The sequence below is a fragment of the Pyrus communis genome, chromosome 14 (assembly GCF_041283825.1).
Source record: "Pyrus communis isolate YQ-2024b chromosome 14, ASM4128382v1, whole genome shotgun sequence".
Lineage (NCBI taxonomy): Eukaryota > Viridiplantae > Streptophyta > Magnoliopsida > Rosales > Rosaceae > Pyrus > Pyrus communis.
In genome coordinates this window covers 6,084,993-6,211,756 of record NC_142578.1, presented here as the reverse complement: position 1 = coordinate 6,211,756, position 126,764 = coordinate 6,084,993, and the positions used below count along the sequence as shown (strand labels likewise).

General features: G+C 37.1%; 4 protein-coding genes, 3 long non-coding RNA genes and 2 pseudogenes across 10 annotated transcripts; 4 read left to right on the top strand and 5 right to left on the bottom strand.

The window, feature by feature from the left end:
* Positions 1-16,322: 16,322 nt before the first annotated feature.
* Positions 16,323-17,335, bottom strand: LOC148691139 (uncharacterized). The gene has a single exon (XM_088683789.1). The coding sequence runs from the start codon at positions 17,202-17,204 to the stop codon at positions 16,545-16,547; it is 660 nt and encodes a 219-aa protein (XP_088539915.1). The 5' UTR covers positions 17,205-17,335; the 3' UTR covers positions 16,323-16,544.
* Positions 17,336-31,030: 13,695 nt separating this feature from the next.
* Positions 31,031-32,614, bottom strand: LOC137712811 (HVA22-like protein e). 3 transcript variants are annotated; one of them, XM_068451977.2, is made up of 5 exons: positions 32,426-32,614; positions 32,273-32,299; positions 31,983-32,105; positions 31,576-31,795; positions 31,031-31,357 (listed from the first exon to the last, which is right to left on the bottom strand). In XM_068451977.2, exons 1-5 carry the CDS (start codon positions 32,470-32,472, stop codon positions 31,337-31,339), a joined length of 438 nt encoding a protein of 145 aa, XP_068308078.2. In that variant the 5' UTR covers positions 32,473-32,614; the 3' UTR covers positions 31,031-31,336. The 3 variants fall into 3 exon arrangements, with proteins under 3 accessions (XP_068308078.2, XP_068308079.1, XP_088539769.1); XM_068451978.2 differs by having other exon boundaries at positions 31,031-31,348; XM_088683643.1 differs by having other exon boundaries at positions 31,148-31,351.
* Positions 32,615-49,645: 17,031 nt separating this feature from the next.
* On the top strand, positions 49,646-52,095 carry LOC137713979 (palmitoyl-acyl carrier protein thioesterase, chloroplastic). The gene is made up of 6 exons (XM_068453338.2): positions 49,646-50,197; positions 50,334-50,467; positions 50,642-50,755; positions 50,858-51,035; positions 51,151-51,219; positions 51,514-52,095. The coding sequence occupies exons 1-6, from the start codon at positions 49,778-49,780 to the stop codon at positions 51,775-51,777; spliced, it is 1,179 nt and encodes a 392-aa protein (XP_068309439.2). The 5' UTR covers positions 49,646-49,777; the 3' UTR covers positions 51,778-52,095.
* Positions 52,096-53,022: 927 nt separating this feature from the next.
* LOC148691138 (uncharacterized) lies at positions 53,023-55,057 on the top strand. The gene is made up of 4 exons (XR_015955439.1): positions 53,023-53,107; positions 53,222-53,312; positions 53,844-53,910; positions 54,771-55,057. It is a non-coding gene; the product is annotated as an uncharacterized LOC148691138 (long non-coding RNA).
* Positions 55,058-60,274: 5,217 nt separating this feature from the next.
* Positions 60,275-62,309, top strand: LOC148691137 (uncharacterized). The gene is made up of 4 exons (XR_015955466.1): positions 60,275-60,359; positions 60,474-60,564; positions 61,096-61,162; positions 62,023-62,309. It is a non-coding gene; the product is annotated as an uncharacterized LOC148691137 (long non-coding RNA).
* Positions 62,310-65,146: 2,837 nt separating this feature from the next.
* Positions 65,147-70,347, bottom strand: LOC137713889 (uncharacterized). Of its 2 annotated transcripts, XR_015955419.1 has the most exons (5): positions 70,135-70,347; positions 69,327-69,436; positions 65,937-69,201; positions 65,761-65,841; positions 65,147-65,659 (listed from the first exon to the last, which is right to left on the bottom strand). It is a non-coding gene; the product is annotated as an uncharacterized LOC137713889 (long non-coding RNA). The 2 variants fall into 2 exon arrangements; XR_011065344.2 differs by having other exon boundaries at positions 65,761-69,201; positions 70,135-70,346.
* A 7,004-nt stretch (positions 70,348-77,351) lies between these two features.
* On the top strand, positions 77,352-100,046 carry LOC148691136 (uncharacterized; annotated as a pseudogene).
* A 13,705-nt stretch (positions 100,047-113,751) lies between these two features.
* LOC137712511 (heavy metal-associated isoprenylated plant protein 7) lies at positions 113,752-115,990 on the bottom strand. The gene is made up of 5 exons (XM_068451584.2): positions 115,755-115,990; positions 115,383-115,629; positions 115,081-115,286; positions 114,877-114,964; positions 113,752-114,387 (listed from the first exon to the last, which is right to left on the bottom strand). The coding sequence occupies exons 1-5, from the start codon at positions 115,761-115,763 to the stop codon at positions 113,906-113,908; spliced, it is 1,032 nt and encodes a 343-aa protein (XP_068307685.2). The 5' UTR covers positions 115,764-115,990; the 3' UTR covers positions 113,752-113,905.
* A 1,409-nt stretch (positions 115,991-117,399) lies between these two features.
* LOC137747958 (uncharacterized) lies at positions 117,400-121,017 on the bottom strand (annotated as a pseudogene).
* Positions 121,018-126,764: the final 5,747 nt, after the last annotated feature.

Genomic DNA, 126,764 nt, shown 5'->3' with positions numbered 1-126,764 from the left:
CATCTAGATATATACCATAGAGGGTTAACATGTAAGGATACTTTTGATGCAACAAGATGCCATGGCCATTGAACAATTTAGGGAAAATCAATCATCAATATTAGGAAACTACTTGAGCATAACATATAAAAGGAATTAATTAAGTAGAATTGGTTACGGTGAATTCGGATGCCCTAGGTCTTATTTCTTATGTCTCAATTTATAATTTACATGCATTTTATTTTCAAGCTTTATTTTATTTTAGTTTAATTTCAAAATTTCATATCTTTTCTATTAAACCTTCCCCACTCTAATTTGTTTCAATTTTGGTTAGTAAGATTTTTCGATTTCTGTGCGACGATATTTGTGCTTATGTGATATACTATCATTTGATTTGCACACTTGCGAGCACAAAAATTTGAGACTTAATAAGGCTAATTTTGGTTATCTAATTTTCGCTATAGCCACACCGTGGACAACCTAATTTGGTTTCGAATTCGCTATCTACGAGATTCGAACCTAAGACTTCTCACTTACAAGTGAAGAAGTATACCATTCGTAATACTGAGTGGCTTTTTTCTATTTCTTAGATTCAACGTACGTTTCTTTAAGAATTTGATTAAACATTATATCTACAAATAATTAAAAATAATAATGACGTCATATGTTCATGAGGAAGATTTTTCTCTTCATAAAAATAAATAAAAGCCTTTCTCTCTAAAAAATAGTCTTATAATTTGACTCTATATTAATTTCTTGTATTTTCAATAATATCGAAGGCAAAAATACTATGAACAAACAAGGTATAGAACGTACAACGTAGCATTAATCTACTTACTAACTTGTATTTGGACATTTAGAGAACAACATAAAACAACTTAAAATTAATTTATTCCTTGAAACTTTCATTTTACTCTTACTTTCTCTCTTGAAACCAGTTTTGTCTTATTATGCTCTTTGAATCTGATGTTTTCGTCTCATTTAATCTCAAATCACCTCGTTTTTTTTCATTCAGTCAAATAGATGTTAAAAGGGTAGTATGGATATTTTATTTTTGCTATAGACAGAGATAGCCATGCTTGGGGATGTGGCACTTACGTAGGAATTTTGGTTGACCACATATTTACCAAACCGCATGTGAATTGTGGCCAGAAAAGCTGAGGAAACAAATTAGGAGTAAGTTGAAGATGAGAAATTAAGGAACTTAGGTTTACAAATCCAATCCTTGAGTTCAATCGAAGGCTAACCTTATGAAAATGGTGGCAGTTCGTGGTGAACTTGGAGAAGGGCATTATTATTATTGTTTTGGTAGAACGATAGCGTAAGTGCGTTAAATAGTTACTTGTAAGGAGAGACAAGAATCATGGGGATCAAACCAACACCAGGATGTGTAGGCATGATTACTTTTTGTTTCTACAATAAAGTGTTATCTACAGAGCAACCATTTTATTGTAAGTTAAGGTCGAAAGTTTAATTAAAGTTGTCAATAACGGAATTGAGATTCTTTTATCGGGAAGATTGGAGGCAAAGAGTTGTATGAAAAATCAAATGTTCATACTACCATTTAATTTAATGTCTATTTGACGGAATAGACAAAAATGAGGTGAAACGCTAGAGAGAGGTATGTCCAGCTTAGGGATCCCATTTGCATCCAACTAATAAGCCATAACACAATCACCACGCACGGCAACTAGAAAAGCCCTTGAAGTGTGCAGAGCTAGAGAGAGGTCCGTCCATAATGTCAAATGCATCTTCCCATTTAATTTCAAGGGTGTCGAAAAGGTAATGCTAGAGAGACTAAATTTGGAGATAAAATTGGTAAACTAAATAATGTGTCACTAATAAAAATGAGCACGTTTATCAACGTTTAAATAATAAATCAATCATTAACTTCCATATTCTTTAGTTTTTAAAATTTTATTTTCAAATTTAATCTCTTTAGCATTATCCGTGTCAAAATGTAATCGTATTTGTACAGTTGAAAAACAACCAGCTTGTTGCCCCAACCACATCAAGAAATTTTACTACTAGTCTGACGAGTGGATTTGGGTAGACTGTCCACAATCCAATCGAAAACTTTGAAGAGGGTTGGTGGGTTTTCTTGTCTCACGTAGTAGCGAAAAGCTCTGGACATGACATAGATTTTGTCCCCAATAGACCACAATAAGGTTTATTATTTTAATAGAGTAGGATTTTCTTCCCTCCTAATCTCCCTCTCCTTCCATCCCTTACTATTTAAACACTTGCGATTACGCCACGTCTACATCTTGTTTTAAATTTTTTATATAAAGAATAAAACAAAGAGAAGAGTGTGAGAGGAAGGTGAGAATCCTACTTCTATCTTAATTGTGACCAAATGTCATGGGAATTAATTACGGTACTTTTGGATTCAAAAGCAACAACTTCAAGATTGTCTTCATACATATACCAAGGACGCTCAGAAACTCACCCCATAGGCCCTAGGGTTTGGAATCCACAATCTTATATTTATGTCCGAATGGAAAGGGCCTTCTGTTGGGATATTCAGAACCTTGTACAAGTTTAAACTCCGGTGGAGATTTCGAAGATCTTGTTGCCAGCAATTTACTAATATATCCATTACCAATAGGTATTTGTCCATCTGAACATAGAAAAATCAATTCTTCTCCGGCATCATCTGCAAAAGTTCTATCTGTTGGATCAAAGTGTAAGACTATTTTAGAGTTGCACAGTGGTATGTAACATCTCATATAGATTAAAGATTGCAAAGATTGATTTCAATAATACTTGGGAAGTTCCTTACTAGGATTCCATTTTTTTTACTATATAACAAGGGGCCCTGCTCTCACACTCGATACACATAAATAACATTTCTAACCCCATTGAATAGAGTTGTGATAATGACAGTGAAAGAGAGTAGAAGATCTTTTGTTTTACGTTATAGAGCTGTCACAATATACGGAGAGATGCAAACACTCAGAAGATTGATCAACGGAAGTTCTAATCTAGATAAGTGTTTTTAGTTGATTATGATTTTTCTGCTTACACAAATGTATACAACTAAACTTGTCAATGAAAGAGTTTTAATGAAACTTTCAGCAATGATTTATCTCATCACATATAAAGCAAACAAGGGACAAATAAACAACTTATACTTTCTTTATGGTTTGCTGTAATTAGTAGGACTGAATATATTCTTAATTAATTGTATTAGGTTACTTATGCCACATGTAATTATTACATATACATTTCCACATGTGATTGTTACATATACATCCGCTGAGAGACGGTTAATAATATCAGAAAATTGAACCACTAGACGTAATATCTATCCCAAAACCAAGGCTGAAAGGCCTTCTATCGATAATTTCTTTCTCAAAATCGATAGTCGACGTAAACTATCAATCTCTAAATTCCAGTCACCATACAACCCGTAATTGCCCTAATTATTATAAGATTCCAGTAATTTTTCATGCCGCATGTACAAAATTGAAAATTTCAAGAGTCACCAAAAGTAGGAAAGTTTTGTTCGCTTTACCTGCAGGTCGCAATAAATCAGTACCACGCGTGGCAAGAGTGAGAAGTGAGATGATCGAGACACTAAAGTACTGAACTGATTGGGAGAGATGGATTAGATAAATTTAGGAATTTGATATCCACACCTCTTATTTTACTTATCACACATATTTTTAATTTTCAGCCGTCGAATCAGATAAATTAAAAAAAATCAACGGACAGAAATTACCAAGGTGTGTGTAAGAAGTAAAATGAGATGTATGGATAGCACACCCCTAAATTTATACAAACCTCGACCAAATACCTAGGAAAATAGGAAACGTTAGAACTGATTATGTTGTGCTTTAAAAATATTTGTAAAATATAGCAGTTGAACATTGGATAAACTGTATATTTATAAGTGTTGTGAGTATGCAAAAAAAAAAGTGTAAAAACATTGGTAAAATTTAATGTAAGTGACATAATTAATTGTATATAATGATAAAAATAGACATGGCAATGAGGGTGGTGGTGACAAACTGTGGCAGCATTTGTGGTGGTGATGACCGCGCTAATGGTGGGGTATGTATGGTGGTTGTGCCAATAGTAAGGTGTGGTGGTTGGGGCGTAGAGGTAGTAGTGGTTGAGGTGTAGAGGTAGTAAGTGGTTGAGGTGTAGAGGTAGTAGTGGTGGCATTGGAAAAGATGGCAATTGTGGTGGTAGTGTAATGTTGGTGGTTGCAATTGTAGGTGGTGGTGGTGATGATAACAGTGGAGGCGGCAGTGGTGATGGCAGCAACAATGGTGGTTGTATGGTGATGGTGGTAGTAGTATGGTGTGGTGGTTGAAGTGAATATGTAATAATGGTGTTGGGGACGTGGCAATGATGATGGTGGTTGTGGTGGCGTAGTTGTGGTGGTGGTAGTGATGATTATGGCGGCAGTGGTGGCGACGATGGTGGTGGCAATGGCGGTGTTGGTGGTTGTTATTGCGTTTGTGGTGGCAGTGGTGGTGGTGGTGGCGCTGGTGGTGACAATAGTGCTGGTAGCGATGGTGATGGTGGCGCTGGTGGTGACGATTGTGTTGGTAGCGATGGTGGTGTAAGGGTACTGGCTCTAGTGTTAATTAGTGACGGTCACTTTGTTCTCCAAGAAAAAAGAAATGTGGGTAGATGGATAAATAATGTCATTTTATTAAAAACAAATGAGTGTATTACATGAATTGAAAATATTCATTAAACGGTCAACTTTGCTTTTTATAAAAGCTGTTGTCTGAATGCCGATGTAAGGTTACTGGCTCTAGTGTTAATTAGTGACGGTCACTTTGTTCTCCAACAAAAAAAAATGTAGGTAGACGGATAAATAATGTCATTTTATTAAAAACAAATGAGTGTATTACATGAATTGAAAATATTCATTAAACGGTCAACTTTGCTTTTTATAAAAGCTTTTGTTTGAATGCCATTATTTTTTAGAAAAAGAAGGAAATTTTAGTTTTATTTTTAGAAAAAGAAGGAAATTTTAGTTTTACTAAACATTTTTTATTGCTTAATTTTAAAGTGAAGCAAAAAGTAATACCAAATGGGGCTTTAGAGTGAGTATGTTACCGCAAAAATTTGTTTTTATTTTACTTGTATTATTTCGGGGAATTTTTATTAATACTCTAAAATTCTCATTTTACATTCCAAACTTTCTATATTTAGAAAGAAAAATACACTTATGATGAGTGTAGAATGAGAATTTTGAAGTGTTAATAACACTTCCCTTATTTCGACTCCAACATATGATTTGGGGCATCATCTCTTCCATCAGGCTCCTCCATTCATGCCAATTTTCTGATATGTTGCAAAATTCGTCTTCCTAATAGGTGGGTAGCAAATTGTGAAGGACAATAAATATATGGGCTAACACAAGTGAATAGTTCACTTTCATATATAAAAAGTAAACATGTATAGTGTATCTGATGTTCCATATATAGTTAATCTTTTAACTCCGGAATCAAACATGTAAAAACTATAGCTAATTTATATTGAGACCTAGAATTTGATTCATTTAATTTTCAGTTTGGTGTCTGCTAATTGTGGCAATTTTGATATTGTAATATTTTTTTGACATTTTGGTATCTGTTGAAAGATCTTTGTCCTCTTTTAGAATTCTTAGAATTTTGCTCACTTTTACATGTAAAAAACTTAAAATATATTATTATTGCTCAAGGCTCCCTCGAATACAACTTGAGCTTATTTCGACAGTGATATGGCAACAAACAAATATAATACTTAATATTTAAGACGAGAGAGAGTCCGATGGGCTTGACTTGTTCTCGAGAAGTCTATGAGCAATGGAAAGTACGCAAATGTTTTTCTTTCATGAAACGTACCATAGACTGATTCAAAAAACTAATAATTAGATCTTGTATAGAGAGATATAATGAATCTTTGAAATTGTTAGATCTTGCATAAAACTCGTATCATTGAGTGAGACATATGAAGGTTAGATCTTGCATACAACATTATAATGTTTGCAATAGAATTAAAACTAGGGAGTTTTAACGAAAATGGCTTGGCACTATTCATTCTTAATCAAAAGGACATTTTGTGTATGAAAAATCCATAATGGATCAAGCTCTTTTCTTTATTTACTCTTATACCATTTTTATTATTGTAGCGGAGTCCATAATGATGTTGACATTGCTGTTTGGAAATACATTATTTTACATGATGCTATTCAACTTACATTAATTTGTTGTTAGCTCTTCATGCTTCCATCATGTTATCGATGTTATGCAGCTCTTCTTCTATCAAATTGTTCCAGTACTGTTCATCGCCTTCTACTAACTCTGCATCTCTTTCTCTATCTTCTTTTACTTTGTAGTACATTTCTACTGTTTCTTCTTTGAATTTTTTAAGCTTCCAATAGGGCTGATGACTGATCCTTGTCCTACTATAAATATACATTTCTTCTTCTTCTGCTACTAATATCATATCATACCTAAAATCTTCAACCTCATCTAAGGCTATCATTTGGATTCCTCGAAATTTTAGAATATTTTTGTATAAATGAGTCCACCTATGTGAGGAGATAGTGGATAGTCTAAAGAACTCTTCATTAATCATGGCTATATACCTAACTTTCTCCTTATGCATATGTACATATCAATTTGAAAGACTACTAATAAAACTTAAGCAAATTTCTTTCCACTTTTCCAGACAATGTTCTGCTACTTTTATAAGTTTTTCAGGAAATGATTATAGTTTGTTCTGCTAATTGTAATAATTCTTCTAAACTCTTTGGTCTGTCTAACTGTAATATTTTTATTTGGTTTCCTTCTTCTAAAATCAAATATTCATGTTCAAATATTTCTTCATCAAACACTTCTATATTATTATGCTCATCATTTTCTTTTAAGTTTTCTAAATAACAACTATCTTAGCCACTAGTTTCTTCTACACTTATGTTTTTGTATGCTTCTGCAGTATTACTTTGATCGGTTATTGTAATACCTCTTTTGAAAAATGTTATGTTAGGATTCATAAATAAAAAAATCTTGTAAAGTTTTCAAAAAATTTAAACCTAAAATGAATAGGTATGATCCTACTAGTGAAACAAAAGTTAATGGTAAATTAAATTGTTGTTTTTCTACTTTAATAGACTCATTATTAATACAATGTATTAAATAAACTGATTTCTCATCAAACTATGTTATTCTTATTGGTTCTGCTAATTTTTGTTTATATTTTTCTAGTATTAACTCTTCTCTTTTGACACTCTTTGTACTCCCAATATCTATCATGGCTGTTATTTGTATTTTATGTTATTTTGCTAATTCTATTTCACAATTTATGGTAATTAAAGAACTATTTTTTGGCTTTTCTATACTATAAACAATATTTCCTAATATTTTAATATTTTCTTGTGATTCTGCTGAATTAATTTCTAATAACCTATTACTATAACACTTTTCACATAATATTGAATATGTATTATAATATTTACTTGCAACTAATTTGGTACACTTATGACATTTTTCTGGCCAACCTAAATTAATGTATTTATATTCTTATTCATGTTGCTCTTCTATGAATGCACACATATACTCTTCTAAATCACTATTTGTGCTACTTGAATCTTCAGAATTTGAATTTATCATATTTATTGTCACATCCCGGCCCGGGTGGGACCACTTCCCGGGCCCGCTCCACCACCGTAGCACGATATTGTCCGCTTTGGGCTTACCATTTCCTCACGGTTTTGTTTTTGGGAACTCACGAGCAACTTCCCAGTGGGTCACCCATCATGGGATTGCTCTAGCCCCCTTCTCGCTTAACTTCGAAGTTCCTACGGAACCCGAAGCCAGTGAGCTCCCAAAAGGCCTCGTGTTAGGTAGAGATGTGAATATACATTTAAGGATCGCTTCATTGGGCGATGTGGGATGTTACAATCCACCCCCCTTAGGGGTCCGACGTCCTCGTCGGCACATTTCCGGCCAAGGATAGGCTCTGATACCAAATTGTCACATCCCGCCCCGGGGCGGATCACTTTCCGGACCCGCTCCACCACCGTAGTACGATATTGTCCGCTTTGAGCTTACCATTCCCTCACGGTTTTGTTTTTGGGAACTCACGAGCAACTTCTTAGTGGATCACCCATCATGGGATTGCTCTAACCCCTTTCTCGCTTAACTTCGGAGTTCCTACGGAACCCGAAGCCAGTGAGCTCCCAAAAGGCCTCGTGCTAGGTAAGGATGGGAATATACATATAAGGATCACTCCCCTGGGCGATGTGGGATGTCACAATTATTTGTCACATCCCGGCCCGGGGCGGATCACTTCCCGGGCCCGCTCCACCACTGTAGCACGATATTGTCCGCTTTTGGCTTACCATTCCCTCACGGTTTTGTTTTTGGGAACTCACGAGCAACTTCCCAGTGGGTCACCCATCATGGGATTGCTCTAGCCCCCTTCTCGCTTAACTTCGAAGTTCTTACGGAACCCGAAGCCAGTGAGCTCCCAAAAGGCCTCGTGTTAGGTAGAGATGTGAATATACATTTAAGGATCGCTTCCCTGGGCGATGTGGGATGTTACAATCCACCCCCCTTAGGGGCCCGACGTCCTCGTAAGCACACATGCGACCAGGGTTAGGCTCTGATACCAATTTGTAACATCCCGCCCTGGGGCGGATCACTTTCCGGGCCCGCTCCACCACCGTAGTACGATATTGTCCGCTTTGGGCTTACCATTCCCTCACGGTTTTGTTTTTGGGAACTCATGAGCAACTTCCCAGTGGGTCACCCATCATGGGATTGCTCTAGCCCCTTTCTCGCTTAACTTCGGAGTTCCTACGGAACCCGAAGCCAGTGAGCTCCCAAAAGGCCTCGTGCTAGGTAAGGATGGGAATATACATATAAGGATCACTCCCCTGGGCGATGTGGGATGTCACAATTATTTGTCACATCCCGGCCCGGGGCGGATCACTTCCCGGGCCCGCTCCACCACCGTAGCACGATATTGTCCGCTTTGGGCTTACCATTCCCTCACGGTTTTGTTTTTGGGAACTCACGAGCAACTTCCCAGTGGGTCACCCATCATGGGATTGCTCTAGCCCCCTTCTCGCTTAACTTCGAAATTCCTACGGAACCCGAAGCCAGTGAGCTCCCAAAAGGCCTCGTGTTAGGTAGAGATGTGAATATACATTTAAAGATCGCTTCCCTGGGCGATGTGGGATGTTACAATCCACCCCCCTTAGGGGCCCGACGTCCTCGTCGGCACACATGCGACCAGGGTTAGGCTCAGATACCAATTTGTCACATCCCGTCCCGGGGCGGATCACTTTCCGGGCCCGCTCTACCACCGTAGTACGATATTGTCCGCTTTGGGCTTACCATTCCCTCACGGTTTTGTTTTTGGGAACTCACGAGCAACTTCCCAGTGGGTCACCCATCATGGGATTACTCTAGCCCCTTTCTCGCTTAACTTCGGAGTTCCTACGGAACCTGAAGCCAGTGAACTCCCAAAAGGCCTCGTGCTAGGTAAGGATGAGAATATACATATAAGGATCACTCCCCTAGGCGATGTGGGATGTCACAATCCACCCCCCTTAGGGGCCCGACGTCCTCGTCGGCACATTTCCGGCCAGGGATTGGCTCTGATACCAAATGTCACATCCCGGCCCGGGCGGGACCACTTCCCGGGCCCGCTCCACCACCGTAGCACGATATTGTCCGCTTTGGGCTTACCATTACCTTACGGTTTTGTTTTTGGGAACTCACGAGCAACTTCCCAGTGGGTCACCCATCATGGGATTGCTCTAGCCCCCTTCTCGCTTAACTTCGAAGTTCCTAGGGAACCCGAAGCCAGTGAGCTCCCAAAAGGCCTCGTGTTAGGTAGAGATGTGAATATACATTTAAGGATCGCTTCCCTGGGCGATGTGGGATGTTACAATCCACCCCCCTTAGGGGCCCGACGTCCTCGTCGGCACGATAATTTGTCACATCCCGCCCCTGGGCGGATCACTTTTCGGGCCCGCTCCACCACCATAGTACGATATTGTCCGCTTTGGGCTTACCATTCCCTCACGGTTTTGTTTTTGGGAACTCACGAGCAACTTCCCAGTGGGTCACCCATCATGGGATTGCTCTAGCCCCTTTCTCGCTTAACTTCGGAGTTCCTACGGAACCCGAAGCCAGTAAGCTCCCAAAAGGCCTCGTGCTAGGTAAGGATGAGAATATACATATAAGGATCACTCCCCTGGGCGATGTGGGATGTCACAATCCACCCCCCTTAGGGGCCCGACGTCGTCGTCGGCACACTTCTGGCCAGGGATTGGCTCTGATACCAATTGTCACATCCCGGCCCGGGCGGGACCACTTCCCGGGCCCGCTCCACCACCGTGGCACGATATTGTCCGCTTTGGGCTTACCATTCCCTCACGGTTTTGTTTTTGGGAACTCACGAGCAACTTCCCAGTGGGTCACCCATCATGGGATTGCTCTAGCCCCCTTCTCGCTTAACTTCGAAGTTCCTACGGAACCCGAAGCCAGTGAGCTCCCAAAAGGCCTCGTGTTAGGTAGAGATGTGAATATACACTTAAGCGGGGTGGATTATGACATCCCACATCGCCCAGGGGAGTGATCCTTAAATGTATATTCCCATCCTTACCTAGCACGAGGCCTTTTGGGAGCTCACTAGCTTCGGGTTCCGTAGGAACTCCGAAGTTAAGCGAGAAGGGGGCTAGAGCAATCCCATGATGGGTGACCCACTGGGAAGTTGCTCATGAGTTCCCAAAAATAAAACCGTAAGGGAATGGTAAGCCCAAAGCGGACAATATTGTGCTGCGGTGGTGGAGCGGGCCCGGGAAGTGATCCGCCCCGGGCCGGGATGTGACAATTATGACATCCCACATCGCCCAGGGGAGTGATCCTTGAATGTATATTCCCATCCTTACCTAGCACGAGGCCTTTTGGGAGCTCACTGGTTTCGGGTTCCGTAGGAACTCCGAAGTTAAGCGAGAAGAGGGTTAGAGCAATCCCATGATGGGTAACCCACTGGGAAGTTGCTCGTGAGTTCCCAAAAACAAAACCGTGAGGGAATGGTAAGCCCAAAGCGGACAATATCGTGCTACGGTGGTGGAGTGGGCCCGGGAAGTGATCCACCCCGGGCCGGGATGTGACAAATTGGTATCAGAGCCTAACCCTGGTCGCATGTGTGCCGACGAGGACGTCGGGCCCCTAAGGGGGGTGGATTATGACATCCCACATCGCCCAGGGGAGTGATCCTTAAATGTATATTCCTATCCTTACCTAGCACGAGGCCTTTTGGGAGCTCACTGGCTTCGGGTTCCGTAGGAACTCCGAAGTTAAGCGAGAAGGGGGCTAGAGCAATCCCATGATGGGTGACCCAATGGGAAGTTGCTCGTGAGTTTCCAAAAACAAAACCGTGAGGGAATGGTAAGCGCAAAGCGGACAATATCGTGCTACGGTGGTGGAGTGGACCCGGAAAGTGATCGACCCCGGACCGGGATGTGACATTTATACTTTCTATACTATAAATACTCTCATTATCACTTAAATCATCTAAACTGTATATTGACTTAATATCTTCATTTTCTTCTAACTTAAACAACTCCATTAAATGTACTTTTTCTCTCGGCTGTTTACCTAATTTTGGACATTTAGGTCTAATCTGTCTAACTTCTCCACATGAATAACATTTATAGCTACTCTTATATTTTGATACTTTATATTTTCTAATCCAAGGTCTACCACTTCTTTTTCTAAAGTGTTTTGGAATATATTTTCTCTTCCAATATGTTCTTGAAGGTTTTGTTCTGAAATTCTTATGCTGTCTGTAGAGTTTATATGACTTATATTTCTGTTGTATACTTTCTTATGCTTATTTTTCTTATAACAACCATATTGTTGTGGTAAATCTATATTTTAACAAGTCATGTAAAATTGTTTCCTAATCTGTCTCTTAGTTTTTATTTGACTACGCTCCTGTTTAAGTATGTCATATAAATGTTGAATTCTAGGTCCTATTGCAATATCATTTTTCTTCGGATGCTTTTCCCATTCATTTCAAATCTTTTCATCTATTGGTCCTTTTATTTTTGTCATATAAGTATCTAATAAATTAATAGCACTAATTCTACATGTTCTTCCTAAATATTTAAAGAAATCTATAGTATACTCAGCTATATATTGTAAATCACAAATCTGTAACTGTTCTAAATTCATAATTGCTCTTATTTGTTCTTGTTTGCTTCTGTCATCTAACCTATTATGATCTAAAAATTCTTGTTTAATCAAAGTAACAAAACCATCAATATTAAAATGTATTTTGGCTGCCTGATACTGTTCTGGATTTTGAACTTTTCATGACAGAAAATAATAAAAAACTAAAACATCTAAAATATGCTCAAAGTAATCTAACATATTTTGTGAATTACTAAAATCTAACATTAATGCCGTATGTACGCAACCTTTTTCCCATCTCTCAATCGTTCTTTCCCAATATTGTGGATCTACATTATCTAAGTTTAATATATTATTTGCTATATTAATTTGTTCTAACCCTCTCAAATATGGAATCTTATTTTTTCTAGGTGGTCTTATCATACTTTCTTCTATGTAATCTACTTTTGCTTTTTCATTATATTGTTCATTTGTTGGTCTCAAAAATTGTTTATTAGTTCTACTTATGTATCCTGGATTTTCTATTCCTGATGTACTACTTTCTTCTGATGGATTACATTCTTCTTTCAATTTTAATAAAGTATTATATTCTTTTGATTCTAAAATATGTTATACTCCTATTTCTAAAAATAAAATTTTCATCTCTTCATCTGAAATTCTGTGTAGTCCTAAATCATATGTCTTATATTTTTCTAAATATTGTTCTTCATCTAAATGATTAATATCTTTTATAAGCTTATTTACAATATGATCAAAATTTTGCTCAATATATTTAAATTATCAAAAGCCATATGAATACTCTCATTTTCGATCTCAGTTTCATCCTCTTCTATTTTTTCTAGTTGTTTGTAATTACTAAACCTAATTGTTGCTTGACCTGTACTAGTTTCATATAGTTGTACCTTATTTGGTTGTCTATTTCTTCCTACTTGTAAGTTAGGTAATATCCACTGAGTTTCTTCTAAAAAGTTATTATCTACTGATTTTGCTTCTATCATATTTACATGTTTACTACCAAATGTTTGAATTAAAATTTGAAATTTTAAATTAAACTTATGATTATATCTATTAGACACTTTACCAATATACATTAAGTTAATACACAAATTTTTATAATCTCATTTCATGTTATAATTTTTTGTTCTTATGTCACATCCCGACCCGGGTGGCACCACTTCCCGGGCCCGTTCCACCACCGTAGCACGATATTGTCCGCTTTGGGCTTACCATTCCCTCACGGTTTTGTTTTTGGAAACTCACAAGCAACTTCCCAGTGGGTCACCCATCATGGGATTGCTCTAGCCTCCTTCTCGCTTAACTTCGGAGTTCCTACGGAACCCGAAGCCAGTGAGCTCCCAAAAGGCCTCGTGCTAAGTAGGGATGAGAATATACATTTAAGGATCACTCCCCTGGGCGATGTGGGATGTTACATCTTATGTTTACTTTAATATATTTACTAAATTCATTAATTGTCATAATATAATTTGGAACACATCATATGATTGGTAAGTTTGAATTTTAGTCTACTTCAGCTGTTACAATTGCTGCTTATTGGTGATTATCTCATCTGTCATCATATATATATATACTAAAGCTTTTATGCTTACTCGTACTCTGGTTAATCATGTTATTCCAATTAATATTGTTCCTATGTGAATCTGACTGAATTGTGATTTTCTCAAATGAGTAACTACTTATTTACTAATTAAATTAAGTGTAACTTCTTTATCAATATAACTAACTTTATGTTGACTGATGCTATTTATAATTCTACTTCTATTTTCAAATAAACCTAATTGATACAAATTATATTTATTTTTCTGTGTTCTCTCAAAACCTCTTCTAATGAATTCTTGTGCTTCTTCTTCATTTGGATAAATATTTTCAGCTCTAACTACTTCTTTCTTTTTTTCCTAAAGAGTTCCATTTTCGGTTATCAAAAGGATTTAGCTTAGGTCTTCTAATATTATTATTTGCACTTAAAGTTAAATTTTCTAATTTATCTAACAAAGATGGTGGAAGTGATGAAGATGTGTTATGTAAAACTTGATTTATTTCTGTTATTTGTTCTTCAACTTGATCTAATTTCTCAACCGAACTTAAACCTAATTGAATAATTAAATTATTTTGTCTAATGGGAATATTACTACTGGCTACTTGTGTTGAAAAATCTGTTAAACCTACTGGTTCTTTATCTAGCTTACTACTTTCTTTCAAAACTTGGATATATTATCTGCTAGTTCTAGAATCAGTCATTAAACTAATAATTTATCTATTTTTATTATGCAACTTATCTACTTGTTCACTCAACTCCTTTTGCACTAATTGAATTTTTTGAACTTCTAATTTTAACTGCTCAACTATTTCTAGTGATCTAAGTTCTACTTGCTTCGGCTTATTATTTATGAGGTCAACAAGCTCTTTTATCTCTCTTTTACTAGGAAACCTTTGAATATTTTTAATTATTATCTTCTAACTGAGATGTAATATAATCTAAATTTTGTCTAATTGTTTTTATGGAATTTTTCTGAAAATACTCTAACAAGTGGTTTAACAAATGATTATACTTATTATTTTCTAATTTTATATTTTCTGCTTGACTAATAATAAGATCTACAATACTATTGACTTGTGGATTTTCTTCACTATGTAAAATATGATTATGCTTTCTTAATGGAAAATAACAAACTAAACTATTTTGGTCTAAGGTTATTTTTCTTTTTGAAGGTTCACTAATTTCTAAATTAAGGTAATCGATCATAAACTATAGTCTACATTTCTCTAAAGTTACGGCTAACTGGCTTCTTAGAAACTATCTTTCTTCTCTCAAGGTCTCTAAAGTTTGATATGTTGCTCTTTTTGCTTCTAAAACTTTATGCTACACTTCTGTGTTATCATATTTATGAATAAATGAAGGATGTTCAAGATAATCAAGATAAAACTTTTGCTTCTTCAAAGTCCTGCTAATTCTTTTGGGTATATGTGATAATCTTTTCTTTATGCTAATTATAGTTGGGTGCCTCAGACAATAAATACTTGTTGGTTGTGGTCGACAAGTTCTAAAAGGACAATAATATCTGTTGTTCATACAAATTAAACAAGTGTGATATCAGTTATGTTAATGAATTCCGTCTTCAAGGTATTTTACTATTATAATTATATTATTAAAATTCTAAACTTAGTTTTGATACCAGATTCGCTAAGCAGGCCCGAATAAATAGTTGGATGGCCATTATAACAACTAGACATAAAACCTTGCACATGGAACTCGACATGTTTCAACATGACGACCACTCACAATACAGGTATAAGGCCTTAATGACTAAACTCAGAGGTACGAAGAACTCAAAGGTATCCTAGTTAATGTCCAGTTATTTGTGTAGCAAACATTCAACTATAACAGAGTGCTTGAATAAAGTATGATCGTCAGTTTAGCAAGTTAATAGTATAACTACAATAGTGTTTTCCTGTTTTGGAGTAGAATTCTAATTAAACAAACACACTAAAGAAAGAAAAGAAAACTTACTAAGACTTGGAGATTACTTGAATAAATACACTTGAACTTTTATTGATATATAGAATGTTTACAAGAGAAGTGCTTACAAAGAAATGTTTACAAAGGATGCTATGAAGACTACAGATGCTTGAGAGTATGAAGATGGTGTGAGTATATGATGAGAGTATGGTGTTCAGGTATTGAGATATTGAGGTGTTTTTTACAATGAATGGAACTCCACTTATATAGACTGAATGAGGATACAATGGCATTAAAATTATAAATAAATGGTGTGGACATCTCCTTGGTACTTGTCCTTTGTCACTATGCTTCTACTGTTGCTGAAATTGTCAGCACTGTTTCTGAAACGTGGTCTGACTTTTGCTTTGCATGTGAACTTGCTTGTCTCCTTTTGCACGTGAATTTGCTGTATGGTTTTGTCTCCTAGAGCCCAATTTTTGTTTTTGCATGTGATATCCTTGAAATGTTTTTTCCCTTATCTTCTTTTTCATGCCCATTTTGGGTATTATTGAATTGTTTTGTCCTTATGATTAAAAGGAAAGTTTTTAGGGGGTTTTGGTTAGTTTTCCATTAAACTACAAGATGAATTAAGTCTCTTCTCACGTAAAACCTTAATTAGGGAAAATAGAGGGATGTCCATTAAAGAAGAAGAAAAGGCAAAAGTCTTTGGGCCTCAAAAGAACGGCACTTTTAACATACCAATTTTATTGATCACAGATGCATAACAATAAGATTACTTCTTCTACTCTTTTATGCAAAACGATATCTAAACAACTCTAATATACGCATCTAGAACAAAATTAGATTTCAAGTGCAAGTGGTAGCACACACTGCCTGACCACTGGCCTACGCACATCTACTTTAAAACTTACAACTATTCTTTGCTACTAAAGGCCATCAGTTACGAATAGCAGTTCAAACCTCCTCCTCTCATTAACCCTTGCAATCAAATCATCAGCTCTTTGGTTTAGTTTTTGATCATCATCAGGTAAATTAAGCTCATCATCATCATTATCATCATCATCATCTTCATCTTCATCTAAATCCTCTTTCACCTCCTCCATTACTTCCTCACTTTCTCCAACCGATCCTTTCTCATCTACAGCTTCTAATAGATCTCCACAAGTCCTCTTCAGCACTACCCTTTCTTCAACCAAAAGAGTATTCAAGGTCTTGAGTTCCCTTTCTTGGTGGCCTGAAGAGCTCTGCTGGCTTTGGATCCTTTTCATACTTTCGTATTGGTCAACAATATTAGATGGCGAAGTCCCTGTTGAAAAGATTTTGGATTCTCCTATAAGGGCAACAACAATGAGATTCCCTAGAATGAACACAAACTTGGAGCTCAAGAATACTGAACTGATTTTAGGGATGGTAACGCGGACAAAGACCTTCATGGAAGAAGATACATAGGGAAGCCACAAAGGGCTAAAACAGAATAAACTGCAAGTTAATGCAGTAAAAAATTGAAGGACGAAATTGCTCAAAGGATGATGGTGTTTCTTGTGTTTGTGGACTGCTTGGAACTTCAGTAACTTGATTGGATCCATTTGGAGGTTATAAATTCAACCTAAGAAAAGGGTGGAGTACGAGGTAATTCTAATGAGGAAGAGCTAGCTCAAAAGACAATCTCAGAAAAAATGGGGTAGGTTTTCATCTGCCTGACCGTAAGGCATTTGCAACCACTGGTTTATATAGTGGGTGAAATGGGGTTAATTTGGTAATTAAGATTCATCATACTCTTTATATTTTACTTCATATGGGAGAAGGTGACTTTTAAAAAGTTATGGGGAGATTGATTAGTGTTTATTGGTTACTTTTATTTTTCAGGCTAAGCTAACTTTGCTTTTCACCTGCTTGCAAATTTTTAACAAAAGCTAAAAGGATTAACATGCTCCCAGTACACAAAAACCTGGGACTGAAGAAATCTAATTCTGGGTTCATCAGAGACAGTCAGTCAGCGAGATCAAATTCATGCAATTCAACATGACATCAATAGCAGCCAAATTATTGGGTTTTTATTTTTATTAAACCTCGACCGCACGAGAAGAAAATTAAGAGCTAAAAGCTTGTTTAATTAAGGTTTTATTTGTGCAATAAGTCTGCATGTTTAACTTATAAGGCCTTTGAATCAGCTTCATAGATTATGCTAATGAATGAGTTTCGGGACTTCATGTTGGGTGGGCGTTTGGGGTATAGATTCCCTTTGTTCATCAACATTATTAAAGGGGGATTACTAGTAGTCCACGTAAAAAGTATATGCATAATTGTATCATTTCCTTCTTTTCCTGGATCTTTTTTGGCTTTTTCCTCTCATAATTCCTCAACTAGATGGGACATCGTTGAGTGGAACAAAAAAGGGAACCTTTCAGCGGAGAAAGTATACCATGTCACAAGTTTTGCTCAATAACGTATCTTACATCTCTCCAATGACTACACGCATGGGATATTTAGACACATAATTGTATGTAGTTAGTTAATTAAGTCTAATTGCTATAAAATCGGCGGTATGTGTATAATGGCATAAATGAAATAAGACACAATATTTATGAGGTTCCTTTACAATCAATGTGACTGGAGGTTCCTTTTCATTCATTATCTGGAATAATAGGAGTACAAAGATAACTCTCTCTATTCTCTCCTCTCTTATTCCTCTCTTTGATGTCGTCTCCTCTTCTCACACTTTGGCCTTCCTTATATAGGCAAATGAATAGGCAAGATGTTAAATCAATACCTACCACACTCACTTAATGTCTTCAACTACTAAACTCATTAAGCCTTTACCTACTACTCACACTACATAGTGGACATCCATATTTACCATGCATTTTTACAACACTTCCCATTGGATAGCCATATCTCAATATTGACTACCTCATTAAAATCTTGATATGTTTGGATGCTACCCTTGATGAGTATCTCCCCCTGATTTCAAATATTGCATTGACACGCATCAACCTAAAGAATTTGAAATCAGGGGGAGATAGTTATCAGAAGGAGCATCCAAAACATATCAAAATTTTATCGAGGCAGTCAATATTGACATATGGTCATCCAAAGGGGAGTGTTGCAAAAATACAAGGTAAATATAGATGTCCCCCATGTAGTGGGAGTAGTAGGTCAAAGCTTAATGGGTGTAGTAGGTGAAGGCATTAAGTGAGTGTGGTAAGTGTTGATTTAACATCTTGCCTATTCATTTTTTTTTTTTTTTTCTTTGTATGCCACTTCCTTTTGTTTCATCTCTTTTATTTTATTTTTATTTTCACAACTCTAAGTCCTTTTAGTTACTCAGGAAGAAAAAAGATCCTCTCCGGATCCACTTTGTGGGGATCCTAGGGATTTCCACATCCTAGCCGTTCATCGTACATCGTGCGGTTAGTTTTCGTCAGATACTATTTGTGTTAAATTTCAAATAAAAAAAATCAAATGATTTATGACTGCACAATATACGATGAACGACTAAGATGTGGGGATCCCTAGGATCTCCACAAAATGGATCGGGATGGGATCCAATTCCACTCAGGAAGTAATAGTAACAATAAGTCTCAATTGGTGTTCCTTCTCCGATGAGTTTCGAAAGGGTCGAAACGGTTCTCATAATTTTTGGAGTCAAGAGTAGTGTCTGCAACTTATGAGAAAATCAAACCGTTAGATTTAGTTCAAATTTTAATATGATATGGATAAGAGGATACCGAACAACTTTCGTGACGAAACAGTTTCAATTTGAACTACCAAAAATGAAGTTTCGATACTCATAATATGGCTGTCCAGTTTTCTGCGAAATTGGAAACTGAGTTGGTGTTTTAGACATCTGCAACGATCGCACTGTTGGAATTTTCTGAAAATTTGATATGTTATAGGTATTGGGCGGACGAACAACTTTCAAGAAGAAAATATTTCAATCCGAGGTCAGCAAGTTAGAGTTCAGAGGCTGTTTAAATGGCTATCAGATTTTCTACAAATTTTGAGTATGTACCCTTCTACTTCTGCAAAGGATGATATACAGTCATACAAAAAGATATATAGTTGCTTCAAGAAAATCAGTAGTACAGTGATTTGAAGATGAAATGAAAAGATTTTCTTATCTGTGAGATTCCAGCTGACAGAGGTGAGAGGTAAGTAGTGCTTCACCGGATTTGTGGCGTTGTGCTTTCCACTAACACGAGAGCTTCTCGCGTTGATAACGTGTTGTAAAATCAACGGTATATGTGGATTGGAATAAATGAAATAAGACACAAAATTTACGAGGTTCCTCTACAGCCAGTGTGATTGGAGTACGTCCTTAGGGTAGCAATGGTGATTTGATTCATTATCTGGAATAATAGGAGTACAAAGATAACTCTCTATTCTCTCCTCTTTTTGATGTTGTCTTCTCTTCTTACACATTGGTCTTTCTTATATAGGCAAATGAATAGGCAAAATGTTAAATCAATATCTACCACACTCACTTAATGCCTTCACATACTACACCCATTAAACCTTTACCTACTACTCCCACTACATAGTAGACATTCATATTTATCATGCATTTTTACAACACTAATGCATTTTAGGTAATGAAAGCGCCAGGACTGCTTATTAGATATGTATGTGGAAGATCTTGTTTCATTTTATATGAAATCTGGGTTGTTAATTGAGCACATATCTCGTTTTACATTGGTGGATAAATGATATGAACCCTTTTTTTTTTTTTTTTGGGTAAACATGATATGAACCCTTTGAGGATCCAAAACAACACCCTAGCTCGTCTTTTCCCTTCCACATTTCCATTTCTCTGAATATTATAAATAATCAAACAACATGATATAAAAGAGTATTATACATACATGCATTAGTTTTTTTTAAGATAGGTTTATTCACACATGTATTTTTACCTCTCACACACCTCTGTTAATTTTTGTTCATTGATTTCATGATTTTATTCAATTCAATCAATCTGACGCGTGGAAATTAAAAAGAGTATATGAGAAGTAAAAATGTGTGTAGGGACGTTTTGAATTAGACGACTCGTTTTTAAATGTCATAGACTAAACATCCATTCCTTTGACAAATTTGATTAAACATTTTCCCTACAATTTTGGTACTTTAATTTTATTTCATTAGAAGTCTAATCACGTTAGCATTCCCTTTTTTCTCCTATTTTTATGCATCTCTTATTATGATGATTTAAGATTTTTTTTATTTTTTATTGAAACATTTATTTTAGTAAATTAAATAGAATGTAACAAAACTCATTATTAGGTACGTTTGCTTATAATGGTACATTTAATTACTTTGTACATTTGAATTTTTGGTCCATTTGGCTTTTTGATACATTTGAATTTTTAGTATATTTAGTTTTTTGTACATTTGAATTTTTGGTACGTTTGTTTTCAAAACATAAGTTTTATTACTATTTGTTCTAATAATGAGGAATTACTTTAATTAATTTTTATTTTATTTTATAGAAAGAGTCGTTAACAATGTATGTAGTATCCCACATCGCCCGTGAGGGCTTGGTCTTTGGGCCTTATATGTACATGCCTGGTGGTACCCTTTGAGGAGGCCTTTTGTGGTGGGAGATGTGGTCTGCGGACTAACACACGGCCACAAGAACAAAACCGTGCGGTAGCTGGGTGGCTGCGACATAGTCCAGGCCAGGAATGCCAAAGCGGACAATATCCTCAAGGCGGGAGACCGGGATGTGACAATTTAGTATCAGAGCCAGACTCACGGTCGTGGTGTGCCGACGAGGACGTCGGGCTCCCTAAGGGGGGTGGATTGTAGTATCCCACATCGCCCGTGAGGGCTTGGTCTTTGGGCCTTATATGTACATGCCTGGTGGTACCCTTTAAGGAGGCCTTTTGTGGTGGGAGATGTGGTCTGCGGACTAACACACGGCCACAAGAACAAAACCGTGCGGTAGCTGGGTGGCTGCGACATAGTCCAGGCCCAGAATGCCAAAGCGGACAATATCCGAGAGGTTGGAGTCTGGGATGTGACAATGTAAAAGTTTAAATTACTTTAATTAATTATTTTTTTCTTTCTAGAAAGAGTCATTAATCAACAGATAATAACCTTTTTGTTAATTCAAAATTATATGATTTATCGTTATTATTTAGCATTATCTACAATAATAAGGATTTATCTCCAATCAACTAAAAGATGTTTCAGAGACTTATATACCAAAAAAGAAGACTATCTAGATCATTGTTTATGAATCAAATATATTTTTAAACATTCCAAATGGATGAATATTCATTTTAATGTAGTTTATAATTGGGTACGCTTTAATTCGAGGTTGGTACGTTTTCGTTTGACGTTGGTATGTTTTTATTTAATGTGGTACGTTTACATTTGGCGTGGGTGTACACTTAGATTGAAAAGTTTAAATTTTTAGACTTAAATATAGTTGAAATTATTTAAAATATATAGTAGATATTTAAATGTAAATTCATTTCAATTAATTTGAAGTAATTCAAGTCTGAGTATCTTAGTCAAATGTTTCAAAAGCTTAATAAAAAAACTCACAAAACATAAATATTTAGTCTACAAAAGTTTAAAATGAGACATTTAATTCTGATTTTCTCATGTGTGTATGGATAACACTATTTTTTTTTTTTTTAACAGCCAACCTTGGTGTCTTAAAGTTATGCTATGATGCTTTCTTATATCTTAAAAGAACACATGAAGATGGGGATTTCTTACTTTTTGGTGCCTAAAGAACCGAAAGCTTTTATGAACTTTTGGGTGTGTTTCTTGCTACTTCTTGGCTGCCCACATGCATCGCATGTGTACGTATATATGTACGTCTATTCAATACACAATAGTACAAGCACGCACCAAAATATACCTTTAAAAATCAACCTTTCGATATTAGCATAACGGGAAAATGCAGATTGATTTAATATGCCAATTCCTTTGACATACATTTTCAAACACATGATCGATTGATAAGAAAGAAAAGTTGGGAATTGGCTAAGATGATTGAAAATTAAATCTTAATTGAATAACTGATTAAATTAAATATCAATAATATATATAAACCCTAAATTGGAAGCTTAATATTCAAAGGTTGACGACATAGTGATTAGTTATCAATGATACCAAAAAATTAAAAATTTCAACAATTAAGATTTGATGATCGCCAACTTGTTAGGACAAATAGAACAAACCCCAACAAGTGCGGGTCAAAAATCTTTATTAGCTCACCGCCTCAGGTGTTGATTTCGAGAAGTTCATGTGCTTGGGGATATTAAAACAGAAAACTTCCTCTGTAAGTTTTCAATTGTATTAACTGAATAATGAATTGTACACTGTGAAGATATATATAGGCTTTGGCTATTTACATAGATACCCCTAACTGCCTTAGCTAATCTCATAACTACCCTGACTAATCACAACCATTAGCACAACTAATTACATTTAGTTTTAACACACTATTTAACAGTAACTGAAATGAATGACTTGTCATTCTCCCTAATACACCCCCTTAAGCGAGAAGGGGAATCAGAAATGATTCCAATTGGAAGCTTGGAACACAAATAGGTGAATCTGCTTTTAGATAGGAACTTGGTGTGAAGATCAGCTAATTGGTCTTCACCACAAACAAACTGCACTCTAAGGAGATTAGCCAAAACCAATTCTCGGAAATAGTGGTAGTCTATCTCAACATGCTTTGTTCTAGCATGAAAGACAAGATTAGATGCTAAGGATATTGCTGAGAATTTCACACCAAAGTGAATGTCACACCAAAGTGTAGGCAGTGTAGGTAGAGGAAAGTGAAGATGTTTGAGAATGTTGCAAACCGAAGTGATTTCTGCAACCGTGTGAGCTAAGGAGCAATATTCAGTTTCTGTAGATGATCGAGGAACAGTACTTTGTTTCTTGGCACTCCATCTAATGATATTAGAGCCTAGGAACACACAATAGCCACAAATACCTATCAACAGTGCCATCAGGCTTTTTCTTAACCTGAAACACCCACTTACATCCAACTATATTTTGGGAAGGATGAGAGGGAACTAGAGACCAAGTACCAGTAGATATGAAAGCATTGTATTCATCTTGCATTGCAGCTCGCCAGTGAGTATGCTTATAAGCTTGCAAGTAGGTTCTGGGAACATATTCAAGATCAACTGAAAGATGATGCTTTGTTACTGCATAAGCCTGAGACTTAGACTTTGCATATGCCAGCCTTGGATCTTGTAATCATGGGATGGAAGTTAACAGTGATAGAAGGATGACTTGGCTGACTTGGTGGCAAAGTTAAGGGTTCTGAAACATAAACAGAACTAGAAGAAATAGGTACTGAGATGGTTCCAGTAGAAGATGAACTCGGAGGAATTGGAACAGGGGCAGAAACATATGGTGGTGTTGATGATGCTGTGACATCCCACATCACCCAGGGGAGTGATCCTTATATGTATATTCTCATCCCTACCTAGCATGAGGCCTTTTGGGAGCTCACTGGCTTTGGGTTCCGTAGGAACTCCAAAGTTAAGCGAGAAGGGGGCTAGAGCAATCCCATGATGGGTGACCCATTGGGAAGTTGTTCGTGAGTTCCCAAAAACAAAACCGTGAGGGAATGGTAAGCCCAAAGCGGACAATATTGTGCTACGGTGGTAGAGCGAGCCTAGGTAGTGGTTCACCCCGGGCCGGGATGTGACAGATGCACTGCTAGTGGAGATATTGGGAATATATTTGCCAAAGTGAAGATCCATAGATGGACCTTTTGAAGACAAAGCATCTTGGTTTGAACTTTGGAGCTGTATCAACTGTAATGGATAGAGATGTAGATTCTATTTGCGAGGGGATCAAGACAGCTATAGCCTTTATGTTGAAGACTATATCCCAAAAATACACAACTTTTGCTCTTGGCATCCAATTTACTATGAACATAAGGTTTGAGCCAAGGAAAGCATTGGCAACCAAACACTTTGAGTTTAGAGTAGTCCGGAGGTTAATTGAATAGCAGTTTCCATGGTGACTTTGAAATAACAGAGATGAGAAGTCGATTAATTAGATACATGGCAGTGGAGAATGCTTCAACCCAGAATATATAAGGAACATGAGAAGCAACAAGCAAAGTTCGAGTTGTCTCAACAAGGTGCATGTGCTTTCTCTCGGCACAACCATTTTGTTCAGGGGTATGGGGACAACTGAAGTGATGTAAAATGCCATGTTTACTGAGAAATGATGCAAAAGAGTGACTAGTAAATTCACCCCCTGAATCTGAACGTAGAACTTTGATTTTATTTCCAAGTAAGTTTTCTACATAGGATTTGAAGACAACAAATGTAGAAAATACATCCGACTTTGATTTCAAAGGAAATAATCAACTATATTTGCTAAAGTCATCAACAAGAAGCAAATAGTACTTGAAACCATTATTGGAGATAACAGATGCAGGACCCCACAGATCACAGTGCAAAAGTTGAAGACTTTGAGTTGTTAAAGAAGCTACTCCAAAAGGAAGCTTATGATTCTTTGCAAGTGCACAATCTGAACAGAAAAAATCAACAGTGGACTTGCCTTGTAATGCAAGTTTATTAGTAGATATTACCCTTCTGAAAATAGAGGAGGAAGGATAACTCAAACGCTTGTGCCAAACTTTAACAGGAGCTTTAATACTGAGCAAAGCTGAATGTGATGGAATAGAAGAGTTGATGGAACCTTGAAGAGAACAAAATCCATCTCTAACCAGTCCCCACAAAAGCATCTTCCCCGAAATATGATTATTGACAATGGATCCATAGGGGTCAAGTGTCAATGAACATTATTATCCTTAAGAAACTGATACGCAGACAAGATATTACGTTTTATGTGAGGAACGTGTAAAACATTTTGCAGTTGAAAAGAAGTGTGAGGAATGTGCAAGGATGATGAACCAATATGATGAATATAAAGGCCTTTACCATCGCCAATATACACTTTATCCTCGCCTGTATAGGGAGTAAGAGAAGAAATATTGGCAACATCGTTGGTGATGTGAGAGGTGGCACCCGAGTCAATCAACCAAGACCGATATGGTTTTGCAGAGTGATGTGCACACATAGCAGCGAGTTTGGATGGAGGATTTCAACCACATATGTCCAGATTCATGCGATCAAAGCAATCAATTGCCTCATGACCAGTAGATCCACATATCTGGCAAAGAGTTGTGAAGGTGGAAGAACCTTGAGTAGTGTGAGGGATTTGATAACTTCGATTGCCATGATTGTTGGAGAAATTACCACGGTTGTTATGGAAGTTACGATTGCCTCTATTAAAGAAGAAATTGCCTTGAGTGTTCTTGCCACGATTGTTAGAGTTCAGTTATTGCCACAATTGGAGTTGATTCTGAGCAGCAAACATGGATGGAATGGGTAGTAGAGGGGGTTGAGATTGCACCGAGAAAGCTTGGAAAGGCTCAGCTGCAGAAGATGAGCTGACAGTTTTGCTTCGAGCCATAAACAATTCTTTAGTGAGTTGGAGTCAATGGAGTTCATCAAGGGATGTAGAAGACAACTAAAGCATGACAGAGTCAATGAAAGACTCAAATTCATTAAGCAATCCATGAAGTGTGGCTGCCCTAAGATCGTGATCGGACACAGAAGAACCAACTGATTGCAAGGAATCTGCAATTTCCTTAATTTCTTAAAGATACTCAGAGATGGAGTGAGATCATTTTTTAATGGATTAAAGGAGCGACAATTGATGGATGTGATCTTCTGAAATTCCACCAAATCGTTGTTCAAGCTTTACCCAGAGCTCTCAAAAATATGAAACCCTAACCATGAAAGGGATGATTTCTTCAGAGAGCGTGGAATTGAGCCAGATCAAAAGATTTTGATCTTTTTCATACCATTCCTCAAAGGCAGAGTTTATGGTATGATCAGGCAAGAATGGTGGTGGACAGACTTCAATACCATAAATGATGCCAAGAAGCTTGTAGCGCCTGAAAATTGGACCAAACAGCGCGCGCCATGGTAGATAGTTTGATCTTTTCAGCTTAATTGGCACCATGTTGTCGATGTTGTGAATCGTAAAAGAGGTGCAAGAATTCATAGGACTTGGATTGCAAGAGGAATTAGGGGTTTGAATTGACGGAGAAGACGATCCAGTAGGTGGCAAAGACGATTGAGCCGTCATATCTTGCAGAAATCAAGATGCAAGATAGATTAGAGATGAAGAATTGAAGAATCAGAGAAGAATGAGAACAAGAATCGATCAAGAATCGAGCGGAATGATGAATCGATGCTGTTAAGTGAAATAGCAAGATACCATATTAAAACAGAAAACTTCCTCTGTAAGTTTTCAATTGTATTAACTGAATAATGAATTGTACACTGTGAAGATATATATATAGGCTTTGGCTATTTACATAGATACCCCTAACTGCCTTAGCTAATCTCATAACTATTCTAACTAATCACAACCATTAGCACAACTAGTTACATTTAGTTTTAACACATTATTTAACAGGAACTGAAATGGATGACTTGTCATTTTCCCTAATAGGGGATGCCACTAGTGGTATTTCACTCAACCACACAAGCATTGTCATAGGAGAAAACTTAAACATATGTGAGTGTGCAAGTAGTTTGAAATAAGCGCCACCATCATATCCTAGATACATGTGAGCTTCTCTTCAAAAATTGACAAGATTCTTTTCTTTTCTTTTCTTTTCTGTTTTTTTTTTTTTTTTTTTTTTAATTTTTAAAAGAAAAACTAATGAAAAGAACTTGAAAACTTTGAGTTTTAACGATAAGGACAAAATAAAGAGTAAAATGAATAGTACTATAATTGACTTTTTAGTGTAAAAATATGATTTTTCTTTAAAGTAAATAATATCGGGAGCTTTTCGTTAAAGTTCCTCTTTTTACAGTGTCTAGTATTCAAGTTGGTACTCTATATGTAAGAATACAAGTGGAGGGACACGAAAAGTATATCATTTGCTCCACTTATATTATGTCATTGGAATACCACTTGAATACCCAGAACTTAGAAAAATCTCTCCTCCTTTTTTATCTTTTGGGCATATAATGTACATCTTACAACGTGCCCTTCAAATATAGGGTTCACAATTCGCACATAACTCCCTTGATGTTCTCGTTCAATGAAACTTGGAAGTATCCTTCGACCACAGACAAAAAACCCCCATTTGATGGATTTTGAGCATAATGAAACGTAGATTAACGCCTTTCAGCACATGGAACCCAACAAGAAGTTGGAAGTCTTGTGTGGCTTCGAAGCCGATTTGGTAGGGTCTTTTACTTCCCTTTTCCTTCCTTTGCTGTTGGTACTTTTTACTCCTTTTTTTTTTCTCTATTTCTTTTCTGTTTTCTTGTAATAATTTGTGATCATTTAATTGCCAACGAAAGTAAGAGTGCACATGATGATACATCTTGCAACGTAGAAGGAGAAAACAAGAACTTTCGAACATTTTTATGTGGGATTTTTTGTTTGGTCGAAAGTAGTCTTTGTTCTACAATGTACAATATTTTTTCTAATAAATACCACAACCCATCTAATTTCACCCCACCACTTCAGTTTAACTACCACAAGCCCTAATTATTTTTCTAATAAAAATGCTTTTGTAATTTCGTATTCTCTATGTACGGTGAGAGTTCTTTCTCTCTAATCTGAGAGTATTTCTCATTGCCTGTGAGTCTTTCAACCAGGGTCGGTTGCCGTGTCTTTTCTTTTCTCTTTTCCTTCTTCTCTCCCTGACTCTACTGCTATCTTTTCCCAATTTTCACTTTGGTCTCCCCATTTCCTCTACTCCTGAAGGTATACCTCTTCCCTGCTCATCTTTGATCTGATCTTCAGCCATGTTTCCTGAGGAGATTGTGTGTAGAGTTCCAGTGTTTACACTGGTTCGGGTGTTACAACCATCACCACTATCTCCTTGTTGTCTGTCGGTTGCTCCGGCAGTGTCGTTTGTGGTATCCACGAACTTCATATCATAGTCGGCTCCGTTCACTTGGTTGTCGATTATCCATTGTTTATGTTTGTGCTTTGGTAGCAAGTTGAGGTTTGAGGTGGCATCTGTGGAGGCGCAACTGCACAGAGGATGGGAATTGGCTGATGGACGTGTTTCAGAGGGTGGAGATGGCTGTGGTGGCGGAAGTTGTTTGGTTTTTGTGCCTATGTTGTAAGGTGTGTTATTTGTAATAATAATCTCTTTGACCAAAAAAAAGAAATCATAACAAAAATGCTTTTGTGTTCATCTTCTTCTCAAACAAAGAACACGCTCAAAGTCAAAGGTTCGAAACTTTTCTTTTTTTTCGGTTTTTTAAATAAAATTCCTGCTGTTTTATTGAAATCTCGACGCCTTGGACAATAAAAGGCCGAATGGAAAGGAATTGTTCGACAGAAGAAGATCGAACGCGTAGGTTCTCAAATAAAATTAAAAGGAGGATCAATTTAATCTTAGACATCTACCTAGAAGAGAAGTATTACTGGACTAAAAAATGCTGTTTAGCAACTAGGGGCTGTGCTTCACAACCAAAACTTCTACAAACCAAACCAAATCAAACCAAATAAGCTTTTGGTTAATATAAATTCACGATATTTTTAGCAACATCCTCTCGGACATGCTCACTAGATTGCCATCTTTGTTGTGCAACTAATGATATGTAAACAAAATTTGCAAAACAAGATACAATTACAATGTGGTAAAATATCACGTTAGTAACAGTAAGTTTTCCAAGCAAACCTGTTAAACATGGAAATCAAAAGGCAGGAAATGGCAAACCACGTATTGACCGGGAAGGAACTGCCACGAAAACTAAAAGAACTTAATTATTCAATAGCCAAAGCCTAACTGTACGTTTTCCATTTCAACCTAAAAGGTAACTGTGTAAAAATCAAGACCTCTGTACGCGAGAGAGGAGGGCATATGCATGATGTGTCCCATCGGCCGGCGGCCCTCTGTTGGTCGTATGTGGTGGTTGTGCTGTTCCTCGAGCGAGATATCAGTCTGTCTGCAAATAAGTGGGTTGGTCCGTGTGCTTAAAAAGGCAATTTGGTGACAAAAGTGGTGTTTGTTGGATTTGTGTCCAAATTCTATTGGGCTTTAATTCATCTCAGCAGCCCATTCAATGGGTCCTTTTATTTAGCCCATATGTGCAAGCCACGTGAGGTGGCTAGGGTTTTAGTAAGGCAGCAGCTGCTGCCATTTGTTTTGAGAGAAGCAAAAATTAGAAAAGGTGCCGCAGCTCCACTTTGAAGAGAAGAAGAAAGTGCTCTTCTTTTTTGTTAGCAATCATTCATCAAAGTATTAGTTGTTGTAATAGCTTTGAGCTTTGTATAGAGAAGAAATTACTCACTATATTTCTTTCTCTATTTGTTTCTTTGTTCAGTGAGAGTTATTGGATGTGTTGAGGTTTGAGTTGTGAGATTGCCAACACTTTGTAAACTTCCATTTGGTTGATAGTGGATTATTGGGTGAGCTCCTACAGCTCCGAGGACATACTCCAGTTACACTGACTGTTGAGGAACCTCCAGTTATACTGACTGTTGAAGAACCTCATTAAAATCTTGGTGTCTTTTATATTTTGTTCTTGCATTTCATTTGATATATTATCTATGAGTTAGCTTGAGTTGGTTTCAATTGATTTGGTGCTATCTTGGCACAATAGTGTTCTTAGAAAAAAATTCAAGTTCAAACTTTGAAGACATTTTCTTTCATGAATGCAATAATACAATGCAGGTTCATCGGGCCATTTGGCACTTGGTGTATCCAATAAATGTTTCTCTTCCCCTATTCAGCAACATAATTTAGTGTTTTAAGAATGTTTTTAATAAAAATATTATTATTTTAAAGTGTTAATAACAATTTTTAAAATATTAAAGATAACTTAAAATTTTCCAATCCCTTCCTACTTTGTAACAAGACTTCCATGCAGTGAAATATCATTTAGTACGGTACTTCCAACTTAGACAGATAGTTATGTGACAAAATACAACGTATCATACTAATTATTAATTTGAAACACCAACACGGTAATACTTTTATTGTGATAACTATTTCTGTTTCATAATTATCTGTGAGTTGAAAGTTGGAATTGGATCTGACGTAGAAAGTTGAAACATCGTCCCAGAAAATGAGTTTCTCTTGTTTCATAATTATTTGTGTGAAAGCAAGGGTCCGGAAGAGGAAGTAAGATTCTTTTTTCTTTTTTTCTTTTCTCTTATTTGAACAATCACGGTTAAATCAAGTTAACTTCTTATATTAATTTTTTATATTTAAATGGTCACCATTAAATTCCGTTAATATCTTATATTAATTTTTTATAAAAAGAAAAACAAAATAGAGAATATTAGAAGAGGAGATAGAAGAGAATGAAAAGAGGAAGAGAGAGAATCGTGATCCCGGAACATGCACAAGCCGCTCACGTCCAATCAAGACTAAAGTAAATTAGGCGGTGGATTATTATCGACTAAGTAGCGTACAAAGAGCTGAATAAAAGTCATACATTACACACTAATGAAATGATCACTAAGTGGAGATCTTATACACTACAGATGAAGGAACACAGGAGCATCAAAGTCATCTACTTTAGAAGTTGTACATGGAAAACAAGTAAGGTGAAAGGCCGAAAGTGTAAGAAAAGAAAGCAAAGGTTGAAGAACTTCCAATCAGTGCACTCATCCACACCAGTCAGCTAGGGAAATTTATTTTTTCAAGGAAATTAGATTGCTTTCTCTGCCTCTTTCAATAAGCCTCCTGCTCCCCCTAGCCATTAACCAAACCAAGGATTAATTAGAATAATTAATCGTAAACATCAATCTTAAAAGGTGTAAAAGTAGAAAAGAAAAGGCCCATTTGAGAATTAGAATAAGAATTCGATTTTCGCACTCCATATTTTTTTACGAGCTTTTAAATTGAATAAATCAAAGGAGAATCTTTGAAAAATGAAATATTATCAAAACTTGAAATTAAGAACAACTCACAGTCTTGGGGTTCATGAACTGCACAAACGAGTTCTTTGCTTTGCCAGTGGGGGATGTTTTGCTGGATTGGGGACGGTTATATTGGGGATGGTTATTAAACCCTCCATACTTTCTGACTTGATCTCTCACATATCTCTCATACAAGAAAGCTGCCCCCTTGAACTGTGGCAGAACCAACCATGCCACAAACACAAGTTTCACATTGTACCAAATTGGTAACCTACAAATATTCCACCACCAACAAACTTAATCACAAACTAATAAACTTAAATTATGATAAACTTAAAACAAAAGCCCGTTTGATAACCATTTCAGTTTTCAAAGAAAGTGAAAACCAAAACTGAAAATTGAATAACGAAAAAATTGAAAATTAAACGAAATGGATAAGTTTCTTAATTTGTTCTTACCACTCGAGGGCTGGTTGGAGCAACATCTCCACGAGAGTGAGGAAAGAGTAAATAATCCAATAGGCAAGCCACTGCTCATCATCTAGTTTGGATGTGCTCTCTATGGCTACCACTGATGCATATCTACACTCAAATCATATAAACATACATGCCGATTGCAACAAAAACCAAAAATTAATACTGTTTACCAAAAAAAAACCAAAAATTAATACTTCTTCATCTACTTATTGGGTTTCATCAAATTAATCAAAAGAAATAAACTTAAGAGAGAGAGAGAGAGAGATGCTTACAAAGGGTAAAGCAACATCAGCACTGGCCTGCATAAATTGTCAAGAAATTTTTGGGTCAGATAACCGATCAACCCAGAAGAAAAAAAAACAAAAATTGGAAAGAAAATCGAACCAAAAATTAAATGTTAAAAAAGCAAGAAAATGAAGTTTTACCCAGCAACTGTGTGAAGTTGGGTAAGAAAGGTCCAAGCTTTTCCCATTTTTTCTTTTTGGGTGGGGGGTGGTGTCCAACAAAAGCACCGAGAACTTGAAAACTGAAGCAAAAAACTCGGATGGATAAATCGGGTTGGTTGCCAAAAGAAGTAGTCACAAGCGTTTAAGTTCAGTTTTCCGAGCTAGATTGAAGAGGGTTGGTGCTGCATTTATAGGATGGCAAGAAGTGGACACGTGGCAGGAGAAGAACAAGTATCGGATTTTGCCTCAAGCGTGTCAAGGTGGATTAACACCCCCCAGTCCAGCGGTGCGGTCAGGTTAGTCAGGTGCGTGAGTGGCTGGAGGCCCTTGGGCTCTGCCATTACCTCAAACGACACAACGGCTTTGTGCTTTGCTACAGACACAAGCCACGTATTGGTGTTTTGTGGGTTTTCCGTAGTTTAATCGAGGTCGGTCACACGTGCCGGAGATGAGGACCCAAATCTAATAGTGTTAAAAGAACATATTTTCTATTTTTTTTATTGCAGGTCCGATTGAGACGGATCATTCAAGGCGTCATGATTTATTGTGTTGTGATGTCGGTAGTAAATAAAGAATCTCTTCCCGAGGGTTATTTCTTTTTTAATAGGTTTTTCTACCATTCTATTCTCATTTCCTTCAATTTCTTTCTTTCGTACATTATTTTTTTGTCTTATTATCTTTATAAAATAAATCAATATAAAATGTTAACGTGGCTTAACCGTGACCGTTCAAATAGTAAGAGATTGAATGGTAGAGAGATTAGAGCATCCCCAACGAGGGACTCTATATGGAGCTGGAAAAGTGGTGGATATAGCCTAGTGAGGGGCTCTTTATGTCTTTATAAAAGAATCTCTCCTAATAAGTGCTATATTTTTCGGGCTCTATATGGAGCTATATATATTTATTTATGTTGTAATTTGATTTAGTGATGATTTTTTTTTTTATGTGTTAGCTTTTCTTAAGTTGATTTTTGGACGTGCTATCTTAAATTTTTTTTTTTTTTTGAACCATTCAAGCTAAAATGTTCAAATTGTGATAAAGTTAAATTTCCACTTATGAATCATTCGTTAGATTAAATTTCCTTATCTCAATCTCATCCGTTAAAAGAAACAAACTCACACTTCGCCTTTTGAAATAATTTGATTTTCACGTATAACACAACAATTTACCTAGCATCAATTGGTAAATTAGTATCATACAATTTTGAAAAAAATTATTTGAAAATTTCACTCATCAATGCCCATGAACGTTAAATCAATTTGAAATTTTAATTCTTATAAAATTTAAAACAATCATTAAATAGCTAAATTGCAAGAAAAATAAGAAAAAAGAATTTAAAAAATAATAAAAGGAGAGTATAAGTGTATTTGCAAGTGGAGGAAGAGTGATAGAATTTTGTTCACATGGGTTGCTACTTTTTTTGTGGGACCATTGTTTTTTGGGGCTAGATGTAGGACAATTTTATGCTACCCAATAAATGAAATTGCTAGCCCCAGTGGTGGATCTAGCTCGATTTTTTGGCTCATTAGGATGAAATTTCTCGCTAAGTCTAGAAATGTGGTAGCCTCATGGAGGATAAAGCCTTCATAAGGGGTGTTCTTAGGAGGGTAGAGAAGCCTCCTCCATTTCTTCTAGGCTTGGCAATTTCTGACACAACCCGATAACCTAACACGACACGACACGAAATTAACAGAAGTTCGGATCGATACGATAACACGAATCGGGCCATTATCAGGTAACCCAATAAGCACCTGTTAAGATAACGGGTTGGTTCGTGTATACACGTGAGTAACACGATACACGATAAGCAAAATATTAATTTTATAATTTATAACCCCAAAAAAATACTATAATAATTATATATATATTAATTTAACAATTTTATACCCCTAAAAACTATAATAATTATATATATATATATATTAAATTAAATATTAAATATTGGTGACTATTGGATCGGCTTAAATATACGTATCATTCAATTTCTTAAGTGTTATACGTACAAAATAAATAAATTTAAATGTACTTAATAAATATATATATACACACACATACCATTGAACTTGATGGTATACGAATTCTACGAAACTAATTTCAACGATCCAACCGTCAAATTTGTTTGTATATGCTTCAAGATCACATACGCCAAAAATCGCAAAAAACAAACATTCAGAGATCAAGTAATGGGACAAAAATTTTTGACGATTATCAACAAAAAATCACGATTTAACGGTTATTTTAACTCTGATTTGATGATTTTTTACAACTACACTCCTTGACCCTACAAGAATACAATGAATGAATTTGATCTTCAATTTAAAATATTTACACTAGTGAATCTTATGTTAAACTTAATGAAAGTATGAATAAACTCTTTAGTGTTAGTGAATCTATTGTTTTGATGAGATACGCATTCTACGAAACTAATTTCAACGTTCTAACCGTCAAACTTGTTTGTATATGCTTCGAGATTGCATACGCTAAAAATCGCAAAAAATAAACATTCAAAGATCAAGTAACGGGACAAAACTTTTCGATAGTTATCAACAAAAAATCACGATTTAACGGTTATTTTAACTCCGATTTTGATGATTTTTTACAGCTACACTCCTTGACCCTATATGAATACAATGAACAAATTTGATCTTCAATTTAAAATATTTACACTAGTGGATACCACAAAATCTTATGTTATACTTAATGAAAGTGAATAAACTCTTAAGTGTTAGTGAATCTATAGTTTTGATGGGATACGCATTCTACAAAACTAGTTTCAACAATCCAATTGTCAAACATGTTTGTATATACTTCGAGATTGCATACACCAAAAATTGAAAAAATCAAACATTTAGAGATCAAGTAACAGGACAAAACTTTTCGACGGTTATCAATGAAAAATCACAATTTAATGGTTTTTTTAACTCCGATTTTGATGATTTTTTACAGCTGCACTCCTTGACCCTATATGAATACAATGAATGAATTCGATCTTCAATTTAAAATATTTACACTAGTGGATACCACAAAATCTTATGTTATACTTAATGAAAGTATAAATAAACTCTAAGTGTTAGTGAATTTATCGTTTTGATGAGATACGCATTCTACGAAACTAATTTCAACTATCCAACCGTCAAGCTTGTTTGTATATGCTTCAAGATCACATATGCCAAAAATCGCAAAAACAAACATTCAAAGGTCAAGTAGAGAGACAAAACTTTTCAACGGTTATGAACGAAAAATCACGATTTAACGGTTATTTTAACTCCAATTTTGATGATTTTTTTACAGCTACACTCCTTGGCCCTATATGAATATAATGAATGAATTCGATCTTCAATTTAAAATATTTACACTAGTGGATGCTAGAAAATCTTATTTCATGATGATCGATGAAAATTGAGGATTTTGTAATAACATGCAAGCTTTGAATTCCATTGGCAAGGTTTAAACTTTTGAGAAAGGCTTCACAACCTTGAAAACAAAAACTCTTTCATTTTGCATATCCTTGCACATTTAATATTTTGTAATATGCTAGTAGTGTATGGATGTTTGTTTATTAGGCTCTTATTTTCGAGGGTAGATGTAGTACTTAAACGAAATATGTATTAATGTTTTGAAGTAACATTTATGTGGCAATGTGTGGTATGTGCAAATTTAAGAAATTTTTTTTTCTTAACAGGTTAGGTCACTTTACCTGTTGGGTAAAGTGACCCGAAATATTAAGGACCCGTTAAGATAACGAATGTGACATGACACGACCCATTAAGATAACAGGTGTTACACGAAAACGACAAACACAACCTATTTTCCAGGCCTAATTTATTCTGACTATATATCTGGTTATATATATTTATTTATATAATAATTTAATTAAGCGATGATTTTATTTTATTTTTTTAGTTTTTCTTATGTTAAGTTTTGGATGTTCTATCTTGAATTTTTTTTATGAATACTTCAGCCTAAAAAGTTCAAATTGTGACAAAGTTAGATTTCATTACTTATATATTGTTTGTTAGATTAGATTCTCTTATCTCAAACTCATTCATTGAAAGAAATAAACCCTCACTTCGTCCCCTGAAATAATTTGATTTTCATGTATAACACAATAATTCATCTAGCATCAATTGGTAAATTAGTACCATACAATTGAAAAAAAATATATATTTGAAAATTTCACCCATCAATGCCCATAAACGTTAAATCAATTTGAAATTTTTAATTCTTATGAAATTTAAAACATTTATTAATTAGCCAAATTGCAAGAAAAATAAGTGAGAAAAAAGAATTTAAAAAATAATAAAAGGAGAGTATAAGTGTATTTGCAAGTGGAGTGAGAGTGATAGAATTTTGCTCACATAGGTTGCTACTTTTTTTTGTGGAACCCACTGTTTTTTTGGGCTAGATGTAGCCCGATTTTATACTACCCAAGAAAGGAAGTTGCTAGCCCAAGTGGTGGATCTAGCCCTATTTTTCGGCTCATTGGGATGAAATTTCTCGCTAAGGCTGGAAATGTGGTAGCCTCATGAATGATAAGGCCCCCATTGGAGATGCTTTAAAGGCCTATATTTAGGAGTGAAATTCTCTTCCCTCCTATTTTTATCCCATCACTCCTATTTTTTCACAATTTGTTCTTTGTTTTATTATTTATATAAAAAATAAATATACAATGTTGACATGACTTAATTGTAATCGTTCAAGTAAGAAGGAAGGGAAGGAAAAGAGAGATTAAGAGGAGAGATAATCTTCTTTCTTTCCAATATTTAAGGAGTTTGCTAGATAAGTTGGGATGTCAAAGGTTTTTTCTTTATTTTTTTGGGAGGGGGGTCAAGGATAATTTCATTACCAGCAAAGCAAGATTACATGAAAGGAAGCCCAAAATCAAAACCAAGCATAGGAGAAAAGAAAAGACCTTCTAAACAAACAGAAGTTTGGGCCAATACAGAAATTGGAACCCATAACAAGAAAAAGCAAAAGGCAAAGAACTTTTTTAATCTTCCTGCAACCGTCGCTACCAGAAACCGATGAACCAAAGAAGAGACTGAAGCCTCGACGGGAGATCTGTAAAAGATGGTATTGTAGCATCCAACCGGAACTAGCAACAGGCGTCATCTTCAAGCGATCAAAAGATAAGTCAAACATGACTCTCATAAAGCCCGATCCACCACCGCAGACGTGAAATCCACAAATGTGAGAAGAACTAAGAGGGGCACCAGCAACAAACGAAAACAAGAAGACATCAAAAGCAATAAGCCCAAAAGTAAAAACATCCGGAAAAACCTTAATCCCCAACAAATAGAAACAGTCTCACGCCCTTTGTCTCCGGCTAGCAACCACCAAAATAGCCACCATGAAGGATCCAAAACTATAGTGGGTCTACAAAGACCAAGGCATAGCAAAATCAACCAAAAAGTGGCAAGCATACCCAAAGCAAAAATCAAATCTTAAAGTATAAAAATTGAAATTCCAAATTAGGTCCAAAACTTTAATATCTAATTTTTGGGTAAGGGAGAAGGAAGATGGTGGGGAAAAACATGGTTGAAATGGGCTGATGTGCAAGTTGGTAATGGAAATATAGAAGGGGTGAGGTTGAGGAAAAGGGGTTGTAAGATGGGGACTACGGTATGAAAAGAACACAGAAAGTAAAAAGAAAAATTCCAAGCCTCCGACTCTCAAAACGGCAATCGGATGGGGAAATTGAAGAAACGGGAGGGATGGTGAGAAATTGCAACTGTTAAAATTCTCTCACAAAATGAGAGAGAGACCCTTACATGCAGCGGGAAGATCTCTCACAGAGGAGAGAAATGGAAGGTCCAAACTTTATACTTAGTGATTAAGACTTCAAGCTACTTAGGGTCAATGATTAAGACTTTAATGATTAAGAGCCCCACAAGAACACTTTAATGATTAAGACTTCAAGCTACTTTGGGTCAATGAAGTCTAAAGTTTACACTTACTGCAAGTTCATTCGTTTGGAAAGTGCAACAGCAGTGGCAGGAGTAAAACAGTTGAATGTTCTTTATTATTCACTCTAAACATTAATTTTCTTTGTCTTACTTATTCATTGAACAATGGCGAACGGCAGCAACCAACCAAACAGGTGCTGCAATTCTTCCAGTCACGGGGCAGCAGAGATGCTGCGATACGTCCACTACGTCCGACAAACACAGCAGCGGTAGTTTCTAGGGTTACAAGGCTCTGATACCAAAAAGAATGATATGGGAATTTTCATATATTATTTGATACTTCTTCAAACCTAAATACATATACAATCCGTAGCCTACAAGGAAACAAATAAAACAGGATATATACAAAACCCTTCCTTCCTAATAAAGGACTCCTAGTATTTACCCTATTTACATTCCCTTTTTTTCAGTCTAAACTATGACTCACGTCTACACTCCCCCTCAAGTTGGTGCATATATATCACACATGCCCAACTTGACAAGTGAGTCATCAAACTTGCGAGTACATACAACATGAGTAAGAACATCTGCAAGTTGTTCCTCCGAATTCACAAACGGTATAGACACAATCTTCTTCTCAAGCTTCTCTTTAATGAAATGCCGATCAACCTCCACATGTTTTGTCCTGTCATGCTGCACCGGATTATCAGCTATATCTCTTGCTGACTTGTTATCACAATATAGCTTCACGATTTCCTTTGACTTAACCCCAAGACTCCAGAGAAGTTTTCGAAGCCAAAGGATTTCACAAATGCCGTGGGCCATGCCCCTATACTCGGCTTCAGCTGAAGATCGTGATACCACCTTCTGTTTTTTACTCCGCCATGTAACCAAGTTCCCTCCTACAAAAGTGAAATATCCGGAAGTAGATCTTCTATCACTCACATTTCCTGCCCAATCAGCATCCGTGAACCCCTCAATTGTCATATGCCCGTGCTTCCTGTACAACACTCCTTTTCCTGGTGCAGACTTCAAATATGCTAGGATACGCATAACAGCAGTCATATGATCTACACTCGGTGAATGCATAAACTGACTCACCACACTTACAGCATATGCAATATCTGGACGTGTATGAGCCAAATAAATTAGTCTCCCTACAAGTCTCTGATATCTCCCTTTATCAACCGGCTTCTGATCTGGATCCAAATGTAGATGATGCTTTTCAACAATAGGAGTGTCTGCCGGCTTACACCCCAGCATACCAGTTTCCTTTAATAAATCTAATACATACTTACGTTGCGACAAGAAAATACCTCTTGAAGAGCGAGCAACTTCAACCCCAAGGAAATACTTCAAGTCTCCTAAGTTTTTCATTTCAAACTCGGCTTCCAAGTTATTCTGCAACTTCGAAATCTCATCATGGTCATCTCCAGTAATAATCATGTCATCTACATAGATGATTAAGGCTGTCACTTTACCTTTTTTCTGTTTAACAAACAATGTATGATCAGAATGACTCTGATGATACCCGTTCTTCTTCATAACTTGGGTAAACCTGTCAAACCACGCACGAGGCGATTGCTTAAGTCCATAGAGTGACTTACGCAGCCGACATACTCCGGTATTTCCATAAGCACTATACCCAGGAGGGAAATCCATATACACTTCTTCCTCCAAATTTCCATGGAGAAAAGCATTTTTCACATCAAAATGTTTTAATGGCCAGTCCATATTTGCAGCTAAAGAAATCAGAACACGTACCGTATTCATTTTGGCAACTGGAGAAAAAGTTTCTTGATAATCTACACCATATGTTTGAGTGTATCCTTTAGCCACCAACCTTGCTTTGTACCTGTCTATTGACCCATCAGCTTTGTATTTAATTGTAAACACCCACCGACATCCAACGGTTTTTTTTCCTTTAGGTAAACACATCACCTCCCATGTATTGTTCTTTTGTAACGCCAACATCTCCTCATCCATTGCTTGAGCCCACTTTGGATCCTTTAGAGCTTCCTCCACTCGAGTTGGTACTTTAATTGAATCCATATTGTTCACCAAGGTTTGGCGTTCTGGTGCCAGACCACCACATGAGACATAGTTGGCTATTGGATACTTCACCTTTCCTTCCGGAGAGAATCTATCAGGTGGCACACCTCGATTTTGTCTTGGTGGCAACCTATACACATTCACATTATCACTCGTGTTAATTACATAATCATCCACGATACTTACCTCAGGTGTATTTAGAGAAGATTCATTGGACGGCACTTCGGAGTTAGAGAGAGGGGAAAACACATTAACAGATTCGGTATGTGTCTGCTGCAGCTGTCTACTGGGCTCGGCAAAACTCTCGGCAGTCTCCTGGACAGGTGCGGCAGACCCTTGTCTCGACTGCTCAGACACGTCAGTTTCATTTGCTTCATATACTTGCTTAGACACGGCAGAACCCTGAACCTCATCATTAGCACATCGGTCAGAAAGTACAACAGCACGTTCGGTGCTGCATGAAACTGTGTCTTCTCCTAGATCCAACCACTCCAGATCACCAATAGTGTTCTCCCCCTGGTGATCTGAAGATAAATGCACAGAAGAATAAAAAAACTCCAGTTCAGAAAAAGTCACATCCATGGTGACATACATATGCTTAGTCTCAGGGTGATAACACTTGTAGCCTTTTTGATGAGGTGAGAAACCCACAAACACACACCGAAGGGCACACGGATCCAACTTGGTGCGATGAATTTTCTGAATATGCACATAAGCGACACACCCAAATACTCGAGGAGTGAGAGTATGAGTCGACACTACTGAAGCATGTTGAGTGAGGACTTGAAGAGGTGTCTGAAAGTTCAGGACCCGAGAGGGCATACGGTTAATCACATAGACCGCATAAGTAACAGCTTCAGGCCAAAACATCTTAGGGACCGAGGCGCCAAGCAGAAGAGCACGTGTGGTTTCTAAGATGTGGCGATTTTTCCGTTCCGCAACCCCATTTTGTTGCGGGGTATAAGGACAAGTCGTTTCATGGAGAATGCCATGATCACGAAGAAACTCGGACAACTCACAAGCAATGTACTCACCACCATTGTCAGACCGTAGTACTTTAATCACAGATGAATATTGAGTCTGGATCATCTGAGAGAAAGACCGAAAGACGAGACCAACATCACTCTTATTTTTCAACACATATAACCATGTCATACGAGTGCAATCATCAACAAATGTAACAAACCATTTAATTCCCGAAGGAAGAACAACTGGAGATGGCCCCCAAACATCAGAGTGCACAAGTTCAAACGGCACAGACCTTTTATTCATACTAGAAGGAAACGAAGCACGATGGCTTTTAGCACGAATACATACTTCACAATGTAAGTCTGATTCATTTATTCTACTAAATAAAGTAGGCAACATAAGCCGTAAATATCCAAACGATGCATGCCCTAACCGACGATGCAATAACCATACTTCTTGCAAACTACTAGTATGTGACGCTCGAACCGCATTAGCCTTGCCGGAAACGACGTCATCAACATAGTACAACCCCTCTCTCTTAGTGCCACGCCCAATTATCTCCTTGGTCTGAATATCCTGAAGTAGACAAAAGGACGGATACATTAGAACAACACAATCCAATTGTTCAGTGACTTGTGGTATTGATAATAAGTGATGGGACAATGATGGAACAAATAAGCAACGATGTAAAGGGAGAGATGGGGAAAGTTGCACAGTGCCCGTGCCACACACGGGGACAAGAGTCCCATTAGCAGTCGCGATGCTTTTCCTGTGAGACATTGTCATATATTGAAACAAAGTTTTATCGTACGTCATATGATCGGTTGCACCAGAATCAAGAATCCAACCTGTATGTTGATTACTTTCGGAGGCTAAGAGAACACGCCCCACAATACCTGTATTGGAGGATGAATCACCAGGAGTAGCACGAGTTAACAAAGTGTGACTAGGATCCCCAGAGCTAGCCCCGGCCTCTGGAGCAGTTGGTGTAGCCGCTGCAAAAGAGGCACGGCCTCCATTGGATCCGACTGTGCCACGGTCCTTTGCCCGCAATTTCTTCTTAAGTTCTGGAAACCAATCAGGTACACCATGCTTGGTAAAGCATGTATCTTCAGTATGGCTAGTTTGACCACAGAAAGTGCACTTCAAATCATCTTTGTTTTCTCGGGTAAAGGAACGAGAATTAAAAGAATGATTAGAAGAATTGTTAGGACGGGAAGCTGCAGGTGGCCGAGAGACCATGGCCATGGACGGTCCCCCTTGGTTGTTATTCCCACCCATCATGGTGGCATGTCGTTGTGCTTCACGCCTAACAACTGAAAAAACTTCCTCGACAGATGGTAACGGTTGAGTACGTAGAATATCGCTACGTACTTTATCAAAAATATCATCCAAGCCCGCCAAAAAAGCATACACACGATCAATCTGAATTTCTTCTCGAAGTGTCTTAAGATCAGCAGCACATGTCATCTTAATTGGTCTCCGTTGATCTAGCTCCTGCCAAACGGACTTGAGGTCAGCATAATACACACCAACCGGCCTGCCCTCTTGACGAAGCCTGAACGACTTAACCTTCAATTCATAAATTTGAGAAATATCTGAACCATCATAATAAGTCCGAGCCACCTCCTCCCAGACTTCTTTAGCAGTACGCAGGTGAATAAAAAATCCCATGATAGCAGGTTCCATGGAATTAATCAACCACCCTTTTACTATGGCATTCCCGGTCTCCCACGTCTCATACTCAGCAATGTCCTCAGCAGGTTCCTTGGTACTTCCTGTCACAAAGCCTTTTCGACCACGTCCAGCAATATGCATCTCCAATACCTTGGACCAAAGAGGGTAATTGGATCCATTCAACTTCACAGTGTTTGGCACCGCAGATGCATCGTTCTGAATAACAACGGGACTCAATACCTGATTGTTAAGTGGTTTACGGGAACCACCCTCCAACTTCAAGATTGAATCACCTTCAGCCATCTCGACTTACACACGGAAAAAGGCACCAACAATTTGATGATATGACTCACGGCAGCAACCAACCAAACAGGTGCTGCAATTCTTTTGGTGATATGACTCACGGCAGCAACCAACCAAACAGGTGCTGCAATTCTTCCAGTCACGGGGCAGCAGAGATGCTGCGATACGTCCACTACGTCAGACAAACACAGCAGCGGTAGTTTCTAGGGTTACAAGGCTCCGATGCCAAAAAGAATGATATGGGAATTTTCATATATTATTTGATACTTCTTCAAACCTAAATACATATACAATCCGTAGCCTACAAGGAAACAAATAAAACAGGATATATACAAAACCCTTCCTTCCTAATAAAGGACTCCTAGTATTTACCCTATTTACATTCCCTTTTTTTCAGTCTAAACTATGACTCACGTCTACACTCTTTTTTATTCCTTGTAATTGTGTTTAATGTAAACTTTGCAAATTTGTTCTTTGAAAATAAAATTCTATGTTTAACGCCAATAATTTACTTTCAAATGCAAAGTAAAGCATAGCATTACAACCTTGTACAATATTAAAACAATATAATTCTCAGTAGACTACAACCTAGCAATGTTTTGTGCTTTATGCGGCTGCCTAGGTGGCATCTAGGTGCTACGCGATGGTCAACCTTTCTGAGTAGGCCAAAATCGGAGAGAAAATCGGCAAACAATTAGGCGGAGCTGAGGCAGATGTTAGGCCATCTCCAACCGAAGGATCCAAAGGGTCTGAGAGCCGAAAAACGCCCGAAAACCGTATCCAACCGAGGGCTAGGCCAGAGGGCTCTTGAGCCCCATGAAATCTGAAAGAGCTAAAGGGCTAATCGGCTGGCCCAATCCAGGTAGCCCCGGGCTGAGCTAGAAATTTGAGCATTCCTGTCAGATATAATCGACAGGAATATATTATATTGATGTCGGTTATATCCGACATGAATGTTAGGTAAAAAATTTAAAAATAAAGGCTAGCTGACATTGGCTAGCCGTTATTTTTGGATTTTTTTTTTTTTACAGTTTTATTATTTTTATTATTTTTTTTACAATTTTTTTTTTCCTATAACTTCTATTTTTTTTTTCTATAAGTTCCTTGTCTCATATTTTTTTTTAAATTATATTTTTTTTTCCTATAACTTCCTAAGTCATTATACAACATTAAATTAAATTAAGTAACATGAAACTACATTAAACAATATGAAACAACATTAAATAATATTAACCAAGTTGTAGTTTTTAAAGTTAATTTGTAGTTTTAAATTGAAGTTGTAGTTTTTAAACATAAGTTGCAGTTTTTTAAATTTAAGTTGTTGTAGTTTTTAAATTTAAATAATAAATTATGTTTGGCCCTTTGGCCATCGGTTAAAGATGGAGGTAAATATGATTATATACTGTTTATTAAAATATTAATATCTTGAAGGATTAGAGGGCTAAAACGAGACCAGTTTTAACCCTCTAACCAACCTTCGGTTGGAGATGGCCTTAGACGGCTGTTGGACAGTGTAGGCGGTCGTGGTGGAGGCTAGGTGGCTCAGGAGTCAAACAATCACCACCTAGAAGAAGGCAATGAGGCATGCGGCCATCAAGGCCACACGATCCGCTGCCCGCCACCCATATAACCCATACCTTCACAACCCGTACCCACACACCCAACATCAAACGATGACTCGTAACTCACGCCTAGAATTAGATCTTAAATTTTGGAAACTGAAAAAAAAAAAAAAAAAAAAAAAAAAAAGACGAAGAGAAAGTATGATTCACCTGCAAAAAGATGGGGAAGACGAAGAGAAAGGGAAAAAAAGAATGCTTTGGGTTTAGAATCAGCCATCAATATAAAAAGCTAAAAAAATTAATCTTTATAATAATAAAAGGGTACTCGTAAATATTAATTATACCCATAAGGATGCGTTTGTTTGCCCTCACTAGCTATCACTGGACTGAAGTCTCGTGTTTGGTACTGGCAGGGACTAATTTTAATGAGATTAGATGAGACTCGCAAGGACTAACGACCTCGCTAGGAGGTCTTAGCGAGACCCCTCAAAATGCTTCGGACTACTAAGACCGTCTCTTGCGTTCGCCTTCAACTGGGTTTGACGGAAACAAATCCAAGAAATCCAAGTCTATCTGGAATTTCTACAAGTGAAGTCGGAACGGCCATGACAAAGACTTCGAAGAGGGTCATGCAGCCCCACAAGAAATCTAAGCGTTCCAACCCCAAGCCATCGTTGTCTTTCACTCCCCCAACTCCACAAACCCCGACTCCCCACCAGTTACCTCACCAAGCCTCTAGGAATTGCAAAAATACCACATTTGGGAATTGCAAAAATACCACATTTGGGAATTGCAAAACACCCAAAGAGAAGGGCAAGAGGTGGAAAGGGAAAGAAAAGGTTTGACAAAGCTTGAAATTGGGAGAAGAAAAAGGAAAGGGAGAGAGAGAGGACAGAGATGCAGAGTAGAGTTTAATTCGAGGGAAACGATGGGATACTGAAAGGAAAGATACATAGAGTGGAGAGAGGGTGAGTGAGAAAAAAAAATTGTAGATTAATAATTGTAAAATATTAGTAAATATGAATTAAAATTTAAAAAACAATTGAATTTCAAGGGAAAAAAAAAAAAAAAAAAGGTTCATGCCTTAGTCCGACACTGCACCAAACGCTTCACTAAGCTAGTCCAGTTTAGTCTAGTCTAAGCCAGTTCAGCTTAGTCCTTGAAGCTAGTCCAATCCGAGACAGTCCGGTGCAACAAACGCACCCTAAATGACTATAAATTAATTATTATTTTGTCTTTTTATTAGAGCCTCTTTTGATTTTGGCATAACTTTGCTTCATTATGTTTCACAATACAAGTTTTGTGAAAGACATGGGCCTGTATCTGTATGTTGTTGCGCCCAACCGGTTTTGTGGTTCACATTCATGATAAAGAATGGTTATTGTTGTGCTTATGTTAGAATATAAGTATATATTTTTTTAAACACAAAGTATATTTTTTAAGTGTAAATATACACTTATTTACTTAAATTTGTTTAGTCTGTCTAAACTCCTGTCTAGGTTCTGCTTAGAAACCTAGGCGCAGGGCCGGCCCTAAGGGTAGTCCAAGTAGGCGTCCACCTAGAGCTCCCACTTCTGAAGGACCCCCAAAAATATTTTATATCTTGTAATTAACATATAAATAAATAAAAAAGTAAGAAATATCATAATTCATTTGTTAGTGCAGTGGAAACGTTGGCTTCATTTTTCTTTGGGGTGGTTGAGTTCGAAACATGATGGTGCCTTTCAATCACTAGATTTTTCTTGTTTTTCAAATTTACTGCCAATCCATCTGTCCAAATGCATATAAAGTTATAAAACTCAAGTCTCATTGCAATTTTTTTTTTTCTTTCAACTTCTCATTCTCTCCATTTTTATCGAATGTTTAAACTAATTTCCTATTCTCTCCATTTCTATTGAATGTTTAAACCAACTATCATAAGGTCTTAAAGATTGTACTTTATGGTAATCAAAATTTTTAATTTCTATTTTTCTTTTCAATAACTTTTTATATAATGGATTATTTTAATATTCAATTTGTTAGTGTGATGTTGATTTTAAAAGAAGAAAAAAAACACAAGAGAAACAATTGACATTGAATTTATTATACTCATCAATCAAGTTTTATTGTTATTTACTCTCTTGATCATCAAGTTTTATTGTTCTTCACTCTCAATCTTAGACTCTTGACTACAAACATTTAGTATATTTGTGTCTAAAAACGTGAATCGTGTAATGTTTAAGTAATATTTGTATATTTATCTTCTTTTGATTTTAATTTCTAATGATATTTGATGTGAAAATAGAACTTTTCATGCATTTAGTGAATTCTTTGTTATACAAATCAATATACAAAGAATCGGAGATTAGAGAATTTTAGGGCCCCACTTCGAAGACTCGCCTAAGCCCCCCAAATTCTCAGGGCCGGCCTGCCTAGGCGCTAGGCCCTTGCTCGTCGCCTAACTAGCGCCTAGTGTCTTTTAGAACCATGCAACATAGAGCATCCAATGCACGACGCTAGGGCATCCAATATATGGCACAATTTTATATTACGGAGTATGCTACACAACGGTCCACCACTTGTGCTTTGTGAATGATATGTTGTTGTTATAAAGCTGAACTACATTTGTGCTTTTAGTTGCTGAAAAAAAAAAATTGTGAAACAACATAATAAATTACATAAATAAATGTTAATTACATTTGAAATTTATTAATAATAAAATGTTATTACTTCATTGGCTAGATTATTGCCACTTCGATAAATTGCTTTTGCTTTTGTGAAGGCTTCTTGCCAAGATTTCAAATCTTTATGTGGATTTTTTTTACCTATTCGGCAGAGATAGATTGGTTTGAAATGTTCTTTGAATTTGCTCGACAATTTGTGCATGCATCTTCTTCCCACATTTGCTCTATCGTCATCTCAGTACTCGTGACTGGCCCATTAGTAACATGCACCCAAGCCTCAAGCAAAGTAACGTCTTCCTTGATTGACCAATTTGTCTTCTTACTCAAATTTTTTTTTTTTTTTGGTAACAAATGGATTTTGAAGGTGAAAAACAAATAAGGAGATTGTGATAAAATAAATATTGAGTTATGGTGTGGAGTATGAAGAAGATGGTTAGGTATTTATTTGGAAATTCCATTTATGTATGTACTCCCGGGAAACATACAATACTCTACTCTATTTCATATTTCAAAGATCAGGAGTAATTGAAAAAGCCAGACCCAGTACAGTCCAGTATCCAGTGAAAGCCTGAATTTGATGCTAATAATATAATAATTGTACTAATCCATGAAACGCTCGGTTTCATTTCAGCATTTTTAAACCTTGAAATGCTCGGTTTCCATTTCGGTTGTAGGTGTAACCAACCTGCTGTTAAGGATATGGCAAAAAGAAATAATAGAAAAAGAGCTCCAGTATAAAGATCCTCATTAGTACGTAAACCGATTGCATAACACCACTGATAAACACCAGAATAAGCGATACTCATTGGGCCAAGAGCATCCCACGAGGAAAGGCTTCTCCAGCTGGTGTACCATCGGACTAATCCGAGCTGTTGATTTCCTTTCGCTTTGGAAATCAGATACCCCATGTTGTTCTACGTGAGAGAACCTTCAAAATTTCAATTTTTTTTACCATTGGAAACCCAAATGTCCAGATAATCACACCGTTGAAAGTCCAACGGCTAAGATGTGAGACAAAAAGATCTGTTCAAGGAAGCGCATCTGTCTTCTCAGTAATGTCAGCGTTGACGTCGCCCATAGCCAACAGACTCAAGGCTTGGCATGAAATGGCTGCGCAATCTGATGGTCACAGTAGAGCTCACTAGTAGTCCTTTACAAAATGACTGTTGGACGGGGATTTTTGAGCTAAAGGGCAATTCCAAAGCCCTTGCCTGCCTTTTGAGTCATGGATGGACTGCTCTTAGAGCTCTCTTATATTTGAAAATTTTCAACCTTAGTTGTTAGTGAAAATTCAATAAAAGATCAAGCCAAATATTTAGGAGCTGCTTTAATAACAACAAAGTATTTCTATGTGAAATGATTCCTACTCCTTCGAGATATTTTGGACTTGGTTTCCACAAACTCGGAAATGGAGAACACAAATACTTCATCTACCCCTTTATGGTGGTCAAACAATCAACAAGCTCAACCAAACCTTTTTTCAATGGGAAATGCTAAGGAGATTTTTTAAAAAAGTGGAACTACGTCACCTCATATTTTTGGTGTAATTTTCTTGACAACATTATAAAATATTGAACAAAAAACATAAGGTGACAGATGATGCCTATTTTGAGATATTCTCCCTAGCATTTCTGTTTCTTTAAAAAAAAAGCACTGATAAAATCCCCTATCAAACTTAAATACTCTTCATGACTAGAGTTAGAGGCAGATTACCCACACCATCATTTTAAAGCCTTATTATATAGAGGCATACCTTTTTCTAGCATATCATAATAGCAAGGCCAAATTAAACAACATAATTAGTGGTAGAGTTACTTATTAATCCAAAATTACTATTGTCCAAATAATCTATTATTTGAAACTCCCTTGTAAATACGCACAAAAACACCACTCAAAACATTAGCGTGGAAGCCATTGGTGCAAACTAACCCATTTCTCCCCCACCCATTCAAGTGGTTGAGCTAAAAATACCGTAATCCTCCTCCATTTCAGGAAAATCTTCCCTTTTTTTCCCATCAATCTTTTTCCTAAATTGTATAACTAGATCTCCTATTCCTTCCAATAAGTGGTTACACCTAATACTAATCTTTGACAAGAAGTGCTAAAAGCTTCACCGCCCTCTTTTATCAAACTTAAACTTTGTTGGCTTTATTTGATTCCAAAATATCTGAAAAAACAAATGAGCGCTTAGAGATTATTATGGCATCAATGGCAGCAAGAACTAATAGTATCGCCACGCTATGCCTTCCGGGGGACGTGTTGATGGCGGGGAAGAATGAGACGGCTACCAAATTAGGGTTTTATTCTTCCAGGCGTGTAGCAATGATCACGAGAAAAAATGGAAACTTTTCAGTGAGGGCCGGTGCCGGCGGAACTCCTAGAAGTGTGGAGACAATCAATGGGAAGATCAATGGTGTTCATGTGGGAGAGGCTACATTATTTGGAAACAAGAATAGTATAGAGTTGATTAATGATGATGGCGATTCACTTCCGCATTCCTCTTTGCATGGAAAGTTTGTGGAGGAAAGGTTTGTTTATAGGCAGACCTTTGTTATTAGGTCTTATGAGATTGGACCTGACAAAACTGCCACCATGGAAACCCTAATGAATCTCCTCCAGGTCCAATTTTTTCAGTTTTGCTTCAAGGAAAAAAGTGTTTACTTATTATTCAAATAAGAGATACTAATCATGAATTACTAGGATTTATATACACTTTCATTGAACTTAGTAACCTTTATATGGTTTATGGGTGCAGGAGACAGCTCTAAATCATGTGACAAGTTCCGGCCTTGCCGGAAATGGATTTGGGGCTACCCGTGAGATGAGCATCCGGAAGCTCATCTGGGTCGTCACACGGATCCACATTCAAGTACAGAGATACAACTCATGGTATGTGATGAATAATGATACAAATGATTCAAAAAATATGGTCTCTCTAGCATTACTCGTATGCATGTGTTATCGATATATGACATATAACTTTAGGCATAACTGAACTGCATGGTATGTGTACAAGTTCAAACATTTCACAAAGGGTGATGTGCAAAAATTGGTACGTGACAGGGGAGATGTGGTCGAAATCGATACTTGGGTGGATGCAGCGGGCAAAAACGGAATGCGAAGAGATTGGATTATCCGAGACTACCAGACTCAAGAAATTATTACCAGAGCTACAAGGTTTGCAATCTTCTGCTTACTGCATAATTTAACCAATGATATTAATGTTTAATTCCAAGTTTATCTTATAATTATCTGATCTCCTACATTAACTTCATGCAGCACTTGGGTGATCATGAACAGAGAGACAAGAAGGCTGTCCAAGATACCTGACCAAGTGAGGCAAGAGGTGTTACCATTCTACCTAAACAGATTTGCAATTGCTAAAGAGAAAAATGACAGTGAGAAAATCGACAAGCTCACCGATGATACTGCAGAGAGGATCACATCAGGTTTAGCAGTAAGTGCTGAAATATTAGGTCATCAAACTTTTGAATTTACTTTTCATTTCATACAATTTGGTTAGTGTAATAGTTTCTTCATATTAACTGCTTCTTTGCCTACAATTATTCCAGCCAAGATGGAGTGACATGGATGCCAACCAACATGTTAATAATGTGAAATACATTGGATGGATTTTGGAGGTACTTCACTAAACCTAATGCTCATATCTAGAAAGTACCAAAACTTGCTTAGCCAGAGCCATACCAATTTTTATGTTGATTGTTATTCTGAGCCACATATTCAAATGAGAATCCACTTGAAAAATGATTTAGATGCACATCAAATCTCGCAAGAAAGTCCAGCAAGAGAACATTTTGAACCTTTATGTGGCTAGCTTAGCTATATCGGTACATAAAGACTGCTACTAACTTTCTTTTTTGCTTTTTTTGTTTCACTGCTACTAAATTAATTAATTGGGGTTTTTTAATGAGCAGAGTGTGCCCATCAATGTATTGGGAGATTATGATCTCACAAGCATGACACTGGAGTATAGACGTGAATGTAGACAATCAAATTTGCTTGAGTCTCTAACAAGTACAACATCAAGTTTGGCTGATGACTCCAACTGCAAGAACAACTCCATCAATCGGAGACCAGACCTAGAATACACACACCTTCTCCGGATGCAGGCCGATAAGGCAGAGATAGTACGAGCACGAACGGAATGGAATACGAAACAAAAGGATAAACTGCATTGACCTCAAAATTTGCAGCAGTTTCAGTTTGTTAGCCTCACATCAATTTGTTTTCAAGCCTTTTGGTTTCCCATCTGGGTTCCTTGATTTTTATCAATTTTTTGCTTTGGCGTGCTGTATTATTCACCAGGCTGTAACCATATTTTACAAGTGCACTACACCTGTGACAGTGCAGTGCTTAGAAGGTTTTATGGAACAAGAAAATACAAAACTACCTAGTCCATATGGTTATTAGGGTAACATGTTTGTTTTTATGTTTATGAGAAGCCTTGACTATTGAAGTGAGATCAATGGACAAGGCCCTAATTTTAAATCTGATTACTCAAGACTACCATGATTGTGGAGTACAAAACTAACTCAATGGTAAGCCCAAGTCTCCCATCTATTTTCCCTTTTCTTTAAAAAATGATTAGTTGGTGGCTTCATTATCTCAGTCTATCATTCCGGAGGCCGGAAAGACTCATAAAGGCATTTTAGTCTCTCTTTGGCTACCATTGTATGATTCACTAACGTCAGAAATCAAACTTAGAACGTGCCGTACAAAATATGGAATGGAATTCATCTCTAACCATATGCCACCCCGTGGTGGTTCAAATCTCCCATCTTATTCCCCTGAAAGGTTTGGGTTTCAGAGCCTAACGACCACTTAAAACAAATGATTGCTTCTAGAGTGTAAACCAAATAAAACCTAATTATATGCATTCTTACTTATTTTGTTCTATGAAATGCGTTGAACATGTGTAACATGAGGATATTTCACTACAAGAAATGTGAGCAACAGTCACGAAGAATTGTCACAATTATTCAGTTGTGAGAAAGTATCAAGCAAGGGAGCAGGTTTTTAGCATTTGAGAGAGATTGTCACTATTATTGATTTCGTCCGTCACTAACCGTTTAACGAAAAATAAGAATGGTAACTATTGCATTATTTTTAAATATACATCAATAGAGTACCATCTGGCACAAGGGGAGAAAGGACCCACTTAGTGTAACATCCCGTCCCGGGATTTATAGAAACGTACATTGAATTTACGATTTTACCCCTAGATCGTTTTTGTCACGTTATTAGTTGTTGGTGTGGTGTGGAATGTATTGGATTACACCCACACACACACACTTTAACTTTCCGGGATTCCCTCCCTCATTCCCTCACTCTGTCTCTTTCTTTTTCTTTTTCTCTCTCTCTCCCCGAGTCTATTTCCTCTCTTCTTCTTCTTCTCTTCTCAACACACGGACCATACACACAAAACCTACTCAAACCTGCACCAATTAAGAAACCAAGACCACCATCGTGTTCGTGGAGCTGAGAGGAGTTCAAAGGTGCCATTTTCAGGTAAGAATATAGATGTTTTCACGTCGTTTCAACGAGGTCCGATTATTGCACTGTTCATGCAAACCTAATCTAGCTTGTTTTAGGAGATTCTAAGCTTGTAGATGTGTTTGTGAGGTCCCAAGGAGCCTCGGAGTAGTTCGTTGGGTGAATTTGGACGTCACGATCGTCCTGTGCAAAGTTGGCCGAGTTTTGACCTTGAAGACAGGTGAGATTCTTTAATTTTTAGGCCTTAAAACTAGTCTAACGTTGTTCTACTAGTCCTAGGCTTCATTTTGGTATAAAGAACGTGAAATTTGGTTGAAAAACGAAGGAGAAAACAAGGTTTGAAAATTACCCAGTTTTCCGGCGCCGTCGCCGGCGCCGGAGTCTCGCCGGAGAAGACAGGGGAATATTCCGTTAAGTCTAACGGAATATTCCTAACGGCAGTTAACGGTAACAGTTGGATTTAACGGAATATTCCGTCAAACTGACGGAATATTCCTGACGGCGTCAGTTGATGCCGTCAGTGTGCAGTGCACGTGGCCGCGCGTGGGGGCGCGTGGGTCCGTGCCTGTTCAGGCGCGTGGGGGCGCGTGCGTGGTCCAAAAATTTTTCTAAAAATATGTGTGTGATCCTGAGGTTGTGTAGATCACGTTGGTATATTCAATTGTCCAATTTGAGCAATGTATGAGAAGTTATTACGAGAAGTTGCTTAGGTGCTTTTAAATTAACGTTTTCGTAACTTTGTCGCGTATAGGTGATTCGTATTCCGAGGACGAGCGTACACACTCGAGGCAGGGGGGCTACGACCCTTCTAATTACCAGTGAGTGGGCTTTTGTTTTCCGTATATACCTATATACATATTAATTCCCAGAAATTAAATAGAAAAGGTTATTTGTTTTATGCCATGCATCGTATGAATGTTGTTTACGCATCATCGCATGTATTAGTAGTGGCATACATATATATAAATGTGTATTTGGTGCTGTGGACGCACAGGTAAGTGCCAGGTAAGCGGTATTCATGTGGTTATGCATTCCTGTTTATTATGCAATAGTAGTTTGAAATGCTTAGAGAGCTCATAATCTGCACCCCCGGTGTTAGTGCTCCCGCCCAGGGCCAGGGCACAGCCTTCACGTGTATGTTCACCAGCACCGCATGCTCGCCTTGGATCCAAGATAGGTGCAAGCCTGTCGTACAGACCACAATAGGTGGTTCCGACTTGTAGGTGACCCGCGATTTATCGCACAGCTTCACGTGATCGTAGCACTAGAGCATACATATATATATTACACCCAGCTTGTCGTACAGACCACGTTAGGTGGTTCCGACTCGTGTGCAGATTCAGTTATTAAGTTGAGAGTGGAGCTCTAGATGCAGCCGTACAGGTCACGTTAGGTGACTCCCGGCTGCCAGATTATATGTTATTGATGTGAATTACGCTTGAGCATTTATATTTGATCATGATATTCGGTTGTGGCATATTCTCAAGCATGAATGACATATTGTGAGCATGAATGGCATATGGTGGAGCATGATTGACATATCTATACATACGTATATATGTTCATTTTCTGGGAAGTATACAGGTTTTACGGCGAGGGGTTAGAATGTATTTTGCTAAAGAGTTTTCAAAGAACTTTGTTTTTGCCCACTCACGCTTTTGTTTTTGCGCCCCTCCAGGTTCTAGTGGTCTAGCAAGTTCGGTGGTTTATCCCAGAGGGCGTCCCGGCATTTCTGACAGACATTCACCATTGTAGGGTCACCTTCGGGTGTAAATATGTCGTATCTTTTCCTTTTGGACTGTTGTAGACTTGCTCTGAATTGTGTCTCACATACACTAGTACTTTGTATGCTATTAGGTTTTTAATTATTAGTACTTTTATATTACCTTCTTATTAGCTTCCGCACGCGCACATGGCTACGTCACCTTCGTGTGACGGCCAGCATGCCCTGATCTCGGTCGGGGTGTGTCAGTTTGGTATCAGAGCCTAGGTTTGGCAGTCCTGTGTCTTTGTGAGTATTCTAATAGTTGGTGTCTTCTGTCAGAATCATGCCGCCTCGTCGGGAACCACGTCGCTCAGATGAGTCTAGTTTCCCTGATCTTACTCAGTTGGGGGAAGTGATTGCTACAGCCCTTCAAACAGTGATGCGCCCTCCCCAGAGGACTCCTCTGGAGACTATGTATAACCTGAAGTTGGATAAGTTTAAAGGTAACGAGGGTCACGAAGGCGCAGAACGTTGGTTGGAACACCTAGAGAAGACTTTCCGTGTGTTACATAACCAGGGGAACCTTCCTATGGAACGGTGGGTTGAGACAACCTCTTGGTTTCTGGAGATGGAGTCTGCAGCTTGGTGGGAACAAGAACTTCGTAGGTTGACTCCAGCCCAGAGGACCGATTGGAATGTTTTCAAGGACGTGTTTCAGAGGAGATTTGTACCCCCTGAGTATATTGATCGTAAGAAACAGGAATTCACTGAGTTGAAACAGCGAAAGATGACGGCTAACGAGTATTATCGTAAGTTCACTGATTTGTCTCGTTACTATCCGGATGTCGCTGGTAATCCGGCGGAGATGCTTCGTCGTTTCCGTTTGGGCACTAAGAAGAGATGGCGTTCTATGGCGACTACGACTCACTGTGAGTCCTACCAGGAGTTCTATGAGATATTGTTGAGGATTGAGGACTCAGAGAATATGTCAAGTGACAGTGACGAAGAGAAAAACGGCAATCAGAAGAAAGACGACAAAGGAAAAGGTCAAACATCGCTTGGGCCTCGCCAAACTCAAAACTTCAAAAGGGGTGGTGCCAGTTCGAGTTCGTCTAGTGGTGGTTTCAGTGCCTCTGGACAGGGACGTGGAGGTAGGTTTTATGGAGATGCTCGAGGCCAGAGACAAGGTGATGGTGGCCGAAACCGAGTCCCATTTTGCCGTAGGTGTAATAACCGACACTTCGGCGAGTGCAGGCAGATTAGCAGTGGTTGTTTCACGTGTGGACAGGTGGGACATAGAGCGGTGAATTGTCCCCAGAGTCAGCAGCAGAAGCCGCAGCAGACCTTCATGCCGCCACCTGCACCGATTCGGCAAATCCAGGGTCCGAGTAATTATGGTCAAGCAGGTAGAGGTGGTGCCTATCACTATCAGGGTGATGTTGTTCCCTATGCTCCGGGACCGTATCAATACCCCCAGGACCCGTATTCACAAGGTGGTTATCCCCCGTATCCCAGCAACTACATGCCGTATCCTCCAGCTCCAACGGGTGGTTCTCAATGGTACCAAGGAGGACAGTATCAGCAGGGTGAGATTGCCACTAGTAGTGCAGGGTCTTCGAGACAGTTGAGTCAGCCCAGTCAGGGGCGTGGAGCTCAAGGTCGCGGTGTTCAAGCGAGCAGAGGTCGTGGCGGACGACAGCAGGGCCAGGGGCGTATTCACAATATTTCCCTGCAGGATGCTCAGAACAACCCGGACTTGATAATGGGTACGTTAAACATTCTTGGTTATTTTGCTAGAGTCTTAATTGATTGTGGAGCTACACATTCCGTTATTTCTCATACATTTGCTCAAGTAATGCAACCTCGCCCCACACCTCTAGGGTACGATTTAGAGTTCGCTATGCCTAGAGGAGAGAGATGTGTTGTAGATTGTATGTACCCAGGATGTCCAGTGATAGTAGAGGGTGTTGTTATGCCCGCTGATCTTATCCCGTTAGATATTGTCGATTTTGATGTGATTTTGGGCAACGATTGGTTGCACTTCTATCGTGCCAACATTGATTGTTACGGGAAAGTAGTTACGTTTCACCGTCCTGGATTACCTGAGGTTACTTTTGTGGGTGAGCAGAGTGGAGTAAGACACGGCGTTATTTCGGCTTTGCAAGCGAAGAAACTGTTGACTAAAGGTTGTCAGGGATATCTAGCTCATGTGGTGCTAGAGGAGGCCGTTCCTAGCAGAATTGAGGATGTGAGAGTGGTTAGACACTTCCCTGATGTTTTTCCTGAAGATTTACCTGGTTTACCCCCAGATCGAGATGTGGAGTTCAATGTTGAGTTGCTTCCAGGTACAAATCCTATTTCTTTAACTCCTTATCGTATGGCTCCTGCTGAGTTAAGGGAATTGAAAGTGCAGTTACAGGAATTAGTGGATAAGGGATTTATTCAACCTAGTACTTCACCTTGGGGCGCTCCAGTATTGTTTGTGAGGAAGAAAGATGGGACTTTGCGGCTGTGTATCGACTACAGGCAATTGAATCGGGTGACGATTAAAAACCGTTATCCATTGCCTCGTATCGACGATTTGTTTGATCAGCTGAGAGGTGCTTGTGTATTTTCTAAGATAGACTTGAGGTCTGGGTACTATCAGCTGAAGATTAGTAGGGATGATGTTCCTAAGACGGCGTTCAGGACTCGTTACGGTCATTACGAATTTTTGGTTATGCCGTTTGGGTTGACGAATGCACCAGCAGCTTTTATGGATTTAATGAACCGGGTATTCCAGCCTTACCTGGATAGATTTGTCATTGTCTTCATTGACGATATTCTGGTGTATTCTAAGTCCAAAGCAGAGCATGTCCGACATCTTACTTTGGTGCTGAAAAGGTTGAGGGAACACCAATTGTATGCTAAGTTTAGTAAGTGCCAGTTCTGGTTAGATCAAGTCGCATTTTTGGGGCACATCATTTCTGCTCAAGGTATTCTGGTTGATCCTCAGAAGGTTGCAGCTGTGGAGAGTTGGGAGCAACCACGAACCGTCACTGAGGTGAGAAGTTTCATTGGTTTGGCGGGATATTATCGGAGATTCGTTAAGGATTTTTCGGTAATTGCCTTGCCACTGACGAGGTTAACAAGGAAATACGTTAAGTTCGAGTGGAATGATAAGTGTGAACAGAGTTTCCAGCAGTTGAAGCATTGTCTTACTAATGCACCTGTTTTGACACTCCCGGACGATAGTGGTGATTTCGAGGTTTATAGCGATGCTTCCTTGAATGGTCTGGGATGTGTATTGATGCAGCATGGTAGGGTGATTGCTTATGCTTCGCGGCAGTTGAAAACCCATGAGATGAATTACCCTACACATGATTTGGAGTTGGCTGCTATTATCTTTGCATTGAAGTTGTGGAGACATTATCTTTACGGAGAGAAGTGTAGGATCTTCACAGATCACAAAAGTCTTCAGTATCTCTTCACCCAGAAGGAACTTAATCTTCGTCAACGGAGGTGGTTGGAGTTGCTCAGCGATTACGATTGCACGATTGATTATCACCCTGGTCGTGCGAACGTAGTGGCCGATGCACTTAGCAGGAAGTCACAGGGCCGTATTAATGCGTTGTACACTAGTCGTATTCCTCTTTTGGTGGACCTACGTACTACGGGAGTAAGGTTAGAAGCAGAAGATCAAGAAGTGGCATTGCTTGCTAATTTTCAAGTTAGGCCAATCTTGGTTGACCGGGTGCTTGAAGCTCAAGTAGCTGATGAACAGATTCAAGAACTAATTCGAGCTCGAGATCAAGGAAGGAGGCGAGATCTCAGAGTTCGTGATTCTGATGGCATGTTGATGTTAGAGGGTAGAATGTTCGTGCCTAGTAATGTGGATTTGAAGAAGGAAATTCTAGATGAAGCACATATCTCGGCTTATGCCATGCACCCAGGGGCAACTAAAATGTATCATACCATTCGATCATTTTACTATTGGCCGGGTATAAAAAGGGAGATAGCTGAGTATGTGAGCAGTTGCGCTGTTTGTCAACAGGTTAAAGCAGAAAGAAAGAAGCCGTTTGGATTGTTGCAGCCGCTTCCCGTTCCAGAGTGGAAATGGGAAAATATCACTATGGATTTTGTGTACAAGTTGCCGCGTACACATAATGGCCTTGATGGCATTTGGGTGATCGTTGATCGGCTCACTAAGTCGGCACATTTCATTCCAGTGAGAGAGAAATACTCTTTGAGCCGGTTAGCAGAATTGTTTATCTCAAAGGTTGTAAAGTACCATGGTGTCCCTGTAAGTATTGTCTCGGATCATGATCCACGATTCACATCGAAGTTTTGGGTAGCTTTTCAGGAAGCTTTGGGTACGAGACTACTTTACAGTACGGCATATCATCCACAGACGGACGGACAGTCTGAGAGAACTATTCAGACCTTGGAAGATATGTTGCGAGCATCGGTGTTGCAGTTCAGTGATGCTTGGCACCAGCGGTTAGATTTGATGGAATTTGCTTACAATAACAGTTTCCATTCGAGCATTGGCATGGCGCCATTTGAAGCTTTGTATGGTAGATCTTGTCGCACTCCGTTATGTTGGTCAGAGGTTGGCGAAAGAGTCTTAGTAGGCCCGGAGATTGTCGAGGAGACGACTCAAAATGTTCAGGTAATTAGGTCTAACCTGAAAGCAGCTCAGGACAGGCAGAAAAGTTTAGCAGATCGACATGCTACGGACAGAACGTATGAGGTCGGAGATTGGGTATTTTTGAAGCTTTCACCGTGGAGAGGTGTTGTGCGGTTTGGAAAGAAAGGGAAGTTGAGTCCCAGGTATATCGGACCGTACCTAGTCACAGAAAGAGTTGGTGAGGTAGCTTACAGGTTGGAGTTGCCTCCGGAGTTGGCTAAAGTGCATAACGTTTTTCACGTGTCTATGCTCCGACACTATGTTGCTGATCCGTTGCATGTGATACCTCCTCAACCGTTAGAGATAAATCCAGATTTGACGTATGATGAGGAACCGTTAACGATCTTAGATTGGAAAGAGAAGGTTCTGAGGAACAAAACGGTGAATTTGGTGAAAGTCTTGTGGAGGAATCACTCGGTTGAAGAAGCGACATGGGAGACAGAAAATAGGATGAGGGAATTGTATCCTAGATTGTTTTTCGATCACTAGGGGTTAAATGAGGTTGTTTTGAATTTCAGGACGAAATTCTATTAAGGTGGGTAGGTTGTAACATCCCGTCCCGGGATTTATAGAAACGTACATTGAATTTACGATTTTACCCCTAGATCGTTTTTGTCACGTTATTAGTTGTTGGTGTGGTGTGGAATGTATTGGATTACACCCACACACACACACACTTTAACTTTCCGGGATTCCCTCCCTCATTCCCTCACTCTGTCTCTTTCTTTTTCTTTTTTTCTCTCTCTCCCCGAGTCTATTTCCTCTCTTCTTCTTCTTCTCTTCTCAACACACGGACCATACACACAAAACCTACTCAAACCTGCACCAATTAAGAAACCAAGACCACCATCGTGTTCGTGGAGCTGAGAGGAGTTCAAAGGTGCCATTTTCAGGTAAGAATATAGATGTTTTCACGTCGTTTCAACGAGGTCCGATTATTGCACTGTTCATGCAAACCTAATCTAGCTTGTTTTAGGAGATTCTAAGCTTGTAGATGTGTTTGTGAGGTCCCAAGGAGCCTCGGAGTAGTTCGTTGGGTGAATTTGGACGTCACGATCGTCCTGTGCAAAGTTGGCCGAGTTTTGACCTTGAAGACAGGTGAGATTCTTTAATTTTTAGGCCTTAAAACTAGTCTAACGTTGTTCTACTAGTCCTAGGCTTCATTTTGGTATAAAGAACGTGAAATTTGGTTGAAAAACGAAGGAGAAAACAATGTTTGAAAATTACCCAGTTTTCCGGCGCCGTCGCCGGCGCCGGAGTCTCGCCAGAGAAGACAGGGGAATATTCCGTTAAGTCTAACGGAATATTCCTAACGGCAGTTAACGGTAACAGTTGGATTTAACGGAATATTCCGTCAAACTGACGGAATATTCCTGACGGCGTCAGTTGATGCCGTCAGTGTGCAGTGCACGTGGCCGCGCGTGGGGGCGCGTGGGTCCGTGCCTGTTCAGGCGCGTGGGGGCGCGTGCGTGGTCCAAAAATTTTTCTAAAAATATGTGTGTGATCCTGAGGTTGTGTAGATCACGTTGGTATATTCAATTGTCCAATTTGAGCAATGTATGAGAAGTTATTACGAGAAGTTGCTTAGGTGCTTTTAAATTAACGTTTTCGTAACTTTGTCGCGTATAGGTGATTCGTATTCCGAGGACGAGCGTACACACTCGAGGCAGGGGGGCTACGACCCTTCTAATTACCAGTGAGTGGGCTTTTGTTTTCCGTATATACCTATATACATATTAATTCCCAGAAATTAAATAGAAAAGGTTATTTGTTTTATGCCATGCATCGTATGAATGTTGTTTACGCATCATCGCATGTATTAGTAGTGGCATACATATATATAAATGTGTATTTGGTGCTGTGGACGCACAGGTAAGTGCCAGGTAAGCGGTATTCATGTGGTTATGCATTCCTGTTTATTATGCAATAGTAGTTTGAAATGCTTAGAGAGCTCATAATCTGCACCCCCGGTGTTAGTGCTCCCGCCCAGGGCCAGGGCACAGCCTTCACGTGTATGTTCACCAGCACCGCATGCTCGCCTTGGATCCAAGATAGGTGCAAGCCTGTCGTACAGACCACAATAGGTGGTTCCGACTTGTAGGTGACCCGCGATTTATCGCACAGCTTCACGTGATCGTAGCACTAGAGCATACATATATATATTACACCCAGCCTGTCGTACAGACCACGTTAGGTGGTTCCGACTCGTGTGCAGATTCAGTTATTAAGTTGAGAGTGGAGCTCTAGATGCAGCCGTACAGGTCACGTTAGGTGACTCCCGGCTGCCAGATTATATGTTATTGATGTGAATTACGCTTGAGCATTTATATTTGATCATGATATTCGGTTGTGGCATATTCTCAAGCATGAATGACATATTGTGAGCATGAATGGCATATGGTGGAGCATGATTGACATATCTATACATACGTATATATGTTCATTTTCTGGGAAGTATACAGGTTTTACGGCGAGGGGTTAGAATGTATTTTGCTAAAGAGTTTTCAAAGAACTTTGTTTTTGCCCACTCACGCTTTTGTTTTTGCGCCCCTCCAGGTTCTAGTGGTCTAGCAAGTTCGGTGGTTTATCCCAGAGGGCGTCCCGGCATTTCTGACAGACATTCACCATTGTAGGGTCACCTTCGGGTGTAAATATGTCGTATCTTTTCCTTTTGGACTGTTGTAGACTTGCTCTGAATTGTGTCTCACATACACTAGTACTTTGTATGCTATTAGGTTTTTAATTATTAGTACTTTTATATTACCTTCTTATTAGCTTCCGCACGCGCACATGGCTACGTCACCTTCGTGTGACGGCCAGCATGCCCTGATCTCGGTCGGGGTGTGTCACTTAGGGATGGGCAAATACCCATTGGTTATGGGTAATCGTGGTTACCCGTCCATTTAAATTAAACGGTTACGGTTATGGGTAACTGTTTAGATAAATAAACGGTTATGGGTATAACCGTTTACCCGTAAAATTTAAATGGATGGTTATGGGTATTAACTGCGATTATAAATGGGTAACCGTTTAACCATTTAATATATATATATATGTATAAAATTAACACAAACCATGTTCTCGATCCAATAATACTTAGCACCCAATAAATTAGCAAGGAATTCATCGGTCCTTCTCTCAATAACATTGCTAAAGGAATGATGATTCTCATCATCAAGGAATTTGCCAAATTAATTTAAATTCCTTGTGGGTAACCGTGAAATTGACATAAATGCTTTGATATAAATGTCTTCTAAACAATTTTTGTAACCCAATAATACTTAGAAAATATTATATTTACCTTCACTGGTAACAGTTAAAAATATCGTCCGTAAACTATTATTTCAATTATTGGAATGATATAAGGACTTAAAAAATTAAAATACGGAAATGTATGATGAATGTACCTATAACGGTGTTTAATTGTTAAAAAAAAGAAAATTATATAACGGTGTTTAATTGTCAATAAAAAGAAAATTATGATAATTTTTTTTAAATTTTCAAGTTGTTAAAAAACATGTAGATGGGTGAAAAAGGGGTAATGGTAAAAAAAAAAAAAAAAAAAAAAAAAAAGATAAATAGGTTAAAAAGGGTAAATGGGTAAATAGTTATTAAACGGTTACGGTTAAATGGGTATGCGGTTATGGGTATGGTTAACTGTTTATAAACGGTTATGGGTACGGGTACAACCATTTAGGCAATTACCCAATGGGTAAACGGTTATGTGGGTATGAGCATAAACGGTTATGCGTAAATAACCGCGGTTACCCGCCCGCCATAACCGTTGCCCATCCCTAGACCCACTCAATTTTACACAGAGAAGGGAAATGGTGACTAGAATTAATTTCTTTAATTTTCTCGAACTTTGCCTAGAACTCATTATAGTCTTGAGGAAAAAAAAGAAAGAAAGAGAAGATGCGCACAAACGATGCATCCAGCAACAAGAGATCTAGGCTCCACTGATTCGAAAGATTTTTCAGTGTGTCCAAAATATTGGATGACATATCACGTGTCACTATACAAGTAGTGAGATACTTATGTTAAAAAAATTAACAACTTGAAAAATAAAATTTTCCTCTACTTATATAACGACCCGTTGAGTAACACTTGTGATCTGAGCACAATAAAAAATTTCTCAACCAATTGGGACCTTGGGCGATGAGTGGTTGAGTAAGCTTTGATATTTCTTTCATCCTTTTATTTTCAAAATTTTAATGAATTGAACAAGAATTATCATTTTATTCCATGGGATCGACAAAAAATTGGGTTGCATTTTTGCTTGACTCTTAAATGATGGTAATGCCAATGTTCTAAAAAACGGCCTAGGCGATGGGCAATGATGACCCGAGACGTTTTCTTGCAAATTCGTTGGAAAAATCGGTTGGGCTCTAGGCGGGCTAGGCGGTGCTAAGCGGCTAGGAGGCCTTTTTTTTGTTTTTTTTTTTTTTTTTTGAAATAAAAAAAAAAAAAATCCTATCTACATTACTATATTTCCTTATTTTCCTCCTATTTTGCATTATATGTGGTTTTAAATTGTGAACTTATTGTACATGTGTCATCCTACAATACTCTTCACTATGATTTTATGGCATATATGCTTAATGTGTTTTTAAATTTTGGACTTGTTGGATACTCTTTTTGCATTTTATTATTCTTTTATTATCTTATCCATGAATTTCATACAAGTTTAATTTTTCGTAAGTGTCAATATGCACTTATTTATAAGATATACAAGAAATTTACCTAAATCCGCCTAGGCCGCCATACTACCGCCTAGCGTTTTTTAGAACCTTGGGTAATGCTCACCATCCTACTGTTTACTATTAGATGAATTTAAATTTTGAGATTTATATCTATCCATTATACGAATCTTGAGATTTAAACTTATCTAACGGTAATGAATAGGATAGTAAACATCACCATCACGATGTTGAGCTAAAATATTTCCAAAATTGGTGACAAACCCCCATTGTCGCGCCAGCAATAGCGACACACCCATTATTGGTAATTGTATTGCCTTGCTCTCTTACGACCCCTACTCTAATCAAAAGACGAAAGGCCCCTTAGGTGGAGAGTTTCACCTTTTGAAGTGTCAGTCGCATAAGGCGACTAGGCCAGGCCGAGATAGAAAGGCTTTGATGAGAATGAGTTCCGCATTGATGGGAGGATAGACCTTGCATGAGCTTACAAGTAAGTTGAGCTATTCTTCACAATACCAATTGGTTTTATGGTGGAACCTCAACGTCCTTCTTAATATCAAACCAAGTTGTCCCACGTGTGAAGCAAATAGCAACACACGCTCCACATCACCTTACTAGTACAAAAAATAGTTTGCGTGATGCATGTACCTTCGTCGCGTAAAGTAAAAAAACGTTGCCTGAAAATTAGCCCAACAAAACCTTCATCATGTGCCAACCGTCGCTTAAGGGCAGTGAAAGTAGGGTTTGCGTGACGCAGGTTCTTCAGTTGTGTAAAAGGTCTTTGTGCGATGACAGCATCTGCGTTGCACAAAGTGTCTTTGCACGATGGAAGAACCTGGGTCGTACAAAGACACTTTGCACGATGCAGGTGCTCTCTTCGTTGCTCAAACCCTTGTTTTTTTTTTTTTTTTTTAGCAAAAATATTTTTTATTTAATTTTTTATTTATAAATATTGTAATTAAATTATAAACAATAATTAATAAACCAAGAAAAAGTATTTAATTATAAAATATATGAAAATGTACATACAAGATGTTCGAACATAAAAGAAAAAACTACAAGTAGTCATCTAGGTTTGATACATCAGGCTACTGGGTATTGGCTGGGCGAAGTGGCTAGGAGGTCGAAGGTGGAGCAAGATCAGGTGTTGACATCGAGATTTGGAGGTCGGACACCTGTAAGGCCTATACAATCATACTCATCTACTTGCCCTGGGCCACAAGCTGACCTTTTAGGGTTGCCACTTCCTCCTTCAGGGCGTTGACTTGCCTTATGGTTGATTTGGAAGAAGAGGCACCTGTCTCACGAACCTGCGCCTTCCCCATACACCGAACAAACTTGCCATGACAATGATCGAGCTTCTGATCCAAGACCTCAGTCAGGATCTAAAGACCTGTATCCTCGGGTACAGTGACGTCCTTGATCAAGGTCTCTGAGGGAAGTTACAATGCTTCTTCTTAGAGAACAACGGTGCGCTTTTCCACCATAGCAGCCTGTAATAATAAAGAAATAACATATAATGTTTAATAACAAAATATAATTAATATTTGAACGATTCATAAATATAAGAATAATAACAATTACATATACTTACATAAAGGTGCTCAATGGTCTCATTGCCGGGTCGAACGTAAACATCATTGAACATGCAGATCTCTGGGAACTTAGAGCCCTCCTAAAGAAAAAAAAACATTAAGAAAATTTTAGAAATTAATGTCGTCGATGATCAGAAGGCTAAACCAATACTGATGACGTCAATGATGCAGCCACCTAGGACGCCATAGGAGTAGCCTCAGTAAGGGGTGTAGGCTCCCCAGTCAATGGAGCACCCATGCTTGGAACGGTAAATGCTGATAATGCGATAGGTGCATGTCACACTCCGACGATGAGTGATCATCTGCAACATCTATACACTTTTTGAACCATTGATAGGACCATATTTATGCAACTTTGTTAGCTTGTTTCTTTGCATTTAGTGAGTTAGTTTCTATTTATTATAGTGATTTAAGTGATTTTCGTGTGTTTGTAGGTCCAAATGGCAAAGTTGGCAAGAAAAGGCAATTTGGAGCATTTTATAGCAGTTTTGGGATTAGAATGGATAACACATGCATGGAGCAAGGTGGATGGACGTTTTTGAAGATCAAAAGAGGCTAGGAATGTGCTTAACATCTGGAAGAATTAATTCAAGACATTGAAGATAAGGAATCAGCTAAAAGGAATGAGCATTATCCAAACTTTATCCAATCTTATCTTATCTTATCCTAATCTTTTCCTACCTTAATTCCAGCTGCAAAGGGGAGTCAATTTCACATTAAATCACCTAAATATCTGGTTCTAGAAACCTTATCATCTACCCTAGATTATTGCCGCATATCTTATCCTTTGTCCTTCTAGAAACCTGTCACAATACCTCTTTCTAGAAGCCCTAAATCTCTGCCTCACCTAACCCTAGTCCTTTTCCTTCTGGACTTGCGCCGTGCCCTATCCTTGTCTTCCAAGGATTGGTGCGTGAACCCTAGCCTTATATATACATGTTTTATGCCGCACAAAACCACCAGAGAGCTTTAGAGAGAAAATCAGAAATACATACTTTGGGCCGCAGCAAGAAAGGAAGGAGAGAATGAGCTTTGTGCCGTGACCTGCTATTCAAGGATTGTGCAATTTGCCATTGGAGTGTTGGAGCGTTTCTGGGTTCTTTCTATCCTTAGATTTAGTTCAATGTTTAAATTATATTGGTTTTGTTTAATTGCAAACATGTGGAACTAATTTCATTTTAGTTAGAAGTGAATTCAAAGCCATGAACATACATATATGTGATATGAATTGATTTCCTCCAATTATTGTTTCATAAAACATGAGTGCGATTTACTTATCTGTTTGATTGATAACTTATTCTTGTATGTTGATTAAGGATGCATACTTAGTTTGCATGCATGAATCTGATTCTAAAATATAAGGGAATTTCACCTAATAGTTATGAACTTATATTTATAAGTAATAGAAATCACTAGTTATGATTGTGTTATGTGAATCCATGGCAGGAGTATCATGCAGTTCATAATTACGAATGTCTTGTCAATGCTAATAATTTTCATAGAACTTAATGATCTTTGATATGTATCTCTATCATGCAGTTCATATAGGGAACTTGATAAGAATAATTTGGTTGCGTCGTTGAGTCCAATTCAATGAAATTAGGAAAATCTGATGGTTAATTTGTGCAGTTCACAATTAATTTGGGGCATTGTCATTCATGGTCTATAGGAATAATAACTGGAAATCAATTTGTATGCATATGTGCCATGTGTGGAGAAGGACCCTCTAACTAGCCTTTCACCCTTTAATTCACCCAGTTTCGTGCAATCTTTAGTTGTTTCTGCAACTACTTAGTTTTAGTTAAAATTCGTCAAAAAACCCCCCATTTAGTATTCTGAGTCTTTTTAGTTTAATTTTCGTCTAAACTTCTCTCTAGTTCTTGTTTTGAGTCAATTTAACTTAATTTTGTGTTATTTGAGTCAATTTAGCTTGTTTTGAATTGTTTGAGTCTAGTCTAGTAATTTAGAGTCTAATTAGTGTAGATTAGCATCTCTCCTAATCCCCGGCCTAAAACGATCCCTACTTGCACATACTACAACTATAAAAAAGAGGGTTTAATTTGTGTGTTAGTTTATATCACATCAACCATAAAAATATAACATTAGAAACTAATCCTTTCTTGCATTTGAAACTAATAAATTAGCACCCAAAGTAATATAAGTAAGTAGGTTACCAACATTCTTAATTTGAAAATAAGAGGAACTACCTATCCATTTTCATGACCAACAAAAAAAGTGCATCAAGTGAAACAAAAAAGAATGGGTAATCCGATACTGAGAATCTGTGGTAAATTTTAAAGATTATCTGAATCACTATTTATAACAACTAAAACATGTTTCAGGATGCCCAGTAAACACTTTAGTAAGTAGACATTGTAATCAATCAATGGTACCAAAACTTTATTAGACTAATTGATATGATCAAAGTACCGTACAAAAACAGTTTACTTCGTACAAGCCATTCAACCAGACACCTGACCATAAAGACTAACCAGTAAACAGGTAGAAAGGTAAGAGAAGCAACTGATGCTGTTAGGGGATTTCAATCCCATAATGTTAAGTCGAGATCTAAACACCTTGAGAAATGCATGTTCAAGTTCCAATAATCAGCAAAAGATAGCTTGCATAGTTCACCAGGAACCAACTATGTTAGTTCCTATACAGTCTGTCTAATCAATGAGATACAAAATTATTCTAGGGAAGAAGTTAATCTATTGATGATAACTAAAAAATTCATAAAATATACTTCTCAATTGTCAGGTGATTCAAGAGAAAATATACTTATATGAAAAAAGCCCATATTACCAATACCATCCACTGTTATATAAACATTTTGTGTCAACAGAACAGTACTTTACTGCAGCAGCAGAGCCATGAATCTAAACTAGGATGGTGGTAAATGACACGAAGGAACACTGTGACATCAGACTGCTAATCAATTGTATTCTAACACATTCAACATAAAGGGGAAGCAAAACTGAAAAGGATTAAGAGCTATTCATAAACGAACACTTTATGCTTGAAAATCGTATACAAATCAATTCATGGCTTTGCACTAATGAAGATGACATTAACATCACTTATAGAGTTTCAACTTTTTAAAATATGAGGATACCACGGATTTCGGGTACGTTTTTGTGGTGAGACAAGTTGGGAAGTTTTCGGGTTGTTCAATCCAGAGCTTGTGTGCTATGCCACCTTAACAGTGAGAATTGGAGTGTAGTCTAACTTGTGTAGTTAAGAGAAACGGAAATCAGTTTACAAAAGGAGTAATCAGGATCTACTGCCTTCACTTACAGAAAGGGAAAAAGTTTGATCTTGTGTCCCGAGTTTCAGTCCACCACCAGCAAAAGCGAGGCCATGACCACTGCTGAACTAATTTTGAGGTAGTATCGTTGTTCAGTGCGCTGTACTGCTTTTAACCATGTGATACTGATAGCCTGTTGGAGATAATTGTCAATATATACATGCATTACAGAATGATTTTCATGCTCTGTTAGCAGAATTGCGTTCATAACTTATCCAAAAATGAACCATACTGATAATTGATTTCAGAAAACACTACCTTTTTCTTCCTGCTTGATTTTTAGACTTTAATTCTTAGAACATAACTATGGCATTAGGAGCATGGTTGAAGAGTAAACTTAATTGCCCCGTTCTCCGGTCCATGGATGCCTATTGAACATGAATCAGAAGACAATGTTAAGTTTTAAGCTACTTTATTAGCTATTTATGTTTTAAGCTACTTTATTAGCTATTTATGTTTTGGTGTGTTTGTATACAGTCATTTGTTGATTTCTTGAAACCGTGAGAGTGCATCCGCTAGCTGCTTTATTTCCTACTCTAAAAATCTCAAGCATTTGGAGTTGGATATCGGAGAACTGCCAAATCCAAAAGTTCCTTTAATCCCTCATGATGGTGGAGATTTACCAATTTTTTGATCCCGAGTGATTACAGAACGTTTGAACCTCAATGTTAATAAAGTATTTACTGATGGATTCAGGTTGAAGAAATGCCTTACTGAATAAAGTATTTACTGAAGATTTCAATTGTATTCAGAAGCAAAATACCCTTACCTGAAACAGTAGATAGAAAGCATACCAACCCACCACCCTAAACAGGTGGGGGAAAAAACTATACGCAGAGACGATATCCAGAGATTCATGATCAAAGTTTACTTCGTTTTTCATTCACACTCACAATGCACAACACCATCAACATCTTAATATTCGATTTAACACTAAAACCCTAAAATTCCTAACCCTAAAATTTGATTTAACACTAAGACTCCCAATTTCTAATTTAATTTTCCAAATTGAATCTAATTACAATACCAAAATCTTCAAATTAAGGCATTAAAGCTTGATTCTGACCTGGGTCTATAGCTGCTGGTTGGGTGCAGTCGGGACAGGATGAAGAGGAAGGCTACGGGAAAAGAAAATTTTGTCCAAACTTGGGAAGAGAGAGACCGAGAGAGAGAGAGAGAGGGAGAGAGAGGGCAATATGAGCTGGAGGGAAGAGAGATATCGAGTCAGAGAGAGTTTGGGTATGGTATCCAGTAGTGAAAATTTAAAAAAGAAGCCTATTTTTTACAATTGCACCGTTAAAATTATCACAAATGGCGCGACACAGGTATACATTTTGACGTCGCGCAAAGTATTTTTGCGCAATGACCACATTGTGGAGTCACTCAAGGTATTTTTTTTTAAATTATTATAAACTTGACTGAAAATGTAACTTTACTCCCTTCAAATTCAAAATATTTTTTTACATAAAACCCACAATAATATATTTTTCTAACAAAAACCTGACCCGAACTACAATAAATTTAAAGCTACTTAATAAATATACATACCATTCAATTTCTTAAGTGTTATATGTACAAAATAAATGACACACCTCAACTCGGAATGTCCACCAAGACACCCAAATCGCGATGTGATGTCCGACACCTCAAAGGTGACAAAACCATAAAGTGTAGTGATGTGGAAAATGTGAATAAATTAAGGGAAGTGTTATTGGCACTCCAAAAATCTCATTCTACATTTGTCACAAATGTATTTTTTTTCCTAATATAGAAAGTTTGGAGTGTAGAATGAGATTTTTGGAGTGCTAATAACAATTCCCTAAATTAAAACCTAAAAGTGACTAATTTAGAGTGCGCATGTGAGCGGGATTGAACCCATATCACACAAGTGATGTCAAAGTATAGATAAATTACAGTAAAAGAAGAGTAAGGATATTTATAGCGAAAGGAGAAGTCTCCTACGTAACAGCTTTACCAACAATCCTCGTCGTCACGAAACCTTTACCACTAAAATCTTGGAGGGGCAAAATATAAGGGCGAGTGGGCCTGAAAATAAAGTTTTGTAAAACCATTTCGAAAAGTGTAACCCCTCACTGTAAAACAAGTATATGGTTTCCTAAAAATATTATAATAATAGTATGTAATAAGTACCCTGCATCACAAGTAAGCTATTGGATGTAGGCATAACAAGAAGATATCTTAACATCAAATCTCAATTTAATAATATAAGAAATCGATGCTCATTAATTTATGTAGGCACACAAGTCCATTGCAGAGGTATTCAAATAATGGAACAGACTGGTTATAGGTTTTACATTCTAATACTACATCACCTGAGCTGTGCTAGTCGCATCACATACAAGTCCAACACATCATACAAAAGGACAGGCTGACACCTTACTCTGGATCCAAAGCGAATGTAAACGGTGCATGTGAACCACACGTGAAGCTAGTCCTTGGCCTAGGACAGTACAAATAACTGAGAGACATCGTGCAAACATGTAATAATGAGCAGGTAAAATGCAAGGATGCCATGCCACAGTTTATGCTCACAAATAATATTAAAAACATAAAATGTACGAAAAGTCTATTTGTAAAGCTAAACATGGCATGCCATATCATAATATATAAAAGCAGTTGTTGGGAAAATTACATATACATATATATACACACACACACTCACACATAAAAACAAAAAACCCACTCACATAACCATAGCTTGCTTGCTCTTGATAAGCCTTGTCATTCGTCAAACCGAATAAGCTTGTACCTATACCAAGTCACATTGACTTAACAAAATACTTAAACATAAATAATATACAAAATGGACAGATAAACTATAATCTGCCCAATTTTTCATTTAAAAAAATTGCCCCTAAACCTAGAGGTAATTGTAAAAATGGCCCCAACTTCCTAGAATTACCAAACAGCCCTAAAACTTCAACAATTTTTACAATTTCGTCCTTGTTGTAAAAACAGTACATCAACATTATTCTTTTCTAAAATTTCTCACCAAACAAGCATATTCTAATATTGTAATTTCTACACCTAACGTGATTAATGAAATATACCGCTGGGGTTCTCGTCCATGGTCGCATTTGGCCGGAAAATGGCCTACAAGAGCCAGGTTTCTTCATTGAATTCTGGAAAGTTTACATCGAGAGCATGCATGTCAGTTCCTTAGTGATTTCCAGCTAAAAAAAATAAAATAATAAAAACCACATGCATAAAGATATTTAGTTATCTAGGATCGATTCTACGCGAGCCTGAGTGCCACCACTCACGAACTCGACGGAATTCTTGCCAGAGTTTAATGTCGGGGTTAAGCATGCATGTGAAGAGGATGGCAGAGCTAAAAACACGCGGATTCAAGTTTAGACTCAACATAATGTTCATTTCCATCATACCAGAAGCCCATAAATTGAAGAGAATGAAAGAATCTTATTGGAAGTAAATAATAGTTTGCATCTAGTTGGGGTCTTTTATCATCTAGACAAATGGTTTCCTTGTTTCTAGCGACAAAGTGCAGCAATTTGGTTTCCTTATTTCCTACAACAAGGTGCAGCATCCCATCGTAGAAGATAGGCTAGTAGAGTGGCGTCCATATCTTTGTAAAATTCTGTAATCAATCCCTTAATTTAATGGAAGAAGTCAGAAGCTTGGGCATGATTGAATTAGTCTGTTCCTTCTCTCCTTTGCATATATATGTTGTCACTTGTCTTTCTTTCATATAATTAATAAAAAAACACTTACAAGCTTATCAAATTCCACATGGTATCAGAGCAGTGACCCTAATAGGCCTGTCTCTGCATATTTTTGTGCGTTTTGAGTTTCTTTCAATCCACAACAATGGCTGAAGAAAGTTCTGTTAATCTGGAGGGAGAAAGCTCATTTGCCGCTACTCCAACTTTTTCTGACATTGATGTTAACCCTAACCAACGTCTTAGTTCTGTCCTACTAAATGAGTTCAATTACCTCCCTTGGGAAAAAGTTGTGACTCTTGCTCTTGGAGGAAGATCTAAACTCGGCTATGTCAATGGAGTCGTACAAATGCCAGAGCTCACCTCACCAACCTATGAGACTTGACTATGCAAGGACTAATTGGTCATGTTATGGTTACTTAATTCCATGGAGCGGATGATTACTGAGATTTTTAGCTATGCTGAATCATCTATGCATCTTTGGCACTCTAACAACTATGTGGAATGAGTTAAATGTTTATTGACCTCATACCACATATGCCACAGTGTTGTTAAAAAGGGTTGAGGAAGACAAAAATTTTCAACTATTGGCAAGTTTGAGTCCTGATTTTGAAGATCTTTGAAGTCACATTCTCATGAACTCTGATCTCCCGTCTTTCTAAAGCATTTGTGCCACTATCCAATGAGAAGAAGTTTGCAAAAGGGTGATGAATATGGAGGTCAAGACAAACATGCCCGAAGCTAGGGCTTATGCTTCTAATCACAAGGTTGTTGAAGAAAGAGTCTACAAATAGAAAAGATTGGATCTGAAATGTACCTATTGCAAGGGTGTTGGGCATTCGAGGGATAGGTGTTGGATCCTTCACCTAGAATTGAAGCCAAAATTCTCTAAAGATCACAAGAGTTTTCCAAAAGCCCTTCATAACCATCCACACAAGGCGAATCATGTTGCTTCTTCATCTACAGTGTCAAACTTCATTGCTAATCCAACAGCCTTAATCAATGAATTTGTAGCATTTCTTCATAAAAAACAGATGGGTGGTGACTGTGAAGGAAATATCAGCCATGGGAGTAACAACCAAACTATATTACTTGGTCAGTTTGTAGGGTTTCTTGCTGAAAGTGAGGGCATAGCACACCAAGACATTCCAGGTTTTTTGAATTCCTTCTCAACTACTCTCAATATTGGTAATGTGCATAATTATTGGATTATAGATTCTGGAGCCACTAGTCATATGACAAATAAATTCACAAATTTGCATGATTTTGAAAAAATGTCCACCCCTTCTCAAGTGTCAGTTACCAATGGAATGGGTGTTTTAGTTTTAGGGAAAGGGAAAATAAATTTGCTCTCTAAAAAAATAAAGTTTGTTGCCCTCTACGTCCCTTCGTTTCCTTTTCAACTATTATATGTTGGAAGAATCACAAATTCACTAGAGTGCCTTGCCATTTTTTCTCCTCATACTATCATCTTTCAGGATCTAGTCACCAATAAGACAATTGGTGAAGGTTTTTACTTAAATGGACTCTATTATCTATCCAAAGACACCCATGTTTCGAAGGTTTTTCAAGTTTTGTCTACTTTGTTTCCAAATCTACGCAAAATCAAGAATCAATGTGATGTTTGTCACTTGTCTAAGTTTGCTAGATTACCATTCACTTCCTCTATGTCTAAGGCTAGTAATCCTTTTGAAATCATTCATTCCGATATTTAGGGTCCAACTCTCAAGTCCTTTGATGGATATCAATATTTTATAACCTTTGTGGATGATTTCACAAGGATAACTTGGTTGTATCTTTTGAAATTTAAAAGTGAAGTTGTGGATGTATTTAAAGACTTTCATAAATTTGTCATTACTCAATTTTCTTCTCATATTCATGTCTTATGATCAGACAATGGCACTGAATATATGTCACAATACTTGAGCACACATGGGATTTTATATCAAACAAGTTATGTTGGTACACCCTAACAAAATAGGGTAGCCGAGAGAAAAAGAAAAAATCGAGATTTACTCGAGAAAACAAGAGCCTTATGTTTCACATGCATGTTCTCAAGAAATTTTGGTCTCAATGAGTGCTCACTGCTACGTATCTCATTAATCGATTACCTAGCAGAGTGTTAGATTTCAAATCAACCTATGAAGTTTTGAAAGGCAAAAAACTAAATTTATCACATTTAAAGGTCTTTGGGTGCACATGTTTTGTTCACATTCAATCTTCACATCATGATGAACTTGACCCTAAGGCTGTTAAGTGTGTTTTTTTGGGTTACTCATCCACTCAAAAATGATATCAGTGTTACAATCCAAAGACTAATAAAATTGTGGTTTCAAGGGATGTGAAATTTGAAGCTAGCCCCTATTTTACACCATCAGTTGATAGTTCTGGACAGGGGGATAATCCGCTCGATTTATTACCTATTCCATGTCTTGCCGATGTCAAATGTCCCTCTCCAATTGATGGTTCTGGGCAGGAAGAGAATCATGCATCGCAAGTGCTCATTCCCAATCAAGGAATGCAAACTGAATCATCCAACACTTCTAGTCCAACCTATGAGACTTCACAAGTGTCTACTCCTACAGCTCAAGTTCGACGCAACCCTGCTCATGAACGTAATCCTCCATCAAGGTTACTTGGCTATGTCACCTACAATGCCAGGTATCCCTTGGCATATTTCATTACTTATGACAAATTCTCATCCTTTTATGCTACATTTCTTAGTGCTCTCAATGGTGCTCGTGAACCCCAAAGCTTTCAAGAGGCAAATCTTTGTGATGAGTGGAAAAAGGCCATGGCAGAAGAAATTCAAGCTCTCCATGAAAATCAAACATGGTGTGTTGTCAAGCTTCCAAAGGGAAAAAAGGTTGTGGGCAGTCGCTGAGTGTACAAGACGAAGTTGCATTCAGATGGGACTATTGAGAGACATAAGGCTCGTTTGGTGGCTCATGGCTTCACTCAAACATATGGCGTCAACTATAAGGAGACATTTGCTCCGGTTGCAAAAATGAACAATGTGAGGGTGTTATTGTTGATTGCAATTAACCATGCATGGCCTCTCTTTCAAATGGACGTAAAAAACGCTTTTTTGCATGGCGAGCTCGAAGAGGAAGTCTACATGAAGCTCCCTCCAGGTCATCCTCAATCTAGTGATCCGGATATGGTGTAGAAAGATGAGAGAGATGTGAGAGGATGAGAGATAGATTTTGAAAATAGTCCTACCAAATAAGTTTTTAAGGCCTAAAACTTGAAAATTGTTTTTGAGTTTAAAACGTTAGATTCAAGTACAATACTAAACATGCTCTAAGCTTTTGAAAATAGTCCTACCAAACAAGTTTTTAAGGCCTAACACTTGAAATTGTTTTTGAGTTTAAAAAGTTGAATTCAAGTAGAGTACCAAACAGGCCCTAAGCTTTTCTTGAAAAAAGTGTACGAAGTTAAGTAGTATTAACTTCCTACAACACAAAACAATTTTGTGCTTGATGTACAAAAATATGTGGATACAAATAAATTAAATCACAATAATTATTGAAACTCAATAAAATAGATACAAAATATTAATACTTCTAAACTATAATGTTGATGTGCTTAGTTTTTACTTGTTTATACTAATTATATCACATAATATACATATTCTAGTTAGTTACACTAGAGTAATTTTGGTGGTGAGATAAATGTAGTGTTAGAATATGAGCACAAGTGTACGCGTATTTTGGCTAGATATTGGTTTTAAAAAATCGTATTGAAAGTTGTTTTGGTTATCTTCAAGTTTACAAAGGATTGAGACTGAAAATGAATCTTGAATTACTTACTTGTATTAAAATTGGAAGACAATATTGATTTTCTACAACGATTTAATAGGAGAATCATAGCCATTGTTTATCTACATAAATATGGCATCTGCTCACAAAAATCAACCCGCTTATTATTGAACTAAAACCTATTGTCAATAGCTTAGCATTGAGAATTTAATAGTGAGGATGAGATTAGCTTTGAAGATCATGGCTTCTGTAGGTTTTCTATATAATTCTTAATTACCTGCGGTGCATTGGATTTACCCTTAGTTCAAGCGTATAGCACAAATCAAGGAAATTTCAAGGGGAAACCAACATTTCTTACAATTTCTTTCGTGTAAATATATAAGTTAACCCCGATAAAATATTCAAATGCTAATTCCAAATGAAGCCCAAACAAGTCTTCATCAATATATCTACAGTCTCACTTCTTTTAATAGGTAAAATTAATAAAGATTGATTAAAAATTTAATCCCACAAAACTCCACCATTACCAAAAAAGGGCATAGCAAGTAGGCAAAGGTACATTTACAAAAATCCCATATGCAATTTGAAGAAAATACCTTCAAATTCATTCTTCAATGATATTTGTACATAAAAATCATGTACAAAACAAATTTAATAGTTTTAGTTTGAATTCTCAATTCCAAGTTACATATACAAAATCAAATCGCTTACTGGATAGGAATAGATTGATGAAGGTAGAGGAAATAGAGGAGAAGAGAGATGAAATATTTGTATGATGAATTTAAGAGCAAGGGAGGGATTGGAGAAGGTTTTGAAGAGAGATGGGGGAGCGAGGTAGCTATGGCAACTGGGTTTGCAGTTTTTGCCTCCCAAACTGGAAAAAGTTATTGCCTTTGCGTGACGAAGGTGTACATTCGTCGTGCAAAATAGCTTTACGAGATGGAGGTGCGCATACGTCGCGCAATGTTGGGAAAAAAGCAGTTGAAGTCTTTGTTCGTCACATGAAGCTGTTTTGCGTGATGTCAGCCTTCGTTACGCAAAGTTCCGTTGTGCAAAATGGTTTTGCGTGATGTTTAGTTGTCACGGTTGCACAAACATACTTTTCATGATGCAATTTGATCAGTCACACAAGTATGATTTTGTGCCTCGTTGGGTTATCACATGTTAGGCTTGAAAATTCGCCACACGTGAGGGGGGTGTGTTAAGAATGAATCTTACATTGATGGGAGGATAGACCTTGCATGAGCTTATAAGTAAATTGGGCTATTTCCCATCTTGCTAATTGGTTTAATGGTGAAAGCTCAGCTTCCTTCAGTAACTGCAACGCAACTATAAGTTGTTGTGACCAATTAAGGTCACCATTGGGCTTTACTATTGGGTATGTCACCATTTGGGCAACGTGACCAATGGCCATTTTTCTTGTAGTGTTTTTCTTTTATTCTGAGTAGTAGTCTACAATAGTTAATCTAAATTACATAAAGGTGGATTTGACATGGATGCATACGGAGGAGTATAATCTAATTAACTTGTTTAAACCTATTATAAGTTCAGAGTTGCGTTAAGGTTATGTTGAGGCGGCACCTAACTCAACCTGCAAAATGATCAGTTTTTGTTGGTTGTTCAGTTTGGACAAATTATAATCTAATTCAACTCGCCTATGAGTTTAAAACTGAAGTTGGGTGTTCGGCCGGGTTACCAAACCTAAGTTACACCACTAATCTGCAGTCATTTCAATCGATGAATTAAAATTGTTTTCTTTGATGAAATACGACAGTAACGCAGACCAACCCCAGGCAAACCCAAACTTCAAAAGAAAAAGAAGGGTGGAGGAGGAACATGAGATGGAAAAAGACAGGGTGAAGTAGTACTTCCAGTCGAGCAAAACCAATTCTTTACGCTTCTCCAGCGTTTACACAACAAAAACCCTTTTTGCAAGGCAACCTCAAAATCAATTTGTCTTGATTCGTCTACAGAAACCTAGGGTCTTTCTATTGACAATAAGAATATTCAGTCAAACTTTACAATCAATGAGTGCCTAAGAAAATAAAATTCTCATATTTTGCAGCTAAGCAGCATGTGTTTGTGAATATTGCTATACTTTGGTACATGTGATGACCAAGAATGATAAGAGAATTAATATTAATTCAATAATGTTTCCCACCTTCGTCTTTATATATATGTTTGGAATATCGATGACATTAAACAATTGATCAAATCGTACATGATATTCCGTTTGTGGAGGGTTTGCATCCATTCTTTTATTGATTCCATGATTATTTTACATGCAAGTTTTTAACCTTTTTCGAGCCAGGTCTTGTGGAAGTTGGCATGCAGACAGTTCTGGGGTTGGCAACTGTTTACCATATTTTAATAATAGACTCTTGTTAAACTAAACACTTGAAAAATATAATACTTTGCCCATCTTATGAATCTCACTTTTTTTCCAGATTCCTAGAGGCAACTCAGGCAAGCATCTTTTAAATAATTCAATGGGCCTTTAACCTCTGTTGCATTGGGTTTTATAGTCTAAAAACAGATCAGAAACTTTGCTCAAAACATTACTTTTGCTTTAAGGAAAGAAGATGAAGAATAGATGAAACTAAGTTGAAGAGGCCGTAGTGTTCATGCACAAGTTTGAGACCATTGATGTTTTTGGCAGAGCTTGTTAATTTGTACCATACATGATTGACTTCAAACTTATTGAACTTTGATAAATGTCGTAAATCATCGGAAATCATTTGGTTGAACAAGTTTGAGACCATCGATGTTGTAAAATGCCGTAAAGCATTGAACATTATTGAACTTAAAAATTATTTAACTTTGATAAATGCCGAAATTATTGAACATTAATTAGCAACCTCTTGATTTACGGCTTTTACCAATCAATTTTTTGAGAAATTTTAATGAAAAGAATTTTGATATTAAAGGTAATGTTAGGGAGACTAAAGTTGAACTAAATAATGTGTCACTTAAGAAATAGGCACATTAATCAGCACTGAAATAATAATTCAATCATCAACTTATATGTCATTTAGTTTACAAAATTTTGTCAACAAATGTAGTCTGCCTAGCATTATTTTTTATATTAATCAAGAAGTTTTAAATCCTTTTGTTTAAATATTTTCGTTATAGTTTCTCAACTTTTTTATCTGTTAGTAAATTGTAGCGTGTAAAATTATCTATTTTTAAATTTTCAAACATTTATGAGTAAGAAGAAAGAGTTGAAATATAAACTGGAAAAAGTTGATCTGAGAATGTCGGTAACAATTTCATTGAACTAATATCATACCAAAAGTTCCAATGGAATAATTCGTGGGTTTTATTTATTCCAGTAACAAGAAAATTACAATATCCATTTAGAGGATGGGTACATGAGCTTGATTGCGGCAGCTTTACATTGGTTTAACAGTGTGGCTATCTTAAGTTTGATTCTATGTAGACTTTTAGTTATTTTATAGTTTTTTGCTAAATATTTTGTAGAGTTTGTATGAGAATTAACGTTAAATGATGAGGTAGTAAAAAGTCATAAAAAGTTTCATTTAGAAAGAATCTCGTTAGCATTTCTCTTTAGTTAATATATGATAGTGTCATTGGCACACTTCTTTTTACTAATTTCCACACATTTTTATTAATTTTTGTTTAGATCTTCTTGAACTCATTCTATTTGAAGACTAGAAATCAAGAAGAGTGCGTGAAAATACGTGTTTAGATAGTATCATTCATTATTATATGAGAGATTATATTCACACATCCAAAATTACTTTTCTAATACTTTTTTAATTTTTAATATTTTCTACCCACCACTAACATTTAATAAAAAATATTAAAAAAATTAAAAAAATATGAAAGAAGTAATTTGAAATGTATAAATATAATCTCCCTTATTATATTTTGAATATAGCATGTCTTGCAGTATTAAATCTTATTTTCTACAAAAAAAATTGATTAGTTTGTATCACATCTCGCATCACATGGTCCACAATAGTACGCTTGCCAAGTGGAGAGGACAAAGCCTAAAATTAACCTTCCACGTGATGGCCAGTCTCCACAAGCTCCTTCAGAATCCGTCCGCTGACGACTGACCAGCGACTGTTGGACACATGGAAAGCCACACTGAAACCCTTCCTCTAGGTTCTTCGTCCATGCGTGGAGCATTCCGTCTGATCATACCCCATCAGTATCCCCAACCGTCACTGTTTGACTTCGAACGTAGAGAAAAGAAGGGCGGAGAAGTTACTGTTGTGATATATCTCTAATTAATAATGCTACCTTGTGTTGTAAATTTCGGACATAACAGACCTAATTTGTTTGAAATATGACTTTCATTGATAAGATTGCAGGTAATAACTACGGGGACTTAAAATGCAATATGAGTCTGCCACCTTTGTGATTGTGCTTGGAGTTCTGCTATTATATTAATTAGTAATATGAAATGTAGTCTAATTACTTATAAGTTACAAGAACATGTAAAAATTTTCTTTTTGTTGATATGAGATTCATACTCTCAACAAGTTCAATTTTAAACCTAACTCATGAACAATACAAATCAAGTGACGTGATGCACATGTGGCACTTGAGCACACGTGAGAACCTACCATCAAAAAATTAGGGTTTCGTCATAAAAACAATTGACAATATAAAAAGTAATCTAATTACTTATAAATACTTGTAAGATTTTTTTTTTTTCAACGTAGGATTCCACTCAACAAGGCCTGTTAAAATTACTTGTAAATAAGTGTATTATGATTCATGGACGTACGTAGAATGCTGTATATGAAGTTTCAAAACTGTTAAAATTATATTGTGAGCTGATGATCATTGAAAAAAGCTGTGTATACTTTCAATCAGAAAAGAAAAAAAGGAAAAGTATAAAAGCTCAGAAGCATCATTACTCTCAGTCTGACTCTTCCCTTCCTTGTATATCTTGTGCATTTTCAATCATTGTTTTATTTTATAGATTACGATTAAATTACTTAGATTTATAACCCTTAATATCTTTGAAACTTTCAATTGAGGATAAGGTAATGCTAGGAAGGTTAAATTTATAAATTAAATGACATGAAAGTTGGCGACACATCATTTAGTTTGTAAATATTGTTTACAAAAGTCTTTGTAGCATTATCTTTAAGGATAATGCTAGAGAGATCAAAATTTTAAATTAAATTTGAAAACCAAATGATGTGTTACTAATAAGAAATAAGTACGTTAATCAACATTTAAATAATAATTTAATAATTAACCACCATATTATTTAATTTACAAATTTAGTTTAAAAGTTTTGATATCCTTAGCATTACCATTCAGTTAAATACAAGTTCCTGAAAAAACTATAAGGTGACACGTGGGCTGTGCAGTAAAATATTATGCCGGTGAAGTGAACCCCTTGCCCACCCATCATGTCCATATTCCCCAATCCATCCATGCGAATGAGACAAAGCGCCACATCACGCTCCCCGTTAATTAAATTTATAGTCTAAATTTACAAAATAAATAATATATCATCAATAAAAGTAAACATGTTAATCAATGTTTAAGTAATAATTCAACTATTAACTTCTATGTCATTTAGTTTACAAATTTTAGTCTCCACGTGTTTTTTTTTTTTTGTAGTACATCGATATTTTTACACTAGGAGATAGAGAGTTCGGCTAAGCTACACAATGAGCATGTGACATTCCACATCGCCCAGGAGAGTGGATCCTGTAAGCCTTATATGTATATTCCTATCTCTACCTAGCACAAGGCCTTTTGGAAGCTTACTGGCTTTGGATTCCATCGGAACTCCGAAGTTAAGGGAGTAGCACGAGAGCAATCCCATGATGGGTGACCTATTGGGAATTTCTCGCATGATTTCCCAGAAACAAAATCGTGAGGGCGTGGTCGGGGCCCAAAGTGGACAATATCATGCTACGGTGGAGTTGAGCCCGAGATGTGGTGGGGGCCTAGGCCGGGATGTGACAATTTAGTATCAAAGCTTAACCATGGCCGTAGTGTGCCGACGAAGACGTCGAGCCCCTAAGAAGGGTAGATTGTGACATCCCACATCGTCCAGGAGAGCGGATCTTGTAAGCCTTATATGTATATTCTCATCTCTACCTAGCACGAGGCTTTTTGGGAGTTCACTGGCTTCGGGTTCCGTCAGAACTCTGAAGTTAAGCAAGTAGCGCGCAAGAGTAATCCCATGATAGGTGACCCATTGGGAAGTTCTCGCGTGAGTTCCCATAAACAAAACCATGAGGGCGTGGTCGGGGCCCAAAGCGGATTACGGTGGAGTCGAGTTCGGAATGTGGTGGGGGCCTGGGCTGGGACGTGATAAAGCATCCTAAATTGGTATCGAATGTACCATCCACAAGATTCAAATATAAGACTTCTCACTTCTAAGCGAAGTGAAATACCACCATTTATATAACGACACGTGATATACCAACCCGTATTTTGATTACACTTGAAAAATCTCTCGCAAAACTGCACTCTCCAGTTTATGAATGCTTCATATGAACCAGAGCGGTGGCTCCAATTACATTATTCTTGCATTACATGTGAATTGTTTTGATTTTTTTTTCTTGGAGCAATTATTCATATTTGATTTTGGTTAATTGATAAGTAAATATTATATCTTAAATTTAAACATTATTGATTTATATTTTTCTTTATACAATGATACTATTACTCTAAATGACACTAAAGAAAATGTGAGGATCACGATATAGTAAGAGTTGGTTTGGAATTGTGGTGCTTTTTAAAAAATAACTTATTAAAAATTTTGGAATATAAAATGTGTTTGGTAAAACAAAAAAAAATAAATGTTTTTTTTTTTTTTAAATTGTTGCCAATGATAGTAGAAAAACATAGAAAATCAGATGTAGAGGCTACCATGCTTCTAAAAAAAGTGTTTTATTTTTTTTATTTTTTATTTTTATTTTTTAAGCATAGTAATCAGGGCCTATATAATGAAATTTTCAGATAACAAGTATACCCCACATATTTTACAAAATTACAATCATTGCCCCTATATTATTCTCTTAGACAATTATTATAGGGGCGTTTAGATTTAAATGTCTCATTGTTCTATTTGTTAGATTAAACATCTATACCTTTTAGCATTTTTATTAAACATTTTCCTGCATTTTAAGTGCCAATTATATTATAAGTAGCATTTTTTTAATGCAAAATTACACAATTTGCCATATATATAATGTACTAATTAGCTAATAATTATCCAAATCTCCTAGAATCTAGTAGACGTATGTTTTAAAAATCTAAAAACATATCAAATTTGATTTGTTTATGCATCTAGTGTGATATATATTTATGTTCTTCTTTCAAGATCATTCTACAATTCTTTTGTGCCATTTCTTGTTTGTTAGTCGATACTCTTCCATCCTTCTTTGTGAGTCATGTTCATTCCCTTTCTATTTTCATTTTGTCAGTCGATACTCTTCCATCCTTCTTTGTGAGTCATGTTCATTCCCTTTCTATTTTCATTTGATGCAAACCTCTGGATTTGAGTATTCGTACCATGGTACATTTGGAAAATAGATTCTAGTGGTAGATGATATAGGGTATGTTTCCATTTAGTATTGGTGTCACAACCCGTCCCTAATTTTACGTTTTTATTTATTTTAATCAAGGGAAATGACAAAAATGCCCTAGAGGTAAGGACTTTGACTTCCGTTAACCATCATTTAGAGAAACGTATGACTTATTCTTTTAGCGTATGTAAGTAGTACTCGTTGGTACGAACACATAGGTGAAAGCCGTTTGCGAGTCCGGATCATAACGATATAGTTACGAATGTTTGAAGTTGGTTATTTAAAGTTTGTTAATTGGTTAAGGAGGAGCAATTAGATAAAAGGTAGAAAAGGGCAGCAGCCCAATCAGAAATCAGAAGAAAAAAAAAAAAGGGAAGAAAACTCCCAGCTTTCCCGTGCACACCACCACCACAACCACCCAACTTCCAATGCCGATTTCGACCAACTCCAGTGGAATTTCTCAACGCCACCACCGCCATCTTGAAGCTCTCATTCCCCTCTACAAAATACACCCAAGAACCACCTTGATTAACCTTTGTATATGGCGGTTTGAGGCCACGGAAGTTGACGGTTCTTACGATGCTCCGATTACCCTTTTGATTTTTTCGGCAAAACGGCAAAGCGATGGCCGATGCCACCACTTGGTTTTGTAGTCCATCATCCCAGGAGCAAAACCAACCAACCTTGACCCCGTTGGACCTCCATAGACGATGAATCGACATTGGGAAGCTTTAGGCACCCATTGACTTCGTGGGAAAAATTGACCATCTTCTGTCCACTTTTGGACTTCGTGGCAGGTGAGGATCGTTCATGACGTCTCAATATTCGTAAATGATAGTTGTAGCGTGGACCTAAGGTGAGTGGGTCTTTTCCCTTCTATCGTATATCTATATATAAGATTGACATCTCCACAAATGTTTATAAATTGAATATTTCATATAATTTCTGTGAATGCTTTGGAGGACTAGTATGAACTATGATTGGCTTGATCCCTGTTTAGGGTACGTAGGCAGTCTAACGAGACGTTAGATGCATCCATATAATAAATGCAACTAAATAACTGAGACAATAGCCTTATTTGGGGAATTGAGCAATGTGAGGGACATTGGTGGAAAATGTGAGATTTAACCTTATGATTTGGTACTTAAATGTTGGTCATAAATCAATGCGTGAAGAATCAAGAAATTAAAGTAAAGAAACATAAGTAATGATAGTTAATTAAACTAGTGTCTTGTTGGGCTCATCACCGATAATTATTCCCGAAAATAAATTGTTTGGAAGTGGGGCGTTATAGATTATGCATTTCACGCCATGTTGTGTGTATATATATATATATATATATATTTGGAAACACTATATTATGGTTGAGTATTAGATTGTATCATGGCATATCCATATGTATATTATCTGCACATAATTATTGTGAATGCTTTGAAGTGTAAAGGTGAACGCAGGACACACATGTAAGTTTAGGTGAGTTTATGGTATTAGTTGAAATGATGGATTTATGGCATGATTACATTTATGTTTTAAGCAACTCCGACATTGTCGTATAGGTTGCAATAATAGGCAACTCCGACCTTGTCGTACAGGTTGCCCCTGAGTCGTACATGTTATATTAGATGCAATTAGAGCTCATAAACCTGCACCCCGGTGTTAGTGCTCCCGCCCGTGGCCATGGCACAGTCCTTCACATGATATTCACCTCCCGCACCTTACGTGCACCTTGGATCCAAGGTAGGTGTACAGTCCTGTCGTACAGACCATAATAGGTGGTTCCAACTTGTAGGTGACTCGTGATTATTCGCACAGTCTTCACGTGATCGTAGCACTTGAGTGTATTTATTTACACCCAGTTTTGTCGTATATACCACTTTAGGTGGTTCTGACTCGTGTGCAGGTATACTTATTGAGCTATTAGCTACCATGTTATTGAGTTATTGGCTAACATGTTATTGAGCTATTGGTTAGCATGTTGATGAGCTATTGGCTAGCATGTTATTGAGTTATTGGCTAGCATGTTGATGAGTTATTGGCTAGCATGTTATTGAGTTATTGGCTAGCATGTTGATGAGTTACTGATTCAGCCATACAGGTCGCGTGAGGTGACTCTGGCTAGCATGTTGATGAGCTATTGGATAGCATGTTGATGAGTTATTGATTCAGCTGTACAGGTCACGTGAGGTGACTCCAGCTAGCATGTTGATGAGCTATTGGCTAGTATGTTGATGAGCTATTGGTTCAGCCGTACAAGCCACAATAGGTGGATCCGGCTAACATACCATTTCATATTGATTTATTTCACCTGGGTTACTTATTCTTGTTGAGATATTTGACATGACATAGCTGTGAGACTGTTATTTTGGTTATGGTTTTGAGTTATAGTCACGTCTGTTATTTTCTGGGAAATTATATAGATGTTACGGTGACGGGTTACTAGCTTTGGTAATTGAAATTGGTTTGAAAAGTTTTTTTTCGCTTACTCACATTTTCTATTTTTGCACCCCTCCAGGTTCTAGCAGCAGAGTTTCGTATCGACGAGGATTTGTGGCACTTTTCAGTACATATGTCTTCTTATGCTGGTATAATCATTATCTTACCTTACTGTACTATACCTATGCTCTATATCACGCGTGAAATGGGTCCAGACCCGCTCATTGTGCACTCGTGTATTTAAGCACTTTTAGGTTTTAATTTATTCACATTTTTTACACTATCACACCTTATGGCTTCGTCACCTTCTAGGTGTCGGCCAACACAGCTCGATTCAGGGTCCTAGTGGACATTCCGGGTCTGGGTGTGTCAATTGGTACGTTTCTAACTGATATGTTGGTACATTTTAAGTTGGCATAGGTACATTTCATATTAGCATCACTACGTTTCAATTTGGCATGGGTACATTTCTAGACAATATGTTGGTACGTTTCAAGTTGGCATGGGTACATATCCTATCAGCATTGCTACATTTCAATTTGGCATCGGTATGATTCAAGTCATATTAGTACATTTCAACATGGCATGAGTACAATTCAAATTAGAAACTAATATATTTAAATTTGATTTCAATTAAAATTCACATTCATATATCTCATGCCGAATGACATTAATCTCATTCTAATCCCTTTTGTCAACAACTTTTATGCAAATTATATTGTGCTACAATATTTTAAAATCACTTGTTTTCTGTTGCATAATACTACACAACCATGCAATCAAGCTAGAACTCAACAAGATAAATGTAGGGTCTATGGTGTTTTCATCATGTTGGATTGGCTATCTCCATTTTTTCTGCTGATGTAAGTTTTTTTTCGTGATCAATGAAGTTTTATAATAGAAAAATAAATGTTAAAAATTTAAAAATTAAGAGATAATATTGATGATTTAATAGTTAATATCTACTAATTATCCAACATCCCTTAAAAAGGGGCATAGATTCTAACACGCCAAAAAACCTCTATTAACTAAAAAGATTATGTGGGAAATCAACATATAACATTTTTCATTTAGAAAAAAAAAAACTAAATAAAATAAATTTAAAAATACTTAGGTGGCCACTAGTCAAAGCGTCCAAATCAAATCTTTAAAAGACACAAATGTTTAATAAAAAAATTGTAAAAACGGAGTGGGGCATTCTAATTTTCTCATTATTATTATTATATCACATTAAATATCATATCTTTTTTTAGTCATTTATCAATAGTCACAGTAATTTATATAAAAGTTTACCAAACACTAAATCACTAATGTTTTTTTGTTAAAAGCACTTTTACAATATATATATATATATATATATATATATATATATATATATATCAAACACTCAATATTTTTATTTTACAACGGTTTATTCTCAAAGTATAGCAGAAATAATTTTTTTTTTTTTAAAACATAGCAATCCGGCAATACCAACACTACAAGAATATTGATTATTAGGGGCAGTAGCTTAGGGGCAAAAATAAGGATTCGTCTCTATTAATTTGCATTAGGAGCGGATATATAAATTTGCCTCTAATTAAAGTGATAGGGGCGGAATAAATATTGTTGCTATTAATTTCAGACATTAGAGGCGAATAAATGGGCCTCTAATATATTTAACGAAATTTTTAATAATTTTAGTTAGGTATTTACATATTTTTTCCGTTTATTTTGGATGTGTTTAAGGGATAAATCAAAATATACTAACTCTCAAACCCCTAATTCTCCGATACATATGTACCCACATCCCTTATTTCTCTCATTTCCAACCTTCCACGCACACAGACCCTCCATCTACTCCTTCCTTTTGAACTCGTGTTCTCTCTCATTTCTTTCTTCTTCATAATCTTTTCTTCTCTATTTCTTCTTTATCTTTCTTCATTGTGATATTCTAGAGATCAAAAAACTAAGCGACAAAATTTAAGAATGGGGAGAGTGCCCAGATTTGAAGATTTCGAAGTAGAACTAATTGAAAATTTTCAAGAAATTTTAAGGTCCTTGTGCTAATCTTCACTTAATCATTTTCTTATACTTTTAACCTGGTGTAAGATTTGTAGGTTTTATTTTTAGAAGATTACCTTATGAACCGGCTCGATTTGGGTTGGGCTTTCTTTGTTATTTTTGTTTGTTTTGCTTTTACAGATTTAATGTACAATTCTTTTGAGAAAGGTGACAATGCAGGTTTCATTTTATTTTTGTGAGTTCTGTTTATATTTAAACATTACTTTATCTTATATTATATGAGATTTTCAATTGAAGTTTTATTTTGTGGAAATCTATTAATTTTTCTTTCATCTCCCTCTATTGTATCTACAGGGATGAAAGAATGATAGAAGACGTATGCATTTTGGGTTTTTGGAGGCTGAAGATTGAGTCTTTGATTAGATATAAGTTTTGTTATAATTTTATATGTACTACATTCTGGTCTAGATTTATACTTCTTCCTCTTTCATGTATTCCCTATAAACATTGTAAATCAAAGATTTAACATTAGTAAAGAAATTTATTTCTTTAACTGGTACTAAAGTTTTGACTTGAGTAGAAGACTGTTTCAATGAATTCAAGAAGAATATCTAGAATATATATATATATATATATATATATATGTATATATATATATGTATGTATGTATGTATGTATATGTGTGTGTGTGTGTGTGTGTGGGACAAAAAATGTAAGTATATATTAATCTAATTTACGAGGAAAGTAAAATTAAATAAACTTTACAATAGGGGCACAATTGTATGCCTCCATTGCTTTAACTGCCAACATGGCAGGAAAAATAATAGGGGCGGAAAGTGATGTTATTAAGTGCGGATGGAGTAATAGCAACGGCAGTTTTAGAGGCAAATCTTTTATCCCCCACTCCTTAGTTTTAGAGGTGTAAATTAACAACAATTGCACCTAATAATAGTTAATAGATGCAAATAAAACTGCCTCTAATAAGTACGAATTTTGTAGTGCAAATTAGCCCTAAGATAAAAAGTTCTATTCCTCAAAACAATCTCCTATTTGCATGATTTAAGTTTTTTAAAAATGAATATAATTATTCAAGGAATGTTAAGATTAGGGATGTTTAGTCCTACGATTTCAAATCATTTTCATCTTAGATATTAATACATTATCGTCCATAATCTTCATCTTGAAATCACTCACTCACTATTCAAAAGTTGAAACGGCTGCACGTTGTTCAAAAGTTTGGAAATCGAGATTATAACAAAGCAAATAATTTTTTATTTATTTTTATTGTCAAAACAAAGCAAATAATTGAGATGCATGTAGTTCCATATTCAAATCGTATGAAACCTTCTTGTATTGCTAGCTAGAAGTCTATTTCAATTTTTATGTTTATCTACTTCCTTGAAATACATGATTCTTTGTAGAAAGTGCTGTTACTGTTGTTCGATGTTGCTTGAGTTGTAAGTCATCGTTATAGTGAAGTTATACAAATCGTCATGTGGTGGAAATGCCTTGCATTATATGTATACCCGTTCCACCTCTCCCTTTTTAGTCATACTCAGAGAGGGTATATATATAGGGTAGTATTATTGACACTTAGTTTTATTTTTCATTCTTGTTAATTTTTCATTGATTTTTTTTCAATTCATTAGATAGACGAGAATTGAGAAGGATGTGTAAGAATTAAAAATAGGTGTAGATAGCACTATCTTATGCCTAAATCATGCAACATGATAACTTGCACGTAAAGGAAATAAGATAATGAGAAAAGCGTATAAATATATTACATGTAAGTTTCTAACTGAGCTTGCGACAATAAAAATGAAATGAAACGTTAATTTAAAAGTTTGAAAATTCAAAGCCATAAAAAAGAGTAAGAGAATAAAAATTTGGTGTTAGATTGAATATTGATTTTAGTCCCTTAATGTGTACTTAATTCAAATATATATTATACTTTTGTTTTTATATTTAATAGATAACTTATGTAATGTTATTATATTAAATTTTAAATTTATTATTATACACATTTTAATTCATTAGTTTTATTTAACTTTCTCCAATTAGTGTACCTAAACGGTCGTATTATAATATATTTTACTAAATTAATGTACCAAAATGTCCTTACCTAAATATATTATAGTGAATTAGTAACACATAAGAAAATACGTAAAATGATAAGTGTACTAAAAATTCCGTACCTAACTATATGATACTAAATTAGTGTACCAAAATGTCGGTACCTAAATATGTTATACTAAACTAGTGTACCAAAATATCTGTACCTAAACATATTATACTAACCCAATGTACCGAAATGTTCGTACCTAAATATATTGTAATGAATTAGTGGCAAATAAGAAAATATGCAAAAACACAAGTACACCGAAAAATCTCTACGAAAATATTTTCTTATATAAGATGCTTACCATAATGCGATTTATAATATTTTCATAAAATTTAAATTCATAAAATTATAAATAAAAAAAGAAACATTGAATACATATGCTGATATTAAATAGAATCTAGGTACTAAAATCAATTTTTAATCTTGTATAAGATAATTTTCGAAACTTTATCTTATGTAGAGATTAAAATCTAGTTTTCTAAAATTACAATGCTTTTAACTTTGTTGTTCTTTGTACTTTTCAATTTGTCGTGTGGTTCATTCCGTCGTTTATTCTACATCAGTTGTCTTTCTACGCAGAAAACTGAGGCGGTGAGCTGAAGTGCATGCATGATTACTGTGTATATACATATTTCGCCGCCACGTATAGTAGTACCAGTAATACGTAGCAATACCAAATACCAATGTATACAGTTATTATGTAGACTCCAACACACAAATCCCCGAGCCCATGCTTGGGAGTTGGGATGCTTGACCAGTCTCTCCTCTCGTAAGATAACAGGAAGAAACTGAGTTTGCGGCGTTTAGTGAAAATTACAACCCATGTGGATAGGACCAATCTGCAGCAGCAGCAGCATCTTCAGTAACAGTACCATGACCATCTCCAGTAAATAAGTACCATAAATATTCGGGCTCACTACATCACTACTCAGTCAGCACCCACAACTTTCTGACACAAAATTTAGCGAAAAAATAAATCTAATATTTATTTCTTTCTTTTCTCTTATTTCAGGGATCTGGTAAAGAAAATAAAATTTAGCAGTGACTGCACCGCACCCACCCCAAGTGAATAAAGGTAAAAAAGTTATGGCAAAGGATTATGAGTGCCCCACTAATGTCCTTGGTTGATAGATAATCAATAGTATTGCATACTTACAATAGAATTGTCATGGATTATACATTAAAACCAAAATTGACTAGTTTAGAAAACACTTTTGTCCGCAAAAAGAAAAAACTTTGCTCAGAAACGCTTTTAGTAACTAGGTTGCAATATTAGTACTAATTTTTAATAAAAATACAAGTGTAAAAGAAGCAAATGTTATGTGTTCTTTCATGAAATACTTCAAGTGTTTTTTAAACACAAACAATTTTAACATTTTTACCAAACATCGTCATAATTACTTTTCGTAATTTTAAAATCACTTTCAAACAGACTTTAAGAGTATTGATAAACTTACCCTACTGTCTTATCTTTTCAACCACTTTTAAATAAAACTTTTGAAACTAATTTTAGCCTCTTATAAAATGTCATCCAAGGACCAAAGTAAAAAAAGAAAAAGAAAATTTCTTCTCTATTCACCATAGCACTGCAACCATCTCAATTCCATTCAATAAATATTTTCTTCATTTTCTATTCCTCTAGTTTAATCATATATAATAGTTATTTAAAATATTTTACAAACAATTATTTAAAAATTAATAGATGAAATGGGAGACTAGAAGAAGTAATTGGGTTTGAAAGAGTGGGATTGAGTGTCGGGAATTTGGAAGGGGGCATGAGGATGGAATTTTGGGAATGCGGCATGAGGCTTGGTCGTGGGGAAGAGAGAGGGAAGGAGTGGTTATAGGGAAGGAAGGAGAGTTGCAATCGGTTGGAGATATAAGAAGTGATTGGATTCTAGAATTCTAGCTGGAATGAAAATCGGGAAGGGAGAATTGACTATGAGTGGAGACTTCACTGTGCTTATTAGCACATTTAAAAAAAAAATAAAAAAATAAAAATATATATAGAGGTTATTTTATGAATAATAATTAAAATAACATTTCAATTTTAAAATTTTGTGTGGTAAGTGAAGTTATAATGTGGGTGACAAAAATAAGACGTTAGAGTGGGTTGAACAGCACTAGACTTTTATCACATAAAGTACTCACAAATTAATAGCCTTTACAGTTGCACCCGTCTCCAATTCACCTCTAGATTTATTTGAACAAAAGAATATATAATGAGTTTTGTTTGTACACAACTGTTGCCATACCAAATTCAGAATCCCAAGTTTTTTGTTTAATCATCACTTAGTTGAAATTAAGGGGTGGTTACTGAAATTTCAGGTGGCAACCGGTAATCTTACCTATTTGCCTATTAGCTAATCATCTACCTGAGATTTCAAGTTTTTTGTTTAATCATGTACCTAATCTTACCTATTAGCTTCCAGCTTTCCACTGCCAGAATTGGTGCCTACATTGAAATTTCTTTTGTGTACCAAAAGGCTTGAATACTTTGTGAAAGCGAGTGTGTGGCTAGGTTGGGTGCATGCAAAATAATGTCCAGGAAATGGTGTCCATAAACGCTAAACAGAATATGAAAAGCTAGGGTTTGAATATCTTGTTTGGCAACGCAAGGGAAAGAGAAAGAAAAGACAAAGAAGGCAACCACAAAGTATTAATTATACTGTCTTTCTTATTTGAACTATTAATTCATGTCTGGATTTAAAAGAGACAGACTATGGTGGAAATATTTACTTAATACATTCACCATGGAGATAACTATTAAATGGTGAATGTGTTAAGTAAATGCCATAGCAACTCCACAAAGACAAGAGAACAAAACATACTAAATATATGACGAGAGAATGTTACATGTATTTAAGAAGGGAATTGTTATTAACACTCTAAAAATCTCATTCTACACTCCAAACTTTCTATATTTGAAAAGAAAAATACACTTATGAGGAGTGTAGAAGGAGATTTTTAAAGTGCCAATAACACTTTCCTTTTAGAATAATCAAATGATGATTAGGGGCATGCTTTTGTGGGTTTAACTTCAATTAGGACCAAGAGCCTCTCTTGGTATCTTTGGAACCCCTACGTAAGAAACAAAAACAAGAACCTCTAGCTGGAATGATGAAATTAGCATGTGAGGTATGGAATCTGATCTGCAGAATATATCTACCAGTCTTGTACACACTACTTTTCGAAAAGGGCGAGCTACAGACCGTCCTGTAATCTAATATGAGCCATGATTAAACTGTATTAGCAGTGTTGGTACAAAATTCTCGACATGCTACCTTCAACCTACACTAATACCAAAAGGCTTGCATGTGATGTGATAATATTCTCTTTATTTATATATTGACTACACTAGTACTAGTATGATTGTCATGCATCATATCATTGAATCCGTATTTGTATTATTTGGTCTAATGTGCCCCCATCCATGTCCTTATTTGACGAATATTGACAAACATTGTAAGACTTTTGGATGGTAATTACTAATTTGTAGTGTTAGTGTCCAGGCAAAAATTTCTCTGGCGAATGCTCCTCGGACCTCAACACAGCTTCCCAAAGGATTGGTAATTTTAGATGTGTAGTCAGGCTTTTACTTGTTGAAGTGCTACAAGAAGAAAACAAAGTTAGTTTTGAAAAGTGTCTTTGTGGGGCCTTAGGTGTAGGCCTTCAGGCTCACAATCAAGACTAAGTGCTAGGCGTGCCACTGTTATCTCGGCATAGCAGATGTAGAACAGATATGTTTTAAGTTAATTACTTGCGCCCCAAGTTACTCAGACTCCTTGTTCTCAAAGGATTGTCGTGGATGTGCTAAGTCCACATTAAGTTCCTTTTCTTACCTTGTAAATAAGGACTTTTAGTTCATAGTCTTGTACGATCGAATGAAGGGAGTCCAGAGCCCCTTAAGTTATTTGTTTAATCCTAAACTGATCTTAATGAAAACATATCCATTAAGCTAACCAGATCCAAATGCAAATGGGACTCCTAAAATAGGAAAAAAAAAAAAAACAGATGGGAATAACTTGAATACATGTTGGAGAATGTATTAAGTAATATATCTACTAATTTAGAAAACAAACAAAGAGCTTCAGGCAAGATTTCACCTTGTCTAGCAAGGTTGAACCTCTTGCAATCATTTCTCTTTGAATTTACAAGGTTATATGCTAAAAAAGGATGGATTGTAAACAAGTTTACACGAGAGAATCGATACTACAACATTGGGAATGGTAGCAGAGCTTTTATACTAGAAAATATAACTTTTCTAAGGAAACTATCACTAAAAAGGGACTAAATCTAGGTTCATTTCAGCTTTTGGGTGCAAATTTGGCTTGAGAGAAGAGTTTGTATGTTTGTTTGTTTGATTGGTTAAGTGTCATTGACTCTAGGGCTTGTCTTTCCTTTTATAGACAATTTGGCCTAACTGCTGTAGCTTTTGCTCTTACCTGAAAGCACATGGAGGGTAGTGGGTCATCAACTTTTTACTAACAATGCCACTAGAAAATGTTCTTTAGCTGGTAGTAGGTTAGTCTCCATCACTTGTCATTTCAATTATAGATACGTGGCTTGTATCATGGCTGAAAAGACTTCAATTTGCTTCTAGGCTTGATGCTGGGCTTCGGACAAATCTCTCTTTTAGTTGGCATCCTTAGGTTTTCCTTTATTAAGGCCCAATATTTAAATATTAACCTAAACAGTGCCCTTTTTAATCATTGTAAGGTCCCACATCGCCCAGGGGTGAGGATCCTGTAAGCCTTATATGTATATTCCCATCTCTACCTAGCACGAGGCCTTTTGGGAGCTCACTGGCTTCCGGTTCCGTAGGAACTCCGAAGTTAAGCGAGTTCGTGCGAGAGCAATCCCAGGATGGGTGACCCCCTTAGGAAGTTCTTATGTGAGTTCGCAGAAACAAAACCGTAAGGGCGTGATCGGGGCCCAAAGTAGATAATATTGTGCTACGGTGGAGTCGAGCCCGGGATGCGGTGAGGGCCCCGATCGGGATGTGACAATTTGGTATCAGAGCCAATTCCTGACTGGAAGTGTGCCGATGAGAACGTCGAGCCCTTAAGGATTGTGGATTGTAAGATCTCACATCGCCCAGAGGTGAGGATCCTGTAAGTCTTATATGTATATTCCCATCTCTGCGTAGCACAAGGCATTTTGGGAGCTCACTGGGTTCGGGTTCCGTAAAAACTCTGAAGTTAAGCGAGTTCGCGCGAAATCAATCCCAGGATGGGTGACCCTTTGGGAAGTTCTTGTGTGAGTCCTCAAAAACAAAACCGTGAGGGTGTGGTCGGGGCCCAAAGCGGACAATATCATGCTACGATGGAGTCAAGCCCTAGATGTGGTGGATGCCTAGGCGGGGATGTGACAATCATTGTTGAGTCTGTAAATCGAGGAGTTAATGATTATTAAACAGCCACTGCATACCTTTACTCGGGACTTGCACCATTCAAAGCAACCGTTTGTTTTTAACAAAACCTTTGCATTAACCCATGGATTCCGACATTAATTAATTGCATTACTATATAATCTTCAGTTAACCCCTCAACCAAATTCCTTAGTAACTCCAATCCTTCGAATTTCCAAGTTTCCTAAATTTTCTCAGAATTCTCTTACTCTCTGCTCCTTCTTGCTTCCTGCCTTCAAATGTCTTCTATTTTTTCTAAAACCATCCAATTGCACCCAAAGCTGCTTGGACTCAATCTTCTTGCAAATCAGGCGAAGGCATCGCCACCATGCGCCACTTGCTTAACGACCTTTAATTGCCCTCAGGCTGGCCTTTATACCTCACTTTTCTTTGAAGAGGGAAGAGTGCACTCCTTGGGACCTGCATGGACTTCTTAGGTCCCCATTGTCATGGAAAACAACATGCCCAAGGTGAGGATTTCCTTTTACGAATGATGAAGCTTGGGTGTAGTAAGTAAATGAGCTCGAGCCCACCTTCAAGAAGATATGCATGAACAACAGCATATACGAGCTAATTATGTTGTCTAAGACTACTGTAATTGCCAAGCCTAAACTGTTGACCACGACTCTCCTCATCTGGAATTCGGGCACCAATACTTTTAACTTCAGGATAGGCCTTGTGTCCCTGACCATTCTTGACATGGCTCAAGTCTTCAGGCTAAGGCCCTTAGGTAGAGTCGTAAACGTAACCCACGACTGGTCTTATTCTTCTTGCCCGACTGCTGAGAGTTCGAGCACCTCTAATCCTATTATCAAGCTGGAGTACAACTCTTCCAGTTCTAAAAGTTATGAGACTTCCTTCACAGGTTTCATTCCTTTTGCCAAGAAGAATTTTGGCTTAACTTCTTCTACTGCCAACAGAGATCAAGAGCACATGTACTTTCTCCTGTACTGGCTCAACAAGCATATTTTCCCTAACAAGTCTAAGGGAGTAAAACTTGAGTGAATCCCTTTCGTGGAAGCTACAATTTTGATGACGTGGCTACGAGCCCCTTCCGCCTCACTTATCTTTATTATCTTTTGTATAAGATGTCCAGAGACGAGCCATTTGAGAACAATCTCAACAGATCGACCTGGATGATCCAGTTGTGGCTGCAATGATACTTCCCCGAACTTCAGGCACCCTACCTGGAGTTGCTTGAAGGCGTTGCTTCTGCTTGAATTCTTGGGGAAGTTTCACCCATTAATCACTCTACATTTTCCTACTCTACTTCTTCAGAGTCTGCAGGACTCAGGCAGACTTGGAGTGGGGGACTTCAGTATTAAGAAGATATTGTTGGTTCTCCAGCCAAACTATCCAAGATTCTTTCGGGGAGGATATCAGTGCTTTCTGTAGAGAGAAATTTATCAGCTGCATTCAACCAAGGGATTTAGCCTGGGGAGTAAGGAGCGACTGCTTCGAGTGAGGGCTAGAAGTTTATCATCCAAACTTCTGCAGTAGGTAGCTGGGTTTTAGGCAAGCCATCCTTATTCCATTTTTTTACTCCGTACATTGTGGCACCTATTTTAGTCTTTTTTCTCCACAAGAGGTCACATTTCAGGTTGCTCGACGTAGTTTTGAAGTTATGACTATTATTGCCCGAAAGCCCATGGCTCTCAACTTCGAGTGTACTTCAAGGTTCTCTACTTGGTGGGAAACCAAGTGGGTTAAGAAGTACAGAGGAGATCTCAAGGAGTCGCATGACCGCCTTTTCAGTCAACTTTCAATCAAGTTCTCAGGCGAGCTCGATAATTGGAAGAAAATGATTCACCAGAAGAACCAACTGCTTCTAATAGGTATTTTTATCTTCTTGAATTGTATTTTATGATATTTTATGAATCTACCTTCTTCTAATCCTTTCATTGGTTACCTTGATCTTGTAGCCCAAGGCCACACTGAAAAGGTGGATGTCAAGCTAGACGAAAAAGTTACGAACACATTTGTCTTCCAAGAGGTTGCGACTAAGGTGGAGAGACAAGGTGTTGGGGAAGGCGGAGATGTCTCCAAGTTATTTGGAGATTCGAGCAACACACCAAACAAGGGCATTGGTGATAAAATCTTCAGAGTCTAATCCTGAAGAGTAGCCCGAGTCACGGCCTATTTTGCTTGTACCTCTGGCAACTCTAATTAAGAAGAGGACCAGGGCTCAAACCTCTAAGACCTCTCAATCTTCTAGGTCTTCTATTGCCCTTGCACCTGAAGTGGCCAGGAAAAAAATAGAAGGTTTCTCGTAAGTTGTCTATCCTTCTTTTTCTGTTTAGTTGCAATCTCACTTTATGGGGTAACAACTTTTTCTTCTTTGAAACTAGAACCTCAAGCAACTAAGAAGCCCCTTATGGTGTCAAAGGAAGAGCCATTGAGTGTGGAGATGCAATAGAAGGCTAAGGATCTTCTTGATACCACCCTTGAAGAACTGGAGGTATGTCATGCATCTCAAGTCATTCCTTTGAAGTTTTCCGTTTTTCTTTTCTCTTATTTATTTATTTATTATTGACTATTTGCCCGATTGCCTGAAACAGGGTATAAGAAAAGAAATGTTCTCTTCGCCTGAGGCTTCTTCACCCCCAGCCTGAATGACACATGCTTCTCCTCCTCGGGCTAAATCTTCCAAGGTATATTTTTCTCACCTTTGGCTTAAAATTTGTAACTTTATTACTTTTGAAGCTAATGATTGACTTTCACTCCTTTGTAGGCCAAGGTTGGAGAACCTGTGTCTTTGATCAGGCAAGGCTCAACTCCCAAGTCTTTCATTCCTCCTCTTGCATTGGTGGTGACTTCAACCTCTCAATTCAATCCAAGTACTGGGGAGATATTGCATTTTGTAGAGGATAACAGCAACTCAATGAGTATTTTGTCTTAATATTTTATGCTTAAAGTCCTCTTCTTCTCTTATACTTATCTTCTTTTTACTTTTCCCAATCCTCCCCAGTGTAAGAGTCTCATCCATCAACAACAATTGCATTTAGGGAGCCTATAGTCCCTGAGATCCCTGTGGTCTCAGAGGTGACTAGTCCACGGGCTTTTACTCAAACAATATCAACCATAGAGGAACCCCATCCTCCCATTCAAGATCCTGCTCAGGCATAAAAGTATTTTTACTTCTATTTTATTTTCTTAATAAGTTAGTTACAAACATTTGCCATTTCTCCTTTATATTTATAGATCTCTGGTGAGGACTTGGGCATCATCCCTCATTCTTAAGTAAGTGAGAATGATCCCCCTCAGCCATCAAGGGAAATAACTCCTCCTCCACCTCTTTCCAAAACTCCAGGCTCAACTCAGGTATATCAATTTTCCTTTGCTCACCTTCCTATTGTATGCTCTGATTTGTAATCTTTCTACTTAACTTGTTTTTCTTGGTTTGCAATAGAGTTCTGGAGAGGGCTTGGGAAAATCTCCCATACCTTTGATGCACAAGGCAGCTCTCCCAATGCCTCCCTTGGCCTTTGGGGTGACGGAGATTCCTATCCATCAACCAAAGAAGAAAGTCAAAACTGCTGCTACTACTTCCATTCTTGCTTCTGATCCTGAGATCATTCATTCTCTGCCAACTGAGGTCGCCCCCTCTGCTACTGCTGAAGGTGTTAGAGAGATGCCTCCATCTTTGATATCTACTCATTCAGCAACATCTTTGCTCGAGTTGGTCAAGAAGTTTGGGCAAATCAAGACCAAGCTGCAATCTCCTCCACCTTTATCTGAGTCTTATATTCTCCAATATGCTCGTCATATCTTCAAGGATTGGATGAGGAGGGAGTTTACTACTTCCTTCAGTCTCAAGATCTTTCATGATGCTAAGAAAGTCCTGATCGAGCTTTACAAGGCTCAATTACTGTCAAAGGCTCAATGTGAGTCATTTTTCAGTTTTTTTGAGAATTTGTGCGCGCTGAGGGATCAGTATCAAAAGGTGAAGCGGGCATCTAATAGAGTTAAATTCTTCCAAGAAAAATACACGAAGACCTCAGCCACACTCGAATAGTTGGTGGATGAAGGATCGGTTATGGAAGATAGGATCGCAGTGGTTGATTCTAAGATTCTGAGATTGGAGGAAAAGTTTTCTTCGCTGAAGGCCGAGAAGATGACCCTAACAGACCATCTTTTCAACAAAATAGAAGAGATGGAGAAGATTTCTCAGGAAGTTAAGGACTCAAAAACCCAACTTGTCAATAGCAACATGTATCTAGGAGAACCAGGCAGAATTTTCACCATTATGCAAACTTATTATTCTAGAATAACTATCTTGGTTGAAGATGCAAAGTTGTTAAGCTAAGATATTTTGTAATTTTTTTATGAAATGATATGAATTTCTTCTTCATCTTTATCTTGGTTTTCCTTCCTTTGAATTTTTAACTATAGTAGCCTAACTCCAACCTTTTTTAACTTGCTTATATCTCCTCAATATAACAATCTATTGCATCCCATAAAGTTGGATGGTATTTCTTTAAAAACTTAGCGTTAACTGGATGCTTTTGCAAGCTTCCTTCCAAATCTGCCAAGTAATATCCTCCTTTATCTAGCACTTGATTGATAATGAAAGGACCCTCCCAAGTGGGGCTCCACTTCCCAAAGCCTCCAACTTAAGCTCTTAAGGGCAAAATGGATGCCTTTTCAATCTCACTTTCTTGTTGTATGCTCAGGTAACAGCTATCTTCCTTTCTTGAATTTTATTTAAAGCTTCAATTTGGGCTACATCTAGATCTTCAACTCCTTGACACATAGCCTGAATGTATTCTTCACTATGCAGCCCAAACCGGTTTTGAATCTTATCAGAACTCACATTAATTTCCATAGGTGGTACAACATCTTGCCTGAAAGTTAAGGCATAAAGAGTAGTTCTAGTTCCTGCCCTTTTGGAAGTTCTGTAAGCCCACAAAGTATCTCCCAACTTCTCATGCCATTTCTCTAGACTATCCGCCACCATCATCTTTATAATACTCACCAAGACCTTGTTGCTAGCTTCTACTTGACCATTTAATTGGGGATAGTAAGGACTAGATTGGATCATCTTTATCTTGAACTTACTTGCAAACTTTTCTACTTCTTTGGAAATAAAAGATGGCCCGCGGTCTGTAATAATTGTCTCGGGCACCCCATATCTGTGTAAGATCTTGGTTTCAATGAACTTCTTGACAATAGTTGAGGTGATGGTCTTCACAGCTGAAGCTTCTAGCCACTTGGTAAAGTAATATGTTGCCACAGTTATGAATGTACACCCCTTACTAGAAGCTAAGTAAACTTTCCCAATGAAGTCCATTACCTATCCTCTAAAAGGCCAAGGCTTAACCACAGGGTTCAAGGGTACTGAGGGCACATGTTTGAGAGGTTCATGCCTTTGACATTCTTCACACCCTCGGGCATAAGCCTTGCAGTCTTTCTCCATGTCGGGCCAAAAGTAACCATATCTTCTGAGTAACCACTTCATCTTAATTTCAGCTTGATGTGCTTCACAAATTCCTTCATGTACTTCAGCCATCACTCTCATTGACTCCTCTTGGCCTAATTATTTTAACAACCCAGACGATTCTCCTTCCACATGACATACTTAGTTGCTTGCTGCTTATCTTTTTTGAGAGCAGAGTTTGTATGTTTGTTTGTTTGATTGGTTGAGCATCCTTGACTCTGGGGCCTATCTTTTCTTTTATAGACAATTTGGCTTAACTGTTGTAGCTTTTCCTTTTGCTCGAAATCACTTGGAAGGTAGTGGGTCATCAACGTTTTACTAACAATGCTACTAGAAAATGTTCTTTGGCTAGCAGTAGGTTAATTTCCATCACTTGTCATTTCAATTATAGATACATGGCTTGTATCATTGCTGAAAAGGCTTCAATTTACTTCTAGGCTTGATGCTGGGCTTCAAGCAAATCTCTTTTTTAGTTGGCTCCTTAGGTTTTCCTTTATTAAGGCCCACTATTCAAATATTAACTCAAACAACTAGTAATGTAAAATCTTATCATACATCAACGACGGATAATCACTCATGCATATGTGTTCACTACTAACCACTCTGATAAGTAAACTATTCCTAGCTACCATCTTAACCGACTGCTTAACGTTCTCTCACCCTCTAATGTAGGTGGCATTCCATCGCTTAAAATCCGTACAATGGCAGCATTTGTTAAAAACTAAAGAATATAGACTTGAGTACTAAAACCATGGGAGAATCGTCTCATTTCTCTGACTATATTACAAACCATATTGGTTTAGCAGAATAGTTTCTCGTACAAGTATATATACATATAGGAGAACCAAATATATGGCTGCAAAAGGTACCCAGAAACCGTTCACTGGAACACGGTTTCTTTATCCCATAAACCTAGCATTACCCTTAATTTTAGAATAGTGTTATATGCACATTATTTTCAACTTTTACTCACATCTCTTAATTTTTCATTTTCAGATCTAATGAATTGAAAATAATCAAATGACAAAAAATAACAATGAGTATATGGATGTAAAAAGATATGTATGGATCCCTAAATTTAAGATTGGAAATTTTGAGGAAAGTGTGGTCTTCTAAGACCATCTCCAATGGTTGGGCTAAAAGCCAAATTATTTAGCCTGGAAAATTTAGCTTTTAGCCCAGAAACAACTTTTCTGCTCCAACCGTTTTAGCCTAAAATTTTAGCCCAGGATTATTAAATAATGAACTTAGACTATTTTTTTTTGTTAAATTAATTTTTTTTTAAATAAATATGTAGACTATCGTAAATTAATTTTATGAACATTTTAATTTAAAAAAATTTAAATTCTGATAAATATTGGGTGGAGTTCACTCTGATTTCTCGACTAAATTTTGGGGGAAATTTGGCAGTGGTTTTGTGACATCCCACATCACCCAGGGGAGTGATCCTTAAATGTATATTCCCATCCCTACCTAGCACGAGGCCTTTTGGGAGCTCACTGGCTTCGGGTTCCGTAGGAACTCCGAAGTTAAGCAAGAAGGGGGCTAAAGCAATCCCAGGATGGGTGACCCACTAGGAAGTTGCTCGTGAGTTCCCAAAAACAAAACCGTGAGGGAATGGTAAGCCCAAAGCAGACAATATCGTGCTACGGTGGTGGAGCGAGTCTGGGAAGTGATTCGCCCCGGGCCGGGATGTGACAATTTGGTATCAGAGCCTAACCCTGGCCACGTGTGTGCCGACGAGGACGTCGGGCCCCTAAGGGGGGTGGATTGTGACATCCCACATTGCCCAGGGGAGTGATCCTTAAATGTATATTCCCATCCCTACCTAGCACGAGGCCTTTTGGGAGCTCACTGGCTTCGGGTTTCGTAGGAACTACGAAGTTAAGCGAGAAGGGGGCTAGAGCAATCCCAGGATGGGTGACCCACTGGGAAGTTGCTCGTGAGTTCCCAAAAACAAAACTGTGAGGGAATGGTAAGCCCAAAGCGGACAATATCGTGCTACGGTGGTGGAGCGAGCCCGGGAAGTGATTCGCCCCGGGCCGGGATGTGACAGGTTTAGCATTTAGCATTTAGCCCAAAATTTCCCCTTGGGTTGGAGTGGGTTTGGGGGGGAATTTTGGGGGGTAATTTGGCTTTTAGCCCACCATTGGAGTTGGTCTAAAAGTGGCAATTTCAAGATTTGGGTGAAAAATAATTGTATAGATTTTGAGGAAACCTAGATGAGATCAAGAAAGGAGAAAAGGGGTAAAAATTAAATTCTTAGAAAAATGGAAAAAAAGGAATTTTTTTTTAATGTCATGTGTGACATCCCACATCGCCCAGAGGAGTGATCCTTAAATGTATATTCCCATCTCTACCTAGCATGAGGCCTTTTGGGAGCTCACTGGATTCGGGTTCCGTAGGAACTCTGAAGTTAAGCGAGTTTGGGCGAGAGCAATCCCATGATGGGTGACCCACTTGGAAGTGCTCGTGAGTTCCCAAAAACAAAACCGTGAGGGAATGGTAAGCCCAAAGCGGACAATATCGTGCTACGGTGGTGGAGCGGGCCCGGGAAGTGATCCGCCCCGGGCCGGAATGTGACATCATGTGAATTTATACACTTATATTAATTTATTATATTATTTAAAATTTCAAGCAATTTGTCATAACAACTTTCTAAAATCATCAATTTTATTTGCATATAACTTATGTGCAGGATAATTTTAGACATTTCAACACAATAAATGTCATTCAACTTTACCATTAATTAGAGGATCACCAATGACTCTATATTTTTTAGTCATCTTTACTTCTAAACAAAGATAAGTGTGTGCTAGTCATTCTTCTTTTTTGAACGGAAAACCCTCATATCCTCATATACCAGATTAACCCTCCATTTTTGTATTTTTTGAGAAATCCTAAAATTATATTTGTTGAAGACAACTTATTCGAAGGGAAATGAGATGTTGAAATGGCCGAAATAACCCTGCACATAACTCATGTGGTTGGAAATTTAACCGAATTAGCGTGAAAGGAAAAAATAAAGATTTCGAAAAGCTAGTGTGACAAATCGATTAAAATTTCAATTCATATGAAAAAACAAAAAATATATATATAAATGCATATGATATTTTAAAAAAATCAAAAACTAAATCGGTATTGGAAACGGGGAGAAAAACTTGTTTGAGGCTTTGGCTTGTCATTGAACTTCGTTGAATAGCACTACAATCCACTCAAAACTCGTCACGTGGAAAATTTTAAATATAATTCTTTATCATTCTTTTATAATTAAAATTCTCATAATTATTTTTCTACTAATTAATTAATTTTATATATATATATATATATCAATCTAATGTTTCATTTTTTTTCATTCTTTCCCCATTTTTTCCTTCCTTCCCCTTTTTTTTTTCTTCCCAAATTTCCCTCCACTTTGTTTTGTTGTTCTCTTCACTGTCTTTCCCACTTCTTTCTCTCTCCCAATTATGGTTCTTGCTTTTATGAAATTCTGCACTTTTTTCTTCCAAAAATTTCTTTGCTTTCTTCCCCCCCCCCCACTGTTTATCTCCTCTCTCCAAATACCCTAATTTGTTATAAATAGACAAAAGTTAGAGAGATAACCTTTCTAAGAACAGGAGCGAAGCAGGTGCAAAATATCACACTATGACTTTAGTAGCTGTAACACAAAAAAGGATGGCAGGTAAAGAGAATGAGGGATACTGATATTATTTCTCTTGCTTTCTTTTGCAGTGCATTTGATAACAGACGGAGTGCTCTATTTATATAGCGACTCTTGTAACTACAAGCATCAAAATATAATGATGATACTTTTGAAAGTATTAAACAATATTACTCACTATTACTAAGTTTTTGGGCATTCTTTTGAGTGGGCATTCACCCATTAATTGTATAACACTACCCCTTGGATGCCCACATATCAACATCAGTTAACTCGTTAAAACCTTGCTTGGAAAAACCTAGTGGGAAAAAACCATAGCAAAGGAAAAAGAGTACAACTTTACTTGGATTGTTGATATAGTGTTAAGTATGCTTATGTTGCCTCGTTAATACCTTGATAGGAAAAACCCTGTGGGAAAAATCCTAGTCGAAGGAAAAAAGTACAACAAGCACATATCATGGATGCTTCCCCTGATATTTATCTCCTCCTGATTCCACATTTTTCAAATTTAGCTGATTGGTAAGTTAATGTAATCCAATACTCTGCACTAACTTCTGAAATGTGCACTTTGGTAGAGACTTGGTGAATAGGTCTGCCAAATTTTCATTAGAACGGATTTGTCTGACTTTAATAACTTTAGCCTTCTGAAGCTCATGTGCACTGAAAAACTTTGGTGATATGTGTTTAGTCTTATCGCCTTTAATGAATCTTTCTTTCATTTGGACAACACAGACTGCATTATCTTCATGGATGATAGTTGGATTGTCTATCTTCGAAGGTAAACCACATGAATTCCGAATATGATGGATCATTGATCTTAACCAAGAACATGCACGACTTGCTTCATCTAAAGCAAGTATTTCTGAATGATTTGAAGATGTAGCAACTAATGTTTGCTTTGTTGAGCGCCATGAGATTGTTGTATCTCCATTGGTGAACACATATCTGGTTTGTGAGCGGGCTTTATGCGAATTAGAGAGGAACCCAACATCCACATATCCAACAAGGATCTGGTCATTTGTGGATTTTCCTGAGTAGAAGAGATCCATGTCTATTGTTCCACGAAGGTATCGCAAAACATCTTTGACTCCTTTCCAATGACGCATTGTTGGAGCAAAGCTATACCTTACTAACAAGTTAACTGAAAAATCTATATTTGGTCTAGTACATTATGCTAAGTATAATAAAGAACCTATTGCACTCAGATATGGTACTTTTGGACCAAAACCATTTCATCATCTTCTTTTGGATGGAATGGATCTTTCTTAATGTTCAAAGAACGAATGACCATTAGCGTGCTAAATGGATAAGCCTTGTTCATGCCAAACCGCTTCAGGAGTTTTTCAATGTAAGTTGATTGATGGACCAAAATTCCATTAGCACAATGCTCGATCTGCAGGCCTAGACAATATTTTGTTTTCTCGAGGTCTTTCATTTCAAATTCGCTTTTCAGATATTCAGCAGTTTTATTGAGCTCTTCAGGAGTTCCAACTAGTTTCATATCATTAACATATATTACCACTATAGCAAATCCAGAGTTGGATTTCTTAATGAACACATAAGGGCAAATGACATTGTTGATATGTCCTTCTTTGATCAAATATTCACTGAAACGATTATACCACATTCGTCCAGATTGTTTCAGCCTTACAAGGGTCGTCTTAATTTAATCGAGAGCATACTTTGTGGTTTGTTAGTTGTTTCAAGAAACTTAAGTCTTTCTGGGACCTTCATGTATATGTCAATATCTAATTCTCCATATAATTACGCAGTGATGACATCCATAAGTCGCATGTCAAGGTTTTCTAAAACCACTAAACTTATTAAGTAACAGAACGTAATTGCGTCTATTACAGGAGATTATGTCTCCTCATAATCAATTCCAGGTCTTTGTGAAAAGCCTTGTGCAACAAGTCGTGCTTTGTATCTTGCAATCTCGTTTTTCTCATTGTGTTTTTTTGTGAATACCCATTTGTAACCCACGGGATTTACATCAGGCGAAGTTTAAACTACTGGTCCAAAAACACTTCGCCTTTCCAAGGAATTTAATTATACCTAGATTGCATCTTTCCACCAATCTTGTCTCTGTTTGCATTCATCAACAGAGCGGGGCTCAATATCATCACTTAATATGATTTCAGTGGCTACTGCGAATGCAAACATATCATCAATGATTATTTCATTCTGATCCCACAATTCATTTGTACATGCATAATTTATGGAGATTTCTTTGTTTTCATGTACTGCTGTCCTTTTAGGGACATGTGTCTTATCAAGGACATTTTCTTTTTTCGAAAGTACAGAATCATGAATTGCGGATTTTTCATTCATTTTCTCTTCCTGAATGATGTCATTTAGATTCAGTTGTGCCCTTGTCTTTTTCGAAGGGCTGAATCTTTTGACCCTGGGGGTCTACCACGCTTTAGGCGTACACCAAATGAATCATTCGCTACCACTTTATTTTGTCCAACAGGGACATCAATTCTTGCAGGTGCATTTGCAGCTGGTATATGTGATTTTGTCACTTTCATAGCATCATTAAATGCATCTGGCATTTGATTGGCAATACTTTGAAGATGAACGATCCTTTTCACTTCATTTTCACATTGAGTGCTACGTAGATCAAAATGAGACAAGGTGGGTACAACCCATGTTAGCTCTTGCCGTTCTTCTGGAACGGTCTTTTCTCCTCCTAACGACAGGAAGACTGTCTTATCAAAGTGACAATCAACAAAATGAGTTGTAAACATATCACCTGTTAAGGGTTCTAAATATCTAATGATATATGGTGAATCAAAACCCACATAAATTCCCAGTCTATGCTGAGGTCCTATTTTAATACGTTGCGGCGGTGCAATAGGCACATAAACAACACAACCAAAAACTCGTAAATGTGAAATGTTTGGCTGATGTCCAAACACGAGTTATACTAAGGAGTATTGGTGGTTAGCTATAGGTCTCAATCAAACCAATGATGCAGCATGTAAGATGTTCCTATGCAGAAACTAACAATTTTGTTTTCATGAGCAAAGTGCGAGCTATTAACTAAAGCCACTTGATCAATGCTTCTGCTAAACCATTTTGAGTATGGACATGAGGAACAGGGTGTTCAACATCAATGCTCAACGTCATGCAATAATCATCAAAGGTTTAAGACATAAATTCACCAGTTTTATCAAGTCGAATTGACTTAATGGGATAATCTGGGAACAGTGCTTGCAACTTGATTATCTGAGCAAGAAGTCTTGCAAAAGCTACATTCCGAGTAGATAATAGACAAACATGTGACCATCTGGTAGATGTATCAACCAAAACCATAAAATATCGAAATGGTCCACAAGATGGTTGAATAGGTCTACAAATACCCTTTGAATTCTTTGCAAAAATGATGGGGATTCAGCATCAACCTTTAATTGTGATGGTCTAATTACCAACTTCCCTTGAGAACAAGCCTTTCAAGGGTTGTCATTTGAGATAACAATGTCTTTACTCAATAATGGATGTCCATTAGAGTTGGCAATGATCGTATATATCATGGTGGATCCTGGATGATCCAAACGGTCATGCCAAAGCATGTAATCTTTTGAAGACAGCATGTGATTCAATTGTCCTTATGTATGTATAATACAATCCACTCGACAAACCACGCAACTTCTCCAATATACGCTTATGGGTATTATTGGAGGTAAGGCATAAATACTCTACATTTTCTGGACTTTTCGTTTCAATGTGGTATCCATTTAAATGTATATCTTTGAAACTCAATAAATTTCGAGTAGATCGAGTAGCATACAATGCATTCTGTATGGATAATATTGTTCCATTTGGTAACATAATCTGGGCTTTTCATGAGCCTTCAATTACATCTGATTGACCTAATATTGTTGTTACCCTTACTCTTATAAGCATCAAGCTTGAGAAATACTTTCAATCACGAAGTATTATATGTGTGGTTGCGCTGTTTGCAAGACAAATATCTCTGCCATTTCTCATGTTTTGAGAATAACCATAGCTTTTATCCATACTTTCTAAGTAAATGGGATCACGGTTAAAAACAACTAAGAAATTTAAATGCCTCTTTTATTGAAATGCAAGTTTTTAAACTACAAGTTCAGAATAATAAAAGTACATCAAATATAAATGATTCAGTCAGACCGATACACTTCATTCCCCATTTCCACAATGAAGTCTGAAACATCTAGGTGGGTTGTGTTCAACTGTCCTGATAAGTTGCACACAGGATCAGGTATATCCATTGGTCTAACTTAGTTGAGGAAATTAGTCTCGACACCCTTCTCCTTAAGGGAGGCTTGATATAGATCCACCAGATGTTTTGGGGTGTGACAGGTACGCGCTTAGTGCCCATCGCCACTACACCTATGGCAGGCTCCATCAGAGTTTCTAGGAGCATTGTTCATACGAACTTTGCCTTTGTGGCGATTTCCATTTTTAAAGCTCGAGCCTGAATTTTGCCTTGGAATCTGATTGTGAAACTGACCACCATGATTCTTGCCTTTCTTGTTCCACCGGCCTCGCTTATGGTCACGTCCTCGTTTATGATTATCACCACCAGAGGATGTGGTGTTCACTTCGAGGGAAACAGCATTCACTTCTGGGAATGGTGCAGATCCAGTAGGTCGGGTTTGATGATTTTTCATCAGGAGCTCATTGTTTTGTTCAATTACCAAGAGCACAGATATCAGCTGGTTGTATTCAGTGAAGTCTTGCGCTCTATACTGCTGCTACATGAGCACATTGGAGCCATGAAATGTGTTGAAAGTCTTTTCCAGCATATCTTCCTCAGTAATGGTATCCCTACAGAGCTTCATTTGAGAGGTAATTCTGAACAACACAGAATTATACTCAGCCACTGACTTGAAATCCTAGATCGTTAAGTGAGTCCATTCATAGCTAGCCCTTGGAAGAATCATCATTGTCTGGTGATTGTATCTGTTTCTCAATGCCTTCCAGAGAGCTAACAGATCTTCAACCGTTAAATACTCGTTCTTTAGTCCCTCATCAAGATGGCGACGAATAAAGATCATGGTCTTCGCCCGATCTTGAGAGGATGAGTTGTTTTCTTCCCTAATGGTATCTCCAAGATTCCCTGCTTCCAGATGAATCTTGGTATCCAGTACCCAGGTAAGGTAATTATTCCCAATAATGTCCAGGGCAGCAAAATCAAGCTTTGCCAGGTTTGCCATTTTTTTTTCTTTCTAAAAGAAAAATGAGATGCGTAAGAACTTGCAATATTACGTATTCAGAACTTGCAATATTATGTACTCCTGGAGGAATATAACGTTAGAACTTCTGGTTCTTACAGATTTTTCATTTTGATCTTCAAGCCAAAAATGGTAAGCACTCGAAACTTCAGGCTCGAGATTTTAATGGTTAATGAGAAAAGCGATTGAACCGCACCATTCTGATCAAAACAAGCATAAGATAGGCGATTATTCTGCACCACTTGAACAGCAGAAAAATTTAAATATGCAGAGCAAGATATAATCGATTTAGATATGTAGAGAAAGGTGGACAATTATACCGCACCACCTAAAATTGCAGTAAAATTAAATTTACAGTTCAAGATGGGCAATTGTACCGCACCATCTTTGATCGCAGTGAAAACTAAATTTACAGTTGAAGATGGGCGATTATACTGGACCATCTTTGATTACAGTAAAATTAACATAAATAAACACTAGGTTAGAAACCAGGAACTACACCAAACAAGAAATCAAAGATATAAGTAACTGTTAAATTTAGAACGAGAAGCAGGCATGGTGCTAGCAGTTCATCGCGAGGATGCATCACACATATGAAGCAGCAGAAGAAGAAAAACAGGAAAAACCTTAAAGGAAGCATTTTTTTTTTCTTTCTTTCTTTCGGTGAAGGGAGATGTGAACTATTTAAGGTTAGAGAGTCGTGTTGATAACGTGTTATAAATAGATAAAAGTTACAGAGATAACCTTTCTAAGGATAGGAGCGAAACAGGTGCAAAATATCACACTATGACTTTAGTAGCTATAACACAAAAAAGGATGGTAGATAAAGAAAAGGAGGGATATTGATATTATTTCTCTTGCTTTCTTTTGTAATGCATTTGATAACAGACGAAGTGCTCTATTTATAGAGCAAATGTGACATCCTACATCGCCCAAGAGAGTGATCCTTATATGTATATTCCCATCTCTACCTAGCACGAGGCTTTCTGGGAACTCACACGAGAACTTCCCAATGGGTCACCCATCATGGGAGTGTTCTCGCGCGCTATTCGCTTAACTTCAGAGTTCCAATGGAACCCGAAGCCAGTGAGCTCCCAAAAGGCCTCGTGCTAGGTAGGGATGGGAATATACATATAAGGATCACTCCCCTGGGCGATGTGAGCTCCCAAAAGGCCTAGCATGCCTCGTGCTAGGTAGGGATGGGAATATACATATAAGGATCACTCCCCTGGGCGAAGTGAGCTCCCAAAATGCCTCGTGCTAGGTAGGGATGGAAATATACATATAAGGATCACTCCCCTGTGCGATGTGGGCCTGGGGTTCCATTGGAACTCCGAAGTTAAGGGAGCAGCGCGAGAGCACTCCCATGATGGGTGACCCACTGGGAAGTTCTCGTGTGAGTTTCCAAAAAGTCTCATACTAGGTAGGGATGAGAATATACATATAAGGATCACTCCCCTGGACGATGTGGGATGTCACAGCAACTCTCGTAACTACAACCATCAAAATACAATGATGATACTTTTGAAAGTATCAAACACTATTACTCACTAGTACTAAGTCTTTGGGCATTCTTTTGAGTGGGCATTCACCCACTAATTCTATAACATAATTCATATTATAAACATAAAAAACCAAACACCCGAACTGAAAAACCCCTAATTAAAAGAAAAAACTTACAAATTCTTGGTTGTTTTTCGTGAAAAAATTGGAGTGGGTGTAGAATATATATATATATATATATATATATATATGTATATGTATGTATGTATGTATGTATGTATGTATGTATTTTTTTTGAGGAAAGCAAGAAACAAAACTGGGAGATAAAGAAGTGGAAGATAGTACTGAAGACCTACGACAAAACAAAATGGAGAGGAATTTGGGAAGGAAAAAAATAGGGGGAAAGAATTTAAAAAAAAAAAAAATTAGATTAATATATATTAATTAGTAGAAAAATAATTATAAAAATTTTAAATATAAAAAAGATAATAAAAGATTATATTTAAGACTTGCCATGCGGTGAGTTTTGAGTGGATTGTAACGTCACTCAACGAAATCCAATGAAAAATCAAACCCCACACAATTTTTTATCCGAAAACAGAGGAGGTCATGAGTAAAACCAAAAACCACGTACGGCTTCGTTGTCGAAGAAAATTGCCATAACAAATAAGGCGCATAAAAACACGTGATTAGCAAATGGAATTTATATAAGATTAGGCTTATATTTAGTCCTTTTTGTCATTTTGGATGGAAGTTTATATGCTAATGCAAAATCTAGCATTTTAGAGAGCTACAGAAAATCATTGGATTCACTTCAAATTTGGACCACCACATCATTACAAACCCTATCCAATGTCCTTAAACATCAAACTATGCATTAAAAAATAAATATTGCTATTGCCAGTGTCAAATAACGAAGAAATTTTTCAGTGTACCGAGAACAGGATGTGGTACATTAAGTGTCATAATACAATTGATTAGAATTTTTTTTTTTTTTTTAAGTTTTCAACTAATTGTATTACTATATTTAGTGTAACGAACTGCATTCCCAACACAATAAAAATTCTCCACCAATAAAGACTATTTGTCTCAACTAACATGGACCCCCTAATTTTTTTTTTTTTTTTTTGTTTTGCCTTTTCTATTTGTTAATCTTGGTCAATGCAAAATCGCACATTTCACAACCACTGTAAGTGCTAAAATAGAAACCCAACGGTCTTTGTTTCATTCATTGCATTCACTTTCCAACCCTCCTACAACCACCACCCAAATCCACTTGTTTACATAGTGAGTGAGAAGACTTTTACCCCAAGAAATTCCTAAGTAATATATTATCATCATTCTATTGTTTCTCTTTGTTCACTCCCCTGATCATAATTTTGCTTTATTTTTTTCAATTTAAAAACTAATAAAAAAAGAGAAAATGTTAGAATACTAAATATATAGACAAAATATATAACTAAATTATGTGTCATTAATAGGAATGAACACTTTTATCAACACTTAAATAATAATTCAATCATCAACTTTCATATATTTATCTACAAATTTAATATCTCTACCATTATCCAAAAAAATAAGTGTAAGTACGAAAATCGAAGTTCACAAAATTTTTGAGATCATGGTTATTTGGGTGCCACTGTTGGAAATTCTTTTCAAAATAAAAAATTTTGAGAGGCAAATAAAAATTTTTGAGAGGCAAATAAGAGATGAAAGCTCTATCGAAATTATCCAAAAGAACGCTAATGAATTCAGGAATCGATCCTGTACAAAGGATCGATATAGAAAACACAAAGATATACACGTCATTATCTATGATAATTATTAAAGTTTATTTATCTTTTTCATATTTATGTAACAAGTTACCAACTAAAAAGGAAAATAAAAAGCACCAGCCTAACAAAATTCCACAGCTTATCTCTGTAGATAGATGTTATAGTTCACTTCAGTGCAAGAAAGATACTACACAGCAACACATGAACAGAACATGGTAATTGGTACTTGAACATTTTTTCCCATGTTCCCATTCTACCCTTGACATTGCTCACTTTTTACATGATAGAGCAGGCATTAGGGTTCTCATCACTGAAGATCTGAGGTGGGTAGGGATTTTCCATGATCTGAGGTGGGTAGGCATACTGTTCCATGGCATACCTTGGTGGGTAAGAATAGTATTCATTCTTCTTCATCAGCTCCACCACCTTGGTCTCTTCTGCGGCAGCTCCTTCCGGTGCACCACCAGCGGCCGCGGCGGCAGCTTCATTGTTGTCACCTTTATTTTCCTTGTTCTTTTCTGCTTTCGCTTCATCGCCACCACCATCTTTGCCCTTCTTATCTTCGTCACCTTTACCACCTTTCTTCTCATCTTTGGCTTCTTCGGCTTCTTCTTTCTCTTTCTTCTCCGGTTCTTGCTTCACGATCGCCGCGTGCCTCCCGGTTCTTTTGTGCACATAATCAACTAGCTTAGGCGGATCAAACACACCCTTCACTGTCACCTCTGAGCTCGTAAGATCCGCCTCAGCAGATTCCACTCCTAAAAAAGTAATACAAAAGAAAAGACACAAACATGATTAATTAGAAGATCGCTTGAATAAAATAATTACTTTAAAAACAGAAACTTTTGGAAATAATTTAAAGTTGGGATTGGTGGGATTTGGTCTTGGAAGAGAATTAAATCGACTTTAATTGGACCTGTAGAAATTAGTTAATTATATTATTGAAGAGAAAGAATGAATTGACATTGAAAGATTGGTCATTATTGATAGAATAATGAATTCTTTTTTTAAGAGATTCACAAAAAAAAAAAAAAAAAAAAAAAAAAAAAAATTAATAAAAGTTCAGGACCGTTAATTGCCAACGCATTCATACTGCAAAATTTCCATTTTTTAATTTGTGGAAAGTTAGAAAATGCATGAACCAAAATCTGAAAGGGATCAAAGAAATAATCCTTTTTTTCTTTTTATTTTTTGGGTTTTGTTCTTATTTCTGAGAAAAGAAAACGAAAATAAAAATTTGAGTACACCTTTCATTCTGAGAATGCGTTTCTTGATTTCTTGGGCACAGGCGTCGCAATGCATGTGAACTTTCAGCACCACTGTGATTACCTTAGGCTGAAACAAGACAAAAAATAATTAAACCCATCAAATTGAAAGAAAAAAAAAATCAATTAAACTGGCAATGGAAAAAATTCTGCAAAATGATTAAAATAATTGAGTGAACTGAGAACCTCTTCTTTCTTTTCCTCTGGTTTGGGCTTCTCTTTCTCCTCCGCCTTCTTCTCCTCCTCCGTCGGCGGTTTTGGGATTGGAGAGAGAAGCTCCACCTGCCGGTGGCTCTTCCTCTGAACTCTTTCAAGAACCTTAATTGGCTCAGCCTTCTCTCCCTTCACCACCACCTTGTGAGTCTTGCAATCTGTGCTCACATCTTCCACCCCTGAAAAAAAAAAATTAAATCAAACACAAATTAATCCCCCAACCCAAGATTCCAATAACACAAACACAAAAACAAACCAAATCTGAAAAAACAAACCTTGAAATCCTTTGAGGCACCGCTTGACCTTGCGAGCACACCCTTCACAATGCATATAAACTTTGAGCACAATTTCTTGGGGTGGAGGCGGAGGCGGAGGAGCGGTGGCGGCATCACCCTCCTTGGCCTCTGCTTTCCCATCTTTTCCCTCCTCGGCTTTCTCCTTCTTTTGCTCGGCAGCTTCAGGCTTTTTCTCCCCGGCCTTCTTCTCCTCCGCCTCTGGCTTCTTCTCCATTTTCTTCTCCTCCTAAATCAACACAAACCCAAATACAAAAACAAACCCAATAAACAAACGATGCAAACTTCGAGAGAAACAAATCATATCAAAAAAGAAAATATCATATCAAAAAAAGATTATTAAAGTTGTAGGACCTCCCCCATTGGTTTAGTTCAATTTTTAAGTTTTACTCTGTTTTTAATCTCTCTCCTCTCTCTCTCTCTCTCTCTCGATCTCTCGAGTGGGATGGGAGCTCACAGCTTTATCTATATTTGTGACAAATGGGCACTCTCTCTCTCCCTTATTATTATTATTATTATTTTTTTTTTTTTTGAAACAATGGGCACTCTCTCTTTGTGTTTTTTTTTCTTGGTTAAAACTCTCTCATTGTGTTTTGTATTAAACTTTGAGTTACATATTTGGGTCCATCAGATCTGTAGCCAAAAGCCACTCGGTTCTCTCTCTCTCTCTCTCATCATCATCCAATTTCTGCAATTTTCTAACTCCATGACGTGGCATTGTTGAGTGTCCATGTGTGCGCAGAAATTAATATTTACGTGCACTCTCTGATTAAATTATTTTATTTTATTTTTTTGGCGCATTTCTGGAATTTTCTACCACTTGTTTCTGCTGTTTTTCTTTTGCTCTTGTTCCTTTCAATGGACTGTACTTGGATGCTTGCTTTGTCATTTTGGCAGCTCTTCATGCGTGGACTTCGAGTTACTAGGGCACTTACAGTATAGGAAGGCTCCCCGGATAATTGACAATTTAATGTACTCTACTAAATAATAATCATTTTTAATGAACAGTAATTACTTTTTGCATCTCTACATCTAAATTAAATAATCATGACAATAGGCAATTAAATATTAGTATTTTTTATTTTATAAAATAATAAAAAATAATTTTATTTGTAATTTCGGATAGGATTTTTAACCAGTCTCATTACGCCACGCGTCATTATTCGAAAGTACAATTTTTTGTGATAGTTTTCGATAAGATTTTTATCCAACTCCGTCGCGCCACATGTCGTTATCTTTTTTAAATTATTGAGGATAGATTTTTAACCAATCCCGTCACGCCACGTGTCACAATGTATTTAGAATCTTTGAGAATAGATTTCAATAATATTTTTAACGAATCACGGCGTGCCACGTGACATTATCTCCAACCTAATCCCTTTTTTTTCCTTGTCCATATAACTCACCATTCATCCTAAGAAATCACACACCAAAATCAAAATCTCTCAAAATCTTTATTCTTATTCATAGTTTCTGCTTCCTTCTTACAATGTCTTCTTCAAGAATGATGTGGGAAATCGATGAGCAAGAGAAAGAATTGTTTAAGTAAGGGGAAGAAATGTTCAATCTCCAGGAGGGCGAAAATGAGATGGAAGAGGTAGATGATGAGGAGCGTAGAAGGAGAGATGACGAAGTAAGAAGCCAAAAAGCCTCACATTCCAGTCAAGTTATTCAAGTTGTGGCTGAGATCTTCAGGCCCAGCCGTTCCACAAACATTGATAGAAGCAAGCAACGACGAGGTAAGGATCTTTTAGACAATTATTTTGTCTGTAATAGTGCATTCCCTAATAAGTACTTTAGACGTCTTTTTAGAATGCAATGACATTTGTTCAACAAAATCATGATTACTGTTTACAACCATGATTCTTACTTTGTGCAAAAGAATGATGCTTTTGGTGTCATAGGTCTCATTCCTAAGCAAAATATTACTATTGTCTTGTGGATGCTTATATATGGAACATATGTAGACCAAGTGGATGAGATAGCGAAAATGGGGAAATCAACCATTCTTGAGTCCATGATAAGGTTTTACTCTGCAATCAAATCTATCTACATCAAAAAGTACATCTGAAGACCTAGGATAGTGGACTTGCAAAGGCTTCTTGATAAGCTTATCTTTCTGAGCACGTGTAAAATCATCTGAAATCTTTTTGGTGACCTTGTAATTGATAATATCTGCATACCAAGGGTCAGTAACCTTTAATGAAAACAATTGCTCATCCGGAAAACTCTCACGTAAAGGGATAAGATCTTTCTCTGTGTTTGAGTGCACAAGTCTGCTAAGATGATCTGCTACAACATTCTCACTCCTTTTCTTATCCTTGATCTCTAAGTCAAACTCTTGAAGCAGAAGTATCCATTGAATGAGTCGCGGTTTTGCATCTTTTTTTGTGAGTAAATACTTCAAAGCTGCATGGTCAAAAAACACAATAACTTTAGCTCTAATCAGATAAGATCTAAATTTTTCTAAAGCAAATACAACAGCTAGAAGCTCCTTTTCTGTTGTTGAATAATTCAACTGTGCATCATTGAGTGTTCGTGATGCATAATAGATGATATGTGGCACTTTGTTGACACGCTGTCCTAGAACTGCACCGACAGCATAGTCTGAAGCATCGCACATTAACTGAAAAGGTAAACTCCAATCTGGTGGCATGATCATAGGAGCCGTGTATAACAACTCCTTAAGCTTGTTGAATGCTACCACACATTCTTCATTCATATCAAATGTTACATCCTTTTGAAGCAAACGGCACAAGGGTCTAGAAATCATTGAGAAGTCCTTCATAAACCTACGGTAGAAACCTGCATGTCCAAGAAAAGAACGAACCTCCCTGACAGTAGTAGGGAGGGGTAAAGAACTAACAAGTTATACTTTAGATTTATCAACTTCAATCCCATTTTCAGATATGATATGCCCTAGAACTAATCCATGTGAAACCATGAAATGACATTTTTCCCAATTTAAGACCAGATTAATTTCTTGACAACGTTTTAAAACTAGGGACAGATTATGTAGACATGTATCAAAAGAATCACCATAAATTGAAAAATCATCCATGAACACTTCAATTATTTTCTCAATCATATCAGAAAAGATACTTACCATACACCTTTGAAATGTGGCGGGGGCATTGCAAAGTCTAAACGGCATCCTCTGGTATGCAAATGTGCCAAATGGACATGTGAAATCGTATTTTCTTGATCCTCCAGAGCAACTGCAATCTGATTATATCCATAATATTCATCAAGAAAGCAATAATGAGAATGACCAGCTAACCTTTCTAACATTTGATCAATGAATGGAACTGGAAAGTGATCCTTGCATGTGGTGCTGTTTATCTTCTGATAGTCCGTGCAGACTCTCCAACTATTTTGCACACGTGTAGGCACTAGCTCACTAGCTTCATTCTTAATAAATGTGACTCTGGATCGCTTCGGAACTACTTGAACAGGGCTCACCCACTTGCTGTTCGAGATAGGATATATAATGTCAACATCAAGAAGCTTGATAACCTCTTTCTTGACGACCTCCATCATGAGTGGGTTCAAACAACGTTGAGCTTCCCTTGTAGGTTTTGCACCTTCCTCTAGCAGAATCCTATGCATACATGTAGCTAGATTTATACCTTTGATATCTGCAATGCTCCAAGCTATGGCAGTTTTGTGATCCTTCAGTACCCGGATCAGTTTCTCCCCCTCTTCTGCTGTGAGTTGTGATGATATGATGACTGGTAATGTTTCATCCTTTCCCAAAAATGCATACTTCAAATGTTTAGGAATCGGTTTAAGCTCCAATTTGGGTGCCTGAATCACAAAAGGAAGAATTTTTTCGTTAGAAATAGGAAGAGAAATAAAATAAGAAGAAGACTTACCATGAATTGGTGAAAGAGACACAAGGGCTGCCACTGTTTGGATCAATTCTTCTTCAATGTGCTCGGGATAATTAAGTTTTCCATGTGTAATGCTATGCACTAATGCCTTCTCTAAATTATCTTGTCCCACACCTTCATTAAAACAATCCTGCACAAAATAGTCAAACACATCAATAGACAAACAAAATTCAAAATCACTAGGGTACTTCATAGCATTGAAGATTTTGAACTTGATGCTTTCTCCATCAATTTCCACAGTTAAAGTACCATCATAGACATCAATCTTCGTACGTGCCGTTCTAAGGAATGGTCTTCCCAATATAAGAGGAAGTGTAGTAGGCATAGGTTCATGTTCCATCTCAAGAACAAAAAAATCAAAGGGAAAAATAAGTTCATTTACTTGCACAAGTACATCCTCCAATAAGCCTTTGGGATATCTATTTGAACGATCTGTCAACTGGATTACTACCTTTGTTTCCTTCAACTCTCCAAGGTTTAGTGATTCACACACTGAATATGGCATCAGATTGATGGATGCCCCTAAATCACACAATGATCTCCCAAACTCTTTCCCTCCAATTACACATGGAATGGTAAAGCTACCGGCATCCTTCAACTTCAGTGGTAGCTTTCTCTGCAAAACAGCTGATACTTTCTAGCTTAATGCCACAGTTTCTTGATCATTGAATCTCCTCTTGTTCGTACAAAGCTCTTTAAGGAACTTTGCATACTTGGGCACTTATTTTATGGCATCTAAAAGAGGTAAGTTCACTTGGACTTTTTGGAAAGTATCCAAGATTTCCTTATCAGTTTGCTCTTTCTTAGACTTCATAAATTTACGAGGAAAAGAAATAGGGACACATGAGTTAAATGAATTTTGAACTTCTTTAGTTACCTCATCATAATCTTTTTTGTTCAAATCTATATCTTTAGGAGACTTTTCAGTTTCTGTTGAAGCCTCATCTTGCTCAAGATTTTTGGTTTATTGCTCCCCTTGCTCATTTATATCTTTTCTAGTCCTCTTTTGCATCCTCGGCTGCTCAAAAACTTCTTTTCCATTCCTTAAAGTCACAACATTCATCTGCTCCGCATTTGGATTCACCAAAATTTGGCTAGGCAACCTTCCTGGTTGGTGTTGTTGCCCCCATCAAACTTGCTAATTGACTCATTTGGCGCTTAAGGTTTTCAATTGCTTTGTCTATTTTTTGTTGATGAGATTGAGTAGAGTTAGCTAAAGAAACAATTAAATCCTCAAGAGACTTACTTGGAGCTTGTTGTTGTTGAGGCTGAAATGGTGTCTGCGGTTTTGCTTGAAAGAAGCCAGGTGGACGGTTATAGTTGTTGGGAACAGATTGTTGTCCGTTGTCTTGATTGGTCCACTTTAAGTGTCGATGATCGCGCCACCCTACGTTGTAGTTGTTAGAGTATGGATCATACTTTTGTCTTTGTTGCCCTTGAAACCCTTCTAATGCATTAGCTTGCTCAAGACCACCTTGATTCATCAACAAAGGGCACATGTCTATGGCATGTCCCATCATTGAACATACACCGCACACCTGTTTTGGAGCCACCATAACCTGTTGCACAAGATTAGTCAAGTTAGCTAATTGTAATTCAATACTAGAGTTAACACTTACCTCGTTAACTTTCTTAAGAGGTAGCTCATCTCTCCCTCCAAATTGTCGTGTGTTGCCAGTAATGTTCTTTAATAATGCCTTAGCATTTGTTAGTGTCTTGTCCATGAATGCTCATCCACTTGCTGCATCAAGCATTACACGATCAGTACCACACAATCCTTCATAAAAATATTGTATTAAAAGATGCTCTGAAATTTGATGATTAGGACAAGATGCAACCAAATGTGTGAATCGCTCATAGTAATCTCCAAAGGGCTCTCCATGTTGTTGTAGGATTGCACATATGTCTTTCCTTATGCTTGCAGCTTTTGTGGCCAGAAAATATTGCTCTAAGAATGCTTGCTTCACCTGGTTCCATGTGTTCATTGATCCCGAAGGTAAATTGTAAAGCCACTCATTTGCCTTAACTTCTAATATAAATGGGAATGCCCTCAACTTGACTTGCACCTCATCCACATTGGCTGGTCTCATTCCTGAGCATACCACATGAAACTCCATGAGATGCTTGTTGGCATCCTCTGTTGAGAAGCCATGGAACTTAGACAAGTAGTGAATTATGCTGGACTTAAGCTCAAATCCTCCTTCTGCATTTGGATATGTGATGCACAATGGTTGTTGATCCGTATTAGGCGTTGCCAACTCCCTCAAAGTCCAGTTATCAGCCATGCCTTCTTGTGGTTCTTCCTCCTCTTCAGAACTCAAATGTGGTGGAGAAGATGGTGGTAAAGACACCGATACACGCTTCTGCTTGATTGTTCCTCGAAGCTTTTGAAATGTTCGTTCAACCTTAGGATCGTAAGAAGCTAGATCAATGCTCTTGGACCTTCGAGTATGCATATACTACGAAGAGTACCTGAAATAAAAACAAAAACAAAAACACTAATTAGACAAGAAAAGAAAACAATAGAAAAATAAGTAATTAGAAATAACAATCCCCGGCGACACGGCGCCAAAAATTTGATAGGATTAAAAGCACACCACAAAGTAGCACACAAATGTCCTATTGATTTTCCTTATTAACACTAATATTTGTCAATTGTAGCATATGAAAATAAGGGTCTTTCCCGCAGAAGATTGTTTTATCTAACTACTTAAAATGTCACAAAAACTGTGCTGCTGTCCCTACTGACCAGCCACCGAAAAATAAGTATTAGACCGACTTACCCTTATCTAAAGTCTACGAAATTTTATATGAAGACACTAGACACACAGAGCTACACTCACACAAATTTTTGGGATTTTTGGAGTTGATTTGCTATTTAAATTAAATCGAACAAAAACAGAACAGAAACAGATTTTTAAGTAGTTCACAAATTAAGAAAAACGAGTTAGGGGAATTGCTATCCACCACCAAATAATCATGCAAACATGTTATGTTTCATTCAAATTCCTTTCATTTTCGGATGAAGATGCTCAAGTTGGTTCAATGTTAGAACTCAACCTATTACTCTTTCTTATGTAGTATGTTAAGAGAATGGCGTTTTCAACTTAACTTAGTCCCTAACATGCAATCTAGAATGGTGTGTTCATAGATTTAACAAGTAGAAATCATTAAGAACAAAAGGAGTTTGAGTCATCACAAGGCATCGTAAGTACTAGCGTTGTCTTACTTATCCTAGAAATTGATTCACATGTCAATCGCAACTAACAAGTACTACTCTAGAACATATGTAGGTCCTCATTCAACAAGGGCAGGCACACACATATTCATAGCATTAGAATCCTAGATATGCTTACTAAGTATGCATCCGTAGAAAACACATAAAGAATTCATCAATGAGACAAGTAGTGAACCAATTTTCATCCATTCATAAAAGTAATTCAAACGAAATGTCATAGCAAAATTGCAATCATATTTGGGGCTTCAAAATAGCCCCTAACTACTAAAAATTAGTCACACATAATTCTCAAATTAAACCAAAAGAAAGGCATGAGTTTGAGAAGATAAAACCGAAAGAAGAGAATGCCAAGATTTCCTCCTTCCTTTCCTTCCTTCCCAACGCAGCAGCCTTGCCTTTTTTCCTTGCTTTCCTTCCTTTTTTTCTATCTTTTTTTCCACCTTTTTTTTTTTCCCTCTTTGCTGCTGCAACCTGTAGCCCTTTTCTTCTTTTCTGCTGCCATAGTTTTTTTCTCCATAACTCACCCCACTAACAGCCATTTAGTGATGACAATAAGTGAGAGGAAATGGTAAAACAATTGTAACTCCTTGGGTAGCCTTTATGTCAATTACTCCCCCTTAATCCTCACCTTTAATTCCATTTCCTCTGATATTTGAATAGGTGTCAGTTGGTTTGTTCTTGACTGCATCAGTTTTGGCTGCTAGTTTTATTGGATTTATTGCTTGCAATGCTTTCTTGTCAGTTACAAACTGCTCAGCCTCTTGGGAACCGTTCAATGTTAAAACAGCCATAACTTCTTCTAGAAAAATGATATTAGTACTCTGCGAAATGCACCAAAAAATATACATCAGTAGCTTTCCAAGCATGTAAGGCTCATTCTCTAATTTATTCTGAGTTGTCCGCAACTTGCTTCCAAAGTCAACTAATCTGCACAGGCAATTTTGACGAATTTGTTACTTAAAATTGCACTTGTGCTATTTTTCTTTTCTTTGCTTGACAAATCCTACAAAACACAAAAACAAAGTAAATAGCTCAAAAATATAAGGAACTAACTAAGAAAAGACAAGTGAATTTGATGTAAAATATATATAGATATAAGCTTATCACTTCTGAAGAAGGGTGAGATGCGAGGTTTTCCTAGCATGATTGGAAGCATCGACTGTATGCACTAGACTTGAAAAAAACTGTCTAAGTGCATGGCAATGAGCTTATGGGGACAGAAAATGAGTAAAAAGTATCATTTTGGAGGCGGTGGCATCATTTGATACATGGATTTGGCATGCTTTTTTGGTGTTCCATGAAGCTCAAAATGACCTCAATGTCCTTAACCAATCCCAGTGTTCAACGATGTCCTACAAGGAAAAGCACCGAAAGTCATGTATTGGGTCAATAGACATAAGTACCACAGGGCATACTACCTAGCAGACGGCATTACCCAAGGTGGACATCATTTGTCAAAACAGTGCCACGTCCGCGAAGTGAAAAGGAAAAACACTTCGCAAGCTATCAAGAGGGGTGTAGGAAGGATGTGGAGCGTTGTTTCGGTATCCTCCAAGCTCGTTGGGCAATTATCAGGATTGCTTCCAGGTTGTTTGATTTAGAGTCACTTCGATCCATCATGATGACGTGTATCATTCTTCACAACATGATTGTGGAAGATACATATGATTATGTTGCCATTGATGAATTTGAGTCAGACCTGATGAACAATTCCAAAACAGAAATATATTGTGCTCATGACGTCACCGAAGTGAAGGAAAATTTTTGTCCTTGCTAAGAATATGTGAGAACATTTGAACACACAAGCAAACTATTAACACTATAAAGTAGGCATGCATTCAAAAACAATTCTAAAACCCATGACTTTCAAAGCCTAGTGAATAGTGAACCAAAAGACTCTTTAACAAATTAAAGAGAAAAGAGAGTTTGAGTTTCATTACCCTTGAAACTCATCCTTATTTACACAAGGGTTCACCTAAGTGGAAGGCCTTTAAGTCACCTCCTTTACTCCTTTACATGGTTGCTTCTTTACTTCTCCTTTGCTCCTAGAGGATTTGAGGAGAGGAACTCCAAGAACACCAAAAGTTTGGTGTCTCTAAGTCTCTACACCAAAGATGAGGTGTGAAGATGAAATGGATGACTTAGAGGAAGGAAGATTGCTAGCTATTTTCTTCTATGTGTGGCCGGCCTCTTTGGAAGACAAAGAGAGAAAAAGTTTTGCTCTTTTGCCTTAAAAGAAAACCCTAGTGAGAGAAAGGCTATAAAGATGCCTTTATACCACCTCACATATGAGTGGCAAACTTGCAATTAACCTAAGTTTGCTACCACTCACCCTATGGCCGGTTTCCATTAGTTATTGGGCTAATTGCCCATTTTATTTTAGTTTTCATACAACTTAAACATAATGGGCTTTGTGGACCAAAACCCTTTTGGGCCCCGAGACCCAAAACTAACTTGAAATCCTAATACAAATCTTTCGTGTAATTAATTAACTAATTAATTAATCTTGACCATTCTCAACCATTTAATTGCTTATCCATCTCATTTATATTTTTTCACTTTCATCCTTACTCGGTGTACGATCCATTAGGTTCCAATTAGCGAGGCAGTAGGCGATTGTTACTCTTAACGATCGATTGTGAATTGAAACTTCATTTCAATTCTCACTTTGATGAAGATTAATGTTTGCTAATTTTTAGGGTTTCCACAAACCATGAGTGACACCTAGCAGTATGTCATGGCTACCCAAGCTAAGTAGAAGTGGTTGGAGAACCTATCCAGTTACAATTATAATGCAATACGATCCTTCTCTAATACAATACTCTTAATCACATTGTTTAAGTAATAGTTTGATTCATGTCCACTATCCAGTGTGATACTTTTCTATATGATTCAATTGAATATGATTTGGAACAAACTTCCTAAGTCATATTCGTATGATTTGGCCAAAGACTCCTGAATCATATCTCAAAGTATTCTCCCTCCACCATGGAAGGTTAGAGATCTCTTGTTATGCATTTATATGCCTACATGACTAGATAGCTTGACCCCAACAATGTCGTGGACACTCTCGATGGAATGCTTTTGACATGATCAAAGATCAAGGACCTAACCATTAGACATCTATGATGTCTTAGGTCAAATGACTACTTTGCACATTGCAACTTACGAGTTCTTGCATTACATGTATGTTCGAACTCTCTTTTGATCGCAATTCAGTGTACTCAATTACCTTTTGAGCACCTATGTGTTTGTCTTAGTGTCCAACACTAAATGACTTGAGACTAGTCATATTCATGCTTGAGTTAACATAACACATACTAAACTTAACGGATTGTCAATGCCCAATTGGCAATTCTATGGCCAGAAACGTTTTAGGAATAAACATAAGAGAAAGGTCTTGTTAATCTAACTTACTTAGATCACACCTCTCTTAGATTAAATACATTCCTTAGACTCCCTTACTGCTTAAACACATAATACAATAAATAGTGATTAACAATAAGCTTTGCCCTTCATTAAACATATAATAGTTTAACACAATAAGTATTTCAAAAGCTATTACATCAAATGAGTGGCTTTGTGGGCATACTTCCAACACGAAGAACCCGTGCAACATGAGCCATTAGAAAGGGATGGAAGTTACAATGAAAGGTTCATTGAATGATATACTTCACTCTAATCCTCATACTTTCACAAATCCTAGCAAATTGACTTGACAGAGCACTTGTCGGGATTGAAACAAGCTCAAGAAACTTAAAAACAAGCTTGTGGTGGAAGAAGAATGCTCTTGGTTTGTTTGGTGTGTTTTTTAAGTTCATTTAGTGTGTTTTTTTTATTTTATTTAGTGTGTTTATATAATTTTATTTGGTGTGTTTTTTAAGTTCATTTAGTGTGGTTTTTTTTTTATTTGGTGTGTTTATGTAATTTTATTTGGTGTGTTTATATTCTTTGAATAAAGATTCTCTTAGTTTAAATAAAGTACCAAATTAAATAAAGATACTCTTAGTTTAAATAAAGTACTAAATTAAATAAATACGAAATTACATAAAGTATTCAATTTAATAAATACAAAATTACATAAAATACCAAATTAAATAAATACGAAATTACAACCCAAGGTGATTGGAAAATTATGGGCTCCGATTATACAACAAATTCCCTAGTCCTTCGTGAATGAAAAATCATCACCTAACCAATTTGTGGTGCTAGGACCATCTCCACTTGCTCTCT

Excerpts from the sequence above, each read along its gene's own strand:
- LOC148691139 (XM_088683789.1), bottom strand. The coding sequence starts at position 17,204 with ATGGATCCAATCAAGTTACTGAAGTTCCAAGCAGTCCACAAACACAAG.
- LOC137712811 (XM_068451977.2), bottom strand. The coding sequence starts at position 32,472 with ATGGGAAAAGCTTGGACCTTTCTTACCCAACTTCACACAGTTGCTGG. Across the intron at positions 31,796-31,982 it reads CTCCAACCAGCCCTCGAGTG|GTTACCAATTTGGTACAATG; the intron begins GTAAGAACAAAT and ends GAATATTTGTAG. Across the intron at positions 31,358-31,575 it reads AGTTCATGAACCCCAAGACT|GGGGAGCAGGAGGCTTATTG; the intron begins GTGAGTTGTTCT and ends GTTAATGGCTAG.
- LOC137713979 (XM_068453338.2), top strand. The coding sequence starts at position 49,778 with ATGGCATCAATGGCAGCAAGAACTAATAGTATCGCCACGCTATGCCTT. Across the intron at positions 50,198-50,333 it reads CCCTAATGAATCTCCTCCAG|GAGACAGCTCTAAATCATGT; the intron begins GTCCAATTTTTT and ends TTATGGGTGCAG. Across the intron at positions 50,756-50,857 it reads ATTATTACCAGAGCTACAAG|CACTTGGGTGATCATGAACA; the intron begins GTTTGCAATCTT and ends AACTTCATGCAG.
- LOC137712511 (XM_068451584.2), bottom strand. Across the intron at positions 114,965-115,080 it reads CAGAGGAAAAGAAAGAAGAG|CCTAAGGTAATCACAGTGGT; the intron begins GTTCTCAGTTCA and ends GTCTTGTTTCAG. Across the intron at positions 114,388-114,876 it reads ACGCATTCTCAGAATGAAAG|GAGTGGAATCTGCTGAGGCG; the intron begins GTGTACTCAAAT and ends TTACTTTTTTAG.